Raw genomic sequence first — 102,752 nt, 5'->3', positions numbered from 1 at the left:
TCCTCCTCACCACAAGGATTCTCCTCGTCCACCATGGTTGTCTCTGTAGTTATGGCTTTGTTTGTAGATGGAGATGAGGTCACATCTTAGCTGCTTCGGACACTAGGTTCATATTCATGTGGAAAATGTGTCTCAGGGATTGGAGGATTGATGTGGCCTCTGGTGTCTTCCTGGAGTCTCCACATCAAGCCGCCATCTTTCCGTTATCCGAGAGTTTAAGTTGTGAGGTAAAAATGTGAGGTAACGTTGTGAAGGAAAGGCTTTAAAGGAAAACTGTCAGCTTTCTCCCCCCGCTCTAACCAGTGGTACTGGCTGGTAGTGCAGGGGACGCTGATCAGTTTGATCCTTACCGTGCCCGGATCCGCAGCGCAGTTTGGCCGTAATCTATTTTTGGTATATTCAAATGAGGTGCTAACTGGAACTCTGACATCAGTGCCACCTGCCGCCCCCTCCCATAGACATGAATGGAGGGGGCGTGGAGTGACGTCACGTGGAGATGCAGCACCCGCATAGAATGCGGGGAGATCGCGGGGTGTCTCAGCAGCGCCCCCGCCATAAGACATCTTATCCCTATCCTTTGGATTGGGTATAAAATGTTTTTGCCCAAAATACCCCTTTAAAAAAAAAAAAAGAATGAATTCTTACTACGACGGGTGAGTGCATCCTACATACTTTCTCTGCTACTATTGTTTATTGGCACTTATGGGAGTTGGCCCTACTGGGAGTGGACATGCGTTGCAGCCTGATTATAAGATGAGGAAGTTTTTTCAGAAGTCCCCCCCCCCCCCCCCAAAAAAAAAAAAAACCCTGGTTTTATTATTGAGCAATTAAGGTAATATTGAGTCATCACCCCGGTCGGCCCCCATCTCATTTTCTGTATATTTTCTACTTTTCTTAGGTCTATTATTTATTATCATTTTTTGGAGGAAGTGTTTGGATACTTTGATCTTCAGCTCTTGCTGCCTCGAAATTATCCATACTTGACATCTGCTCCCAGAAGAAGGTAATGCTAGAATGTGAAGAAATAGAATCATATTAAAAGAATAAGGTCATCTTACAATGAGTCAATTGTTTTGCCCCCCACTGCATATCTAATACTTACTATACACAAGGGATCAACTTACTATTACTAAGTGCAACACAAAAAGAGAAGCACAGCCGCACATCCACCATTTGTAATTTGATCTACTTGCTTCTCAGCATAATTTCAAAAACTAACAGGTTGTTAGTTCACATTTTGATCAAAAAGTACAAGCCCACTCGCCACGTCAAGGCCACCTATTCAGAGTGGGTCCCTAACCTGACACTGGCATGTTACTATTACTAAGGATCAACTCTCTAGTAACTGCAGCCCTTTATATGGGTTTTCTGTCTTTCTATAGCAACCGATCCATTTCAAAAATGACAGGGGAAGACTGAATTGATTCTCATCTGTGGGAAGAGCAACGGTATCTAAAGAGGTATAACCAGGCTAATACAATAGATCGGTGATCCTTAGGATAGGCAATCAATCACTGATTGGTAGGTTGCTGATATACAACACCTCCGCAGATCAGCTGTTCGGCACAGCCACAGTACTCGCGCTGTAAAGTAAATTGGTCGCAGACAGTTGGCTCTGTTCACTGCATAGTGGCCAGGTCTGGTTACTGCAGCTCAGTTTTCGTTCACTTGAATGGGAGCTGAGCTGACACCCCTACACAATGACTGAAGCCAGCTGCTTCTGTCCCCATGCTTTGAGCATACCCATGAAACAGCTATCAATTGATTGCCTATCTTAAGGATAGACCATCTATTGTATTAGTCTGAAGAACCACTTTAAGGGTAGGGTCACGTGTAACAGATCCGCAGCGTATTTTACAGACCCTATAGTTTGCCTCCAGATGTTTCCGCCCCTACCTGTATACTGCTAACAGCAGCAATCTGCCGCTACGATCAGCCACACAGGGACGTGCGAGTCGCCGCGTGCATGCACAGTGTACTCAGACTTCCCAACCGTCGTGATGTCTGCAAGTACACTCCTCCTGCGCATGGTGACTTGCACGTCCCTGTGCGGCTAATGGTAGCAGCGGATTGCTGCTGTGAGCAGGACACGGAGGGAACAGCTGGAGGCACACTATAATGTTGGGTCATTGGTGGATCCGCAGCGTAAAATATGCTGGGGATCCATTGCATGTGACCCTACCCTTAAGGAGTTTTCTTCAAAAGGACACAGTGAAGGAAAAAAGTATTTGACCCCCTGCTGATTTTGTACATTTGCCCACCGACAAAGAAATGACAGGTCTATAATTTAAAGGGGTGCTCCACTGCTCAGCATTTGGAACAAACTGTTCCGAACGCTGGAGATGGCGCGGGGAGCTTGTGATGTCATAGCCCCGCCCCCTCATGATGTCATGCCCGCCCACTCAATGCAAGTATATGGGGGAGGGGCGTCACCCCCCCTCCCATAGACTTGCATTGAGGGGGCGGGGTGTGACATCATGAGGGGGCGGAGCTATGACGTCACAAGCTCCTGGCTCCAGTGTTCGGAAGAGTTTGTTCCAAACGCCAAGCAGCGGAGTACCCCTTTAAGGCCAATAATTCTTGTAATCATGGCCCACGACATGGTCAATTCAGACCCTATCCATAAGAGAATAACTCTTTAGAATCACTGAAGATGGGATATTTCTCTGAAGTTATTCTGCTTTGTCCCTAAAGTCTCTTCTGACTTCCATAACAATTCCATTGTCCTGTAGAAGACTTCAGAAAAAAGACAGAATCTATCGGCGCTGAATGGATCAAGGAAGCAGGATAGCAGGACCTCCAGGTAAGTATCTTTTACTGTGGTTCCAGCATGCAACGCGTTTCCCTGCGCATGCGCAACTTCATCAGGCAGGGGTTAAGGAGGCAAAGGCCTCTACTGAACAAATCTGCCGGGAAGCCACGTGGTTGAGTATTTTTACGATGTGTCTTTTATACAGGTATCTAGCTCAGATGAAGAGCACTCCCGTTCAGAAAGTGCTCCTAATCTCAGCTTGTTACCTGTGTAAAAGACACCGGTCCACAGAAGCAATCCACCATGACCAAGACCAATGTCCACATTATAGGTGATGATGAGTATCGAAATGTAGGAGTCCAACTGCTGGGACCCCCACTGATCACAAGAAAGGGGTCCGGTGCCATGATGGCTGAATGGAGCCGTGTATGGACATGTGTGCTGCTACTCCATTCATCATTATAGGCCTGACAAAGATGGCTGACCGCCGTACTTCATGTAACTCATGGACATACCTCATGGAGCTTTAGCACGACATTGAAGAGTTCAACGTCATCCAGCAACGGGAGAGGATAGCCATGCACCAGAATTTCTAAAAGAAATAGAAGTAAAAGTATTATGGACGCTCTGAAGATTTGGATTTTTCTCCTTATTTTTTTCCCCTGTGATGCCCAGAAGGTTGATGGGAGTTGTAGTGCAGGGCCAGCTGGAGTACTAGTCTAGTAGTCAGGCTGAACCCTGGATATCCTCAGGGGTCTACACAATAATGAAAGTCATTGACCCTCACGGACACTTCGGTGTGGTGTCTGGGTGCTGGTGTGCCCGTGATGGTGGGTGAAAATGACTTGAACCAGACACAGGTGTAAACTGTGGTAGGAGCAATTTAAAGGGGTACTCTGCAGAAAAAATCTTATACCCTATCCAAAGGATAGGGGATAAGATGTCTGACCGCGGGGGTCCCGCCTTTGGGGACCCCCACAATCTTTCATTTCTCTCGACAGAAGCTTGGAGCTTCCGTATTTGTGACGTCACCCCACGCCCCCTCCATTCATGTCTATGGGAGGAGGCGTGACGGCTACTTCGTAGCCGTCACGCCTCCTTCCATAGACATGATTGGAGGGGGCGTGGCGCCTGTAGTCGCCAGTCATTCAGCATGGAGCGGAGTTCGATCTCTGCACAGGTGACTAGGGTGCCATGCGGGAGATAGGGTGGGTCCCCTGTGGGTCATCAGGTGTCAGCAGAGAGCACTATGGACAAGACAAAAAAGAAATTCAAAAAGCAAAGAATTTCCTCTGTAGCATACAGCAGCTGAATAGTACTGGAAAGATAAAGATTTTTTAATAGAAGTAATTTACAAATCTGTTAAAAAAAAAAATAATAATTCCACCGGAGTACCCCTTTATGATGTACACACAGTCCCGTTAAGGTTAACTCTAAGACTATGTAGAAGACTTGTATTCATTCCGAACGGCATTACAGTTCCCTATAGCAGGGCGTAAGGTGAAAAAGTAGTGGCTTGTAAGTCTTTGACCAGAGGCACACAAAGAGTTCTGTGGTAGCAGAAGAGTACTTGTACAGCTGCTTTTTCTTCTGGCTTGAAACTATTCTTTCTCTCAGAGTAGGAAAACAAATATAGAGGTAGATATCCCTTTAGCTTTGACTGGAGACAGTTCTTAGGTAATAAACCTCCTAAATGCCACACAATTACCTGATTTACCACAACCGACCCATCACTTACGGGATTTAGAAGCCTGAAGAGGATTAAATTTATAGGGCTAACACTATATGTCGGGAATTCCCCTGGTATATATCCGATGGCTGAATTATACCTAACAGGTAAAAAACTGATCTAGGGGCGACTGCAGAGTCTAACAAAAGTGTCCACCCTTTACCTTATGTTAAAGGTACTGGAAAAAACTATTTTTTTATCAACTGGTGCCAGAAAGTTACAGATTTGTAAATTACTTCTATTAAAAAATCTTAATCCTTCCAGTACTTATCAGCTGTTTTATGCTCCACAGGAAGTTATTTTCTTTTTGAATTTCCTTTCTGTCTGACCACAGTGCTCTCTGCTGACACCTCTGTCCATTTTAAGAACTGTCCAGAGCAGGAGAGGTTTGCCATGGGGATTTTCTCCTACTCTGGACAGTTCCTAAAATGGACAGAGGTGTCAGCAGAGAGCACTGTGGTCAGACGGAAAAGATTTTCAAAAAGAAAAGTACTTCCTGTGGAGCATATAGCAGCTGATAAGTACTGGAAGGATTAAGATGTTTTAATAGAAGTCATTTACAAATCTGTTTAACTTTCTGGCACCAGTTGATTACATTTTTTTTTTCAGTGGAGTACCCCTTTAAGAACATCAGTGACTCTTATGATGCACGTGAATGCAACATGTTAGTATCCTCAACAAGCTGCAAGCCACACAACAATCAATGAGTAGTCACTTATAGGCACATATAGAATAAATATATCCAGACAGAATATTGCTAAATAATGCTCCTTTTTTTAAAGCCGGTCCATCTTGTGCCACCCATCTCCGGATATGTAAGGAAGGACACCTCTATTATTCAGCCAATGTCTTCTGCAGGGCAAAGTTATGTTCTTAAAAGGGTACTCTGGTGGAAAACTTTTTTAAATCAACTGGTGCCAGAAAGTTAAACAGATTTGTAAATTACTTCTATTAAAAAAATCTTAATCCTCCCAGTACTTATTAGCTGCTGAATACTACAGAGGAAATTCTTTTCTTTTTGGAACACTCTCTGCTGACCTTTAACTAAAGGAGTGTACCCATTTAATTCAATACTAATTCGGGTAATTTTCTGTATAAATGGACAATCGTGTACATACCATTAACTCGGGGAAGCAGAATGTGTGAGACATAATAGTTCACAGCGAAGTTTAGAAGCTCCACCTGGAAGAGATCACCATAGAGATACTGGGTCAAGCGGATGAAACGGGTCAAACGGATGAAAAGGATGAAACGGATAATGTGAAAATAATTTACAGTACAGATAATGCTGTCGATTTCAAACTTCTAAATTTGGATTCAATACTGACCCGGTATTTATACAATAAATTGTTGTACTTAAAGGGGTATTCCAGGGGAAAAAAAACACTTTTTTATATATATATATATATATATATATATATATATATATATATATATATCAACTAGCTCCAGAAAGTTAAACAGATTTGTAAATGACTTCTATTCAAAAATCTTAATCCTTTCAATAATTATCAACTGCTGAAGTTGAGTTGTCGTTTTCTGTCTGGCAACAGTGCTCTCTGCTGACATCTCTGCTTGTCTTGGGAACTGCACAGAGTAGAAGAGGTTTGCTATGGGGATTTGCTTCTAAACTGGGCGGTTCCCGAGACAGGTGTCATCAGAGAGCACTTAGACAGAAAAGAACAATTCGACTTCAGCAGCTCATAAGTACTGAAAGGATTAAGATTTTTTGATAGAAGTAATTTACAAATCTGTTTAACTTTCTGGAGCCAGTTGATATATAAAAAAAAGTTTTTTCCTGGATAGCCTCTTTAATAAATATCTACATATATACTCACAGGGAAAGGCCCCACGTCTGAGTGTTTGAGATCAATCTTAATGCTGGAAAAGAAAAAATATACAAAGACAGAATTCTGTGAGTTATAAGAAGGTCTTCAATTACACTGAATATGCAGTACAGTTGTTAATATTTTCATGATCCTTATTGCTAGAACGGTCCTCCCAAAATCAGCTGACCATAGGTTGGGATTAGATTAGGCAAGTGTTTGATTCCCCTGCAACGCCCCCACAGGAAAAGGGATGTAATTCATAGACATGTTCATCGCTAATTCCTTAACTTAAGGGGGTAATTCGGCTCTAAGACATCTTATCCCCTATCCAAAGGATAGGGGATAAGATGTCTGACCGCGGGGTTCACGCCTCTGTGGATCCCCGCGATCTTGCATTCGGCACCCACCTCCAGCTCACAAACGGCCGGGTGCCGACCATGGGGCCGGAGTATCGTGACGTCACGATACTCCGACCCCGTGGTCGGCACCCGGCAGTTTGTGAGCTGGCAGCGCAGCGTGCAGCTCAACGAGGTGGGCGCCGAATGCAAGATTGCAGGGATCCCCAGCGGTGGGCCCCCCGCGTTCAGACATATTATCCCCTATCCTTTGGATAGGGGATAAGATGTCTTAGGGCCGGAGTACCCCTTTAAATTTTACCTGGAATGATACACATAATTTCCATTTTTTAATTCTTATTATTATTTACCTGCTAAGCTCCAGGTACCCCACAATTCTGCTTGAATTCACCCCAATTTTTGCCACAGCATGAGCTGACTGTTAAAAAAATTAATTATAAAATCTCGAAGTTAAAGATATCCATATGAACACATATGAAATAGTACATTACAATAGTATACACACCAATGGTAAGAGATGAATATTTCATATAAAGAGAACCTTGTTTTGAGAGGTTACGGTAGAATCAGCCGTCAATTTAATTTCCGATTCTATGTCTGTTTCAACCCTTGAGTGCCTTGGCCAAGTGCAGACTTCCCAGCCCATAGAGTGTAAGGAGGTGAAGGGGCGAAGCAAAGCATCTGCGCTTAACTCTGTGGTTCATATTGTAAACAGTGATGCATAGCACATCACTGTTAACTGTCTAAGAGCAGGGACTCTTGTCAAAATGACAGGCGTTCCTGCTCTATATGTAGTTTCCATGAAGCCTTACACTATGGTCTTCAAGTTTCAGTTACTCCATTGGAATAGAACAAGACTGTTGGTGAGCCTTGAGGACTGGGTTAGGGACCACTCCTATACACCATATGCCTCCTGCTCAGTGATTACAGGAGCATTGCAGTTTACTGTAGCAGAGTAGGGACTTCTGTCAAATTAAAAGGAGAACCTGCCCCTTTTGCTTGGTGTTGTAAACATACTCCCTGCTCCTGTCAGGCCCAGACTGGTGTCTTGCTGTGCAGCCTCTAGTGAGCATTTGATGATCACTAAAGGCTGCAGAGGGAAATTCTGCAGCGTTCTAGTGATTGCTACAGGAAGACACCAATTTGGGCCTAAATAGGGTACGAATCTGAAACTATACATGGTGTATAGTGTTAAAAGAGAATCCATCATATTGAGCAGGCTGTCCTATCAGTAACATGAGAATTCCCTCTCATTCTGGGGTTATGCGCTTGGAGGGCAATCCACTATAGTGTTTGCCAACCTGCCTATAGCATTCTACCCACACATAGGGGCAGTATGGTCAACATGACAGATCCAGTTTAAATGGGCACTGTTAGATTTAAATACTATTTATATGTTGTACCTCTTGGCAAAACATTAACCTTTATAATATACTTCATACATTTTTTTTATCTCCTTTTTAGAGAAATCATGGCTTAAAAAAAAAAGACCACTAGGGGACACCATATCCTCCCAAACATATTACTGTCTATGCTCACTCCTGTATTGTCTCCTGTCTGAAAACAGAGGGGGGGGGGAGGGCGTGTTACAGGGCAGCCTGAAGTGATTGGATGAAGAGACCCAGCACAGCACAGCAGACTCATGGAGGAAGTGAATGCATGGTGAGTGGGGGCGGGCTCATTGCTTGCCTCGGACACGCCCCTTCCTGAGCAGTGAATGTCAGAATGAGTGAGCAGAAGAACAGAGGGATTTGTGAGTTAACTACAGAAGCTAGACACATAAAGACACAGGTAAAGAATCTGCATGACCTAGTGAGTAACATATAGAAGCATTAATTTTTTTCTGTGATATGACAGGAGCGCTTTATCATCTTCTTCATTTCACACTGTTATTTCTCCAGTTCAGGCAATAATTTACCAAGTTTAATAGGAAAAGAGAAGCCAGAGAGGAGTTTGGTAATACTGCATAAGCCTGGATGTCCAAAACTGGTGAAATGGTCACATTTCCTGGTTCCACGGCCAGAGACGGAGCAGAAGGCGATGAAATCTTGAGCTTCATTAGCATATCTGGATACATCTTTGATATCTGAGGATGATAATAATAAAGAGTGACCATAGTCTAGGATAAATATCCAACCTCACTGACCAAGTGTAAACAATTTTCAGATATCAGCATCTGATGGTATAATATGGTTTTTCCTACATTTAGGACTTTGTATATGTTCTAGTCAACTTCTGCTATTCTGTCATACCAGCCTGAGAATCAGCACCAAACTTTGGTATAAAATACATATGCAAAAGGTAACGTAGAGCTCGGGGCTCGTTTATAGCTCCAGAGCGACAACACCCTTCCCAGGTTCCCGCTGACGAGGTCGTCCATTCCAGTCAGAAGCAAGTCTGCAGTGGGGAGAACAGCCAAGAAAGCCATGGACCCCGTTTTCAAAGAAGAGGATAAGAGTAGATGGAAAGCCTCAGGCAACTCTTGCCCATAAGTCTACAGTCCAAACCTGGCAGTAAGCCCGGATTCAGGATTCCTGAATGGACAGCAGAGTGGGTGTTTGTCCGCTCCTAAGTCTTGTACAAGCTACTCAGTCAAGTTCCAAGTGCAGATCAGTCTAATATATAACTCAGCCAGCAAGATGCTAGTCAGTAAGAAATAACTACAAGTCCCATAGTGCTTAGAAGCACCTGTGATCCCTGAGGCATTCTTCAACGAATTTTGCACTAACTGTTGAACTGTTCCTGTATATTCTGCAAGTTTCTAAGTAAAGTTGATTAGTTTCTGTAACCCTGCACCCCAGCGTTTGGCCCAGGAAGCTACTACCCTTGGAGTGTGGCGGTCAACACTACCCTGGTGTCACAAACTTTATTCCAGTCACAGCGCCCCACCAGTATCACTTACACGCCATCAGTTAGCCACCACAAATATACCTACTATTACAGTGATGATGTCAAATAAATATTCTCGTTAGTTTTCCACCTCATTGTTGTAGACTGCCGCTAATCTTTACTCGGGTGGGATATTGTTCTGTACCTGGGGTATCATTTTTCCAAAGGATGTTGTATTCAGTCGCACAGGAAAATCTTTTGGAATCTACAAAGAGAGAGAGATAATAATTTAAAGGGGTAGCGACCTGCCGGGTAGCGACCACGGGGCCGGAGTATCGTGACATCATGACTCCTCCCCCGTGTGACGTCACCCCTTGCCCTCGCTATGCAAGTCTATGGGAGGGGGCGTGACAGCCGTCACGCCCCCTCCCATAGACTTGTATAGCGGGGGCAGGGTGTGATGTCACACGGGGCGGAACCCGGCAGTTTGTGAGCTGGCAGCGCAGCGTGCAGCTCAAAGAGGTGGGTGCCGAATGCAAGATTGTGGGGGTCCCCAGCGGCGGGACCCCCGTGGTCAGACATCTTATCCCCTATCCTTTGGATAGGGGATAAGATGTCTTAGGGCCAGAGTACCCCTTTAAGGACAAATAAATAAGTTCTTCCGATATAGATAACATGGTCTGTCAGATTAGGTTAGACTGAGTGGAAAGGCAAATATTTAAGTTCTTAAGTCTATTATTGTTTTTAATTGTAATTATTTTATTCAATTCAGTTCTCTAATCTCTGATGTTGGCCATAATAGTAAATAATGTAATATACCTAATTAAAAATGATATAATAAATGTTTTTTGGTTTTTTTTTCATACCATATCATCTGTCACATTAAAGATGAGCTTCCCTGCAGACTGATAGACAAATCCAGCGGTATTAAATAAATAATCAGAGGCGGCAAGGTACACCATGAGGCTGTGGTCATCAGGTAAGGACAGCGGCTGCGGGGAAAATGGTGGTGAGCTGCGATGGGACTGGTCAAAAAATTCTCCCTATGGATACAAAGAGTATTTAGGTTATAAATAAAGTGAAATTATTTAATAAGTGAAAAGTGTAATATACTAACATAAAAATCTCCCCCTTTTATACGCCATCTAGTCTGCCCCACATTTTTTCTTATGTAGAATGGGCAAATAGACCCAAACAGACAGGGGTAACAGTTCAGTAATCTCGGGTTAATTGTAATAATTCACAGACAGCAAAAAGTTCTACTTGCAGCATATGGTATAACAAAAACTTATACGTTCTTCACTTCAGGTTTTTTTTTTACAAAAACATAAACTTCTGAGCTTTTCACCCAAAACTTGGCCCATTCAGTCCCAAAGTCAGGCTTTTTTTTTGGTGCGGTGTATCAGTATCCAACATACCAGAGACAAGCTGATCTGCTTCAGAGCAACTCCTCTCTGCTGCTCTCTGGCAGCGCTCACACACTTCTGAGATCAGGTTCAGGACTGCAACATACCGCCGGAGTATGGAAGTGACATTATATCCAGAACCTTTAGTCACTCCCAAAACCCAGACTCAAACTCCATGCTTTTGTCACTGAGGCAAGAAGCCATACATACCTCCCATCCACCATTTTACCAGCTGTTTGCTTATATTTAGGCTAAAAATACAGATGTAGCCAGCGCCAAAGATGTAAATGCCGTAGCCAGTGGTCCTTTTTCTAGTGCTGGCTACAGTAAACAGCTGTATACATATCACTGGTCACAGTAGTTTCCAGTAGGAGGAGAGGAGGACATAGAAAGCCTCAGGCAACTCTGGTCCACAAGTCTACAGTCCAATTGACATGTTTAAAATGTGATAGACTTCCCTTGCTTAACCAAAAAACAGTAAGCAAGGTAATGTATTATGCATCCCTGGCTTACTGTTAGTAAATTCCCTGGGTCAGGAGCCCTGTGTCGGATCCAGGGAATCTATTCTATGCTCTACAGTAAGCCAACACTGTTTTATACTAGTTCCTCAGCCGATTGGGCCATTTTTGACCCTTCAAAAAAAATAATTGTCCATCAGCTGCACATCTCCCTGTGTAATATTATTTATTTACTACATCTTCAGTTATGTTGTATTCTAATTCGCAAGTAGACAGTAAAAGCATTAACATTTCTATTGCTGGTCTTTAAATTGTTTCCTTTTGTCGTTGTTAACTATTTTTTTTCCTACTGTACCTTCAGTTGTGCATCTAAATTTTCAGAAGTCACCGCTGGAGGTCCGATCAAAGAATAATCAATAGCGGCCACATCATCAATTTTGGCTGTAACTGTAAGATAAATCATGTTTTCGATGATTATATATGTGATTTATACATTTCGATGATAAACATCCTCTGTGACAAGCTAAAGGGGTTGTTTGGGTCTTTGCTTTTCTGTTAAATGTGGTTAGGATGGGGGTCAAAACAATAGACCCCTTTACTCGCCTGCCTTGATCTCCGGCTTCTGCTGCTCCAATTATACTAATCCCATAGTACGATGCTGGTCTCAGTCCTAACATAAGGAAGTAACTGTTCAGGCAGGTCACCCCTATAGTCACTTGGGCACTTTCTTGTGTTCTTTTTAAGACAGTCCTTCTAGCAGAAGTTATAGTCTGGCTTCAGTGATCAGATGTTTTTGCCAGAGAAAGCTTATGCTGGCCATACATTCCACTTTAGTGGCCAAACCTAAAAGTTTCACATGCTGAATATTCAGATGAATGGTTGATAACTTCATCCGAGGATGGATTGGCCTATGACTTCCAATGACTTACAGTAATAGGGCAATAGTAAAAAGCCTTCTAGTAAGTACTAGTAATGTAATAGCAGTGACAAAGTTTTTTTTTTTTGCTCTATAGCAATGGTCCCCAACCTAGTCCTCCAGGCTCACCAACATTCCAGGTTTTAGTTAGTCCACTGGAGTGAACAGGGAAAAAATCATATCCTGGACTGTTGGTAGCCTTTAGGACTGGGTTGGGGACCTCTGCTGTATACCACTCATATAATGATCTGGACTGTTGGTGGGCCTTAAAGGCCTGGGTTGAGGACCTCTGCTCTATACCACGCATATAAAGATCTGGACTGTTGGTGGTCTTGAGGACTGGGTTGGGGACCTCTGCTCTATACCACTCATATAAAGATCTGGACTGTTGGTGGCCTTGAGGACTGGGTTGGGGACCTATGCTCTATACCACTCATATAAAGATCTAGACTGTTGGTGGCCTTGGGGACTGGGTTGGGGACCTCTGCTCTATACCACTCATATAAAGATCTGGACTGTTGGTGGCCTTGAGGACTGGGTTGGGGACCTATGCTCTATACCACTCATATAAAGATCTGGACTGTTGGTGGCCTTGGGGACTGGATTGGGGACCTCTGCTCTATACCACTCATATAAAGATCTGGACTGTTGGTGGCCTTGAGGACTGGATTGGGGACCTATAGAATGCTATTTTCCCAATATTCTGGGACTTGTTGGGCATCTTAGTTGAACCCTTCCAGTTCCCTCCATCAATGTCCATTTTAGTTGTGTTTTGACACATTATCATCTTTTCCAAGACATGTAAAGTCTTTCTAAAGTTCAGTACTGTACCTGGTAAACTTCTCAATACAGGCTCCAGCTGATTTTTTACTGCGTCATTCACCTTATTACAAAGCTAAAGGAAACCAAATTAGTAAAAAAAAAATTTAAAAGCAAAAGCATTGAAATCTTTGAACTGATTTAGCCATAAAAGTATTGGAGAATTTAACATTGGTAATAAAATTGTTGATGGCTACGTGGTCCCCTGGTGTTCCACTTGGAGTCCTGAAATTTCCAAGTACTATATCCATCCTACATTGTCCTAGTACTAGTAAAAAAATAATTCTAATGCCATACAACAATGGAAAAGGTACCTGGTCTTCCATGGTGTTTTTTAAGGATGAGGCGATGACATCATCAAAGAGGTTAATGAGCCAACTGGAATATATGACAAGGTGAAAGTTATTGTGGACTGTAATATACAGCACTATGTCATACGCCTTACAAAAAATATCTCTGTAGTTCCAGATATGTTATTCTAGAGCTTCCTCACTACCAAGTGCCAGTAATACATTTCCACCATTATAGTACTGCAGGTTTAGTACTCTATAGTACTAAACCTGGAGCTAGTGACATTCATTGTATCACTGATGAAGGAATCCACACTTTATGTAGCTGCCAACGGGTAAAGAGAAACATGTAGTGGACCCAGGGACGGCTCTGCCTATAGGAAAAATAGGCAGCCGTCTAGAGTGCCCTCTTGATGGAGGTGCTGCTCTGCCTGCTGCAATATAGTTGGCCAGCATCTGAAGCACCTGCCCATCCAAAGCACCTGCCCATCCAAAGCACCTGCCCATCCAAAGCATCTGCCCATCAAGCAAAACCCCACCACGCTACCCTCACCCCACCCGTACTATAATAATCTGCTTTTTTCAGCCTGGTGGCGGACCACTGCACCACCTCCGAGGCAGACAGGGGCGATCACTAAGGTCAGGTCTGTCCAACATTCTGTCACCACGTGCGCCTCCATACATCGGGAGGAGCCAATGGGCAGGGTCAGGGGGCGTCAAAATTATCTTTCGTCTAGGGTGGCAAAAATCATGGCACCAGGCCTGAGTGGACCCAAGAACTGCATGTAGACTCTAGAACCATGGTCCAACCAATACTAGTGGTTCTATAGACACAAGAACATAGGAAGCAGTATCTTCTTCAGGCTTCTGCTCTGAGCTTTCCCGTGCCTGTCACCTAAATTATTCTACGCATTAAGTTAGAAAGAATCTGAAAGTGAGTTTTTCATATTTTTAAAGGTAATCTTTAGTCATGCAACTTAAAGGGGTGCCCCGCATCTCAACGTTTGGAACTTGATTGGATTTTAATAAATCTCCCCAAAAATTTTATTGTACGGAGAATGGTGTAAATTTGAAACTTATATAAGAAATGACAAAATCAATTTTTTTCTATTTTCACATCATAAAAAGACTTAAAGGGGTACTCTGCTGCTCAGCGTTTGGAACAAACTGTTCTGAATGCTGGAGCCGGGAGCTGGTTATGTCATAGCCCCGCCCCCTCATGATGTCACGCCCCGCCCCCTCAATGCAAGTCTATGGGAGGGGGCGTGACAGCTGTCACGCCCCCTCCCATGGACTTGCATTGAGGGGGCAGGACGTGACATCATGAGGGGGCGGGGCTATGACGTCACCAGCTCCAGCGTTCGGAACAGTTTGTTCCAAACGTTGAGCAGCGGAGTACCCCTTTAAGACGCAAAAATATAAAACTTACTCAAGTCCTCCAGAAAAATGCACTTGCATGTCGGAGATATGGGCACTGCATTCAGTAGTAGATATTGTGGGTCGACCAGAACCATCGCTTCCCAAACTCAGGCCCACAGAAATCGAGATCCCCAGGACCTTTAATTCAAAGTCACCACTAGTCGATCTACAGTATTTGTAAATAGAAGGAAAGAAAATGACTGAATTTTCACCCAAAGAGATAAGTTCATATAGGAATATAAGAAATCCATTGAAAATTGTTTCTTACACAAACAGATAACGTACTCCCCAATTTCCACGTATTTGAATGTAGGCCCCGGAGATGGAGAGCTTCATGCCAACATTGGGAAGAAGGGTGACTTGTGAACTGGGCAACTGGAAATTGGTTATAACCATACTGCAAAAGAACAATGTAAAAGTTTATTCGTTCATGACATTTGCAAACAATATACAATATGAATTTACATCTGTCACCAGTGTTCCTGATCCCTTTGCCTGTTATCTGATCTGACCTTCTGCCTGTTACCTGACTACTCTTTTGGCTGTTGATTTGGTTCTGACCCACCCTTGTCCTGTGTTCTGATTCTGTACTGTGCTGCCCTCCTGGTTTGGGCTCTTTGGCTTGTCTCTGGTTATCTCTCTGTATTCTAATTTTGGTTCCTGTTTTGTTCATGAGTTGCTGACCGGGCCAGTCTGACCTCTCTTACACCCTGTGCACTTAGCGAGTATAGGAACCCTCTCCGAGTCGGGGCCTCAAATATGTGGATTTATGTGATACTTGCTGGTTGAGCATAGGTGGTGGGAGTACCATGTTACTATTTGAGATCTGAGGATGTTTGTGGATTCTTTTAATAAGGAAGTGAAAATCTCTATGGTGCACTTATTCACAATGTGACTGACATACAACCATTGTTTTTTTGTTTTTTTTAAAACATTGCACAAACCTGATGTTTTCATTTTTTACAATTTTTTTCAATGACATCTTCTTAAATCCATAATGTTTATTTTTTTCCATCACAAGTTGTACTTTTTAATGGCTCACTTAATTTTACCATATCAAGTATCGCAAAACAATAAGAATACATGATTTAGGGCAGGATTTCTGTGTAAAAAGCAAGAAAGTCCTGATAGGAATCCTAAGAGAGATGATGGGAGTCCTGCTTACCCTGTCCACAAACACTGATTGATAGCATTCCCTTTATCAGTGTGTGTATACAGAAGGCTGTCAATCACTGTGTGTGGATGGAGTCAGCAGGACTCGCATTGTCTCTCATTGCGAATGGGAATTTATAATTGTTTGTATTCCATGTTTTTTATTTTATTTTATTTTTTACTCCCCCCCCCCCCCCCCCCACACACACACACATTTTCCTCCACTAGGGAATAATGTGTTACAATGTATTTTCCCTTTAAATATCTTAAAATATCTTCTATTACACCCTTCAGGTCTTCAGAAGGCCTCCTGCTGCTGTGACACCCAAAAGGCACCCTGTTGCCCAGAGGTAATAGGAAACTTGTCAAGTGTGGCACCTGGCAAAGAACTGCCTAAATGCCACAGTAACTACTGGCCATGGCATGTAAAGGGTAAAACTGACAGTGTGCCAGCTGCTGATGTACATGTGTGTCAACTGTTGGGAGCAGTGTGGAGTGAACCGAACCCTGTTCCGCATTAACCGAACCAATTCAGTTACGCATTAATTTAAATATGTTTAGGCCAAACTAGCTGGCATACAGTTTTTATGCCTCCCCAGCTTACTGTAAAAAAATTCCCCAGGCTGTGCACACTGCATTCAACACTGGGAATCCCCCCCCGGCACTACAAAACAAACAAATGCTGCTCTTAACAACAATGGCTTGCTGCAAATTGACTACTTCTATGGGTTTCCCAGCCAAATGCAGAACGTTTTGGGCTGTGCACCAAAAGCTTTCTGCTGCTGTCTGGGAGTAAGCATTGATGCTTTAGAAGAGAGATAGGTATGTTTTTTTATTTATATTGTTAATAATATGTATAACTGTACAATTACGGAAGTAGATATATGTGCATTACCTATCGATGTTGTACTTCACTTTTCCCAGGATTCCAACATCATAAGATCCTGAGAAATCCGGCAAATGAATAGTTGAGAGCTTCTGTCGTAGAACAGTCATCCCTTGTTCACGAGCTGTAAGGGAACACAACAAGTCTTACATTTATATAGGTCATGGACATACTCCTATACTGGCCTTAACCAGGCTAAGGCTCACTGGCTAGACTGGACCTTCTTCCATCTTTTAGCCAGGACTAACAAGTTTGGACTGGTTCTTTGGGACTAGAGAGATGGACTAGGGGACTTCTGCCAAAGAACTCTCTGGGATGGTCTAGCATTCAATGGGGGGATGTGTAGGTGAAGTGATCAGCTTCTGATATGAGATAGACTATAAGCTATACATCAGTGTTTCCCAACCAGTGTGCCTCCAGCTGTTGCAAAACTACAACTCCCAGCATGACCGGACAGCCTTTGGCTGTCCGGGCATGCTGTAAGTTGTAGTTTTGCAACAGCTCACAAGGCACCCTGATTGGAGAACACTGCTATACACTGTATTAGGACTCTGCAAATTGGCTAAGAAATTGGCATGTACAGTGCTAGAGCACTGTGGGATACAGTATGCTAGAGCCTTGTGAACAATAGGAGATATATGAGATACATATATGAATACCTGCTCAGATATTTTTATTGTGTTCACAAATTACATATGACAGCTGTCAAACTATGAAAAATACCAGGTCAACTGGTTTTCCTGGATTTTAACATAGAGTTTACAGACCTAACATATGAATATAAACTTGCACCTCACCCCATTCACTTATTAATCCCCATTCAATACAGTCCTTCGACAACAATGACCTCCATTCTGAAAATTAACCCAGGCAACCCCGTTTAAAACTCCCCTTCATCTCAGAGCCAGTATATTTGTAAATCCCCTCATAAAAAAAAAAAAATGACTTTAAAGTCTTGGCCATTAGGTGTCTCCCTTCCATGCAATCTGCTCTTCTCTGCCTGTTGTTAGAGGAATTCTGTCTCTAGTATCAGCTAGACCAGAACAAAATACAGGAAGTAAGTGTGGGGCTTAGCATGGACTATGAACATGAAAGAGATCGAATCTGAGAGAGCCTTGGAGGTTTACTGTACCTGCAAGCTGAGTCTGTCTACTGAAGACGATCCACACTATCCCTAAGAGGTAAATCAAGGCTTCCCTCCCATCTCTCATCACCCATAACACTTAGAGTAGCTGTCCCATGTGTAAATACCAGTATACCTACTGTTGTATGTCCATAGAGCTGCAGTGTATGTCCATAGAGCTGCCACAACAATAGCAAATCAGGGCTTAGTGTAACCCTTTCCTTGCTGTGACCCTACTGCTGTTGTTTCCTTGCAAACCAAGTGCATGAGTAACCCCTTCTCCCTTCATATGCCACCTTTAAAGGGGTTAGCCAGGAATAGAAAAACAGAGCTAATTTCTTTCAAAAACCGTCTCCCATTTGTCTCCAGGTTGGGTGTGATTCTGCAGCTCAGTTCCATTGAAGTGAAAGGAGCCAAGTTATAATACCACACCTAACCTGGGGACAGACATTGAGCTGTTTTTGAAACAAATTAGCTCTGTTTTCTCCATCACTATGTCATGGTACAGCAGAGAAGTAAGGGAAAGGAAGTCTCTGTATGTGTACTACTGGCAAACAGCTAAGCTGGTCCTGCCTCCTTAAAACGTAGAAAAAGATAAATAACTGTGCACCACGGAAAGGACTCCCAGGGCCCCAAATACAACACTGACAGCACTAAAATCGACATGTCACCACACTAAAGGGTGACTTTTAAAACCAGCACGGTTTTGTTAGAAAGATGTTTCGAAATGACAGCCATACTTTAATGATGCATTATGAGAAAGGGTGATGGTCTGTTGGCTATCATGACAGAATCTGTTAATTCCCCCCCCACCACCACCACCACCCGAAAAAAATACAAAATTGAGGACTACCAGAATCTATATTAAGAGGGGGAACTCTGCTGCGCCAGCATCCTGAACTTTTTGTTCTGTAAGCTTGGAGCAGGGTCAGACGTCACGCCACCCCCCCTAAATGCAAGTCTATGGGAGGGGGTGTGACAGCTTTCATTGAGGAAAAATGGCGTGACATCACGAGGGGGGCGTGGCAGTGACATCACAACCCCGCCGTCCGCACCCGGCGTTCTAAATGAACGCCGGGTGCTGCACAGAGATCACTGGGGTCCCAGCGGCGGGACCCCCTGTGATCAGACATCTTATCTGCCAAATGCTTTGGATAGGGGATAAGATGTCTAGGGGCAGAGTTCCCCTTTAAGGCCGTGTTCACACTTTCAAGTATTTAATTAGCCATTCCTGTTGTTATGCAATACAAGGATATAATGATAAATAAAAAATAATAATTATATATATATATATATATATATATATATATATATATATATGTGTGTGTATATATATATATATATATATATATATATCATAAATATTAAATATAATAAAATAAAAAATTATATATATATATATATATATATATATATATATATATATATATTTATATATATCCACAGATAATATACTTTGAATCTTACCGTATTCAAGCCCTTTCTGGGTGACTCGTACCACGAATCCAGGATTTCCAGCGTATGTTGCTCCCACCAGAACCACACAGAGCGCCATGGTCAGTGTATACCCCGGTGCCATCTTTCCTGCAAGTCATCTAGGTAGAAATACAGAAGAAAACTATATATACTGAATAGGAAGTGAAACCTATAGAATGAGGAAGCCGAGGTTCAGGTTTATTTTGGAAACGCCCCCGTGATGAATACGCAATAAGTATTCACAACAACCACTACAAGTATCATAAAAGAACAACAAATGTTTCCTTCTTATTACAATATTACATTCTATTCATTTTATCTTCCTGTAATTAGGAATAGGGCCAATGCCAGGTTTCCTATAGCTGTTGTTGTTGGCAATGTGCTGTGTCCTGCAGAATAATGTGCTGTGTCCTGCAGAATAATGTGCTGTCAGCGCCATCTGCTGGGAGATCATGGAAAATTCTAATTTAAAGGGGTACTCCCATGGAAAACATTTTAATCTAAATCAACTGGCTCCAGAAAGTTAAACAGATTTGCAAATTACTTCTATTAAAAAAATCTTAATCCTTCCAGTACTTTTTAGGGGCTGTATACTACAGAGGAAATGCTTCTCTTTTTGGATTTCTCTTCTGTCACATTGGATAGGGGATAAGATGTCTAGCAGTGGATTACCCCTTAAAAGGGGTACTCCGCTGGGAATTTTTTTTTTTTTAAATAACTGGTGCCAGAAAATTAAACAGATTTGTAAATTCTATTTAAAAATCTTATTCCTTCCAGTACTTATCAGCTGCTATATGCTCCACAGGAAGTTCTTTTCTTTTTTAAATTTCCTTTCTGTCTGACCACAGTGCTCTCTGCTGACACCTCTGTCCATTTTAGGAACAGAGGAGTTTGCTCCTACCTGGACAGAGGTGTCAGCAGAGAGCACTGTGGTCAGACAGAAAGGAAATTCAAAAAGAAAAGAACTTCCTCTGTAGTATTCACCAGCTAAAAGTACTGGAAGGAATAAGATTCTTTAATAGAAGTAATTTACAAATCTGTTTAACTTTCTGGCACCAGATGATTAAAAAAAATGTTTTCCAGTGGAGTACCCCTTTAAAGAAGATTTTTCTCATCATCTTCTCCAACAGCATAGGTCATGCTCAGGTCTGGAACTTGTGGTCTATGAGGATCATTCCTTTCGAATCTAAATGTCTTGTTTACCAAATAAGCAACTTGTTAATCCACAGAATGATAGCAACCAATCAGATCGCTTCTTTCATTTTTCAGAGGCCTTTTCAAAAATGAAAGAAGCGATCTGATTGGTTGCTATGGGCAACTTTTCCTCTGAACAGGTTTTGATAAATCTCCCCCCTATAGTCTGCGTTTCCTACAGCTGAGAAGCTGTCAAATTGACTTAAAATAAATTGTGATTTTTCTATAGTCAGCTGCCCTATCAGACAGCTGTATTATAGTTATAACTAGAGATGAGCGAATTTACAGTGATTCGATTCATCACAAACTTCTCGGCTCGGCAGTTGATGACTTTTCCTGCATAAATTAGTTCAGTTTTCAGGGGCTCCGGTGGCTGGAAAAGGTGGATACAGTCCTAGGAGACTCTTTACTAGAAATGTATCCACCTTTTCCAGCCCACCGGAGCACCTGAAGGCTGAACTAATTTATGCAGGATAAGTCATCAACTGCCGAGCCGAGAAGTTTGTGACGAATCAAATTTACTGTAAGTTCGCTCATCTCTAAAAGTCATCAACTGCCGAGCAGTTCATGATGAATCGAATTACTGTAAATTCGCTCATCTCTAGTTATAAATAGTACTTCAAGTCCCGAATAATAAGCACAGCGATAATATTCTCACGGCGCCAGCACTGGGATGTGAACCAGGGTCTACCAGCATAAGTCTACTTGGCTCTTTACCACCAGCTCCTCATCTGAGAAACATGTCAAGGTCTCCTATTGAGGTGGAAGCGATTGGTAGTGATCAAAATTGTCTAGACACATTCGGTTTTTTTTTTACCCTTCTGTTGTTTTTTTTTTTTTTTTGATTGATTGGTTGAATGATGACGTTGAGAAGTATCCTCTAAGGCTTCGAGGTTGGTCAGTGCTATCAGCTATCTCCATACATACATGTGACCAGGGTTCTAATCCTGCCTGAAATGTGCAAAGACAAAAAAGCAGACAAGGAAGGCGCTGCCTTGTGCCGTTACCAGGGGTGAGACAGTTAAATCAGTGCTTCCGATTCCGTACGTACCTGGTGATGTTGGTCTCAGAGCTCAACATCTATCATAGCGTAGAACATGCAGTGCGGGCCTGCCTCCAGACCCGGGTCCACCTGTAGAGGGTGGCTGAAGGATGCTGTGTTTCCGTTAACAGTTGGCGAACGGGAATGAAAAAAAAAACTGGTGACTTTTGGGGTGCACACAGCAAGTTTCAGTAAACCGTGGATTAGGTCAGTGTTTCCCAACCCAGTCCTCAAGGCACACCAACAGTCCAGAACTTTAATTTGTCCCTGTTCCAATGGAGTAACTTAAAAAACCCGGAATGTTGGTGTGCCTTGAGGACTGGGTTGGGAAACACTGGATTAGGTTATAGTTCTTTTATTCATATAGACAACGCGTTTCGAGAGCGGGCCGCTCTTGAAACGCGTTGTCTATATGAATTAAATAACTATAACCTAATCAACGGCATCCACGGTTTTCTGAAACTTGCGGTGTGCGCCCCGAAAATCACCTGTTTTTTTTCATCCCCGTTTCATCAACCGCCAGTGGAAACACAAGAAGGGATTTCTAATCCTGCTCTTCCATTTATTGATCACAACTTTGTGGATCATTCTCTTCCATCTCAATATTGACATTTTCTCACTACATCTGAGCTATTATGCTGCCCAATTGCACACTATACATATTTTTAAACATGACGTTCCTGATGAAGAGGCCAGTTCAGGCCTTGAAACGCGTTGCTCTGGAAATTAATACTGAATGAATTTGGAGTACATTGCCTGTTTATCGTGGTTCTCCTGTGCTGGTGGAAATACCTCGAAGTGGTGAGGTAGCCAATTTTGGTAAACATGACATTTAGATTAGATTCCCAAGAACCATACGTTCAAGCCCTGAAGATGACTAAACCATAGGGTCTGTTAAGGGGAGGCATTATAGCACAGTGGTTAGGTCCTCTGCGTCTCTGCGGAGACCTAGGTTCAAGATTCCTTTCACTTGACTTTGCCTATTTCATAGTTGCTTTATTTAGATTCATTCATTTAGACCTTAATGTCTTGTTTACCAAAATGTACATCCAGTTACTAGGCAACATGATGGTTCAGGGGATATCTGTTTGGCTTCTCATGCTGGAGACCCAGGTTCAAATTCTCTAAGGTCAATTTATCCCTTCAATCTGTAGAAAAAGATTTTGAGTCCTGATCAGATTACTTTTCTAAAATTGATCACTTAGTCATGGCTTTGGGTAAGAAGTCCAAAAACCTCTTAGTAAAGTTTCTGGTTGAGCTCTTGAGCTCCTCAGAGTAGTTTCCTCCTATGGCTCTCAGCTCGGGTTTGTTTGTTTTTGTTTATGTTTTTGTTTATGCCTAAACACACATGTTCTTTGTTTATTGACTATACTATACGCCCACTGTGACGTCACCTGGCCAGCCCACAAACCGGGTGCACTCTCCCGGGCTTTTTTGGAATCTTGGCATGTATAAAAGAACTCCTGTGTGTACATGTCCCCCTCCCTGACCTGAGGAAGAGGGGTGCAGACCCCCTCGAAATGCGTTGTCTACTACTCTTTCAAAATAAAAGAACGTTGTTCTACACTACCTGGAGTGTACTAGCATTCTTCACTCCATCCAGCGAGCGCCAGATAAGTGTCAACTTTTCTTCACCCCACCAAGAGTGCGGATTTCTACATCTCTGCTCGGGTGCAACATAAATAACTTAAAGTGTTGGGGAAGGGGAGGACAATTGGTCTTAGAAATGTTTTAGTAAAGTCACAAGTGTAGGATCATGAAACATCTTCTCCAACAGCATAGGTCATCCTCAGGTATGGAAATTGTGGTCCAAAAGTAGCATTACCTTTAGAATCTAAACGTCTTGTTTACCAACATGCCCAAGCTATTGCTGGATGGCAGCATGATAGCTCAGTAGGATAACTGTTCTGCCTTTCATGCTGGAGACCTGGGTTCAAATCTTCTAAGGTCTCTTTATTGCCTTAATCTCAGCTGTAGAAAAAGCCCTACAGCTGAGAATTCTAAAAGAGGAAAAATTTGGTTTGCTATAAATAGCTGCCCCACCAGATGCCTGGATTATGGTTATGTATAGTACTTGGAGTGAAGAAACCTTCACTTATTTCTCGGAGAAAGAGCTGACGTAGAGTATAAAGCACCAGTAGCAATAGTTTTTCAAGCAATTGCTAGCTTAGGGGGTAAAGTGCCAGGGAGAACTGGATAATAGATGCTGGTAGACCCTGGTTCACATCCCAGTGCTGGCTCTGTGGATTAGTAGCTCAATGTCCCTATTAGGTGGGAATCCAGCTGTCGAGCAGATGTTTATAACAAAATCCACCATTTTCCCCTTTGTTAGAATTCTCAGCTCTAGGGCTTTTTCTACAGCTGAGATACAAGTGATAAAGTGACCTCAGCGTTATTATACAGACCATATACCATAGTGATCTTCAGGGCTCGAATATATGGCTCTTGAGGATTGAATCTAAATGTCATGTTCACAAAAATGTGTATCTCAGCAGAAGGTGGTGGAAAACTGTACTGCCTGGCATGCTGGAGACCCAGGTTCAACTCTCCAAAGGTTGCATAACTGCTTGAATCTCAGCTGTGGGAAAGGATTAAAAGTAACTTAAAAATACTGTAAATATATTACTAAGATTAATAATGACCTGATTTTTATAAAACATTGCCTTACTAGGGCAGTGTCCTTATCGAGATTAAAGAGAAAGATTCACAAGTTCAAAAACATTATCCCCCCCCTCCCCACATTATTTGTCTACTCTTAGGACATTTATATTTACACATATGAAATGTTTCTATTATGGTTGACTGATGACACTGAGAAGTATCATCTGAGGTATCCAGTTCTGGCTGTAGGTCAGTGGTATGAGTCCCTGTACACTTATATGGGTGACCAGTGTTCTAATCCCACTCTGCCATTTGTTCCAAGTAATCCTTTTATTTAGACCTTGTTTCCATCTCGATGATGACACTGAGAAACCTTCACTTGTATCTCAGAGCAAGAGTTGGCTCAGAGGGTAAAGAGCCAGGACAACCAGAGGACACAGTTGAGTTGCTGGAGTCCCTGGTTCAAGTCCTGGCAATATGCTATAGAAGATCAAGGTCCTTCTTGTGTTCAGGGCCATACTATACATAAATTAATGATTTGCCTAAGTGTTCACACTTAGGCAAAATTTTGAAAACCTCTCACCCCCTAGCCATCATACTTCCTAAATATCCACTAATTTAGTGTAGCTGCACTACATGTACCCTTAGAAGGCTTCCATCCTCAGCTCAGAGAATTTCCTATTGCTCTGAAAGGACTTGAACCTTGGTCTCCACCATTAGAGACACAGCAGCTATCCCTCTAAGCCACCACACTGCTCAGTTACACTCCAAACATTTTGGTAAACATGACATTTAGCTTATAGTCTCAAGAGCCATACATTCCAGCCCTGAAGAAGAATACAATATACCTAAGCCTACTAAAGCACAGTATGATAGCTCAGTGGGTATGTGCTCTGACTCTCATACTGGAGACTTAAGTTCAAGTCTTGTAGTGCTTGTGTTCTGCTTATAGGCAAACCTCCTAAGGTCACTTGAATCTTTGTGTTTATTATATATTGAAGATTCTTGATAAAGTACTAATCAAAAAACAAGCTGAATGTTTTCTTAAAGCACTGGTTTCTGTTATGTATAGAACTTAGAGTCCACACAACAATAGGGACCTTAAGAACCTGCAACATATCCTAGGATTTGAACCACGGTCTCCAGCATCTAAGCTGGGTCTACCTGGCTCTTAACCCACTCAGCTAGCTCTTGCTCAGACAAACTTAAGGCTTCTTAATGACATTATCAATACAGAAGAGAATAGGTAGTGATGACTTTTAAGTAACTTGACTGATGACACTGAGAAGTAGCATCTAAGGATTCCAATTCTGCCTGTAGGTCAATGCAATAGTTGAATACATCATATTTGGGAGACCTGGGTTCTAATCCTGTTCTCATTTATTTTAACTACAACCTTGTGAATCATTCTCATCTCGATAATGACATTAAGAAACCTTCTTGTGCTTCTTAGAGGAGCTTCTTCTTAGAGGAGCAGCTTCTTCTTAGAGGAGCAGCTTCTTTTCTCTTAGAGCAGCTTCTTAGAGCAGCTTCTTAGAGCAGCTTCTTAGAGCAGCTTCTTAGAGCAGCTTCTTAGAGCAGCTTCTTAGAGCAAGATCTGGCTGAGGGGTTAAAGTACCAGGGAGAACTGGATAATAGATGCTGGTAGACCCTGGTTCACATCCTAGTGGTGGCTCTGGAATAGTAGCTCAATGTCCCTATTAGGTGGGACTTTAAGTACTATATATAACTATAATCCAGCTGTCTGGTGGGGCAGCTGGTTATAACAAAATCCACAATTTTTTAAGCCCAGCTGAATTCTCACATGTAGGGCTTTTTCTACAGCTGAGATTCAAGTGATAAAGTGACCTTAGAAGATTTGAACCTGGGTCACCAGTGTGAGAGGCAGAGTAGATATCCCCATGAGCTATCATGCTGCCCATTAATAGATAGGGCATGTTGGTAAACAAGACATTAAGATTAGAAAAAGCATGCTCCTAATGGACCACAATTTCCAGCCCTGAGGATGTCCTATGCTATTGGAGAAGATGTTTCATGTTCCGATATTTAAGAGTTTACTAAAACATCTTAAAGACTCAAACACTGCAATTTATTTATGTAGCATCAGGCAACCCGAGCTGAGAGCAATGTGAGGAAACTACTCTGAGGAGATGACATCAAGAGCTCAAACAGGAACTTTACAATTAAGTTTTGGATGTCTTACCTAAATCCATAGCTTAGTAAGCAATTTTAGAAAAGAGAATAGATAGGAAATCAGGGCTGTTTTGTTCCAAGGAATGCAGCATTTAGGAGATTTGAAACTAGGGCTCCAGCATGAGAGGCAGCACAGATATCCCCATGCTATCATGCTGCCCATTATTAGTTAGGCCAATTTGGTATACAAGACATTTAGATTCTAAAGGTAATGCTACTTATGGACCACAATGTTCAGATCTGATGATGACCTATGCTGTTGGAGAAGATAAAGAGGTAAATAAAGTCAGTCTTTGATGTTTTAAGGGCTTGGCAAAACCAATTGTCCTGCCCTTCCTGAACACTGCAAGTTATTTATGTAGGACCAGGCAACCTGAGCTGAGGGCCCCATGAGGAAACTACTCTGAGAAACTGATATCAAGAACTTTACTAACACGTTTTGGACGCCTTACTCAAAGCCATTGCTTAGGGTGGGTTCACACTACGTTTTGTCCCATACGGGAGCGCATACGGCAGGAGGGAGCTAAAACCTCGCGCTCCCGTATGTAACCGTATGCGCTCCCGTATGCCATTCACTTCAATGAGCCGACCGGAGTGAAACGTTCGGTCCGGTCGGCTCATTTTTGCGCCGTATGCGCTTTTACAACCGGACCTAAAACCGTGGTTGACCACGGTTTTAGGTCCGGTTGTAAAAGCGCATACGGCGCAAAAATGAGCCGACCGGACCGAACGTTTCACTCCGGTCGGCTCATTGAAGTGAATGGCATACGGGAGCGCATACGGTTACATACGGGAGCGCGAGGTTTTAGCTCCCTCCTGCCGTATGCGCTCCCGTATGGGACAAAACGTAGTGTGAACCCAGCCTTAGTGATCAACTTAAGAAAAGTTATCTGATTGGAGATCAAATGCTTTTTTCTACAGCAAGATTCAAGGAGATTTGAACATGTGTCTCCTATATGAGACACAAAGCAGTCATCCCCATGAGTTATGATGCTGCCTGAGCACAGGCTGTATATTTTGGTAAACATGGCAGACAGCTGATCATTCAAATGGCCTTAAAATCTCCTAACAGCATATGAATCTCAACTATCGTAAGGAAAATACACCTTTAGAAAAAGCACCCAACCACAACAGGGGCTTTGAGGTCCTATTCATATTGTCAGGATTTGATCCAGGGGCTTCCACATCTTGGGTTGCCAGGCTCCTTACAACCTGAGTCAACTCCTGCTCTGAGACACAAACAGGGGTTTCCCAATGTCATTATCGCGAAGGAGGAGAACAGGTTATGATCTAAATAAATGACATACCTTGTAACGAAATAAAAAAAAAAAAAAGAGAGGTTTAGAACCCTGGTCACCCACATATAATGTATGCAGAGATTCAAGCAATCCTGGGAGGCTTTCCTTTAGGCAGAATTCAAGTGCTAGGAGACTTAAAGATGGGTCTGCAAAATACACTGAACTATCATGCTACATTAATAGACTACGTAGTGTCAAGCCAATAAATAGATGAGGCCGGGCACTGTATCATAGGATAAAACTGATAAAAATGGTGGGATCTGAGTCCTTAGCAGACCAGGACGGGAGGGAGTGCTTCACGTATATGTATATGCAGGTACAAAAGCTTCAACAAAAAGAAGGAAAAATGGAGCACACACCTGAAGATCCTGCTGCCACGAATTATTCAAAGTTCATGACGAACATAGATAAGACGTCTTCCCCACACTGCGAGCAGAGGTGAGAGGCAGGAGCATGCACCTGGATGACAGCCACTGTTTCACGCCATTCGGTGTTTCATCAGGCCCCGGTGACCGGGGCGTGAAACAGTGGTGACCGGGGCCTGATGAAACGCTGAATGGCGTGAAACAGTGGTGACAGGGGCCTGATGAAACGTCGAATGGCGTGAAACAGTGGTGACCGGGGCCTGATGAAATGCTGAATGGCGTGAAACAGTGGTGACCGGGGCCTGATGAAACGCCGAATGGCGTGAAGCAGTGGTGATCGGGGCCTGATGAAACGCCGAATGGCGTGAAACTGTGGTGACCGGGGCCTGATGAAACGCTGAATGGCGTGAAACAGTGGTGACCGGGGCCTGATGAAACGCTGAATGGCGTGAAACAGTGGTGACCGGGGCCTGATGAAATGCCGAATGGTGTCAAACAGTGGTGACCGGGGCCTGATGAAATGCCGAATGGCGTGAAACAGTGGTGACCGGGGCCTGATGAAACGCTGAATGGCGTGAAACAGTGGTGACCGGGGCCTGATGAAATGCTGAATGGTGTGAAACCTCTGCTCGCAGTGAGGGGAAGACTTCTTATCTATGTTCGTCATGAATTTTGAATAAATCGTGGCAGCAGGATCTTAAGGTGTGTGCTCCGTTTTTCCTTCTTTTTGTTGAAGACTATGTAGTGTAGTCATCTACAGGGCTGACCGCAGCATCTATAGTTTATTTTTTATTTTTTTGGTGTAGGAACAACCCCAGAGCCACAAACCCCCCCTCAGCTGTTGTTCCAGACTGAGGATCTGCACCGTCTAAAATCAAAAGACAAATATTATTAAAGTCAATTATTATTATTACTACATAACATAAAACATACAGTAGGTTGGAATCAAAGACTGATTAAATATATGACACGAAAGCCCATAGAGGTACACCCCTTCTGTTAGTTCTTCAGGTGGCCACAGCCATGTTTATTTGATTAAGTACTTTATGTTTGGTTAATAAACAGACATCATTTACCTTAGGTGTACAGACGTGATACATTATAATACTCCCAAATCCCTACTATATCCTGGGATAACAAGGTGGTGCAAACTATTGCAGAATACTTATCACGGGAGGGGCATAGACAGGGTGTTCTCACAGGGGAAAAGGGGGCTTTATTAGGAAAAATAATTCCGTAACCACATTTTATCACTATACTGTCCACAGACCAATATCCCCCCATAAAGTGGTAGACACCAGCTCTACACAGTCTCTGAAGACCATATAAGTGATTACAGTGCAGGTTCATCCAGTGACAGTTGGTCACTATTCCTTTTGTATATCCATTTGGCCCAGACCGCCAGGACGATTTCTTCCATTCACAACTCATCTTTGCAGAACCTGCAAGACAAACACATTAGGCTCCACACTTTTCCAGCATCCTTCCTACCTTTACCTTATCTATAGTGCCCCAAACAGTAATAATGTCCCCATGGTGTCCCAAGGAATAAAATGGGTAGGTAAGTGGGTTGGGGTAAAAAAAGGGTAGGTAGGTCTCCCCAATAGGTAAGTAACACATAAACACCTCCAAGGAAACCACAGTATCAAGCAGGGCGTGTGGATCTCGTGTAGTGTAAAAAGGTTTATTACCCACAATCCCAATGATTTAATGTATTTTTATTAAGTTTGCTTTATTATTAGTGTAGTTGCGGTTTTCCTAAGTTTGAATTTGCTAATTTTTTACTGGAAATTTTCACAGCAAATACTGCAAAAATCAGTGTGTGAATAAATTCTCAGGAGAGGTGTATAACTACTATATCCTGATCCCATAGAGACAGCAGCAGTATACAGTTAGAGTTGGAGGGGAGGTGTATAACTACTATATATACTGATCCCATAGAGATAGCAGCAGTATACAGATAGAGCTGGAGAGAAGGTGTATAACTACTATATATCCTGATCCCATAGAGATAGCAGGAGTATACAGATAGAGCTGGAGGGGTGGAGCATAACTATTATATATACTGATCCCATAGAGATAGCAGCAGTATACAGATAGAGCTGGGGAGGTGTATAACTACTATATATCCTGATCCCATAGAGATAGCAGGAGTATACAGATAGAGCTGGAGGGGAGGTGTATAACTACTATATATCCTGATCCCATAGAGATAGCAGAAGTATAAAGATACCGCTAGGAGAGAAGGGGCATGACTGCTACATATTCTTATCCCAAAGAGATAACAGCAGCAGTAAACAGATAGAGCTGCAGAGGTATATAAGTACTATATATCCTTATCCCATAGAGATAGCAACAGCAGTATACAGACATAGCTGAGAGGAAAGGTGCATAGCTACTATATATCCTGATCCTATAGAGACAGCAGCAGTAGTACACAGATAGAGCTGGGAGGGGAGGTGTATAACTAATATACACTGCTCAAAAAAATAAAGGGAACACTTAAACAACACAATGTAACTCCAAGTCAATGACACTTCTGTGAAATCCCACTGTCCTCTCAGGAAGAAACACTGATTGACAATCAATTTCACATGCTGTTGTGCAAATGGAACAGACGACAGGTGGTAATTATAGGCAATTAGCAAGACACCCCCAATAAAGGAGTGGTTCTGCAGGTGGTGACCACAGACCACTTCTGAGTTCCTTTGCTTCCTGTCTGATGTTTTGGTCACTTTTGAATGCTGGCGGTGCTTTCACTCTAGTGGTAGCATGAGATGAAGTCTACAACCCACACAAGTGGCTCAGGTAGTGCAGCTCATCAAGGATGGCACATCAATGCGAGCTGTGGCAAGAAGTTTTGCTGTGTCTGTCAGCGTGGTGTCTGGAGCATGGAGGTGCTACCAGGAGACAGGCCAGTACATTAGGAGATGTGGAGGAGGCCGAAGGAGGGCAACAACCCAGCAGCAGGACCGCTACCTCCGCCTTTGTGCAAGGAAGAGGAGGAGCACTGCCAGAGCCCTGCAAAATGACCTCCAGCAGGCCACAAATGTGCATGTGTCCACTCAAATGGTCAGAAACAGACTACATGAGGGTGGTATGAGGGCCCGACGTCCACAGGTGGGGGTTGTGTTTACAGCCCAACACCGTGCAGGACATTTGGCATTTACCAGAGAACACAACGATTGGCAAATTCACCACTGGTGCACTGTGCTCTTCACAGATGAAAGCAGGTTCACATTGAGCACATGTGACAGACCTGATAGTCTGGAGACGCCGTGGAGAACGTTCTGCTGCCTGCAACATCCTCCAGCATGACCGGTTTGGCGGTGGGTCAGTAATGGTGTGGGGTGGCATTTCTTTGGGAGGGCGCACAGCCCTCCATGTGCTTGCCAGAGGTAGCCTGACTGCCATTAGGTACCGAGATGAGATCCTCAGACCCCTTGTGAGACCATATGCTGGTGCGGTTGGCCTTGGGTTCCTCCTAATGCAAGACAATGCTAGACCTCATGTGGCTGGAGTGTGTCAGCAGTTCCTGCAAGAGGAAGGCATTGATGCTATGGACTGGCCGTCCGTTCCCCAGACCTGAATCCGATTAAGCACATCTGGGACGTCTCGCTCCATCCACCACAGTCTGTCCAGGAGTTGGCGGATGCTTTAGTCCAGGTCTGGGAGGACATCCCTCAGGAGACCATCCTCCACCTCATCAGGAGCATGCCAGGCGTTGTAGGGAGGTCATACGGGCACGTGGAGGCCACACACACTACTGAGCCTCATTGTGACTTGTTTTAAGGACATTACATAAAGTTGGATCAGCCTGTAGTGGGGTTTTCCACTGTGATTTTGAGGGTGACTTTATATCCAGACCTCCATGGGTTGATAATTTGATTTCCATTGATAATTTTTGTGTGATTTTGTTGTCAGCGCATTCAACTATGTAAAGACGAAAGTATTTCATACGATTAGTTCATTCATTCAGATCTAGGATGTGTTATCCTAGGGTTCCCTTTATTCCCTTTGTTTTTTTGAGCAGTGTATATCCTGATCCTATAGAGATAGCAGCAGCAGTATACAGATAGAGCTGAAGGGGAGGTGTATAACTACTATATATCCTGATCCCATAAAGATAATAGATAGAGCTAAAAAGGGTTATGGGGGCTAGTGGGAGGGATCTGCTTGGTGATCATGTCATCCTGTTCTTCCAAGGAAATCAGCTGACCCCGGACTGGAGTCCTGCTCTGGCATATTAGGCGCTGGAGGGTTTGGAGAATTAGACTTCTCGTGATCACATGACCAAGTTAGAATAATGAAACACATGGGTGAAGCCGTGCTGGAATAAACCAAATGGGACTGTATGAAAGTGATGGTGAGTGTGCATGACATGAGGAAACAAACAGGAGTGCTTCTTTGCTGACAATACATTTCATGCATATCCAGTCATTAGCCACAACTCCTCCGTGACTATGGGCCGAAACGAGTCAGCATCAGTTAAGTGTGTGTACATCCTCTGTACCAGTTTGATAAAAAAAAATGTTTCTTCTTTCTTATACTACATTATTTATTATGTATCAGCACTAGAGTCCAGATGAACCCATCACCACGTGCTATGGAACAAGAATAGTCCAAGTCCATCCATTAGAACTAGTCCCTAATACAGGACAACCCCCAGTGGTGCTACCCATGAGTAGAAGTAACTATTGGGTTGAGGTGGAGATTGGAGAGTAATCGTGGTCATCAGCCACACACGTTCATCACAGATATTAGATGTTATGAGAAAAGTGAAGTTGGCATCAATCGTGTTTGCAGGTAGTAAATACTATTAAATGCTTAGATAGTTACACCCACACATAACCCTCCGTCTAAACAAAGCTTTGTACATATTTGCTTCCTGTATCAACACTACCGATACCCCTTATAAAACCCCGGTCTGTACAAATAAATCTCAGAAGTCTTTACTGGAGGAAGGTTCCAAAAAGCCATAGGCACAGGTGAGAAATCTATCCTTAAACTTTAGTAATATAGTTTTATTAACATAAAAATGTAACCCTGGGGGACAGAGAGCAGGGGACGTGTGTGATTGACTACAGCTTGGGGGTCTCAGCTTGAATGCATACAGAACCCCCCGCCCCCCTGTCCTCAAGGCCATCAACAGTTCAGATCTTTATATGATGGGTATAGAGCAGAGGTCCTCAACCCAGTCCTCAAGACCACCAACAGTCCAGATCTTTATATGAGTGGTATAGAGCAGAGGTCCCCAACCCAGTCCTCAAGGTCACAAACAATCCAGATCTTTATATGAGTGCTATAGAGCAGAGGTCCCCAACCAGGTCCTCAAGGCCACCAACAGTCCAGATCTTTATATGAGTGGTATAGAGCAGAGGTCCCCAACCCAGTCCTCAAGGTCACCAACAGTCTACATCTTTATATGAGTGGTATAGAGCAGAGGTCCTCAACCCAATCCTCAAGGCCACCAACAGTCCAGATCTTTACATGAGTGGTATAAAGCAAAGGTCCGCAAACCAGTCCTCAAGGCCACCAACAGTCCAAATCTTTATATGAGTGGTATAGAGCAGAAGTCCCCAACCCAGTCCTCAAGGCCACCAACAGTCCATATATTTATATAAGTGGTATAGAGCAGAGCTCCCCAACCCAGTCCTCAAGACCACAAACAGTCCATATATTTATATAAGTGGTATAGAGCAGAGCTCCCCAACCCAGTCCTCCAGGCCACCAACAGTACAAGATTAGATGTTTTCCCCTTTTCCATTCCAATGGAGTAACTGAAAAAACCCAGAATGTTTGTGGGCCCCAAGGACTGGGTTGGGGACCACTACTCTACTGAGTTTCTTATACTAAAACTGTGCCCCTCAATAACTATACTTTAATTTCTTCTCCTCTTAAGGCACTGAAGACATCATGAAACTGCTATTCCTAGCCGCACTGCTGATGGTATGGATTCCTCCGATGAGAAGTACACCTTGTAAGACGGTTGTCCGCGTGAAGCAAGAAGCTATGCAGTATGGTGAGTAGTACTAATTCATAAGGACAAATATATTTCACATTATTACTGTAAGAACGTCCCGAATGACCTGCAAGTCATTTGACCTGCAGGCATTTGTCATATTATACTGTAAAGACTTCTGTCCATGTTCCAGAGATGTCAGGGTCAGCACATTCTGCTATCTTAGTACTGTGGCTAAGATGATGATTTTTTCTTTTTGATCATCTCATTGATATAGGATATAATCACAAATATCTTCTTAGCTAGCTGGGATGTCATTGGGATCTATAGGGTGTTATCAAAAGAGATTGTTTTCACCATATATCTGACTGGAGTTCCTTCATAATCTAAACTTTTCACCAATCCCCAGGGTAGGTGAAACACGCCTGTTTGGTGGAGGTTTAACCACTGGGACTTCCACCGGTCATGAAAACAGCAGTCTAGGATACCTTCAGTTGAATTGGGAAGTGGATGAGTATACGCAAATTCATAAAATGTCTATGCCAGTACAACTTCAAAGCAAAGGAGGAAAAAGCAGGTATTCAAGCGGCGCTGATTAGCGCCGCTTGAATTCCTGCTTTTTCCTCCTTTGCTTTGAAGTTGTACTGGCGTTGTCTCTTGTGTACGGGAAAGCTGCAGACAGGATCCCTATGTGGCTACACAACCTTCTCCAGTAAGCGGTTTTCATTTTTCCCCTTGCCGTTTCATGGATTTTCCTTCACTATGGAACATCTTCTGTTCCCATTTTAGATAAAATGCCTATGGGTTTGCCAAAGGTAGCTGTCCTGTGGATTTTGACAATTGCAGGGAAGAGGTTTAATGGGTTAATAAAGTATTAGTAAAACATGGATGCATTATTCCAAAAAGAATGTCCCACCTGTCCGAATGCTAAGTGGGAATTAGAACTCAGCCCAATTCACTTTAAAAAAGCTCAGGGGCAATACTTGATGCAATCTATAGACAGGTGTAGAACTGTATGTGCAATGAAGCAGCCATGATTTTCTAATTCCATTGAGTCATTTTACTAAGCATGGTGACTAACCAACATCCTTTTGTTAGCTGCAGAATGAAAAAGTGACAGAGACACTTGATTCACAGCTTATATTACTCAGTACTGCTCTACAATGTCCTCCATCCTACTGCTGCCTAGGATGTTCTATAGTAATATAGGGGAGCAAAGTCTCTTTGTCCGTGTCTGTGAACTGTATGGGAGACATAATAGCAGCCAGTCTACTCCTACTAACTCAGGGTCAACAGAAAGAGCCTGTAGAGTGGAAAACTGGTGAAAAGTGCAATATACAAATTATATAATGGCTAGAAATGGTGCTACTCTTCATGTGCACACACACAAGTCTGCTTATCCTGAAATGTTACCTGGAACCCTAGGCATCTCTTACACTGCCCTTCCGAATTTTAAGCTAGATAAGGAACCCGAAGTTGTGTTGGGATATTCATGACTATGTTGCTAATCCTGGCACTCTTCATACCTGTTCTCTGCAAAGTTGTATCAAGAATAGAATGACTAGACTGATTATATACGAGTGAGGGTGGAGTAACCCTATACATTTCTTATTCATGTTGTTCACAGCTTGTCAGACCCAAAAAAGATCTCTCCAGAACGCATTTGGACTCATACCAATTCCTTCAGTTATACAGAAGAAAAACACAGGACTATTTGCAAATGGAGGTCTGTTGGGCATGGGAAGATCAATTGTAGGCAATGCTCTTAACCTGGCGGGGTACGTATCATATGTATTTAAAGAGTACCTCTCATCATCTTGTTAAATGTTATAATCCTCCCATCATGATAAACCACCCCCTGCCTTTATTTTTATTATTTGTTAGTTTTCCACCTTGACATTGCTCTATATTTTCTGCTCAGTCTCTGTCAGATTCACAGACTGGGAAGGGGCGTTCCCCAGCAGGCTGTGACATCATCTGAAGTCATACAGGGGAGAACTTCCGCCCTCACTCTGCTACACACAGCCCAGAGCAGTTTAGTGTGAGATGAGTTATGATTGGCTAAGGCTGCACCCACCCCCCTCAGAACTCCAGACTGCATTTCCTGATTTTGGACTTCTGCCAGGCCAGCAAGAGTCCAAACTCTGTGCAAGAGATGGGGGGAAATGTGCTCTGGACAAGTAGGGAGACACCTAGTGGCAGCTTTGTAAACACAAATTAAACATAGAAAACATTGTTTTTTAAAAAACAAAGTACATTAGAAAGATTTTTTTATTTACCATAAAAATATATAAATTAGTTTTAATGAGAGTGCCCATCTAAAGCACTGCCCAACTACAAAGCCATGCAAATATATAAACAATGTATATGATAAATCTGTAGAGATATGTTTATGCTTACAATAACAACACTATACCTCACCAAAACCCCATTCCGAAGGGAAAGACATGAGTATGATTGTCTAATATAGATCCAGTAACTCTATAAGGGCATGCTCGATGGATTAAAGGCTACTTTAAAAAGGGTTATCCAGGAATAGAGAAACAGAGCTAACTTCTTTCAAAAACCACTCCCCGTCTGTCTCCAGGTTGGGTGTGGTTTTGCAACTCAGTTCCATTGAAGTGAATGGAGCCAAGTTCTAATACCACACACAACCTGAGGACAGGTGTGGTGCTGTTTTTGAAAGAAATTAGCTCTGTTTTTCTATTCTTGGATAAACCCTTTCTGGGTATGTTCACATGTGTGTATTTTACTGTGGATTTAGCTGTAGATTTCCTGCTGCCGATTTCCCTACCAATTGACTTCAATGGGTAGGAAATTAGAAGCAGTAAATCAGCAGCAAAATACACATCAAACTAGGCACGTGTGAACGTACCCTAAAACTGCTAGAATCTGTCTCCAAAAGGATAAGCTCAGTAATGAAAACATAAGATCACTCATAAGATCAGGTATACAAGCTGCCCAAAGAAGTCTATGAAAGTGGGGGCGAGGAGATGGTTGTGGGGGGTAGTCGCAAAGTGAGAGAGAGGCAGAAAGGGACACGCTGAAAAGCTGCTCAAAAATCTAGTAAGTGTTCTATGTAACACTAATGATAAATTCACAACTTACACTGCTCAGTACTGCTCTATAATGTCCTTCATGCTGCTACTACTGCTAAGGGTATGGATACACTATAAAGACCATGGGAAACATCATAGACATACGTCTACACTAGTGGTCTCAAACTGTGGCCCTTCAGATGGGGCAAAACTTCAACTCCCAGCATGCCCGGACAGCCGTTGGCTGTCCGGGCATGCTGGGAGTTGAAGTTTTGCCCCATCTGAAGGGCCACAAATTGAGACCACTGGTCTACACCCACAAGCTCAGGGATGACCGAAAATTAGGGATGGAATAAAATACACGAAATAATTTGTTGCATCTCTCCTTATATATGCAGGATAAAAATACACAATGTCCAACTTCCCGAAATCGATGTGAGGTTTATACCAAAAGTCGGAGTAGAAGTTTCCGTAGACACCTATATCTATATCACGGCTAATATGTGAGTATATAAGATCCAGTCCAGATAAGACTCTGTCGACATCCTGTACGATGTCATATGCAAGTGCATCCAAAATGTTGTCTTGCTCAGATCAACCAATAAGATCATCATGGGATCATCATGGGGTTAGAAAGTTAAACAGATTTGTAAATTACTTCTATTAAAAAATCTTAATCCTTCCTGTACTTATCAGCTGCTGTTTGCTCCAGAGGAAATTCTTTTCTATTTGAATTTCTTTCCAGTCTGACCACAGTGCTCTCTGCTGACCCCTCTGTCCATGTCAGGAACTGTCCAGAGCAGGATAGGTTTGCTATGGGGATTTTCTCCTACTCTGGACAGTTCCTGACATGAACAGAGGTGTCAGCAGAGAGCACTGTGGTCAGACAGAAAAGAAATTCAAAAAGAAAAAAACTTTTAGTATACAACAGCTGATAAGTACTGGACGGATTACGATTTTTAAATAGAATTAATTTACAAATCTGTTTAATTTAAATTTAAATTTAAAAAAAAAAAAATATATATATATATATATTTTTTACTGGAGGACCCCTTTAAGAAAAAAAAGTGTAGATGCTTCTACCTTACTGGTATGAGCCTTACACACGGTATTGTCTGCATACACTATAATATTATACTGTATGTACATCAATGATTTGTTTTTTTTTCCCCCTTATTTTCTAGAGTCCTTGTTGGAGACATTTCTATCAAAGCCGGAGCCGGTGTTACTGCAGCTCTGAGGGTCTCTAGGACGGCCAAAGGATTCCCGATTCTTGAGGTTTCTGCTTGTAAGTCTGTATTGGGAGACATACAAGTCACCACAGGAGGAATCGGGTACGTGTCAAAACATAAATGGGCATCATACTTGACGCGGGTAAACAGGGCAGCATTAGGGATTCTCTGGTCTTGGTATTTATATAACAAACAGCAGATACAAATCTGAAAACAATAATCTCATAATAATCAGGTGAGATGAAAAGATGTATGTTGCCAGATTAGCAAATGCAACGGATTGCTGTAACCCTTACCGGTTTGACTTGGGACCAGACTTAGGAGCTATGTGTTCCCCAGGTTTTCACTTTTTTCCCTGTCCAGGCTGCAGAAGTTGGTCTTCTGCTGCAAAGGAGATACTAGATTGCTTCTGCAAGAGTAATCTTGGCTAGATGGCAGCTGTCCAGGCAGGCCAGAATGCCCGCTGCCAGGTATCAGGAATACAGGCAGGAATAGTGAGCAGATGCTGTTGGTACAGAGCTGAGTTGATTTAGAGCTGAGTAGCCTCAGAGGCAGCCAGGTGGTAGCAGGCTCGATGAATAAACAGGCATGGTCGACAGTCTGGGTCATGTACTGGAGAATCAACAAGGTACAGGAGGGTCAGGCAAAGGCAGGGTCAGGATATCAGGCTTATGTTAGAAATAGGTATGTAGATCAGGGACAACAGAACAGACACCTTGGCATGTAGATACTACAATATTGGTCAGGCACCAGGAGATGGGCAGAGCAACCTTATATATGTAGTGCCTGGCAGGGATTGGTGATGGAAATTTTAGATGGAAGGGGGTTATCCAGGAACAAATAAACAGAGCTACTTTCTTTCAAAAACTACTCCCTGTCTATCTCCAGGTTGGGTGTGGTTCTGCAGCTCAGTTTCATTAAGTAAATGGAGCCAAGTTGTAATACAACACACAACCTGGGGACAGACGTGGAGCTGTTTTTGAAAGAAATTATCTCTGTGCCCGGTGATCACATGATTGTACTTGGCGCAGTCTACTGTCACTGTTTTTTTCTGTAGCTGCAGAACTGAATATAGTCATACGGACTAAAGTAGCACTATGTCTGGACTGTAGAAATGTGGATTATCTATGTTATAGAAGGAAATAAGTAATTTATCGTATTATTTTATTTATTCTTTTCATTTTCTACTCCTCAGTTTACTTCCGGGAATAGTTGATATCATTAAAGGACATATCCAAGCAATTCTTAGTGACAGGGTAGGTGAACATCATAAACTGCTATTAATACTCCAATAAATAAATGTAAAAAAAGAAAATCAAATAAAGCGATGGGATCATCCAATACATCTAAAAAATTGTATGAATCAAACCATTTTATCAATATTAAGACCAATGTATCTCCCTACAGCTCTGTGTATCTGTTTCCAATGTATTCTTGGGCCTGAATGCCGACCTTGGTCTACTTGTGGGTAAGTGGCACAATATGGAAGGTAAAGGTGCAAAAATATTTTAATACCCCACCAATAGATTTATCCAAGTGGTGCCCATATATTGTAACAATGAATGGTTGCTCCATTTGGTTGATACATTTACCTTGTATTCTATATTTTAAGGTGTAAAGACTATCGGCAATGACCTTGGCATGCAATACATTATGCCTACCCCACCTGTAGTGAACAACGACTACATCGACATGGATATGAATGTAAGTTAATGTAGAAGCTCATTGCTAATGATATTGAATCATATAAAAAAAAAAAATCAGTGCATTAAAAAATAAGATTACCTGCTCAAAATAATTTAAAATCCCAACGTGTTTCTCCTTGAGAGAAGCATATTGGGGTTCATCAGGGGAAGTAGAAAAAATGATTAGTAACCATAGTCCAGTGATGGTCACAATCAAGACCCATCACAGGACATAGATGGTGATACCTCTCTTGATAGTAATGGAGGTATGAATACCCACACTACCCACTGGTTTAAATAATCCCTTCCAGATGACCTTACCAAAATTGCCACCATTCATAGAAAATCATTTAATACACTCCTACTTGTTGTCACTACTCAGCCAATCCTCCTTTTGGAAGTCTTAAAAGAGCTTCCTTTGCCCCATTTAGGACAGTGCTGGGGGGATCATTTGGGTGCAAAAGGGCAGCAATATAAACAATGGGATTCTAAGTACAGAGAATATTTATGCGTGTTCTCCATGTAACAACTTGCCAACAACTTAAAGGGGTACTCCTGTGCTTCAGTGTTCTGAACATTTTGTTCAGAACGCTCGGAGCTGGAGGCCGTGATTGTGATATCACGGCTGTAGCCCTTTTGACACCACGCCAGCCCTTACATGTCTATGGGAGGGGCATGTCTTCTGACACGCCCCCTCCCATAGACATGAATGGAGGGGGCATGGGAACCCAACGTTGGTTGAGAGCGCCGGTCCGGCGGAAGATCGCAGGGGGCACCAGTAGCAGGACACCCGCAATCAGACATCTTATCCCCAATCCTTTGAATAGGGAATAAGATGACTAGCAGCGGAGTACCCCTTTAACAACAAAAAGCCATCCCTCTGATAAAGGAGCGGCAATGTATTTTGCCACAACACTCAGCTTAGGGACTGCCCTGAGATGCCTCTCCCCCTCCCCCATTTTTAGAACACACCAGCAAATGCAACAGAAGGAAGGGGAGGGGATTTCCTAGAAGAAAATATGGCCATGCTTCTCAGTCAATCGGTCAAATAAAACCCTAGCTTCTACTTTCAGTATACATGTTATCATTTAATATTAAGATTTAAAAAATTGTGACAAAGGAATTAATATTCCAATATTATCCAACTTTTTGTTCCGTCAACTGTATATTACTTAAGGTGGAATACACCGTGCACGAGAAAGTTGTTGATCTCCCAACTGGAAGCAAGGACTTCACACTCCCACCCAATGCCGGTAACGAGAACTCGATGGTCAACATGGGCTTTTCACCAGACTTCTTCATCTCTATGTTTACAGCCTTTCAGACTTCCCAAGGATTCAATTTAGAAATCACGTCATCCTCTGTAAGTGCAAATCTAAAGAACAAAAGATGTACAGAAGTAGAAAATGAATTGACAGAGAACCCTTATTGTATTAGATACCCAAGTAAGTTTTAATATGGAAATAAAAACAGCTTAAAGGAGTATTCCCACCTCTAAACAGGCTGTTCTGTGAAGGTCCCACCACTGGAACCCCAAGGGAACCCAAGAACAGTTTATTTGGCGGGTAATTTTCCTCTGTTGGGCTCCCAGCAGGTAGACCTCCACCAATCAGCTTGTTATCAGCTTGTTATCCCGTATCTTTTGGAGATGGGAATGCTCCTTTAATAGTCAAGTAACTCCTGACATGATTAAGACTGAGAGGGGATGTTGTTGGAGATGTACTTGCCAAATAAGTTCTTTGGATTTATCTCAATATTATCAACATCCAATTCCTCCATACCTATAAATATTTGACGTATCAAGAGGCTCCAGAATCTTAAGATCAATTAAATAGGAGATACATGGTGGTGCATCATCTGAAATTCTAGCCAAAATGTGCCAACAGTGAAAGGAAGTAACTAACTTTCTGGAGTTGCACTAATGCATGTGTATACTAGTCACAAGCGACTGGTGGCATGTACTATATCTACTGGCTTATGGAAAAGCAATTGGAAGGCTGGTGTAATGTCCGTGTTTGTGTTTTTCTGTCTTTGGGTCTGATCAGACACTGTTTTTTGTGTTCTGAGCAATTTATGTTCTAATTCTTCCTAGGCTTGGAATAGTTAATGCTTTCACCCTATTGCAGTTCAGGTGTGGCTTTAAAACCCAGCTTGGCCTGTATTCTGGGCTGGTGATTTGTGCAATTCTGACCATGTCTGCTTTATCATGCACCTTGTATTTATCTTGTAATATTTCTGAGTTTTAACCATGGTTAATAGTCCTGATTATTATTAATTTTAGTCTGTAGTACATTAGTCTCGCTTGTATAATTCCTGTTCTGGTATCCTGGTTCTTCCATTTTGTGGAATTCCTGTTTTTGTATCCTGACATGTCTTCCTCCATGTTGTGGAGTTTGGTCTTTCTTATCTGTTTTTTTTTATTTTTTATTGAGTTCATGATTTCTGATCTTAAGTGTTTTTAGTACATGCACTGATCATAGTGTACAAGATCACTGATCTAGTGTTTCCTCTGTACATTACCATTGGTCTATAGTGTCCTCTGTACTTTATCACTGATCTGTGTCCTCTGAACTAGGATCTGTTTATGTTAGTTGTTACGCCGAGCGCTCCGGGTCCCCGCTCCTCCCCGGAGCGCTCGCAACATCCTCGCATTTGCAGCGCCCCGGTCAGACCTGCTGACCGGGTGCGCTGCAATACCTCTCTCAGCCGGGATGCGATTCGCGATGCGGGAGGCGCCCGCTCGCGATGCGCATCCCGGCTCCTGTACCTGACTCGCTCTCCGTCGGTCTTGTCCCGGCGCGCGCGGCCCCGCTCCTTAGGGCGCGCGGGCGCCGGGTCTCTGCAATTTAAAGGGCCACTGCGCCACTGATTGGCGCAGCTGGCTTAATTAGTGTGTTCACCTGTGCACTCCCTATTTATACTTCACTTCCCCTGCACTCCCTCGCCGGATCTTGTTGCCATTGTGCCAGTGAAAGCGTTTCCTTGTGTGTTCCTAGCCTGTGTTCCAGACCTCCTGCCGTTGCCCCTGACTACGATCCTTGCTGCCTGCCCTGACCTTCTGCTACGTCCGACCTTGCTCTTGTCTACTCCCTTGTACCGCGCCTATCTTCAGCAGTCAGAGAGGTTGAGCCGTTGCTGGTGGATACGACCTGGTTGCTACCGCCGCTGCAAGACCATCCCGCTTTGCGGCGGGCTCTGGTGAATACCAGTAGCAACTTAGAACCGGTCCACCAACACGGTCCACGCCAATCCCTCTCTGGCACAGAGGATCCACCTCCAGCCAGCCCAATCGTGACATTAGTGTTCTGTGTCCAATGTGAACAGTGCTCTATTTTCCTGATCTTTTTAGTGTTTAACATTCAGTTCTTCTGTTCATGCCCTGCATTTTCTGGTTTCTGCTCTATACTTATTCCATACCTTGTCTTGTTCATTAATTCATATGTCATTTATCTTGGTTCCGGTTTCTGAACTGCATGTTAGTACACTACATCTTGCCCTGTTTGCCTGTCTATATTTTGGTATATTTGCCTTTTTGGTAGTTTTGTCATTATGTTTCTGGACTATGTATTACTATTTGTTTTTATGCCCACTGCACTTTAGCTCATGTAGGGACTGGCACCGTGGTTGTCAATCCGCTGTTTAGGGCAGATGGGCAAGTAGGCAGGGAAAGTCTAGGGACAGCTTAGGGCTCACTCTCCCTGTCCACCCCCGGTCATGACAGCTGGAACCTATGAGTGCCCACGTGATCCTGAGTCCTCTTCAATCTGGTTCTTCTGATTCCATTTCCCCTGTGAGAGGGCCAACAGATACCACCAGGCGGAGTGAACAAGGTATATCTATCCATGCCTATAATAGTGCTGTACCCATCCACATGTGGTTTTCTCTAGTGGGTTTTCTCTATCAAACTGTTTGAGCCCTAGAACATTGCACCAGGGAGAACCCCCTTTGTTTTTGTTGTTTGGGAAGAGTGGGGAGGAAGCTGAGCTTTCCTCTTCATCTATGGTCTTTGGTGGACCCTGTGTTATCTGCCTTCAGAGGTGTCCCCTTTCTGATAGTATGGAGATGACTGCTGAGATGTAAGTGGCCAGTGGGCATATTTAAGGTTAATTTAATTGTTATTATATATTATTTCTGATATGTGTTAAACTTACATTTAAAATTAATATCTAAATGTATACAATAGATCCTTAGTTATCTGTTCAATAAACCATGAACCATATTTGGGATATTTTTCTGTAGGCTTCTGTGGGTAGTTACCTGAAAACATCTGTGCTGGGATCCCATATCCCCGAGGTAGGTCTACCTATTTTCACATGATGGAATTATAATATAATGTAAATGGACTCCCGTAATACTATATAATGTGGCACCAGCCAACTTTAGATATTTGCTCGGAGAATACCATCACCACCAAAAATAAGTAATCAGTATCAAAGATAACCATTGGTTAGTTAGTCAGTCAGAAGGAAGGGAAAAAATGAACGGAAAAAAAATACTGCATGTCCTATTTTTTCCTCTACTCAACTCTTATAAAATATCAGACACCAGACGGACACCATTCAAGTCAATGAGATCTTTTGGGACCTGGTGGTGTCAGTTGTGCTTCGACCTGTTCAGGGCCCATTCGGAGCAACATAAAAGAGCCAAATGGACCTTGAACAGGTGGAAGCATAGCAATGTGAACATAGCCTTAGTTGAATTCCCTTCCTATTTTTTCCCTTCCTGTTTTTACTGCATTTACTATTTAGGAGAAAATTGTGACAAAAGCTCAATATTGGCAAGTGAAACCGAAAAACCTAAGTGAGCACATTTCTTGAGCAAACCCCAAGGGGCCTGGAGCAAATGGGGCAAAAAGACAAAAAAAAACACACCAAAAAGATAAAAAGAGAAATGAGAACTGTGCCACCAGGGTACTATGAACTTTGCCACAATGCTGTGAAGATCCGACCTTACTGAACTGTGCTACTATGCCACCACTTTAAAGGGGTACTCCGCTGCTCAGCGTTTAGAGCAAACTGTTCAGAACGCTGGAGCCGGCGCCAGGAGCTCGTGATGTCATAGCCCCCTACTATAGACTTGCATTGAGGGGGCAGGGTGCAACGTGATGAGGAGGCAGGGCTATGACATCACGAGCTCCCAGCACCGGCTACAGCGTTCGGAACAGTTTGTTCCAAACGCTGAGCAGCGGAGTACCTCTTTAAGTTAAATTGTAAATAAAAATTTCAAAAAGGACACAGAAAATAAATAAACTCACATTCAGGTTTGTAGTTTAAAGGGGTATTCAAGGACATTTTTTTTTTTATATCAACTGGTTCCAGAAAGTTAAAGAAATTTGTAAATTAATTCTATAAAAAAAATCCAGTAGTTATCAGCTGCTGAAGTTGAGTTGTTCTTTTCTGTCTGACAACAGTGCTCCCTGCTGACACCTCTGTCTGTCTCAGGAACTGTCCAGAGTAGGAGCAAATCGCCATAGCAAACCTCAAGTGCTTCAGACAGTTCCTGAGAAAAGCAGAGGTGTCAGCAGAGAGCACTGTGGTCAGAAGAAAAGAACCACTCAACTTCAGCAGCTGATAACTACTGGAAGGATTAACAGTTTTTAATAGAAGTAATTTACAAATCTCTAACTTTCTGGAGCCAGTTGATATATAAGTTTTTTCCTGGCATACTCCTTTAAATAAACAAAAATTGCAACACATCAAACATGATATAATTATGGATAAAAAAAATGAATGTATAATTTTGAGTTTCTAACTAAATAAATACAAATTTGATAAAAAGTTTAAATAAGATGTTAACAGTATAAGTATGAAAAGTGAAAATGGTGAGAACATTTTTTGGGCAGTGAAAACATTAGTAAATTGGTCAGATAATGGAGAAAAAAGGTGACCACACCCTTTTTTCTTTTTTCCACCGAAATCTGGAGGGTTATTAGTTGGATTGGATTTATCATTTTGGGGCACATTCTGGTGTAGACAAGGTGGGACTAAATTTTGGTACACAACTCAATAAATCGGGAACACAAGAGTAAATCGGGGGCCATAGACTTCCATTCAGATTGATCATCTATCAGAGCGGAGAGTGGCTATGAGGATCAGCTCCGGTGGACCGTGGTATTTACACAGGAAGCCCATTGATTTCAGAGAGACCCATGTAATGCTTTATTCCTCCTGTGGGGGCGCTGCTGGAAAATGTAACAGTTGCTGCTGGGTATAATTCTTTGTTAGGAAAACAATATGGCACCCTATGGTCACCAGGGGAACGGTCTGATTAGGAGGAATTTCCTAAAGTGGACAATTCCTTAAAGGGGTACTCCGCCCCTAGACATCTTAACCCCATATTCAAAGGGGATAAGATGTCTTAGGTGCAGCGCCGGTTCAGCGGCAAAGGCTCGTGATGTCACGGCCACTCCCCCTCAATGCAAGTCTATGGGAGGGGGCGTGACGGCCGTCACGCCCCCTCCCATAGACTTGCATTGAGGGGGAGTGGCCGTGATGTCACGAGCAGGCGGGGCAGTGACATTCGCTCGGTGCACTGGATGTCTGGGGTGCCGCAGCCGGGATCGCCAGCGGCGGGACCCCCACGATCAGGCATCTTATCCCCTATCCTTTGGATAGGGGATAAGCTGTCTAAGGGCGGAGTACCCCTTTAAATTGTGAATACTTTCTTTTCTTTCAGATCAGCTGGAAATACCCTCAGTCCCTCCCCGTGAAGATGAATATCGTCCTCAGCCAAACACCTATCGTCACTCTGAAGTCCAACCAGCTGTTAGTCCAGATCAATCCATACGTAGAGATGTTTGTTGTCATGCCCGACCTACGCATCCAGCATCTGATGACAGTCAATGTGGTGAGTGTGAACACAACCATGAGAAACGTCACACAAATATTAAAGGGGTAGTCCAGTCCTGAAAAACTTATCCCCTATCCTAAGAATAAGGGATAAGTTTCAGATTGCGGGGGATCCGACCGCTGGGGCCCCCCGCGATCTCCTGTATAGGGCCCCGACAGCCCGCGGGAAGGGGGCATGTTGACCACCACACGAAGCGGTGGCTGACACCCCCCCCCCCCCCCTCAATACAAGGGCGCACTGGCCTTTTAACTCTCAGAGCTCCAGCGCGTGCACGCCCTACGAGGCGGGGACACAAATCTGTATAACTTTCTGGCACCAGTTGATTAGAAAACATTTTGTTTTTCCTTTAATACATATGCAGAAATATAGAATCACATCCCCTCCACTTTATCCAGCCATACCCCCTCCCTTCACCTCCTTGGTTTTCACCCATTCAGGGTTGTCCAAGCTAGATTGACGCCCTTAGGACACATATCGGGGTCCTCGTTTTCAGTCTACGATAGTAAAATCACTGATTAATATTCTGCTCACACCTCCTTATGTCTCCAGGGAACCAATTTACTCGCCAAGCTGGACGTTAAAGGAGGAAAGTTAAAGGCCGCTCTATCATTGCAGGGGTAAGAGATCGGATTGGCTGTTGACTTATTATTATACATTTATTATAGATCAGCTTATTTAGGTGACATCATACCCATCCATAAACTGAAGTTAAAGGGGTACTCCGTCCCTAGACATCTTATCCCCTATCCAAAGGAAAGGGGATAAGGTGTCTGATTGCGGGGGTCCCGCCGCTGGGACACCCCGCGATTTCCTTGCAGCATCGCCCGTAATGCCCCCTCCCATAGACATGAATGGAGGGGTCGTGATGTCACAAAGGGGCGTGGCATGATGTCTCTCCTCCCGCTGCTGGAACCCAGCGTTCTAAACATACTGGTTCAAATGCCAGGTGCTGCATGAAGATCACGGGGGGATTAGGGGGGTTCCAGTGGCGGGACCCCTACCATCAGACATTTTATCCCCTATCCTTTACATAGGGAATAAGATGTCTAGGGGCGGAGTACCCCTTTAAAGTCATTAAAGGGGTACTCCGGTGGAAAACTTTTTTTTTTAAATCAACTGGTGGCAGAAAGTTAAACAGATTTGTAAATAACTTCTATTAAAAAAATCTTAATCCTTCCAGTACTCATTAGCTGCTGAATACTATGGAGGAAATTATTTTCTTTTTGGAACACAGAGCTCTCTGCTGACATCACGAGCACAGTGCTCTCTGCTGACATCTCTGTCCGTTTTAGGAACTGTCCAGAGCAGCATATGTTTTCTATGGGGATTTTCTCCTACTCTGGACAGTTCCTAAAATGGACAGAGATGTCAGCAGAGAGCACTGTGCTCGTGATGTCAGCAAAGAGCTCTCTGTTCCAAAAAGAAAAGAATTTCTTCTATAGTATTCAGCAGCTAATAAGTACTGGAAGGATTAAGATTTTTTAATAGAAGTAATTTACAAATCTTTTTAACTTTCTGGCACCAGTTGATTTAAAAAAAAGAAAAAAAAAATTTTCACCGAAGTACCCCTTTAACATATATCATTGATCCTACCTGCGGACTAGGATTAGACTAAGGTATAGATAAACTTATAGCTTTAATTGTGTTTCTGTGTTTTTCTTGCAGAGATCTTAACCTTGTATTGGCATCAGTTTCTTTTGGAAAAGGAAAATGTAATGTAAGTTATAGTACTAAGCAGGGCTAATATAAAGGCTAAGTGTTCGCTATCTCCTTAGGCCAGTGTCTTTCTAACAGTGTGCCTCCAGCTGTTGAAAAACTACAACTCCCTTAATGCTGGGACAGCCAACGGCAGAGCGCCTCATAGGGTGACACAGTAGGTGGCTATGTACTATATATATATATATATATATATATATATATATATATATATATACACAAAAAAGAAGATTGCAGCAGCACTCTTGGTAAAAAAAAATGGATGCTCTTAGCGCACTTTTTGATCAAATGTGTCCCCCATCCACCACGCGGAGGTGGCCTCTTGTTGGATGGACCCTAACATTCTTAAAGTGTACCTGTCGTCAACAAAAACTTTTTATATAATGTAGATAATACCATTATATGTATATTTGTAATATACATAGGTTAAAAATTGTGTATATTTTTTGGGGAAAAATGCTGTCCCTGCAGCTATTGTCTGTGTGAGGAGTCCAAATACAGGAAGTGAGGGCAGGACAAGCAGGGATAAGTGCAGACTCCTGGCTTGTCAATCATCCTGATGTATGGGCTAGGAGCCTCAGTGCACACTGTCCTGCTTTTTCTTAGTGCACAGAGCCCCGCTTGTCCTCAGTGTACAGAGCCCCACTTGTCCTCAGTGTACAGAGCCCTGCTTGTCCTTGGTGTATAGAGCCCTGCTTGTCCTCAGTGTACAGAGCCCCACTTGTCCTCAGTGTTCAGAGCCCCGCTTGTCCTCAGTGTACAGAGCCCCGCTTGTCCTCAGTGTACAGAGCAACGCTTGTCCTCAGTGTACAGAGCCCCGCTTGTCCTCAGTGTACAGAGCCCTGCTTGTCCTCAGTGTACAGAGCCCCGCTTGTCCTCAGTTACAGAGCCCCGCTTGTCCTTAGTGTACAGAGCCCCGCTTGTCCTCAGTGTACATAGCCCCGCTTGTTCTCAGTGTACAGAGCCCTGCTTGTTCTCAGTGTACAGAGCCCTGCTTGTCCTCAGTGTACAGAGCCCCGCTTGTCCTCAGTTACAGAGCCCCGCTTGTCCTTAGTGTACAGAGCCCCGCTTGTCCTCAGTGTACATAGCCCCGCTTGTTCTCAGTGTACAGAGCCCTGCTTGTCCTTAGTGTACAGAGCCCTGCTTGTTCTCAGTGTACAGAGCCCTGCTTGTTCTCAGTGTACAGAGCCCTGCTTGTTCTCAGTGTACAGAGACCTGCTTGTCCTCAGTGTACGGAGCCCTTCTTGTCCTCAGTGTACGGAGCCCTGCCTGTCCTCAGTGTACGGAGCCCTGCCTGTCCTCAGTGTACGGAGCCCTGTTTGTCCTCAGTGTACGGAGCCCTGCTTGTCCTCAGTGTACAGAGCCCTGCTTGTCCTCAGTGTACGGAGCCTTGCTTGTCCTCAGTGTACAGAGCCCTGCTTGTCCTCAGTGTACAGAGCCTTGCTTGTCCTCAGTGTACAGAGCCTTGCTTGTCCTCAGTGTACAGAGCCCTGCTTGTCCTCAGTGTACAGAGCCCTGCTTGTCCTCAGTGTACAGAGCCCTGCTTGTCCTCAGTGTACAGAGCCCTGCTTGTCCTCAGTGTACAGAGCCCTGCTTGTCCTCAGTGTACAGAGCCCCGCTTGTCCTCAGTGTACAGAGCCCCGCTTGTCCTCAGTGTACAGAGCCCCGTTTGTCCTCAGTGTACAGAGCCCCGCTTGTCCTCAGTGTACAGAGCCCCGCTTGTCCTCAGTTACAGAGCCCCGCTTGTCCTCAGTGTACAGAGCCCCGCTTGTCCTCAGTGTAAATAGCCCTGCTTGTTCTCAGTGTACAGAGCCCTGCTTGTCCTCAGTGTACAGAGCCCTGCTTGTCCTCAGTGTACAGAGCCCTGCTTGTCCTCAGTGTACAGAGCCCTGCTTGTCCTCAGTGTACAGAGCCCTGCTTGTCCTCAGTGTACAGAGCCCTGCTTGTCCTCAGTGTACAGAGCCCTGCTTGTCCTCAGTGTACAGAGCCCTGCTTCTCCTCAGTGTACAGAGCCCTGCTTGTCCTTAGTGTACAGAGCCCTGCTTCTCCTCAGTGTACAGGACCCTGCTTGTTCTCAGTGTACAGAGCCCTGCTTGTTCTCAGTGTACAGAGCCCTGCTTGTTCTCAATGTACAGAGCCCTGCTTGTCCTCAGTGTACAGAGCCCTTCTTGTCCTCAGTGTACAGAGCCCTGCCTGTCCTCAGTGTACGGAGCCCTGCTTGTCCTCAGTGTACGGAGCCCTGTTTGTCCTCAGTGTATGGAGCCCTGCTTGTCCTCAGTGTACAGAGCCCTGCTTGTCCTCAGTGTACAGAGCCTTGCTTGTCCTCAGTGTACAGAGCCCTGCTTGTCCTCAGTGTACAGAGCCTTGCTTGTCCTCAGTGTACAGAGCCCTGCTTGTCCTCAGTGTACAGGACCCTGCTTGTTCTCAGTATACAGAGCCCTGCTTGTTCTCAGTGTACAGAGCCCTGCTTGTTCTCAATGTACAGAGCCCTGCTTGTCCTCAGTGTACAGAGCCCTTCTTGTCCTCAGTGTACGGAGCCCTGCCTGTCCTCAGTGTACGGAGCCCTGCTTGTCCTCAGTGTACGGAGCCCTGTTTTTCCTCAGTGTATGGAGCCCTGCTTGTCCTCAGTGTACAGAGCCCTGCTTGTCCTCAGTGTACAGAGCCTTGCTTGTCCTCAGTGTACAGAGCCCTGCTTGTCCTCAGTGTACAGAGCCTTGCTTGTCCTCAGTGTACAGAGCCCTGCTTGTCCTCAGTGTACAGAGCCCTGCTTGTCCTCAGTGTACAGAGCCCTGCTTGTCCTCAGTGTACAGAGCCCTGCTTGTCCTCAGTGTACAGAGCCCTGCTTGTCCACCCTCACTTCCTGTATTTGGTCTCCTCATATAGACACACAGACAATAGCTGTAGGGACAAAAATATACATATTTTGTAATCAATGCATATTACAAATATACATATAATGGTATTATTTATATTAAACGTTTTTGTTGATGACAGGTACACTTTAATCCACTCACCTCTGCTGGGCATATGGCCTCTGACTGGGTGACATGATAGTGGATCCAGCATGTCACCCAGTCAGAGAAAAAAGGCCCAGCAGAGGTGAGTGGATTAAGCATGTTAGAGTCCATCCGACAAGAGGCCACCTCCGCGTGGTTGATGGGGGACATGTTTTGATCAAAAAGTGCGCTAAGAGTCTCCATTTTTTGACCAAGAATACTGCTGAAACCTTCTTTTTTGTATACTTTTAATTTCCACAGCAACGTGCACTCGTGTATTAGGTAGTTGTGCTGGCTATTTTTCTTTTCTTTGATTCTTCTTATTGACCAAAATGTCTCTGAATGTCTAAGATTTAAAACTCCAAGATTTTTATCAGGACAATAAAGAATCTTGGACTTCCGTAGTCTACTTTAGATTAAAGGGGTACTCCACCTTTAGACATCGTATCCCCTATCACAGGATAGGGGATGAGATGTCTGATCGCGGGGGTCCCTCCGCAGGGGAATCCTACGATCTCGGCTGCGGCATCCCAGACATCCCGAGCATGGAGCGAACTTTGCTCCGTGCCGGATGACTGGCGATGTGCGGTGGAGGCTCGTGACGTCATGGTCACGCCCCCACTCGTGACGTCATGGCCATCCCCCTCAATGCAAGTCTATGGGAGGGGGCGTAACGGCCATCAGTCTATGGGAGGGGGCGTGGTCGTGATGTCATGAGCGGGGCAAGACCGTGACGTCACGCCCCTAAACAAATGGCGGATGCAGCAGGGAGATTGCAGGGGTCCCCAGCGGCGGGACTCCCGCGATCAGACATCGTATCCCCTATACTTTAGATAGGGGATAAGATTTCTAGGGGTGGAGTACCCCTTTAAGGGTACAAGTACAGCTTTACGGGTACTGTTCTGGTGGTTACATCCAGTCCATGCTTCTACTATTGGGCCCCTGGAGAGAGGGGGTCCCATCCTGGTTAAATAGGATGCCATTGCTTCAGAAAACAATGACTTAACTGCATTGTAAGCAAATTAATAGTGGGGGGTATATACCAATGGGTCATGGCAAGAAAGAGGAAACCAGAAGCCATAATAAGAGGCATCTTACCATAAAAGAAGCCATAATAAGAGGCCTATTACCATACCAGAAGCCATAATAAGAGGCCTATTTTCTTTGGGGGCCCATTTTCTTCTATGTACACCACTGGCCAATGTTGTACCCAATGTTGGGTTCAATGCTTCATCAAGTCAAAGTAATATCTTAGTCAATCTAGGTTCCCACATCTTATTTTCATGCCACGTGGGAATTAAAATGGTGACATTGAATGTTGGGGCAAATATAAACCAACATGATAGATCATCAATAAGTTAAAAAAAATCTTCAATAAATCAGAATGAATAGCAGAGAGTAGGTGTCATTCCCTATTGTTGGTGGTTATAGAAAGCGGTCTGCAAGTGAAGAGGATGTAGGAAGGTTATGAGTAAATGACACAATGGTGGCTGCCGTTTTCTTATTTCTTATCTAGCTTTATTGGTTGTATTGCATTGTCTATTCGCTGTCATAGCACTATGGTATGTATAACATAGGTTTGTGCTTCTACCATAGCCCTCAGTGCTGGCCGGGTACATGCGCAATGTGTTTGAGAAGGCCTACCTTATCCAGATTAACCGTAAGTAATATGGTGTCAATACAAGAAGTGTAAAGTCTAATAGGAAGAGATGGACTTATTGACCACTAGGCCAAAAGTAAATTGGGGCTACATGATAGTTGTGCATCATCTAACTAAGTCCCTTACTGTTAGATGCCATATACTGGCCAGCCTGGAACTATGGCATCAGAGGACCAGCTTGACAATCTTTCACTAGAATTCTTCCTCTTCATTAAACATATGTTAAAAGAGTACCTGTCACCGAATAAAACTTTTAATATAGTGCTCCTTGTGTAATTAGCAGACACTTTCCCATTCACTTTCTTTTAAAATTATCAACATAAATATGTTTAAAATGTAATAGAAAAATCGGCCACTAGGTGGCTCTGTTCTGTTCCCTGCCACAACTAATACAGTGAGTTTGGTCTCCTCCCAGCCTGGCAGGAGACCAAATTCAGGAAGTGCTTCTCTGCACTGAGATTGATTGACAGCTGCACAGAAAGTGTCAAGGACCGACCAGGGGACAGGGAGAGTGAGCCCTAAACTGACCCTAAAACCGTTCTCCCTGCCTACTTGCCCATTCATCCTAAACTATGGATCGAAAACTGGGCGCCGGTCCCTTCCTGCGCTAAAGTGTAGTGGCGTAAAAACACATAATATACATAGTCGGTCACAGACCAGAAACGGAAAACTACTAGACAACCAGATATACCAGACAGAACACAAACACCAACAGGGCAGAATATAGTGAATTAACGAACAGTTCATAAACCGGATATCAGATAAACGGCAGACATGATAAAATGAACAAGACTAGGCAAGATATGAGTATACAGCAGAATCCAGAAGATGAAGGGGATAAACAGAAGAACTGAGAGCCAAAACACTAAACTGAACAGGTAACATAAGACTCTGTTCACAAACAGGTACAAGTACAAAGGACAAAGATCAGATATACCCAACAGGCTATAAATATAGGACACTGTTCACACTGGGACACAGAACATACAAACTGGACTCCCCACTCCACTATAGGAGAAGCTATTAATAATAAAGCCAAATAGGCTACTGGCCAACGGACACACTTCACCGTGTGGACAAAATGCTGACCCAGTAGGAAACGGAAATAGAATACATGAAACACTAGACTAGAACCGGATGAGTCTGAATAGACTCCAGAATACCGAACAAGAATATAACATACAGAACACAGGGTACAAACTAGACTCAGGCACAGTGTGAACACAGACAGAGCAGAACTAAAATACATGCAGCATGCTATATAACCATGGCTAAAAACCCAGATAAAATTACAAGATAAATACAAGGTAAATGCTTAAGCAGACAAAGTCAGAATATGGCACAAACAGACATAGTAGTATTGCACTCAATAACCAGCTCCAGAATGCAGAAGAACTCTGGCTAAATAACTCCTCCCGAGTTCTGATTCGCTCAGAGCATTAACTATTCCCTATCCAAGTAGAATAGCAAACTGCTATGAACAAACTAGTGTGTGAATACACACCTAAACATAAAAATACAAAAACAAATAAACGGACATTACAGAAAGCTCCACAGATTCTCACAGAAAGCTGCACAGACTGAAACATGCATAGGGCCTCACTGAAAGCTGCAAAGAGTCTCATTGAAACATGCATAGAGACTCACTGAAAGATGCACAGAGCTTGAGGTCTTCTATTCATCCCAGCACTGCAACCATGTGAGGGTGGAAGTGGTCCCCCAGCAGGCTTCAGTGATGTCATCCCTGCTGGGAAACACCCACTTTCTCCTGCTGGGAGATTGCACAATGTGAGCAAGAATAAAGGAATGATACACAGCTTTTTAAAGGTCTGACATTTTTTTAAGGGTGGGAGGGGTGTTAGGGAACATAGCCTGAGTTAGTTTAGAAATGTTTATTTGGTGACAGGTACTTTTTAAAATATAAACCCAATAGGGAACATACATATTAGTCCCCCTATTGCCAACAATGTATTCACAGGTAATTGGGGAAGACATTACTTGTCACTCCCTTATTGACAGACTCAAACAATGTAGAGCTGGTCCGCAACCGCACACCTGACCTAACGTCCAACTAGCTGGATGGCATAGACACACGTGTAGATTCTGTACGGGGGTGCTATTCAAAGAGCAGACAAAGTCTCCGAAAATATAAAGTCTCCGAAAATATAGCAATATGTTATAATGTGGATAGAATGCACTCACCCCTATAAATGGCTTGCTTGATAAACTTAATTCTTTAAAAAGCAGTAAAAGTACAGTGGGTAGAATCAGTGGAGCAACCTCGCGGCGCGAGGTTGCTCCACTCATTCTACCCGCTGTACTTTTACTGCTTTTTAAAGAATTAATTTCTTAAGCAAGCCATTTATAGGGGTGAGTGCATTCTATCTACATTCTTACATATTGCCATATTGACAGAATGTTGTTGCTTTTTCGGAAGCAGATCCCTTGTGGTGGTCAGTTGCTTAGAGACTTTTTATTGTCCCCACTTCTTCGGAACTGAAAAAGATGGACTATTTGTTCCTATAATTACTTTAATAAATATTCTTAATTTCGCAGAGGACCTGAGTGTTGGAGTGTCTCTGCCGTCATTACCCAACGTGCACCTTATCCATGAGGTTATAGAGGTCAAGGAAGTAAGTGTTACATGGGGTTTGGGGGTGTCCACAGCTGATAACCGTATGATTTAACGCAGGTTATTTGGTTGCCTATAATGAAAAGACAAAATTAAGGAGAAAGGACGCTTCCTGTGTAGACGTCACGACTCACTACCAGAAAATAAATAAAACTATAGTTGTTGCTGCTCACCTTCCGAGGTTTCATACATTAGGAATACAGATCATCATATTAAAACCAAACTCCCGGGACCGTAATCTCACTCCTATTCAAACCACCACAGACAACCAGTGAACACCAGTGATACAAAGAGTTAAAATTTTTGATGGGTTTACCCGCCGCTAGGTTATCTGTAGAAATCACCAGCAACCCACTGTGTACAGTAGTGCAGTCATATTGACTATGCAAACTCCAGCATGACAGCGGACCAGGACACAATGCGTGTTACCATAAACGGACACTAGAGGTGTCTATCGTGCCTTCTAAACTGCACAAATACACAGTCCTTCAATGCAGGCATTTAATATAGGCAATACCGTAATAGGCATGCAACACCGTAATGAAAAAATAATGTATAAGTAAATAAATAAACAATAAATAAATAATAAATGAATAAAAAAAATAACAATAGATGAACAAATAAATGAATGAATAAATATTAAATAAAAAATAAGTAAATAAATAAATAATAAATGATTGAATAAAAAAAGAAATGGCAAATATATGAATAAATACATTTATAAATAAATAAATGAATGGATGAAAAATAAATGGAGAATAAATGAATACAAAAATAAATAAATGGTAAATACATAAATAAATAGATAAATAAATAAATTAATGAATAAAAGAATGAATAAATAATAGATGAAGAATACATAAAATATTTTTAAGTAAATAAATAAATAACAAATGAATAAAAAAAGATGAATAAATGAATATTAAATAAAAAAATATATAAATAAATAAATAAATGAATAAAAAATAAATAATAAATGAATGAAAATAAAATAAATGAACAAATAAATGACAAATACATAAATTAATAAAGAAAGAATAGATAAATAAATAAATTAATGATTTTTTTTATAAATAAATGCACAATAAATAAATAATAAAAAACAATGATATTGATAAATACATTCATAAATAAAGAAAAATTGTTTATTTTTCATTTATTTATTTATAAATGTATTCATTTATTTGCCATTAATTTTTTTTATTCATTCATTTATTTGCTTATATTTTTTATTTATCATTCATTCATTCATTTATTTATTCATCTTCTTTATTCATTTATTATTTCTTTATTTAACTAGAAAAAATAAGTAAATAAAGAAATAATAAATGAATAAAAAAGATGAATAAATAAATGAATGAATGACATTTTTTTTTAGAAATAAATGCACAATAAATAAATAATAAAAACAATGATATTGATAAATACATTCAAAAAGAAAGAATAACAATACATACATATATGATATGAACAAAAAAGCATTAAATAAATCATTAAATGAATAAATAAACACTAAATTAATTAATTAATAAACAATAAAAATATGTTGATGAATAAAAGTCCATGGTAATCTCATATAAGGATAAAAGGGGCACGAGGGTGACACCAAATCCCATATAACAGAGGAGTCAAGAACAAAGAATAAGAAAACATAATAATTAAATATAATGGAAATTAACCAATCACCAGAACGAGCAGGGAGTAAAACATGTCCCTCTGTGTCTATAAGAGAAGGAAGGCCTTATAGCTGTGTTTTCCAACCAGAGTGCCGTTGGCTGTCCGGGCATGCTGGGAGTTGTAGTTTTGCAACAGCTGGAGGCACCCTGGTTGGGAAACACTGGAATACATAGACGTCAAGCCCCCATGATAGCCAAAATGTTGTCATAACGATTGTATGATAAGGCCAGGAAAGAGTTAATAATGGGGAGCCCAAGGAAGTATACAAGGGTGGAAAATACCTTTTATAGAGATTTTATTAAATATGAATTATTCTTCACTATTTAACAACCTTATTTTTCGTTCTTACAGGAATATGCCGTCGTGTCATGTGACCTTCAATACGTCAAGTGAACAATAGAAATATTCATCTTCAGAGAAACATTATTCACGTATAAAGCGAGAGCAGAAATCCCGAATAAAGCGTCTACCCTGAATAAAAGGCTGTGCTATGCTTCCTCAATCATTGCAGAGTAAAACAGCACTAAGCAATAGTGTTGAGCGGCAGGGTCAATATTCGAATTCGCGATATTTCGCGAATATATGGATGAATATTCGTCCTATGTTCGCGAAATTCGCATATTCGCTATGTTCATTCTTAGCACTATATTCTAAATATTCGCAAAATTGTGAAGTACCGATATTCGCAGTAAAAATTTGCATGTCGAATATTCGCACTCATCACTACTAGGCTATAGTGTTGAGCATGAATATTCGTAATGCGGATTTTTATTGCGAATATCGGCACTCTTATTACAAATGATAGTAAAATCATAAATCTTTATAAAGTACACAGAGTCTCTGGGTTTAAAAAATATGTAATTTTGCTAAACAATCTGTCCCCTTACCTCTATATCAGTTTTTACCGACGAGAATACCTCCATGTATTGCAAAACATGGCATTCAGAGAGTTGCAGTTTTGCAACAACTGGAGGCACCCTAGTTGGTAAACACTGTGTACATGTACCAGAGCTGAGTGTGCGATCATGTACATTTAGCAGAAATTTGGCTAGGTTCACACTGTGGAATTTCTGGGCAGAATTTCTGCCGGAGATCGAGCCGGTGGCCCTAGGACCGCGCGGACTACATTTCCGTCCCCATAGATGGCAATGCATTTCTAAGCAGATCTCACAAAAGATCCACCCAGAAATGCATTGCAGTCTATGGGGGCAGCAATGCAGTCTGCTCGGTCTTAGCGCCGCCGGCTCGATCTCCAGCAGATATCCTGCCCAGAAATTCTGCAATGTGAACCCAGCCTTAGTGTGCAGCATGTGTATTGGGCAGAGCTGAATGTGTGATTATGTGTATGCATGACCATGCACACACTCAACTCTGCTGCCTACACACAATCACACACTCAGCTCTGTGTCATACACACAATCACACACTCAGCTCTGCTGCATACACACAATCACACACTCAGCTCAGCTGCATACACACAATCACACACTCCAAAGGAGTCTTGCATGCAGCACCCCCATCTGAGAGCTGCATGTAGCGGTGAAGCCTCAGAGTATGCTGGGTCACAATTACGGGGCCGGTACGGGGCCAGACTAACATATGATGACGATCACACCCCCTTCCATAGACTTGCATTGCGGGGGCGGGGTCTGACATCACACGGGGGCAGAGTCGTGATGTCACGATTGTCCGGCCCTGTAGTTGTGACCTGGTAGACTCCGAGGCTTTAGCGCTGCGTGCATCTCCCAGAGGTGGGATCCCCGCGATCAGACATCTTATCCCCAATCCTTTGGATAGGGGATCAGATGTCTTAGAGCCAGAGTACCCCTTTAAGGTAGACTTTGGTGACCATCATACCACTCCAGGAGCCAATACAGATGCATATTTGTAGACATCGAATGTTAACAACTTGGGTGATGGATCGGCTAGCGAGCACCTGTCAAGGGTGCACTATTATGCAATCATCTGTTCTTCATCTCCCTATGTAAGTGGAGAAGAAGGATCAGATTTATAGGTATTTTCCACACAACTCTAACAATGCATTAACCCAACTTATCAAAGGTTTAATCTTACCTCCGGAACCGAGATAAGAAAACCTCAGCTTCTGCTTCTATTGAAATCTTATATTTAGCTGAAGTGGATTATGGGACGAGCTGCATCTGGCAAAGACGTAGGTGGCGACCTAATAAATGTCATATCAAATTATCTTCAAGAAGTTATTGGCAACAGTAATTGGCAGACATATATCTATTGGTGATAGTCTACTTTGTTGTTTAAAGGGGATTTCTCATCATAGAAAGTATATATCATCACTATGAGCAGTGGAATCTAATTAGCGCCCCCCAACAATTCACAGGTTTTCCCAGCACACTGACATGTCATATCAAGATACAGGTGGGATAATGGGTGCACACCAGGAACCAGCAATAAAATATTATTAATTTAACTTCAGACGAGTTTCTGTGCCATGACAGCCTCTTCATCATACCTGATGAAGGGGCCGACACAGCCCTGAAACACGTTGTAAAAAGTTTAATTAAAACATTTTCACTGTATTTTATCACTGGTTCCTGGTGTGCACCCGTAATCCCACCAGGGGAAAAAGTTTCTTGGAATATCTATTCGTGTTCTATATGTGAAACACTGGGAGGTGCAGCCATTTTCATTATGCTTTATATCGAGCGTATATGCCTCCAGCTGCACAACTCTGGTGAGTGTACTTTGTTGTATCCTGAGGGAACCCTATCTACCTGCTTTACGCATGAGGGAGCAGTCCATGGTGTTTGTGCACATATCAGGAAAACATTTTTTTTTTTTTAATCAACTGGTTCCAGAAAGTTGAACAGATTTGAAAATTACTTCTATTAAAAAAGCTTAATTCTTCCAGTACTTATCAGCTGCTGTATGCTCCACAGGAAGTTCTTTTCTTTTTACATTTCTTTTCAGTCTGACCACAGTGCTCTCTGCTGACACCTCTGTCCAAGAGTAGGAGCAAATCCCCATATCAAACATATGCTACTCTGGACAGTTCCTGACATGGACAGAGGTGTCAGCAGAGAGCACTGTGGTCAGACAGAAACGAAATTGAAAAAGAAAAGAACTTCCTGTGGAGCATACAGCAGCTGATAAGTACTGGAAGGATTAAGATTTTAAAATAGAGGTAATTTACAAATCTATTTAACTTTATGGCACCAGTTGATTAAAAAAAATAAATATATATATATATTTTCCACCGGAGTACCTCTTTAACCCGTTAACGACGCAATACGTATATTTACGTCCTGCGCCGGCTCCCGCGATATGAAGCGGGATCGCGCCGCGATCCCGCATCATATCGCGTGGGTCCGGGCGCTAATCAATGGCCGGGACCCGCGGCTAATACCACACATCACCGATCGCGGCGATGTGCGGTATTAACCCTTTAGAAGCGGCGGTCAAAGCTGACAGCCGCTTCTAAAGTGAAACTGAAAGTATCCCGGCTGCTCAGTCGGGCTGTTCGGGACTGCCGCGGTGAAATCGCGGCATCCCGAACAGCTGATCGGACACCGGGAGGGCTCTTACCTGCCTCCTCGGTGTCCGATCGACGAATGACTGCTCCGTGCCTGAGATCCAGACAGGAGCAGTCAAGCGCCGATAATGCTGATCACAGGCGTGTTAATACACGCCTGTGATCAGGATGAGAGATCAGTGTGTGCAGTGTTATAGGTCCCTATGGGATAACAATGATCAGTGTGTGCAGTGTTATAGGTCCCTATGGGATAACAATGATCAGTGTGCAGTGTTATAGGTCCCTATGGGATAACAATGATCAGTGTGTGCAGTGTTATAGGTCCCTATGGGATAACAATGATCAGTGTGTGCAGTGTTATAGGTCCCTATGGGATAACAATGATCAGTGTGTGCAGTGTTATAGGTCCCTATGGGACCTATAACACTGCAAAAAAAAAGTAAAAAAAAAGTGTTAATAAAGGTCATTTAACCCCTTCCCTAATAAAAGTTTGAATCACCCCCCTTTTCCCATAAAAAAAATAAAACAGTGTAAAAAAAAAAATAAATAAACATATGTGGTATCGCCGCGTGCGTAAATGTCCGAACTATAGAAATATATCATTAATTAAGCCGTATGGTCAATGGCGTACGCGCAAAAAAATTCCAAAGTCCAAAAAAGCGTATTTTGGTAACTTTTTATAACATTAAAAAATGAATAAAAAGTGATCAAAAAGTCAGATCAAAACAAAAATCATACCAATAAAAACTTCAGATCACGGCGCAAAAAATGAGTCCTCATACCGCCCTGTACGTGGAAAAATAAAAAAGTTATAGGGGTCAGAAGATGACATTTTTAAACGTATAAATTTTCCTGCATGTAGTTATGATTTTTTCCAGAAGTGCGACAAAATCAAACCTATATAAGTAGGGGATCATTTTAACCGTATGGACCTACAGAATAATGATAAGGTGTAATTTTTACCAAAATATGCACTGCGTAGAAACGGAAGCCCCCAAAAGTTACAAAATGGCGTTTTTTTTTTCGATTTTGTCGCACAACGATTTTTTTTCCCGTTTCGCCGTGCATTTTTGGGTAAAATGACTAATGTCACTGCAAAGTAGAATTGGCGACGCAAAAAATAAGCCATAATATGGATTTTTAGGTGGAAAATTGAAAGAGTTATGATTTTTAAAAGGTAAGGAGGAAAAAACGAAAGTGCAAAAACGGAAAAACCATGAGTCCTTAAGGGGTTAAAGGGGTACTCCGCTGCTCCGCGTTTGAAACAAACTGTTCCGAATGCTGGAGACGGTGCCAGGAGCTTGTGACATCATAGACCCACCCCCTCATGACGCCACGCCCCCACAATGCAAGTCTATGGGAGGGGGCGTGCGTACTCTACCTCTAGTACTGCGCAGGCGCACTGAGAAGGCAGGCGGCGGGAGCGAGCACTTGCCAGGATAACACGCTGCGGCGCACATGGAGCATAAGCTAAGATGCGCATGCGCTGGGACCTGTGTGTCAATCACACAGTGGTCCCAGTGCTGACATACAGGGGATAGGCGTGTTGGCGGCGGGGCATAGCGAACCTTGCGCCTCGCCTATCCAACTGTGTGCGGCTGCTCTCAAAAAAGTTTTTTGGGGTGATAAAAGCAGAGAGAACTAAGGTAAAAACACTACTGTAGCACAATCTGCACACAGTACAAAGGCTGTGTGTAGGTTCATGACAGTTGCGCTTTAAGTGTTGATGCCTACTAGATCATCTGCGGGAATCTATGTCTAACACTGCTGGACTCCACAGGTCTATGACACATTGTTACACTGCAAGATAATACTACAAGATAATGACTACTACAGATCAATGTCCACAAATCACAACTGATACACTGAAAAAAATCATAGTCCACCACTAAGTCACCACAAGAATCCATGTCTGCCGCTGGATCTCCTCTCTTCCTCCTATGTCAGTGTTTCCCAACCAGGGTGACTTCAGCTGTTGCAAAACTACAACTCCCAGCATGCCTTTGGCATGCTGGGAGTCGTAGTTTTGCAACAGCTGAAGGCACCCTGGTTGAGAAAAATGTCCAATATCAATGCTTCAGCTGATGCACAGTTTGGTACGAGGCCTCTCCTTTCCCTGTAGAATTCTTGAACTATTTTTCTTTGTTAAATTCGAACAGGATCCGATTCCGGCCAAATCGATACAGTCTAGTTGAAATGATACAACAGCTGGAGAGACGTACAGCGCATTCTGAACTCATGCTCAACACAAGAGAGATGCCAATACAGGTTTTGGAATGAGGACATAAAATTCTGTTGCGTATGACTAAGGGAGTGACCCACCTCCAAAACCCGTCAAGATAAAAATGAGTTTTTTTATGTTAGATTCAGACGATTCAGTCATCTCTAGTTGAAACGATACAACAGCACGAGAGCCGTACAAAGCATTCCGGACTAATGTTCAACACAAGAGAGATGCCATAACAGGTTGCCATAATTCTGTTGCTTATGACTAAGGAGTGACCCACCTCCAAAACCCGTCAAGATTTTACCTGTCCTGCTGACATGTTAAGAGCCCTGCTTTTAAGATATTTTAATAACTTGAAAAACTACTTTTTCAACCTTACAGGTGTCCTTAAAAGTGCTTTTCTCCTTTAAAAAAGGATTTCCAATGTGAAGGGAAGTATCTGTAAAGTGATATCCCAAGCTAAATTACATGCTGATAGGAAGCAACACTGAATGGCTTGGAGCTTTTTGTAAATTACCACATTTAGTTAGTTAGGGGTGAAGAGCGGTCATGTTGTGCTACATTGGAGTCCTCCTGGGGATTGTGACCCTGAGCCAGTCACTTGGACCTGGGGCCTATCTGCAGCTGGATAACTGTGCTTTACAGAATGGTAAGGAATGCTATCCACATATGTATCTTCAAAATATCTATAGTCTTCTGATCTATCTATCTATCTCATATCTATCTATCTCATATCTATATATCTCATATCTATCTCTCATATCTATCTCATATCTATCTATCTATCTAATATCTATCTATCTCATATCTATCTATCTATCTCATATCTATCTATCTCATATCTATCTATCTATCTCATATCTATCTCATATCTATCTATCTATCTATCTCATATCTATCTATCTCATATCTATCTATCTCATATCTATCTATCTCATATCTATCTATCTCACATCTATCTATCTCATATCTATCTATCTATCTATCTATCTATCTATCTCATATCTATCTATTTCACATCTATCTATCTCATATCTATCTCATATCTATCCATCTCATATCTATCTATCTATCTATCTATCTATCTCACATCTATCTGTCTCATATCTATCTATCTATCTAATATCTATCTCATATCTAGCTATCTGTCTTATATCTATCTCATATCTATCTATCTCATATCTATCTATCTCATATCTATCTATCTCATCTCATATCTAGCTATCTCATATCTATCTATCTATCTATCTATCTCATATCTATCTATCTATCTCATATCTATCTATCTCATATCTATCTATCTATCTCATCTCATATCTATCTATCTATCTATCTCATATCTATCTATCTCATATCTATCTATCTCATATCTATCTATCTCATATCTATCTATCTCATATCTATCTATTTTTTTCATATTTATTTATTTGGGAATCTTATTTATTAAAGTCTCTTATGTCATACTGTATATTTTTACATTTTATTATTTAATGTATTATTACATTTGTCATGGAAACCAACTGGGTGAATTAGTTTATGTCCAACCCATTCATTCCGCCCTTACAGAACAAATACATCTACCAGATTCAGTCCATACTAAAATAAAAAGTCACCTAAAATGTGTACTGGATTGTACTCTACAGCACCTAAAGAAACCTATCACTACAATACAAGTATAAATGAAATAACAATAGTATAAAATCATTTAGATGGTTTATAATTGTCATTGTGTCTATGGCAGCTTTAGACAACCTAAGGCATAGTTCACACTATAATAACAGAATCCGTGGTGGTTTTGCTGGATTTGTGATTTTATGGATTCTAATGTAGTAGATAAATCCCTTTGACTTATATTGGACTACTGTTTGAGGTTGACTAAGGGCAGGGTCACACAGGGCGCATCCGCAGCGTATTTAATGCTGCAGATGCGCCGGCGGCAGTCACAGAAGGACTGCAGAGCAAGCTCTACAGTCCCCCTGCGACTGCCGTCGGCACATCTGCAGCGTGAAATGCGCTGTGGATCCGCCCCGTATGACCTTGCCCTAAAAGGAGTTTTTGCTGTCAAAAATTAAATAAAAACTCCATAAGTAGAGCTGAATGGTAGCGTGAACATAGCCTTACTGGTAGGAGCTTCCCAAATATTGCAACAAGCATTTCTAAGGAATATAAAATTCATCTTTTCTACATGGTACCTAAACAGAAAACCCTAAAACCCAGGATGTAAAACTTTTAGTATACCATGAATAAGGGCTTGGAGAAATGGAAGCAAAAAACTGTAGTGGTTTTGGGGTACAAATGCTGTCCAGGGACCAGAGGGGGGGAGGTGATGTATTAGAATACTGGATATTTACCTATTCACCCCAAAACCACTCGACTTTTCTTCTTCCATTTCTCTATTCTTTAGTTGCACCCTATTCACTGGGCTCAGCTTTCTTTAAAGTCCTTCAATATGGGGTGCTTGGGTTTGGTTCGCTTTCATGAATAAGGGCTTACGCATGCCGAAACGTGTTGGAATTCTGTCCTTTATCGCTTTGTATTCAATGGACGCTGAACTCTCTTGTCTGCTCTGTTCCTTTATTGACCAACACACTGGCCCTGATTTACTAAATAGAGTGTAGTTTTCCTTGTAGGGGGTTTTTTTCCCCCCCTGACAAGTATTTTACTATGGTATTTACTAATTTAGCACTTTTCCCTATTTTTTTTTTTTTTTCTTACACTTGTTTTGAGCTTTCGGGTTTTCAAGAGCTCAAATCCACCACATTTTATGTGGGAACATTAGTAGAAGTAGTAGTAAATTTGATGGGATTTTTCAAAATGGTCAGGAACACGCCCCCTTTCCCCAGTGACCACACCCCTTTTTAGGGCTTTCTGAGTAAATTAGAGAGTTGGTCAGATTTATTTTTTAATTTGTTGATCGCAAAATCTGAGCGCAATCTGGATCCCATTGGTAAATACCTCCAATATGCGTACTTGGGTGGAGGCTGGAACTTGATATGGGGGACTCTGCAGTCCTTCTGGGACTGCTCCCGGCGCATCAGCAGCGTGAAATACCCTGCGGTTGTGCCCTGAGTGACACTGCCCTTAGTCAACCTCATACAGTAGCCAATTATAAGTCAATGGGATTTATCTACTCCATTAGAATCCATAAAATCTTATATAGATTAGATTACTATACCAGAATTTGTGAAGTATCAACTCCCACCCCCCGACTACTACAAATAATACTCAGTAAATTACATTATAGATAATGAATTAAAGGGGTATTCCAGTTTTTCCTATTAACTGTCTCCAGAAAGTTGAACAGATTTGTAAATTACTTCTATTAAAAAAATCTTAGTCCTACAACTACTCATCAGCTGCTAAAGTTGAGTTGTTCTTTTCTGTCTGACCACAGTGCTCTCTGCTGACACCTCTATCTGTCTCAGGAACTGTCCAGAGTGGGAGCAAATCCCCATGGCAAACCTCTCCTGCTCTAGACAGTTCCTGAGACAGACAGAGGTGTCAGCAGAGAGCACTGTGGTCAGACAGAAATGAACAACTCAACTTTAGCAGCTGATGAGTACTGGTAGAATTAAGATTTTTTAATAGAAGTAATTTACAAATCTGTTTAACTTTCTGAAGCCAGTTGATGGGATTTTTTTTTTATTGGAATTCCCCTTTAATAAAATGTATGGAATTACATACATGACTTACATGTGTGGCTCGACCACGTCTGACTTGTTCTTGGGTCGTGTTCACTCTTCCAGCTGTGACTGATGTTCTGGCAGATACAGGAACCTTACTGAAAATGGCAAACTCCGACACTTCTAAGAAAGTCCTCAAGAAGGGTAAAGGTGCCGTGAAGGGTATTACAAAGTAAGTGAACCCTGAAGGTTGTGAATTTGTATTAGTAATAACATAACCTGGGGACCACAAGATGCTGTATTATTAGTCTAGAGTTTATATATATATATATATATATATATATATATATAAAACTATTTATGTGTGAATAGATTAATGTGTATGTGGAGTTATTTCGATGACACTTGGTCACAGGTTACTTATATGTCAACAGAAAATATAGGTTATTTAAAGGGGTACTCCATTGGCCAGCATTCGGAACATTTAATTCAGAACACTGTGTGTGCGCTGTGGGGGGGTCGGCCACGCCCCTCGTGATGCCACACCCCTCGTGACGCCACTCCCCCTTCCATAGACTTCCATTAAGGGGAGTGGTGTAACATTCAAGAGGGGGCATAGCCGACCCCCACACCACACACAGCGTTCTAAACTAAATGTCCCCCAAGTGGTCCTGCTGTGAAAAAAAAGTGCAAGAACTCCATTCCCATGTGTACCTGCAGGACTTGAGCTCTGTAGTCGGGATAAGATATGAGGAGGGGACAAGAGGATGGGATAGGATGGGATGTGTTCTGCCTCAGTCAGTGATTGGCTGAGTGGGCCGTCACTGCCGAGACTAGTACCAGGGCCGGTCCAAGATTTTGTGCTGCCTGGGCCGAAGAGTGAAATGCTGCCCCCCCCCCAAGGGGAAAAAAAAAGGACTATGACATAAAATTGCACTGCATATTCAAGAGCTCCACAGCAGTGCAACTCACATTAATCTGTAGCATTATATAGGCAGCATTGTTCCCCCACATTAGAAAGGCAGCATAGCCCCCCCCAACACACAGAGGAAGGAGACACACAGGCACACACACCTTGCCTGCGCAGCACTTCTTCTCTCCGGCGATGGACTGACGAGTGACATCAGTCCATTGTGGGTCTGTGCGCGGGTCTGCGGAGGAACGTCACTTGCGCGATGTCCCTCGCCAGACCCAGGCCAGCCAGCCTGCAGGCTTACTGTCTGAAAGTGCCCGCTATTAAGTAGCTTGGGCTGCGCCAGCACTGCAGCAGCTCAATGGGCAGCTGTAGCGCAGTGGCAAGACTGGCCCGACCATGGACCTAGGTGGTCCAAAAAAAAAAAAAGGGGGCAAAAAAGGGCTGCCACTGAAAAGTGCCACCTGGTACCAATGGTTCCACCGGGTTCCATGGTAGGGCCAGCCCTGACTAGTACACCTCGGAAGGTGGGGGCAGAACCGCTTAGCGGGGAGAGGCGGGCCCTGTTCTTGAGATTCCCAGCAGTTGGACATCCCGCTGTCAGGCACTTAGCTTCTATCTTGTGGATAGAGGATACATAAAGAAGTGGAGAACCCCTTTAAAGAGATCTCACTATACTGTATCCTGCTCTACATGTGTCATAGCAGGTAGAAAATTGAGAGTAACTACTTTATTTATTTACAGTATAAAGGTGGAAAAGATTGACTTCTCCAAGATCTACCTGAACATCCTAACGGACACTGGGATCCAGATGTTTGTAACGAACAAGATATTAATCACCGGGAAAAGGTGAGATGTGGAACCTATGGTAACCATAGGAACAAAACTGGTCTGGATCAGTCCCCCCGTGACACCTTCTACCATGGGGCATAAAGAGCCCAAATAATACCTTCATATAGAGTCCAAAAGCTGCAAAATACAGTGTAAATACCTATATTGATGGTAAATTAGCCTAAAGAATCTCAAATGTTGGATTGAAGTCCCCAAGCCATCAGTGTCATAGGTCATAACTAGAGATGAGTGAACTTACAGTAAATTCGATTCGTCACGAACTTCTCGGCTCGGCAGTTGATGACTTATCCTGCATAAATTAGTTCAGCTTTCAGTTGCTCCGGTGGGCTGGAAAAGGTGCATACAGTCCTAGGAGCCATGCCCCCTCCCATAGACTTGCATTGAGGGGGCGAGGTCATGAACACCCAGCGTTCTAAACGAATGCCAGGTACTGCTTAGAGATTGCGGGGGGTCCCAGCAGTGGGACCCTCGCAATCAGACATCTAATGCCCTATTCTTTGGATAGGAGATAAGATGTCTCGGAGCGGGGTACCCCTTTAAGCTAGGATAGGTGAAGCCAAAATGGTTAAACTTAGGCCAGTGTTATTAACATAGGCACATACATCATAAGTTGTGTTTCCACGTTTTTGGCAAAAACACACACACAAAAAAAAAATTTAAAAAAATTACTGCGGCCAGATGTTAGCTGGGAGTCAGTAATGAATAAACTTACTTTTTTTTTCTTTAAAGGGGTACTCCGGTGGAATATATATATTTTTTTAATCAACTGGTTCCAGAAAGTTAAAAAGATTTTTAAATTACTTCTATTAAAAAATCTTAATCCTTCCAGTACTTATTAGCAGCTGTATGCTACAGAGGAAATTCTTTTCTTTTTGAATTTCTTTTCTGTCTGACCACAGTGCTCTCTGCTGACACCTCTGTTCATATCAGGAACTGTCCAGAGCAGCATAGGTTTGCTATGGGGATTTTCTCCTGCTCTGGACAGTTCCTGATACGGGCATCAGGTGTCAGCAGAGAGCACTGTGGATGAAAAATTTAAAAAGAAAATAATTTCCTCTGTAGCATACAGCTGCTAATAAGTACTGGAAGGGTAAAGATTTTTTTATAGAAGTCATTTACAAATGTCTTCCACTGGAGTACCCCTTTAAGGCATTTTTTCCCTCTTTATTGCCATTTTTTTGCCTCAGTGGCACAGCATTCTGAGACTTTGGTATTTTTTAATGAAAATCTTCCTCAGAAAAATCCCCCAAAAATCCCCCAAGAAAACGCAATGTAGGTTTAACATTTTTAAAGTTTTTTTTTTTTTTTTTTTTAACCCTCAATTCTTTACTAGAGTCCCACGATGAAGTAATCACATGACTTGTAATAAAAAACAAAAAACTTAAATAAATAAAAATGCCAAGGCTAAAACTCATTATTTTTGATAACGATGCCATTTTGAGAGTGCAGTTTTTTGTTTTTTTTTTGGCTTTTTGTTTTTTTCAGGTAAAAAAAAACAAAAATAAAAAAACACCAAAAATAAGGGAAACTTAGCCTTACCAAAATATGTTTCTGGTTTAACAGTTTCTTGGGTGGAAAAACAGTCATGAAAATGGAAGTAGATATTGTTACAAATTCAAGCGTGAAGAAGGAGGACGTAGAGTGCCCGACATTAGTCAAGGTGGAATGTGTGACCAATCTTGTTGCAATGGACGTCAATCTTCCCAAAGGGTGAGTCCCCTGCCCAGAGATTGCCCAGAATGTCCTTTATTATTAATTAATTTATTATTATTGTTATTAATATTATTTATTTATTCTTCATTTATTTATTCTTAATGTATTTTTTAAATTAATATTATGTATTTATTATTAATTCATTTATTATTATTATTAATATTATTAATTTATTCATTATTAATTCATTTATTATTATTATTAATATTATTTACTTATTATTAATTCATTTATTATTATTGTTAGTATTATGTATTTATTATTAATTAATTTATTATTATTAAAATTATTTATTTATTATGAATTTATTTATTATTAATTTATTTATTATTATTATTATTCTTAATATTATTTATGTATTATTAATGTATTTATTATTATTCTTAATATTATTTATGTATTATTAATAAATTTATTATTATTCTTAATATTATTTATTTATTTATAATATTATTATACATTCAGATTTTTTTGGTGCCACCTTGTTCAGAATTTTCTAATGACTACATCTTTTTTTTTACTATGCAGAATTTTGCCAAGTGCGATGAATAATTTTCTGGATAAAAATCTTAAAACTATCTTGCCGGCTACAGTAAGTTATGATATTGATGGATACTATCACCTATTGCATTCTATATGTTATCCAGTGTATAATAGTTTTTTTCAAAAATATTAAAGGGGGACTCCACTGCCCGAGTGTTTGGAATATTTTGTTTCGAACGCTGGGTGCGGGCTGCAGCGGTCGAGACGTCGCGGCCACGCCCCTCGTGCTGTCACACCACATCACCTCAATGCAAGTCTATGGGAAGGGGCGTGGCATATGCCACGCCCCTTCCCATAGACTTGCATTGAGGGGGCGTGGCTGTGATGTCATGATTTAAGATCGGAGGCATATAAACAGGTCTCAAGATTGGTAACTCTTAAGGGGTACTCTGACATCAGGTTAAAAAAAATGCTGCAAAAGTATGTAGCATTGCTTGTCTGTCCCTGACAGCCCTCCCACCCTGCCTACTCTCCTCCCTCAGCGCCCCACCAAGAGCTGTAGTAGAACATTTCAGTACACAGCAGACTATTTCTCTGCAGTAAGTAAATCTGCAGCACCTGCTGCATTCATTCCCTGTCTGCTCCTCTGCCTCATCATAAGGCAGCATGCTGTAAACACAACTCAGTCTGTATATGTTGATATAACAGGGAGATGGTTGTGTGGCTGTAAAGGCTGGACAAAGATATTGACATCACTCAGGGGTGGTGCTACAGAGAAAGGGAGGAGTTGGAGACAACACCACTCTGATGAGAGGACTACACAACTTCCTGTTATGAGGAAGTCAAGCAAATAACATGCCACACTTTGTGATAACACCATATAAGAAAGTTAGACTGTATATCTTTCCCCCTTTTACCTATATGCAAAGATCCCATTGGCAGGTTTTTATGGTTATTAAAGCTTCACTTGAAGAATAAAACATTTAAAATGACTTTATGTTTCAGGTGTGTCCAGCAGTGGATCATGTCCTTAGTGAAATAAATGGAGAGCTGTGCATGAAAGACAGTTAAGTATAACGCTTAAAATGCGACACTGGGATAGCAAAAACTGGACAGGCTTATATATTTGTAGGCTTCTCTACTGCCCCTATGTATAGTTATAGACCCCCATATATCTATAGTTGTAGGCTCTTATACTGCCCCAATATATATAGTTGTAGACCCCATATATAGTTGTAGGCCCTCTGCTGCCCCCATTTATACTTGTAGGCCCCTATACTGCCCCATATATAGTTGTAGACCCCCATACTGCCCCATATGTAGTTGTAGGCCCTTAAACTGCCTCCATATATAGTTGTAGCCCCCCATATATAGTTGTAGGCCCCTATACTACCTCCATATATAGTTGTAGGCCCCTATACTGCCCCCATATATAGTTGTAGGCCCCTATACTGCCCCATATATAGTTGTAGGCCCCTATATTACCTCCATATATAGTTGTAGGCCCCTATACTGCCCCCATATATAGTTGTATGCCCCTATACTGCCCCATATATAGTTGTAGGCCCCTATACTACCTCCATATATAGTTGTAGGCCCCTATACTGCCCCCATATATAGTTGTAGGCCCCTATACTGCCCCATATATAGTTGTAGGCCCCTATATTACCTCCATATATAGTTGTAGGCCCCTATACTGCCCCCATATATAGTTGTAGGCCCCTATACTGCCCCATATATAGTTGTAGGCCCCTATATTACCTCCATATATAGTTGTAGGCCCCTATACTGCCCCCATATATAGTTGTATGCCCCTATACTGCCCCATATATAGTTGTAGGCCCCTATACTACCTCCATATATAGTTGTAGGCCCCTATACTGCCCCCATATATAGTTGTAGGCCCCCATACTGCCCCATGTATAGTTGGAGGCCCCCATACTGCCCCATATATAGTTGTAGACCCCCATACTGTCCCCATATATAGTTGTACCCCCCCCATTTACAGTTGTTGGCCCCCATACTGCCCCATATGTAGTTGTAGGCCCTTATACTGCCTCCATACACAGTTTTAGCCCCCCATATAGTTGTTGGCCCTCTACTACCTCCATATATAGTTGTAGGCCCCTATACTGCCCACATATATATAGTTGGAGGCCCCCATACTGCCCATATATAGTTGCAGACCCCCATACTGCCCCAATATATAGTTGTACTTATACTGCTTCCATATATAATTGTAGCCCCCCCCCCCCATTTACAGTTGTTGGCCCCCATACTGCCCCATATATAGTTATAGACCCCTATACTGCCCCATATATATATATATATATATATAATTGTAGGCCCCATTCTGCTCCCATATATAGCTGTAGGTCCCTGTACTGCCCCATATATACTTGTAGGCCCCCATATATAGTTCTAGGCCCTTATACTGCCCCCATATATAGTTGTTGGCCCCTATTTATGTTAGGGTCCCATCCAAAGTGAGGCCAGCTCCTTGTGGTGGATGGGGGACACATTCTGATCAAAACGTGTGCTAAGAACCTCATGACTGAGATTGCTGCTGCAACTTTCTTTTTGTATATTCTTTTCTATGCCCCCATATATAGTAGTAAGTAGGCGGCTCCCACGGACATACTGCCCCACTGCTTTGGTGCTCCACTGACCAGAGGAGGAGTGAAGCACTCAAGATAACACAGTTTAGTTACCTTACTGGTGCCCACTCCAGGGTCCACGCCAGAATCAAGGCTCGTGCTCTCTTGACGTCAATATTTTTATTAAAATGACAGGACATTGTCAAAATTAAGTAAAAACTTCACTGTCCCATTCAAAATGGGACCTATGCTCAGACCAGCTACATGGCTTCCACTTCTAGCTGTATTTCTGTCTCTGTACGCAGCTTCCTTTTGTCTGTGTTGTCACATTTGCTGTCTGTAGTCACGTAACACTTTGATATCTGAGTGTCTTGTTTTTAGTGAGTTTCCCTTTTGGACAAGCTGGAAGCCTCCAATACTCGACATCTCCGACACCGACAGTGACAGAAGAGAATATCATTATTGAATTAAATGTGAGTCCGTTTAAGTCTCCAGGTTGGCAGCCATTTGCAATAGTTATTTCACAGCATCATCCAGTGGCTTAAAGGGGTACTCCACTGCCCCAGCATTTGGAACATTTTGTTCCGAATGCTGGGTGTGGGCTGCGAGGGTTGTGACGTCACAGCCATGCCCCTCGTGATGTCATGCCATGCCCCTCAATGCAAGTCTATGGGAGGAGGCGTGGCAGCCAAAGCCACAACGCCCCCTCCCATAGACTTACTTTGGGGGTGTGGCATGACATCACGACCCCCGCACCCAGCATTCGGGGGTGCCTTGGTTGAGATTTTGAATTTCTTCAGTCTAAGAGAAAGGTGACTTCTATTGCTTTTTACTCAGCACATCCCACAGCTTTCCATTATCAAGGAAAGAGATGAGTGAATGAATAAGATCAGAATAAATTTTCCTCCAAAATTTTGCAAAAACTTTTCCAATATCCAACATTTTTGGGATTCATTTTTAGCAAATCCAGCACAGAAGCTGGGACTCTTGTTGAAGACAGGTGTCCCTTCTCACGAACCCACTGAGCTGTGAGACATATATTTTATGCCTCACTGCTCAGTTTACATTTACTGGGTCAGTGCAGAGTGTACATGCCTTCTGCTCAGTACATAGTACTTTGCCACCATCGAGTAAGGCCCCCTCTACAGTACATTTGGGGTTCATTTGGAGCAAATCCAGTGCAGAAGTGGGGACTCTTGTCGAAGGCTGGAGTCCCTGCTCTTGAACTTACCGAGCAGTGAGGCATACATTTCATTCCTAACTGCTCAGTTTACATTGACTAGGCTGGTGCACAGTGTCTATGTCACCTGCCCAGTACATAGTAGCATGGCACCCTAAAGTAAGGAGTCCTCTACAGTGATGGAGATATGCTGTTTTCTGTCTGGCCTTAGGGTATCAAGTAGAGATGCTGTGCATCGCCACTTTACCCTCATTGAAGCAGACACTCTTCATCTGTGCAGCAGGTATAGGGCTAAATCGGCCATCAAATCTGAAATCATTTTGAAGGCTAATGAATATTGGTGTTCTTATCTTTAATCCAGGGCAGTCATTTATACTGTTTGTTGCTTATTTTTACACACCCAGCTACTTCTCAGGAACCATGGTAATGGCATTAGATGGGTTAGTGGCATAAGTGCTGGAGCTCCCACCAATTCAGAGAACCAGGGATCCAATCCACATTCTCACTGGGCCTAGGCACTGTATCATTCTCCTAAAACAAGCTGTAGGTTCCAAAGGATAGGGGATAAGATGTCTCATTGCAGGGGTCCAGTTGCTGGGGACCCCCACGATCTCCCTGCTGCACCCAGTGTACGCTTAGAGCATCGGGTGCAGCGCTGGAGGCTTGTGACATCCTGGCCACGTCCCGCTCGTGACGTCACGGCAACGCCCCCTCAATGCAAGTCTACCATAGACTTGCATTGAGGGGGGCATGGCCGTGATGTCACAAGCCTCCGTCTTGCATCACCAGTCATTCACCACGGAATGAAGTTCGCTCCGTGTACCGGATGTCTGGGGTGCCGCAGCCAAGAACGGAGGGGTTTTCAGCAGCAGGATCCCCGCAATCAGACATCTTAAGATGTCTAGGGGCAGAGTACCCCTTTAAGGTATTGGTAACCATATTCTGCAAAAAAGATATTTATACAATGTTCCATATTCATCCTGAAGGTCCAAGTTTTCGAAGGAGAAAATCTCATCAACCTTCCAGATGACCAGGCTGCCAGCCCTTTAGTCCTGCCTGCTGCTTCTGAAACCACGTTATATCTGACCACTGACTTACTCGGACGCGCCTTCACTGTGCTTCAAGAAGAAGGAACGTTTAACTTTAAAGCCAGTGAAGAAGATGTATGAAATATAAAACGAGTATACACGTTCACTGGATGAGATGTTTCATATGTTTTTGTGCACAATAAGCCAAGTGTTGGGTAGGAATGTCATTAGAGGAAACACTGAGCTATATTTCTGCCACCTATATTACTGAAAAAGGGGGGAAGTAACCCATCTAGAAAACATACCCATATGTGGTGACCAATGATGTTACTGCATATGATGATGACGAGTGTACTCTACCCCCACCCCCAGTCTTGAAATTATACCTTCAACACAAGAGGGGCATGGAAGTGAAGAGATGCGAGACAGTATAATCCCTATAACGACACTAACAATAAAGACCCACAAGGGAAGCTAGGGGCCAAAAACACAATCCTGGGTATGGGGTAAAAAAAAAACCCTATGTATTGTCAAGCCTAAAAATGTACTTTTACAGTGAAATCTCCCTTAGCGGACACCTCCCAATAGTGGACAGTTTTTAATTCCCTGGGAGAGTCCCATAAGACTTAATGTATTTGCAGCCTCCGATTAGGGAACATTCCCAATTGTGGACGCGGACACTCTCAATAGGGGACAAAACACTCCTAATAGAGGACAAAACACTCCCAATAGGGGACAATAGGGGACAAAACACTCCCAATAGGCGACAAAACACTCCCAATAGGGAACAATAGGGGACAAAACACTCCTAATAGGGGACAAAACACTCCCAATAGGGGACAACACACTCCCAATAGGGGACAAAACACTCCCAATAGGGGACAACACACTCCCAATAGGGGACAACACACTCCCAATAGAGGACAAAACACTCCCAATAGAGGACAAAACACTCCCAATAGGAGCCAAAACACTCCCAATAGGGGACAACACACTCCCAATAGGGGACAAAACACTCCCAATAGGGGACAACACACTCCCAATAGGGGAAAAAACACTCCCAATAGGGGAAAAAACACTCCCAATAGGGGACAAAACACTCCCAATAGGGGACAAAACACTCCCAATAGGGGACAAAACACTCCCAATAGGGGACAATAGGGGACAAAACACTCCCAATAGGAGACAAAACACACCCAATAGGGGACAAAACACTCCCAAAAGGGGACAAAACACTCCCAATAGGGGACAAAACACTCCCAATAGGGGACAAAAAACTCCCAAAAGGGTACAAAACACTCCCAATAGGGGACAAAACACTCCCAATAGGGGACAAAACACTCCCAATAGGGGACAAAACACTCCCAATAGGGGACAATAGGGGACAAAACACTCCCAATAGGGGACAATAGGTGACAAAACACTCCCAATAGGGAACAATAGGGGACAAAACACTCCCAATAGGGGACAACCAGGCTTATATGCCAGCCCTACCTTGTACACAGGGTCACCATCAGGGGGTACAGCCAATACCCCTGTAAGGGGCTCAGGCCCCCAATGCAGCCCCAGCTCAGAAGCAGAAGACCTCATGCATATCATCTGTGGGGTGGAGAATCTCTGGAAGGGTACCTTAAGAGTACCTTAAAGGGTTACACCGGCCTCTGTTGGTGCCTCTGTGGGTCCTTGTGAACACTAGACCACTAAAAGTCACTGAATGACTTTGTTACTACCCACAGATGCATACCTCCAAATGTGGATGCCACCCAGCAGTTTGTACTACCAAATTACAGTCCCTACCAGATGGTCCAAGTCTTTTAAATAGGGACACCAACGTCTCCAATCACTGTATATAGGAGCTGCCAGGGACAGTCGAGTACAGCCGAGCTTCTTCATGGTGTTGTCTGTAAATTAGAGGCTATTTGTCTTCCTATAATGAACAACAATATAACCAGAACTTGTTATTTTTTATCCAGCTTGTCAATGGAGGGGCCATGTCTATATCGACCTTAAGTGACATCATTCCAGAGGTGAGAAAATATACACATTAACCAGATATCGTAACATTATCCCAACCACTACCTGTACTGACTACACCTTACCAAGAACTTAAAGGGGTACTCCACCCCTAGACACCCCTAGACATCTTATCCCCTATCCAAAGGGGGTCCTGCCGTGATCTTGGCTGCGGCACCCCAGACATTCAATTCCATGCCGGATGACTGTCCATGCAGGGCGGTGGCTCGTGACGTCACGGGCATGCCCCACTCGTGATGTCACGATCATGCCCCCTCAATACAAGTCTATGGGAGGGGGCCCCTCCCATAGACTTGCATTGAGGGTGTGTGGCCACAATGTCACAAACAGGGCATGGCCGTGACATCACGAGCCTCCGGCGCTGCGCCCGACGCTCAAAACGAACGCCAGGTGCAGCAGGGAGATCGCGGGGGTCCCCAGTGGCGGAACCCCCGCAATTAGACATCTTATCCCCTATCCTTTGCATAGGGGATAAGATGTCTAGGGACGGAGTACCCCTTTAATGGGAGTATTCGCATGATGGGGCTGGGTCGGGTTTTTTCTTCTTGATTTCTCCACTGGTGGCGCTGCAATGAAATTGAACCCTTACTGCCATCTTACCTCAATGAGCGCCCTCTATTGTTGCAGTGGATCACTGTTTCTATTTTATCATGATGTATACTTGTTTTTCCAGCTTCCTCCAGGACTACAAGATTACAAAATAGATATCTCTGTCAATAAATCAGCCTTAGTTACAGCCAACAACATGAAAGCCATTCTCCATATTTACTCCATTATGGAAGTCACTGCATCGTCCCCGGACTCAGAATCTCAGAACTTGTTTCAAGTAAACCTGGTAAGAATGACATGATAAGAAATAATTCTGTCTGTATACACCTGTATGACATTGGATATATGGCAGTACCTGTATGAAATTGGACATATGGTGGTACACTATAAGGCAGAGATAGATTTGTTTCTTGAAAAATTAATCCGTAATGTGACCATGCGTATAAGGCATTTGCCACCATAGGAAGGGGGCAGTGCAGACCTATACTTGCCCTAAACCACTGTACCTATCTACTTGGATGATATGCCCTTAATGGCAGCCCCCATCTGGGCAACGGTTCCTATAACTGCTAAGTGTAGGTGCGCAAAGGGAGGTTAGACAGGCTAAATCATCGACACATGGAAAAAAAGAAAGAGCCACATCATAATACCAAGGGACAACTAGGGACAAGCCAGAGAGTCAAAACCAGGAGGACAGCGCAGTACAGAATCATAATTAGAACAGCAGGCATGAGAGTAGTCAGGTAAAAGGCAGAAGGTCAGGTAAGGAATGCAGGGAAACAAGAACAAGGTTTAGGAACGCTGGTGATGGGTATGAACCACAATCATGGACGTCTGAGCATAGCAGATGGCTGTTTTAATATCCCGCCACTGGGAGCAGCTTCTCCACCTCCTGATTGGTTAGGCCGGCACAGGATGACATTGGACGCTGCTGATGAATTGGCCCTGGAATTGGACCAAGTAAATTTATGACAGCATTATAGAGATATGGCTAGGAAAACAGAGATTCCAAGAGTGGGCTAGATTTTTACCAGTGGCTTAGGCTGTTTGAAAATCTGATGTTTAAACACGTTAAGTGCTGTCATGGCGGCATTTACAGATATGGCACACACACCTCAGGGGGCTGGCTTGGTAGATAAGAAATGAGGTTGTCAAGCCCCTCGGTTATGATGCCCTGCTCCTGATTGTTCCAGGCCTTACAGGAAGTCTGGAAAGGCCTGAGACAGAACTAATCTAGGCTCAAGTCTGCAAAAAAGCTAAAACCCGGAATACTTCTTTAAAGGGGTACTCCGGTGGAATTTTTTTTTTCTCAAATCAACTGGTTCCTGAAAGTTAAACAGCTTTGTAAGTTACTTCTATTAAAATGTTTTAATCCTTCCAGTACTTATCAGTTGCTGCATGCTTTAGAGGAAGTTGTGTAGTTCTATCCAGTCTGACCACAGTGCTGTCTACTGACACTATCCAGAGTATAAGAAAATGTCCATAGCAAACCTCTCCTACTCTGGACAGTTCCTGACACAGACAGAGGTGGCAGCAGGGAACACTGTGGTCAGACTGGAAAGAACTAAACAACTTCCTTGGGAGCATACAGCAGCTGATAAGTACTGAAAGGGTTAAGCTTTTTATATAAAAATTAATATAAATATATATATATCTTTTATAAATAAATAAATAAATACATATCTGTATAACTTGATTAGAAAAATACATTCCATTGAGTACCCCTTTAAGCAAAGACTTTTCCTTCCTGCTGGATCCATTTCTGATTTTTCAAATAATGTTAATGCCCCCAAAAATTCTACACATTGGGACCCCCCCCCCTCCCCAAATCCCACATGCAGTTCTTGGTGCAACAACTTCCCTCATGTGTATCCACATCTTAGTACTACACAAATTTTTTGTCTAAAATGACATTGAAAACTGCAAATGTGATTCCTTCTGTCCGATGATCATTTCACCTGCTGTCACCAATAACAGATCGAACTAATGTAACCCATCTTTCTCCTCGTACAGCACATGAACTATAAGCTCCAGTTTACAGCTGATGAGAAAAACCTAAACTTCAAAATGTCCCTGGACAAGTAAGAAAAGTGGACAAAAGTGAAATGTCTGAATGCTTCTAATTCTCTATACATTTCAGGCCTCACATACTGTACCTCAGCGTCTGGTACATTTCTTCTCCGAAAATTCCTGTTCAGCTTTTGATCAATAAAATTGGAACTACCGTATTTTTCGCCCTATAGGACGCATCGGCATATAAGACGCACCCAATTTTAAAGGTGCAAAATCTAGAAAAAAAAAATTCTGCACCCAACAGTGATCTTCAACCTGCGGACCTCCAGATGTTGCAAAATTACAACTCCCAGCATGCCCGGACAGCCGTTGGCTGTCCGGGCATGTTGGGAGTTGTAGTTTTGCAACATATGGAGGTCCGCAGGTTGAAGACCACTGGTATAGGAGGTAGTACTCACGTGTCCCCGCCACTCCGGACCCATCACCGCTGCCCTGGATGTCGCTCCATCGCTGTCTCCGCGTCCCCAGGGTGTCCCCGACGCTCTCCGTCGCCGTCATCACGTCACTACGCACGCCGCTCCTATTTGATGACGGGACGGCGTGCGCGACGACGTGATGACGACGAAGGAGAGCGCTGGCCATGCAGGGGATCCCGGCCCGGAGCAGACACCGAGGAGGCAGGTAAGTTCCCTCCCGGTGTCCTGTAAGCTGTTCGGGACGCCGCGGGGATACCGAACAGCCCGACTGAGAAGCCGGGTTAGTGTCACTTTCTCCTCAGACGTGGCGGTCAGCTTTGATCGCCGCGTCTGAAGGGTTAATACAGGGCATCACCTGCGATCAGTGATGTCCTGTATTAGCCGCGGGTCCCGGCCGTTGATGGCCGCAGGGACCGACCCGATAGGTGTGTGTATTCGCCATATAAGACGCACCAACTTTCCCCCCCCAGTTTTGGGCAAGAAAAAGTGCGTCTTATATGGTGAAAAATACGGTAAATGCTGTAACATCGAGTTAAAAAGAAAACAAAAAAAATGTATAATAAATAAATGAATAAATAAAATACATTAGGCTTAGAAGACATTGGATTAATCTGATGTACAGGCAGGGGCGTTGCGAGGTCTTCAAAAGACCTGGGGCTAGAGCCCATGGCCAAGACACGCCCCTAACCACACCCCAGACACACCCCTAAGCACACCCCCAGACACGCCCATGCACACCAAGCCTCCTTTAACACCTTAAAGGGGTATTCCAGGAAAAACTTTTTTTTATTTTTTATATCATTTATCAACTGGCTCCAGAAAGATAAACAGATTTGTAAATTACTTTTATTAAAAAATCTTAATCATTCCAGTTGTTATCAGCTGCTTAAGTTGAGTTGTTCTTTTCTGTCTGACCACAGTGCTCTCTCGGCTGACACCTCTGCTTGTCTCGGGAGCTGCACAGAGTAGGAGCAAATCCCCAAACCTCTAATACTTTGGACAGTTCCTGAGACAGACAGAGGTGTCAGCAGAGAGCACTGTTGTCAGAAAGAAAAGAACAACTCAAATTCAGATGCTGATAACTACTGGAAGGATCAAGATTTTTTCATAGAAGTAATTTACAAATCTGTCTAATTTTCTGGATCCAGTTGATATAAAAGAAAAAAAGTTGTTTCCTGGAATACCCCTTTAAAGACTCAGGACGTACCCGCCATTTCTACCGGGTCCAGTCCCGTTTTGGTTTCTGTCTCAACACAAGGAAAGGCCCACTCAGTGCCAATCTGTGCCACAGAGGTGACCCGCCACAGCCCTGTGTAGAGGCAGAGACCAGGAAACCCTGTAGTGCAGGACATGGCCCTCTTGGGATGGCAGCAGAGTGGTATTGGGGCAGGAGAGTACACATTTATTAGTGTTTTTACCCCAGCTCAGCTACATATTAGGCTGTGTTCACACGTTCAGGTTTTTAATAACAATTATTAAAAACAATGCCAAAAATTGATTTGAAAAGAGAATAGGTTTTAGTCTTTATCATTGTCTTCCATCTATGATCCGTTCCGGCCTTTGTATTCAATAATTGCAAATAAAAAAAGGATTCCTTGACCATCCCCTTTAATTGTAACACATATGTGGATTCCATATTATGTGTTTTTACAATAAAGTCTGACCTGTTTAGATACATATCTTTAAAGGGGTACTCCCCCCCCCTTGACATCTTATCCCCTATCCAAAGGACCCCCGCTATCTCCGTGCTGCACTCGGCGTTCGTTTAGAATGTCGGGTGCCGCGGAGGAGGCTCGTAACATCACGACCACGCCCCCCCTTATGACATCACGGCCACACCTCCTCAATGCAAGTCTATGGGAGGGGGCGTGACGCCCGTTAAGCAGCCTACCATAGACTTGCATTGAGGAGGCGTGACCGTGATGCCACAATGGGGCGTGGCCGTGACGGGAATAAGATGTCATGGGGCAGAGAACCCCATCTGAATTCTCCTTTGCAACAATAGTCACAAAATGGTCTTTGATCTCTGTGATCGGTAATCTGATGTACGTATCTGAAGATTTATCCTTTTCTTGTCTTTTATAAGGACTTTCCTGGGTCTCGAGTCATCATCAGTTGGAAAATTCGAGGTAAGATGGTTTATGATTTACAAGAGACTAAGCCCATTGTCTACTATTTACTTGTCCCCTTATTTCTCAATATTATTGATAAAAGAAGACAATAGGCCTCATTAACTAGGGCTTTCCCCAGTAGATTTTGTAGGGTTTCCAACAAAAAAAAAATTAAGAAAATAAATAACCTACTTAACTCTCCATTTTGCTCAGAAAACCCTACAAAGGGATGTGGCCATCAGGGAAAGGGGTGTGTCTCCAAAAGAAACCTACTAATGTGTCCACATAAAATATGGTGGATTTAAAGGGGTTCTCCAGTGGAAAGCATAATTTTTTTTTATTAAATCAACTGGTGCCAGAAAGTTACGCAGATTTGTAAATTACTTCTATTAAAAATTCTTTACCCTTCCATGATTTATCAACTGCTGTATGATACAGAGGAAGTTCTTTTCTTTTTGAATTTCTTTCCAGTCTGACCACAGTGCTCTCTGCTGACACCTCTGTCCATTTTAGGAACTGTCCAGAGCAGGAGTAAATCCCCATAGCAAACCTCTCCTGCTCTGGACAGCTCCTGACATGGACAGAGGTGTCAGCAGAGAGCACTGTGGTCAGACTGGAAAGAACTACACAACTTCCTGTGGAGCATACAGCAGCTGATAAAACCTGGAAGGATTAAGATTTTTATGTAGAAGTAATTTACAAATCTGTTTCACGTTCTGGCACCAGTTGATTAAAAAAAAAAAAAAAGTTTTCCACCGGAGTACCCCTTTAAGTTTTGGAAAACCTGACACCTTAAAGCAGGTGTAAACAGAGCAAAATCATCAAATACAAAATACAATAGTAAATACCATGTAAAAATACAACAAAGAAAACGATTCTCCCCTCTTAGTAAACGAGGGCCAATATACTGAATACAGAGGGGTCATCAGTAAACACTGTAGATGTGCAGCACTAGGTTGCTAGGTTCATTTATGGCCAAGGACAATGGAGAGATTTCTGTCTTGGAATACATTCCCAGTCAGTTTCTAAGGCTCCTAGTTGGAGTGAAACACTGACTTTGGGGAAAGCTACCTGGAAAAGGTGGTGTAAGGCTGTGTTCACATATGTGCGGCGTCCAGCACAGTTTTCCTCCGGCGTTCACCGTAGGGAAACTGATGCTAGAACTGATTCCATTCATTTGAATGATACAGTTCACAATTATTCTGCATCTCAATTTTGATGGGTAGACATGCCGGGGGGCACCGGACAGGGGAACGCAGCTTGCTGCGTTCCCCTGTCTGTTGCCCAAAAATAATGGACACCGGATGCCATACAATCGATGACAAGTTGTCATCAGTTGTGGCATCAGTTGGGCCGGATGCCGGACATATGTGAACCCAGCCTTAGAGAGCTGCTTTGCAAATTCTTTCTTTCCTGGTTTTGTCCAGACATGACACTTAAAATTAAGGTCTTGGTTTTAGTCTTGGGAACTTGGGAAATGTTTTCGTCCTCTTCTCCAGATCTACCCCTCCACTCAATCCTGTCTCTGTGCTCTACAGGCAGCTCTTTCCCTCTCACGACTTGATTTTTGCTCTGATATACATTGTCAGCTGTGAGACCTTATATAGACAGGGCTTGGGTCTTTCTCAATCCTGTCCGATCAGCTGAAATTACCACAGGTGACTCCTATCAAGGTGGAGAAACATCTTAGGGATGATCAAGAGAATTGGGAGGAGCCAGAGCAACATTTAAAGTGCCCTCGCCAAGGGTCAAAGGGTGAAATATTATTTCCTTTTTAATGTTTTTGCAAGTTACATTTTTTTATTATGTTCAAATAATCCAGGTGCAAGACCTAAAGGAGTTCATACATTCCATGATCAACACCCTTTACGCCCCCGCCGTAAATGGTAAGTTGCTTGTTTCCGATTGCTGGTGCTTGTTGTACTGCTGCAATTTCCTGACCTCTACAGCAGTGTTTCACAACCACTGTGCCTCCAGCTGTTGCAAAACTACAACTCCCAGCATTCCCAGATTTTTTGTTTATATATATATATATATATATATATTTTTTTTTTTCTTTTTTATTTTTTTTTTCTTCTCACTTCCAGATATACTGACGCCAATGCCTCTCCCCACCATGCTGCAAAAACTAGGCATCAACTTGGCAGATGGCGAAATTAAAACAGATAAGGTAATACTGACAGATCTGATAGGTGTGATAATGGTTTCCTTAAAGGAATATTAAAATACACAGAAAAAAAAATACCAAAAGGGGGTTATCTGATTCCCTATAATTAATGGATCATCCCTACTTTACAACTGTTGCGCCCCCCCCCCCCCTCCCCATTTGGTACTGTAGCAAGCACCTTATCTCTCAGGCATAACTCTGTACTTTCAGAAGCGAGCACAGTGGCCCTTTAAAACAGGTGATCGGCAGGGGTGCGGAAAGTCAGACCCTATCAATCCTAAATTAATTTCCTATTCTAAGGATAACCCTTCTAATCTCCTCTCTTCCTTTGATATTTTTAATCCAATATTACATTGAGAAATATGAGATAAAGTAACTGGCTGCAGCAGGAGCCTCCCCCCATCTGTCAGAGAAGAGCTGTTGTAACACTCTCATGGACCAGTTTGCTGCCTACAGGCCCATGTTATCCCTTGTCCACTGCCAAGATCACCTACAAAGGGCACATAAGCATAATAACTAGGTCATGGAACAATAGAAGTTGGCCTTACCTGGGCAAGAGATGGCACTAGGATACAATGTTCTGTTGGTATCTATTACTGAAAATACAGTATATTGCTTAAAAACGTAAATTTTAGTGGACACTTCTAGACCTGTATGTGTTTTAGGGCTCATTCAAACTACAGAATTTTGCCTGGAAATATTCTGGGCGAAGATTTCATCTGTCATTTACTCTAATGGGAGGTGAAAGCGCAGAATCCCCTTCTCTGTGTGTACGGCGTGTGGGATGCCATAGACATTAAGCTCCGCCCACCAGCTCTAGGCGAACTGAAAATTACAGATGAAGCCTGCAGAACAAAAATCTGCTGGAAAATACCATATACAATCAGCTCAATTTCATCTAGTGATTGCATCCTCTAGCTGACTCAGGGTTTAAATTACAAGCGGTACATGTCTATGAAGGGGGGGGGAGGGAAATAGAAGGAGAAATGATTGGGATCACAGACAAGCTGCAGAGACAGTTAAGAGATAACCCTGTAAGTACAAGATATCAGGGCTTTATGCACAGTTTAGATGTTTTATCATGCCTTCCATGATGATACTGCTGCGATATAGGCTGTGAACAGATACATAAAAGTGCAGGATCCCCTCCTCTATGTGTACAGTGTATGGGAGACCACAGATATTTGGCTCCACCCTTTATCTCTAGGAGAACTGAAAACTACAAATGAAGCCTGCAGAGCAGAGATCTGCTGAAAAACACCATTTACAAGTTATGTAATTAGCTCAATTTCATCCAATGATTACTTTTAGCTTACTCTGGGATCAAATTATAGGCAATACAAGTCTATGGAGGGGGAGGAGGAAATGGGAGGGGGAGTGCCTGGGAACACACACAAGATGTAGAGCGAAAGCAAAGAGACAACTTATTGTCTATGGAGACCATAGACATGAGGCTCTGCCCTCTAGCTCTTGGAGAACTGAAAATTACAATCAAAACCTGCAGAGCAGAAATCTGCTGAATTTATATAATCAGCAAAATTTTGTCCAGTGACTACATCCTCTAGCTGATTCAGGAATTAAATTACATATAGGTTAGGCTATAAAGGCTGTGCACAGATACATAGAAGTACAGGATCCCCTTCTCTGTGTATAGTGTATGTCAGGCACCATAGACATTAAAAGGGGTACTCCGCCCCTAGACATCTTATCCCCTATGTAAAGGATTGAGGGGGTCCCGCCGCTGGAGACCCCCGCGATCTCGGCTGTGGCACCCTGCTGTCATCACTGCACAGAGCAGTGGGCGGAGTACCCCTTTAAGCTCTGTCCTCCAGCTCTTGGAGAACTGAAAATTAAAGACGAAACCTGAAAAAAAGGCAATTTTTAAGGTGCTCTGTGCTCACGGGCTGATATCAATTGATTTCATGGATGTTAATGCGAATAATTTAAATAATTTTCTTATAATTTATTTTCTGCTTTTTAGGACTTAATCTTGATATCAATAAATGTCTGCAAAGCCTGAGTTTCCTTTACCATCTTAATGAAGACTGATTCGCCAATCAAGAGCCTCGTAACCATATGTTTTGTTACATTGGATCAGTAAATTCCAACCCAGTGTTTCTGAACCAGGGTGTCTCCAGCTGTTGCAAAACTACAACTCCCAGCATGCCCGGACAGCCAAAGGCTGTCATAGCATGCTGGGAGTTGTAGTTTTGCAACAGCTGGAGGCACCCTGGTTGAGAAACACTGCATCTAACCCATGAAAGCCACAGGTTGAAGAAGACCACTGCATCACAAAGGCCAGTTGGAAGCTTATCATGGAACAGCAGTTGTGGTTCTGGCAATAGATATTGTTGATATCAAATAAAAAATAAAAAAAATTTCATGTAAAAATTTTCAGCCAAATAAAAATTGCATCTACATTTGCCCAACAGGTCTATTTTACATTAATAAAAAAAATCTTTCTATCGGCTTCTCCTTCTTGTGAAAATATGTTTTCAATTAATATTTTAAAGGGGTACTCCATTTTCAAAACAAATGGTGGCAGAAAGTTATAAAGATTTGTGAATAACTTCTTTATAAAAAATGTAATCCTTCCAGTACTTATCAGCTCCTCAACAGGAAGTTATGTTGTTCTTTTCTGTCTGACCACAGTGCTCTCTGCTGCCACCTCTGTCCGTGTCAGGAACTGTCCAGAGCAGGAGAAAATCCCCAAAGCAAACCTCTCCTGTCACCAATCCTGTGGGGTACATTTTGGAACAATAAAAAAAAAAGCCATTGAGTCTTCCAATATGTATGTGTGCTTTTTAACACCTGCAAACATCTGCCAAAAAGCAGAGATACATTATCCACCCTCCAATGTAACATCAGGCAGTGTTGTCACCCCTAAAGGAACAAGAGTGTCTGCCAGCAACGTAGAAAAACTCACATTTGATAATATGAACCAGGCATGGAGAAGTGAGGAATTTGATAAGACAATACTACCACCACCCCTGCTGTACGCTTACTACTATACACCCACCAGTCCATCACCTCCTGCTGTATGTTGGCAACTATACATTTCACCTGTATGCCAGCCACTGACTGCTGTACACTTGCTACCACTACTTATTCTAGAGTAGAGATGAGCAAATTTCAGAAAAATTCAATTTGGCCATTTTGACGAATATTCCGAAAAAAATTGGTTTAGTACGAAAAATGTGGTTCAGTGGCGAATTGCTATTAAAAAAAACCTATTTCTGGCCTACAGAGAGGTTCAATAGGGGTGTATAACACTTTGCCTTGTCCTAACAGGCATAGGGAGTGTGCTGTTTTAGTGAAATAATACTGTTATTCAGTAGGACATGCAGATTACAGGAATCACTATTAGAATCACTGTCGCAGAGCATCTGGATGTGGCAAATTTTTTATGTAATTTTCATTTAATTTAATTTGAATTTATTTTAATTTTTTGATTACCCATTCTGGTGAGCATCGAGCTGGTGGTCCTCCCCCAGGCGAGATACCACCTGTTCCAGCCCTTGCCTCTCAGCGACCCCCTGACTGTGAAAGTGCGAATGTTTCATTTAATCTGTTATGGTTCATTGTTATCGCTCCAAGCTGTTTCACTGGATTCTTGTGATAATTCTACAGGTAATATGACCGACGATCATAGGGCCTCAGTTTTGAAAAGATTGCATCGATATTTTTAAATTTAAGATTTATATTAGATTCCCAAGTTTCATGTCCCGGCGTTCACTTTGAACTAATACTGTATGACCACAAAACCCAAACTAACAAGGAGTCACATGGCGGCACAATGACAGAGCCTAGATGTGGCAGCAGCATGAAGAGACCATAATCTGGCAGAATGACACAGCCTAGAATTGGCGGCAGCAAGAATAGCCCACATAGTGACTGAATGACACAGCTTGGAGTTGGCCTCAGCATGAGGAGACCATAGGGCCTCACAATCCCTAGGATTAAAAAATGAACTTTCAAATGTAAATTGAACATTTATGGTAGTTAGTGCCACCATAATTTTTTTTAGGTAATGTCCCAGGCCCAGCAGCATGTGTAAACCATATAGTGGCTGAATGACACAGCCTGGAGCTGGCGGCAGCATGAGGAGGCAAATGGGCTTCACAATCCCTAAAATTAAAAGCTGAATTTTCAAATTTCAATGGAAGATTTATATTCGCTAATGCTACCATAAAAATGTTTAGGTAATGTCCCAGGCCCAGCAGCATGAGGAGACCATAAAGTGGCTGAATGACACAGCCTGGAGTTTGCGGAAGCAAAGAAGACCATATAGTGGCTGAATGATAGCCTGGATGTGGCGAAAGCATCAGGAGACCATATAGTAGCTGAATGACACAGCCTGGAGTTTGCGGCAGCATGAGGAGACCCTATAGCGGCTGCATGACACAGCCAGGAGGTGGCAGAAGCATGAGGAGACCATATAGAGGATGAATGGCACAGCCTGGAGTTGGCGGCAGCATGAGTAGAACATATAGTGGCTGAATGGCATAGCCTGGAGTTGGTGGCAGCATGAGGAGAACATATAGTGGCTGAATGACATAGCCTAGAGTTTGCGGCATTAAGAGGAGACCATATAGTGGCTGTGTGGCACAGCCTGGAGTTGGTGACAGCATGAGGAGAACATATAGAGGCTGAATGACACAGCGTGAAGGTGTCGGCAGCATGAGGAGAAGATATAGTGGCTGAATGACACAGCCTAGAGTTTGCGGCAGCAAGAGGAGACCATATAGTGGCTGAATGACACAGCGTGGAGTTGGCGGGAGCATGAGGAGAACATACAGTGGCTGAATTACACAGCGTGGAGGTGGCGGCAGCATGAGCAGAACATATAGTGGCTGAATGGCAAAGCCTGGAGTTGGCGGCAGCATGAGGAGGCCATATAGTGGCTGAAAGACACAGCATGGAGGTGACGGCCACATGAGGAGAACATAAAGTGGCTGAATTATACAGCGTGGAGGTGGTGTTAGCATGGGGAGCGAGGTTCCAATAAGGTGGAGAGCCAGAAGTCATCCCGCTGGTGAATGGTGCAACTGAGCAGACATCATGCCATTTGTGCAAGTGACTTGGAGGGACTCCCTGCCTCCATCTCCACTGCATACTGCCACGGTGTGTCTGGGTCCTCTGTCTCACCTTCCTCATAACCCTCAGTTCTCCTCTGGCCACTCCTGCTACTCCTCTGCTGTCAGATGACTAGAAAAACCACCCATTTCGTGAAACCTAAACTGTGCTCCACTGTTCCCCTGTCCCTCCTCCTCCAGTTCAGTCCCCACAGGGCTCATGTGGCCATGAGATGTAGACACCACGTCTCCAGTACCCTGACCAGCCATCGTTTCCAACACGTGTTGTAGGAAATGAAGCAGTGGAATAATTTTGTTCATCCCGTTATCCTGGCGACTGACTAATAATGTGGCTTCCTCAAAGGGCCTGAGCAAACGGCAGGTGTCACGAATGAGCTGCCACTGGTTGACATTGAAGCTACACAGGTGAGGACCACTATCCGCTTGGATCATCAAGAAATCAGTGATGGTTTTTCCTCTGTTCATATAGTCGGTCGAACATCGGGAGGGTGGAATTCCAATGTGTGGAAACATTGCAAATCAGACTATGTTGGGGAATACCGTTCAGCAGCTCAAGGGAGGGACTGCAACACCAGCAACTTAGACAGGAGCACATTAAGCTTCTGCACCGTTGGATGAGTGGGTGCATACTGTTGTCTCTTGGACATGGCCTTGCAGATGGATTGTTGGCGGAATGATTGACTAAAAGTAGGAGCAGCAGGAGCACCTGGAGCTACAGAAGGAGGGTATGACACACAGATCCCTTCGGCTGAGGTGGTGGAGCCTTGGCTGGCTGAAAGAGGGAGCGGCTTGCCACTAGGTGATGCAGCAGGCTGGATCACCACATCGGAGCCGCGGTTCACCCAGGATGCTTTATGGTGGCGCAGCATATGTTACGCTGGGCTGTGGTGCCAACATTGGAACCCTGGCCACGCTTCACCTTCTGCCGACACTTCTTGCATGTGGCTATGTTAACCTCCTCCGGATGTTTGATGAAAAACTGCCACACCGCCGAGTAGCTGATTTTCCCACAAACAGTCCACACTAATTCACTGCTACTGCCGCCGTCTCCAGGAACCCCTGTTCCATTACCTCTCGGCAGGGTAGGCTGCCGCGAAGCAAGTGGTCTCCCCCGGGCACGTTTGGGTCCAGAATTTCCATTTTATGCCACCATGTTGACCGCCAACCATGCTACCACCTTTCTGGCTCTGCTTCTCCCTCACGGGCAACCAGCAACCCTCTTCTCCTAATGATAATGAAACACCTTCTGCACCCAGCTCCCAATTGTGATCAACTCAATCATCATCTACAAGTGTCTGCACATCACTGAAGTTCTCCTCAGGTTCCTCAACAGTGTCTGCTTCAGGACCCTGAAAACTTGCAACACCGCCTTCCATGTCACTCTCCTCATCACTGCTTGCCCGCCTAGCAGACAAAGTGGTGAATATCTCCTCCACTTCTTGGCTGGGCAGTAGCTGCTCACTGTCCTCTATTAGATTGTCCTCACTGAATAGTGGAGCTAAACCCACAGCATAAGATACTTCTGTAGGGGAGGGAACAGCATAAGACAGAGGCAATGGGAGGACAGGGATTGCTCCTGGGCCATGCCGACTGAGGGTTGTGTCTGAGGAACCCACCGGCTGTTGACTGGGGGTATCAGATGTCACTTGTGAGGAAGTGGATGACCGTGTTAATCAATCGATGATGGCTGATGGGTTGCTGTTCGAGACATGACCGCTAGCTGATATCAGGAGCTCAGGCCTCTCGCTGCGACTCCTGCTGCCACTCGCCCCTAGTCTGCTGCAAACTCTGCCTGATCAATTTAGGCCTCTGCCACTCCTCTGTGCATGCCCTGGCACTTCTCTGCCTGACATACTTAGTGCATATATGAGGAGAGTAAAATTGCTTCACTATGCTTAAAACAGTATTTGTCTAGAACAGCAGCCGGTGAGTACTTTTGCCTGGCCTTTCACAGTATCTAGGCCCTTGAGACTTTATCAGGAGCAAAATGGTACACTACTTAGATGTATGTATATGGTATGCACTTATGAGGGCAGAAAAATGCACTACAGTACGCTTAAAAAAATTTTGTGTGCACCAGCCGGTGAGTACTTTTGGCTGTCCTTTCACAGTATCTAGGCCCTTAAGACTTTATCAGGAACAAAATGGTACAACACTGAGATGTATGTATGTGGTATGCATATATGAGGGCAGAAAAATGTGCTACAGTACCCTTAAAAACATTTTTGTGCACAACACCAACAGTGGACACCAGTGCTGCACTGGTGCACTTTTTCTCAATCTTACTCCCTTCCCTATCAGCGCTTCTAGGCAGGATTTGTGCTTGAGCTGAATCCAGTGGCCAATTCCAGTATAATAATCAGATATACCAGTTGCCACAGAATGGGTAAGTGTTAGAGAAGTTTTCACCATTTAAATATACAGCTCCCAGAATTACTTAAAGGGGTACTCCACTGGAAAACATTTACTTTTATATCAACTGGTGCCAGAAAGTTAAACAGATTTTAAATTACTTCTATTTAAAATCTTAATACTTACAGTACTTATAAGCTGGTGTATGCTCCACAGGAAGTTGTGTAGTTCTTTCCAGTCTGACCCCAGTGCTATTTGCTGACACCTCTGTCCATGTCAGGAACTGTCCAGAGCAGGATAGGTTTGCTATGGGGATTTGCTCCTACTATGGACAGTTCTTGACATGGACAGAAGTGTCAGCACAGAGCACTGTGGTCAGACAGAAAAGAAATTAAAAAAGAAAATAACTTCCTGTGAATCGCTTTTACAGCAGCTAATAAGTACTGGAAGTATTAAGATTTTTAAATAGAAGTAATTTACAAATCTGTTTAACTTTGTAGCACCAGTTGATTAAAAAAAATGTTTTTTCCAGTAGAGTACCCCTTTGAGCAGTGGTGAGGTTATGCTGGGAGTTGTAGTTTCACTGACCTAACTGTAGAACTTACAAGCGACTACAGCTCTGATAGGACATAGAGAGGAGAATGTACAATGATATCAGTGACTACAGGTGACGTCTTCTCTATAGTGAGGAGAATACACAATGATATCAGTGTTTATCAGTGACTACAGGTGACGTCTTCTCTATCGTGAGGAGAATACACAATGATATCAGTGACTATAGGTGACGTCTTCTCTATAGTGAGGAGAATACACAATGATATCAGTGACTACAGGTGACATCTTCTCTATAGTGAGGAGAATACATGATGATATCAGTGACTACAGGTGACGTCTTCTCTATAGTGAGGAGAATACACAATGATATCAGTGATTACAGGTGACGTCTTCTCTATAGTGAGGAGAATACACAATGATATCAGTGACTACAGGTGACGTCTTCTCTATAGTGAGGAGAATACACAATGATATCAGTGATTACAGGTGACGTCTTCTCTATAGTGAGGAGAATGTACAATGATATCAGTGATTACAGGTGACGTCTTCTCCATAGTGAGGAGAATGCACAATGATATCAGTGATTACAGGTGACGTCTTCTCTATAGTTTTCCCTTATCTAATTCAGATGGTACATACCGCCTGGTCCAGCTAAAACTTCTGTAGAATGTGACGCCCAGACGTCTCCTCCCTATGTCAGCGCATTCTCATCCTCTATATGAAAACAATTATTATTATAAACCTGCCAGACACTGTATCCTCTAAATATAATACTACTATACACTACACTCTTTGATTATAAACCTTCCATACACCATACCCACTGAATATAATACTACCACACATCTGTACATTCTGAATATAATACCAACACATACGGTACCCTCTGAATATAAATCTGACACATACTGTACCCCTGAATATAATACCGCCACACACTGTACCCTCTGAATATAATACTACCACACACTGTACATTCTGAATATAATACCAACACGCACTGTACCCACTGAATATAATACAACCACCCACTGAGCCCTCTGAATATAATACTACCACACACTGTGCCCTCTGAATATAATACTACCACGCACTGCGCCCTCTGAATATAATACTACCACATACTGTGCCCTCTAAACATAAATCTGCCACATACTGTACCCCTGAATATAAATCTGCCACATACTGTACCCCTGAATATAATACCGCCACACACTGTACCCACTGAATATAATACCAACACGCACTGTACCCTCTGAATATAATACTACCACCCACTGCGCCCTCTGAATATAATACCACCACAAACTGCGCCCTCTGAATATAAATCTGCCACATACTGTACCCTCTGAATATAAATCTGCCACATACTGTACCCCTGAATATAATACCGCCACATACTGTACCCTCTGAATATAATACTACCACACACTGTGCCCTCTAAACATAAATCTGCCACATACTGTACCCCTGAATATAAATCTGCCACATACTGTACCCCTGAATATAATACCGCCACACACTGTACCCACTGAATATAATACTACCACATACTGTACCCTCTGAATATAATACTACCACCCACTGCGCCCTCTGAATATAATACTACCACCCACTGCGCCCTCTGAATATAATACTACCACAAACTGCGCCCTCTGAATATAAATCTGCCACACACTGTACCCCTGAATATAAATCTGCCACATACTGTACCCCTGAATATAATACTACCACCCACTGCGCCCTCTGAATATAATACATAGAGATGAGCGAACTACAGTAAATTCAACTCGTCACAAACTTCTTGGCTCGGCAGTTGATGACCTTTCCTGCATAAATTAGTTCAGCTTTCAGGTGCTCCGTGGGCTGGAAAAGGTGGATACAGTCCTAGGAGACTCTTTCCTAGGAATGTATCCACCTTTTCCAGCCCACCGGAGCACCTGAAGGCTGAACAAATTTATGCAGGATAAGTCATCAACTGCCGAGCTGAGAAGTTCGTGACGAATCGAATTTACTGTAAGTTCGCTCATCTCTAATAATACTACCACAAACTGCGCCCTCTGAATATAATACTACCACAAACTGTGCCCTCTGAATATAATACTACCACCCACTGCGCCCTCTGAATACAATACTACCACAAACTGCGCCCTCTGAATGTAACGTTGCCATACAGTGCACCCTCTGAATATACCACAACCGCAGTAACACCCCTCAACATCCGTTAGCTGATGCTATTACCACGGGAGGGGGGTATTGGTGGTGTTGCTAGTGGATGATGGGGGTGCTACTACTAGGGGGGTGTTGCTGGAGGATGATGAGGGTGCTACTGGCCATCCCCCTGGCAGTATCACCCCCATCATCCATCGGCAGGATCATCCTCCTGGCAGGAGCACCGCCATCATCCACCATCAGGATCTGCTGATGGAGGTGCTGCTGGGGGGGGGTGTTGCTGGTGGATGATGAGGGTGCTACTGCCAGGGGGGGAGCATTAGGTAAGCAGCAGTTCCCCCACATTAGGTAGCATCTTTTCCCCACATTAGGCAGCATAGATTTCCCACATTTGGTACCAGTTCCCCCACATTAGGTAGGTACCAGTTACCCCACATTAGGTAGCACAGATTCCCCACATTAGGTAGCAATTTCCCCACATTAGGTAGCACAGATTCCCCACATTAGGTAGCAGTTTCCCCACATTAGGTAGCATAGATTCCCCCCCCCCCACATACAATAACATACAAAAACCACATACAACACAGAGAGACACACACACAAAACACACACACAGTCAGAGAGACACACACTCACAGACAGACACACGCAGTCACACACACAGAGTCGCACAAACACACACACACAGAGTCACACACACACTCAGAGAGTCACACAGTCACACACACACAGAGTCACACACACACACAGAGTCACACACATAAACATAGATAGAGACAGACAGACAGAGAGACAGACACACACACTCACCCATCCAGCGCAGCGCTGCTTCTCACCGGGCGTCCTGCGAGTGACGTAACTCCTGCGCGGCCATGCGGTGTGACATCAGGCCGGCGCAGACGTGGGAGCGGAGGCCGGGCACAGTGCTGGTGAAGGTGAGGGGGTGTGTGATGACGGACGGGCGCACAGTGCAGATGAAAGGGGGGGGGTACTGACGGACGGGCGCACCGCACACACACCGTGTAGGTGAAGGGGGGGGGTGCTGAGGGACGGGAGGCTGGTCGGGCACAGATGGGGGGGTGGGTGCTGCGGAGCATCTTGGTGTCACCCCATTAGGGTCGCAACGCCACTGGCTGAATCGCTGCTGTTCTTCTGTGCAACACACAGCTCTCTGATCCTCTCTATAATAGAAAATTGTAGACAGTGACTGGGAGGTGGATTGCTGCTGTAAGAATGCTTTTCTGTGACAAACAAACTGCTCTCTGACATGACTAGGAGGTAAATCGCTGCTGGAAAAAGCTTTTCTGTGTAACGCACGGGGCTGACTGTCCATATCTATCTCTCTGCAGTGTAAGGATGAAGTGACTGGCCGCTATATGGCTGCCGATTATAAAGGGCTGTGACATCACAGGGGTGACTGGCTGCTGATAGGCTGCATCCTGCATGTGAATTAGGGTCATCCGGCAGACCCTTGTTCCGCCTTCCCAGTATTCCTTGCCCCATGTCCTCACATGTTGATCTGCCATTTTAGATGCCCTGGAGCCTGGACCTCACAAAATGGAGTTTAATGAAGCGATAGAATTGCAGCGATATTTGCTTTCGGTTACGAATCAAATTTTTCATGAAATCCGTAACGAATTCGGATTCGTCAGATTCGATTCGCTCATCTCTAGTCTAGAGAGTTCAAGGCTGAGTTCACACCTAGCAGTAGTGTGCTGCATGGTCACTCTCATCTGTCTTACCATGAATGGCCTCAGTTGTGCATCATAGTTATTGGTCTTCACACATTTCACATGTATGGATCCCACAGACATCTACAGGAATGGACATACAGATCAGTATTATCATAGCCCTAATACTGAGGTCCATGTTCTTCAGGAAAGATACTGTTCCCTCTACAGAACCTTCTCTCTCCTGCTCTGGTGCTTCTGTACAATGTATAGTATAGAATCTAGTGTATAATGTGTCAGTGACTGTATACACACATTGTCCTTTACTGTATTTATATGTAGAATTGTTATAGGTAGTAGAGAAGATATTGATTGAATAGATAAAAATAATGATATTTCTGTTATTTTTGTAGACCACGAACACATCCAGCTATTTCTAGGCAGGGACAGTTGCTATAAGATCGCGGACAAGGTAGTATATAAAGGGAAAGAATAGATGTTGTACAGATAGTAGTAAATACAGGGATATACTGGAGACATACAGGTACTGTATAATAGAATGTATTTAGAGAAGAAATGTATTACCAGCCTCTAACTCTTCTCATCCCTCTAGTATCTCCTGGCCATGGTCCTCATCTACTTCCGAAGAGCCAATCTGCGTACGGAGGAATATAACACCTACTTCTTTCCATCGCTGTAAGTTTATAGTAATGTTATTGCATTTATACACATCTATATAAATACATATATATACACATCTATATAAATACACACATATATATATATATATATATATATATATGTATATATATACATACATCTATATAAATACATATATACATATACCAGGCACTCTATGTTGTACCATTACCACCAATGATATCAGCCCTTGGTTCTTCTCTTCTTTCTCTTGTGATATGTTGTATTATTTTCTTCCTTTTAGGTTTCTTGCCAACCAGTTTGAAGAGGACGAGATGTTTCGACGCGAGATCTACCCCTGGGCCCTCGGACCAACATGGACAGCGATGAAGACCTGGATGCTTCACCTGCGGAACCTGCTGCTCCTTCAACACCTGTGTGACCAGAGACACCTGTGATCGGGTCAGTGACATAAAATATAAGCTATACACTAGGAATAAAAGTCTGTGATTATTATAACAATTTATATTGTGTTTAATTCTAGATCATGGCCCAAGACCCTGAGCACTGGGCATGGAAGAGAGAGCGGAAGGAACATCACGGCTGGGCCATACGCTGGTACCGGAGGGATCCTGGAGAGTACATCCCGAGAGGCCCATGGTGGATCCCTCCCGCCTGCTCCGTCTGTAACACCGATCTGCAGCCGTGTGCCGGGGAAGAGAACACCAAGCGAAGAAGGACGAAGGAAGAAGAACAGAACGGATGAAGACCAAGCCGCCCCAGATGTATTCTTTATAGTATAGTTATTGTTACACATAATGTAATGCACATGCGAAATCACTGTACACAAATCACACACACAAAAAACATACACATTAATTCCCCACACACTATCACTACATACACATTTGCAGTCATGTTATAGTGTAATCCTCCCTTAGTATGCCCAGAGGAAGGGCCATACAGCAGCCAAGTCCCAATGTGCTGCAACGTCCAGCTCTCCCTGTACAGCCCTGAGCGTCTCGGACCGGAATAAACCAATTCCAAGTAATATGAAAACAAAACAGGATGGTCCAGCGCTTTTGTCAGTAAAATTGCGAGGATTTATTAGGCAGATAAAACAACAGGTACAGACAAGGTGAGGTGTTTCGGCTGCTAGTTCACAGCCTTAGTCATGCAAAAGTATGTATGACTAAGGCTGTGAACCAGCTGCCGAAACGCGTCACCTCGTCTGTACTTGTTGTTTGATCTCCCTAATAAATCCTCGCAAATCTACCAACAAAAGCGCTGGACCATCCTGTTTTGTTTTCACATCAGAAGAAGTCATCACGGCCATTATGGATTTTATGAAGAAGAAAAAGTAAACTGACCATGTGCAAATAAAGAAGGTGTCACGTGAGTCCGGGATTTATAGAGGAGCGGTCAACATGTTTACCTTACAAAAAAATTAAAATTAAATAATAATAACAATTAAAAAAAATAACAATTTTATTTAAAAATGTATAAAAAAAATATATTTTTACTGCTATAAAGGCTGGGGATAGCTGTAGAAGAATGAGGCCATACATAAATAGATAGACAGATAGATAGATAAATAAATAGATAGATAGATAGATAGATATGAGATAGATAGATAGATAGATAGATATGCGATAGATAGATATGAGATAGATAGATAGATAAATATAATGGTTTCCATTCCTTTCACAGTCTGGTACTGCCAGTAATGCTCAATCACTGTCAGGGTGTAATAGCCCTTTAAGGTGATTGGTGCCACCCACTTGTCAGTTTATTCATACTAGTAGAAGAAAACTTACTGTGCTGTTTAGTCAGAAATTAACTTGCTATCACAGAAAGCTGATGTTGACTACAGATATTTTGTGGTAGGGGAAGGGCCCAGGGCCTATGATCTATGATCCGCAAAGACTTTGCTTCCACACCAAAATCTTTCTCTAGCCGAAAATCCGGCTGCTGAGTCTATGTGCAACTTAAGTGAGGAGAGGGGGCAGAGTGGAGATGTCGACCATGTCCAGGTTGTCAATCATAAAGTAGTGGGAGGGACTACAGCCCGGTGCTCCCTGACTACATGACTACGATGACTACTTATGGCTTATTACCATACAGGACATTTTCCAACTTCAACGAGGACACGCGTTTCCGGACCTACAAGTCCCCTTTTTCAATGAGGATATATCCTCATTAAAAAGGGACTTGTAGGTCCCGAAACGCGTTTGAGTATTACAGCTATCAAGAGATACTGTTTGAACCAAAATCCTGCATCTGCCTGAATCTTACCCATAGTGATAGCGCCACTAGAACCTGGTTTTTCTATATATCTCCAACAAGAGATCTACACCCCCTATGGGGATTTGGACAGTTCCTGACATGGACAGAGGTGTCAGCAGAGAGCACTATGGTCAGACTGGAAAGAACTACACAACTTCCTCTGGAGTATACAGCAGCTGATAAGTACTGGAAGGATTAAGATTTTTATATACAAATCTGTATAACTTTCTGGCACCAGTTAATTTAAAACCATTTTTTCTCTGGAGTACCCCTTTAACAGGGAAAAGTCTTCACATATGCTGGGAAGTTTGACACTTCTGTTTCTTAAAAGTATGGGGCATGCTGGTAATTGTAGTTCAACTATAGCTGGAGGGTCATGGGGGCTCTAAGCCATTAGAGTGTGTTGGAGGCCACTTTGTGATATAGGTGAGTGTAGCCAACACGGCTGACATTTAATGGGGACGGTTTATGTCATATAAAAGCCTTATACAATGGTAAGTAATGCTGAAGGCTTAAGTCCATGTGTTTAACCTACTGTGTTGATATTTACACGAAGGTTAAACCTCCCATTAGGATGTTTGCTTATAGTAAAGTGGTTACTGTAACTTTGCGTGTGCAGAATGCTCAACCTTTGGCCAGCGGTGGATCCCATTACAGTATCAATGGAAACGTGTCAGGACTGTTTGCTGTAGGCTTATGTCTACTCAGGAGGAGAAGGTGCTTAAGGCATTAGTACAAAGTGTTAACATGGGTCAGGGGATGTGTAAAAGAAAACACATCCCCTGTGGGTTATATAATCATTAAACATATGGAAAATAAAGAATACACCTTATAATAACCTACTGTACTAAATGTATAAATCAAGATATTATTGGGGTTTTCTGGGGAACAGCATTAAAACCGGTTGCTGAAAAAATAAATAAATAAATAAACATACTTACCTGCCCCAATCCCGTCGATTCGGTTACGACCTGGACCGGCCACCTGGTGCTCTCTGCTTTGTCCTGCTTACTTTGACCCAAATGACAGGGTCAGTCACTGCTAAGCGAGCTATTGCTGTATGAACAGATGTCAAAGAAAGCATGACTAGGGGATATTATAGCTGCTAAGACCCCCACCAGATCATCTATCATTTAACACCTTTAACTTAATTTTAGCTTATTCCCTCCCATAAATGACATAAGACATGTGTTGGTTAAACAAAGGCCACAGCAGCCCATTTATTAAATAACATAAATAATCAATTACAACATTGTAAACCGATGTATGAACGTCATACATAACAATATAACCTGTCCTAACATTAGGATGTTTATTAGCGCAGGAGAAGAACCTGAGGGGCACCGTTACCAGACCACAGGTGATGGGATCTTCACTTGCTCCTAGCCGTAGCTCACCTGCACAGGAGCACCATTTTGTGAAGCCCACCAACCTGAATTCCACCTTCTGGCTGGGAACCGCTCCCAGCCCACCTCCACACCATCCAACATACCATGCCCATCCACTGGTGCCTCCCCAGATTCCTCTCCTGACCCCGCCACAACGGGGACAAGTGACCCCTTACTTGTCCCCGTTCCTCCACAGCCTCGATGCCCTCTCCACCGTCTCCTTCAACTCAAGAAGCCACAAATCCATACCCATCCCATTAAGATGAATACCATCCGAGGCCACAAAATCCGCACCCCCTTCCTCCAAATCCCGGTGTCGCGCCACCAAACCACCATTCCTGGCCACGAACTTACTCACCGCCTTATTCACCTTAATCCTCGCCTTGTTGATTGCTACCACCGACCGAGCCTGCCTCCATTTCTGCCTGGCAACCATCTCGGACCACACCAGGACCAAATCCGGGAAAGAGGACCACAAACGCAACAGGTCCAGTTTAATGTCCCTGATCAAATCCCGAGACCTGCGCACACCCAAATCATTCCCACCTAAATGGACCACCAATATATCTGGGGACCGGTCCAGCTGAACAAAGAACTGGACCCTGGACAACAGTTCTGACCACCTCATGCCCCCCTTTCCCAACCAGCGAACCTGGGCCACCGAACCGTCCAATCCCAACTGTCTACCCGCCGGCAGAACCCCTGCCCTTACTGCCCCACGCGTCACATACGAATGGCCGACAATCCAGACAAGCCCAGCCGCTCCACCGGAAACGACAAAAGAAAAGAATACAGTACAACCCACAGGCGCAAACACACGCACATCACAACAAATGAGGACGAACGTACAGCCTATACCTCTCAGATTCCCACCTCCCAATCTGCTTAACCATTTCCGGTCCCAGGCCCCACCGAGACGCCTCGGTCACCGCACCTATCCGGAAGGAATGAGAACTGTAGTCCTCTGCCACGAATCCCGCCGCGCGCAAACACTTACGGAAAACCCCCACAAACCCCCGTCAGCATGGACCAGCAACGGACCCACAATCCCCACCCGCAAAGCCAAAAACGCGGAGTAACAAGCCACCGGGCACATCTCCGAACTCCCCAGGCGCGCCAAACGCACCACCGCCCCCCGACCCAACTGATCCGTCTTTGACCGCCGAACACGGCACTGCAAAACCCCCTCCACCAAAACCACATCCGAAAAAAGAAGCCCCCCGGCCCGACAACGACTAGGAGACACCAACTCCGATATACGAAAAGCCCCAAAAAACGCCAACGCAAAAGCCAAACGGAACAAACATATCTCATATACCGAAAAACACACCCCAGCCAATAAAGAACCCAAGGGCAAGAACAACGAAAATGTCACCGGTTTGCGCAAATCCCTAGAACTAGCCCCCTTACGAAACCCCCGCACCGCCTGCCGCACCAAAAAAGACTTCGTCCCATCCGGCACTCCCCGGACCTTGAACCAAAAGGCCAGAGCCGCCATCCGGCGACCCAGACCCGACGGGGACACCCGCTCAAAAAAAGC

At 43.2% G+C, this 102,752-nt stretch overlaps 3 protein-coding genes and 1 long non-coding RNA gene across 11 annotated transcripts; 2 read left to right on the top strand and 2 right to left on the bottom strand.

The window, feature by feature from the left end:
* Nucleotides 1-815: 815 nt before the first annotated feature.
* LOC130297698 (bactericidal permeability-increasing protein-like) lies at nucleotides 816-19,971 on the bottom strand. 2 transcript variants are annotated; one of them, XM_056550461.1, is made up of 16 exons: nucleotides 19,744-19,971; nucleotides 19,432-19,559; nucleotides 16,851-16,965; nucleotides 15,072-15,200; nucleotides 14,814-14,969; nucleotides 13,409-13,472; nucleotides 13,107-13,170; nucleotides 11,715-11,806; nucleotides 10,362-10,538; nucleotides 9,701-9,760; nucleotides 8,585-8,752; nucleotides 7,017-7,084; nucleotides 6,320-6,362; nucleotides 5,600-5,663; nucleotides 3,268-3,344; nucleotides 816-1,009 (listed from the first exon to the last, which is right to left on the bottom strand). In XM_056550461.1, the coding sequence occupies exons 2-16, from the start codon at nucleotides 19,541-19,543 to the stop codon at nucleotides 971-973; spliced, it is 1,428 nt and encodes a 475-aa protein (XP_056406436.1). In that variant the 5' UTR covers nucleotides 19,544-19,559; nucleotides 19,744-19,971; the 3' UTR covers nucleotides 816-970. The 2 variants fall into 2 exon arrangements, with proteins under 2 accessions (XP_056406436.1, XP_056406435.1); XM_056550460.1 differs by having other exon boundaries at nucleotides 19,432-19,971.
* Nucleotides 905-58,184, top strand: BPIFB2 (BPI fold containing family B member 2). Of its 7 annotated transcripts, XM_056550452.1 has the most exons (19): nucleotides 905-1,003; nucleotides 2,733-2,803; nucleotides 10,384-10,474; nucleotides 11,741-11,808; nucleotides 34,036-34,155; nucleotides 35,723-35,873; nucleotides 37,532-37,636; nucleotides 38,318-38,467; nucleotides 39,561-39,621; nucleotides 39,773-39,833; nucleotides 39,978-40,069; nucleotides 41,228-41,413; nucleotides 44,290-44,343; nucleotides 46,726-46,896; nucleotides 47,449-47,516; nucleotides 48,565-48,616; nucleotides 53,208-53,271; nucleotides 55,828-55,904; nucleotides 57,932-58,182. In XM_056550452.1, exons 5-19 carry the CDS (start codon nucleotides 34,050-34,052, stop codon nucleotides 57,971-57,973), a joined length of 1,440 nt encoding a protein of 479 aa, XP_056406427.1. In that variant the 5' UTR covers nucleotides 905-1,003; nucleotides 2,733-2,803; nucleotides 10,384-10,474; nucleotides 11,741-11,808; nucleotides 34,036-34,049; the 3' UTR covers nucleotides 57,974-58,182. The 7 variants fall into 7 exon arrangements, with proteins under 7 accessions (XP_056406427.1, XP_056406428.1, XP_056406429.1 ...); XM_056550450.1 differs by lacking the exons at nucleotides 905-1,003; nucleotides 2,733-2,803; nucleotides 10,384-10,474; nucleotides 11,741-11,808 and adding exons at nucleotides 16,902-16,967; nucleotides 19,411-19,563 and having other exon boundaries at nucleotides 57,932-58,183; XM_056550449.1 differs by lacking the exons at nucleotides 905-1,003; nucleotides 2,733-2,803; nucleotides 10,384-10,474; nucleotides 11,741-11,808 and adding exons at nucleotides 32,385-32,499; nucleotides 33,083-33,121 and having other exon boundaries at nucleotides 57,932-58,183.
* On the bottom strand, nucleotides 41,302-94,612 carry LOC130297704 (uncharacterized). Its single transcript, XR_008849643.1, has 3 exons — nucleotides 93,697-94,612; nucleotides 87,656-87,791; nucleotides 41,302-41,425 (listed from the first exon to the last, which is right to left on the bottom strand). It is a non-coding gene; the product is annotated as an uncharacterized LOC130297704 (long non-coding RNA).
* Nucleotides 63,117-76,375, top strand: LOC130297700 (BPI fold-containing family B member 6-like). Its single transcript, XM_056550465.1, has 8 exons — nucleotides 63,117-63,964; nucleotides 67,062-67,170; nucleotides 68,596-68,700; nucleotides 70,267-70,413; nucleotides 70,945-71,008; nucleotides 71,905-71,965; nucleotides 73,878-73,969; nucleotides 75,663-76,375. Exons 1-8 carry the CDS (start codon nucleotides 63,865-63,867, stop codon nucleotides 75,843-75,845), a joined length of 861 nt encoding a protein of 286 aa, XP_056406440.1. The 5' UTR covers nucleotides 63,117-63,864; the 3' UTR covers nucleotides 75,846-76,375.
* Nucleotides 94,613-102,752: the final 8,140 nt, after the last annotated feature.

This window comes from Hyla sarda, chromosome 13, assembly GCF_029499605.1.
Source record: "Hyla sarda isolate aHylSar1 chromosome 13, aHylSar1.hap1, whole genome shotgun sequence".
In the NCBI taxonomy this organism is placed as follows: Eukaryota; Metazoa; Chordata; class Amphibia; order Anura; family Hylidae; genus Hyla; species Hyla sarda.
Note: the sequence above shows the minus strand (reverse complement) of the source record. Positions and strands in the feature narration are given on the sequence as shown.

What these genes read in the sequence shown, in the direction of transcription:
- LOC130297698 (XM_056550460.1), bottom strand. Translation starts at nt 19,543, where the DNA reads ATGGCACCGGGGTATACACTGACCATGGCGCTCTGTGTGGTTCTGGTG. An exon ending in GGAGTACGTTATCTGTTTGT is followed by an intron (nt 14,970 to 15,071) that starts GTAAGAAACAAT and finishes CAAATACTGTAG; the next exon opens with ATCGACTAGTGGTGACTTTG. An exon ending in TCTGCTTCCCCGAGTTAATG is followed by an intron (nt 3,345 to 5,599) that starts GTATGTACACGA and finishes TATTTCTTTTAG; the next exon opens with AAATTCTGGTGCATGGCTAT.
- BPIFB2 (XM_056550448.1), top strand. Translation starts at nt 32,903, where the DNA reads ATGAGAAAAGTGAAGTTGGCATCAATCGTGTTTGCAG. An exon ending in ATCTATATCACGGCTAATAT is followed by an intron (nt 37,637 to 38,317) that starts GTGAGTATATAA and finishes CTTATTTTCTAG; the next exon opens with AGTCCTTGTTGGAGACATTT. An exon ending in TAGAAATCACGTCATCCTCT is followed by an intron (nt 41,414 to 44,289) that starts GTAAGTGCAAAT and finishes ATTTTTCTGTAG; the next exon opens with GCTTCTGTGGGTAGTTACCT.
- LOC130297700 (XM_056550465.1), top strand. Translation starts at nt 63,865, where the DNA reads ATGTTGTGCTACATTGGAGTCCTCCTGGGGATTGTGACCCTGAGCCAG. An exon ending in GCCGTGAAGGGTATTACAAA is followed by an intron (nt 67,171 to 68,595) that starts GTAAGTGAACCC and finishes ATTTATTTACAG; the next exon opens with TATAAAGGTGGAAAAGATTG. An exon ending in ATATTAATCACCGGGAAAAG is followed by an intron (nt 68,701 to 70,266) that starts GTGAGATGTGGA and finishes CTGGTTTAACAG; the next exon opens with TTTCTTGGGTGGAAAAACAG.